This window comes from Dermochelys coriacea, chromosome 26 (genome assembly GCF_009764565.3).
Source record: "Dermochelys coriacea isolate rDerCor1 chromosome 26, rDerCor1.pri.v4, whole genome shotgun sequence".
Lineage (NCBI taxonomy): Eukaryota > Metazoa > Chordata > Testudines > Dermochelyidae > Dermochelys > Dermochelys coriacea.
In genome coordinates, this window is record NC_050093.1 from 7,027,124 (window position 1) to 7,147,245 (window position 120,122).

General features: G+C 42.8%; 1 long non-coding RNA gene across 2 annotated transcripts; it reads right to left on the minus strand.

Moving 5' to 3' along the window:
* Window positions 1-19,421: 19,421 nt before the first annotated feature.
* On the minus strand, window positions 19,422-99,778 carry LOC122457525. 2 transcript variants are annotated; one of them, XR_006277081.1, is made up of 3 exons: window positions 99,612-99,778; window positions 99,008-99,383; window positions 19,422-19,484 (listed from the first exon to the last, which is right to left on the minus strand). It is a non-coding gene; the product is annotated as an uncharacterized LOC122457525 (long non-coding RNA). The 2 variants fall into 2 exon arrangements; XR_006277082.1 differs by lacking the exon at window positions 19,422-19,484 and adding an exon at window positions 98,148-98,322.
* Between the last annotated feature and the right edge of the window lie 20,344 nt (window positions 99,779-120,122).

The following is a 120,122-nucleotide window of genomic DNA, read 5'->3' on the forward strand; positions in this document are numbered from 1 at the left end:
TCTGAAGCACGGTACTACCAGCTCCTGGTTGACGACTGGTAGGCAGCCCCACAACACAAATAAATGCAGAACAACAATAATTACAGGCAGGATTACTATTACAGTTACTAATTGTAAAGCACCAGCAATCTTCCCCCTACCTATGAGTCCTCCCCACTACAAATGTCAAAAGCTCTGCTCGCAGTTGTACCAGCCCAGCCCACATTAGCTTCAATGGGGTCACACCTGCGGAAATCAGCAGGCTTTGGCTCTGCTATAGCCCAAGCATTTGGAGCTCATGTGCTCCATACAATTACTGACAGTCCAGAATGTTTCTATGACATCTCTATCTGGTGTGCATGGGCGACTTCCTCCTTGCAAGTGTGCGTAAGCAATGAAAAACGTTGTAGTTTCTCAATCTTGCATGGAGCGGTTATTGATAAACTAAAAACAACAGATGCAATGTGGTGATTACTTACGCTATTGCACAAAAACAATGGAAAATTTCTTAGGCAGAGTGATACTGCGAAGGGATTTTGAAATGAGCCTCACCATCTTTTATTCATTTTACTCTGAAAATAACAGTTTGTTCCAAGGAGGCATAAACCTTCCGATTTTCCATAGACCTTCCTCCTATTCTACAGGAGTCCTTCTCTTGATTTCTAATCAATTAGAAGTTTGCTTTGGATGTTCCCAGCCTTGAATTACAAAACAGGGGTTGATTGTAACTTAGGAAAACAATGTTGCTTTCAGAGCAGGTTGTTAATTACAGAGTTCCATGAATATTGTAAGAACATACGCTTTCCATTTAACTGGCTGTTATGCAGGACACTCTAATACTCATAACCAAAGGAGCTTGCTTTTCATCAGCACAGGGACATAAGTGGTAAAATCTGCAGTCTCAGACTGGGGACGGTTGGAACATCATGAGTCCCTGTTGCTTAATTAAAAAAAGAGGAAGGATGGTCTTGAGGTGAAGGTAATAGACTGAGACTCAGGAGATGAGGGCTCAATTTGCCACCCTGCCACAGACTCACTCTGTAACCTAAGGCACGTCACTTAGGGCCAGAGTTTTAAAAGCACCTGGTGGGATTTAGGCACCTGGTGGGATTTCAATGGGAATTAAGCACCTGGGTGCTTTTGAAAAATCTCGCTAGACAACTATCTGCATCTTTAGTCACTTAAATACCTTTTAGAAATCTCATCATGCAACATTGTTTTATTTCCATTTGTTATTATTATACATTATTTGTATTACAATTGTGCCCAGAAGCCCCAACTGATATCGCGGCCCCATTGTGCTAGGTGCTGTGGGGATACATGGACGTTCCCTACCAATATGAGTTTAACATCTAAATAGACAAGGCTAATGAAGAGGGTACTATCCATCCCCTTTTTATAGATGGTGAAGTGAGACAGAGAGAGAGGCTAAGGCCCAAATCCTGTGAACATGTATGGGATATAATTAACTTTGTGGGGCTATGCACGTGCTTAAAATTATGCACATGCATAAATGTTTGCAGGATCAGGGCTTTAATCTCTCTGTCTCTCAACTGCTATATGTACAATTAAAGCAATGCATCCGATGAAGTGAGCTGTAGCTCATGAAAGCTTATGCTCTAATAAATTTGTTAGTCTCTAAGGTGCCACAAGTACTCCTTTTCTTTTTGCGAATACAGACTAACACGGCTGCTACTCTGAAACTCTTCTTTTGTCTGTCCTGTCTATTTAGATTGTCACCGTTCTTCATTGAAGGTGTATACTTACGTACTTCCTAAGTGTTTGCACAGTACCTAGCACAATATGGCCCCAAAATCAGTTGGGGCCTACCTAGGTGCTACTGTAATATAAAGAATGAACAATAACATCATTATTTTGATAATCCAGAATAATCCACTAAAAAGGCAAAACAAACATGGTTTAAAAACATACATGCGGTAAATCAAATTCTGCCTCAGCTACATTCATTCAGCCCCACTGACAACCATAGGGTTTGCACAGAGCTAAATTCATCGATATCTTTGAGCTAAATTTAATCGATATTGATACACTAGTGGAGTCACACTTGGGATTAAGATGTGCCCATTCCATTTGTACTACAACACAGATGCCATCAACATTTCTTTTCAAGGAGGCCAGATTCCAACAATGCTAATTTACAACAAGTTAAAGAAAGCTTCTGACTATGCATCATTCTTCCTGGAAGTAATATTTAGCAGTTAAACTATGGTTATCAATTGTTATCAGTGATTGATTGCATTCCTCCTACAGTTCCAATTAGATTTAGTATCGTTTTCCACTTGCCCTCTGACACCACTGTGTAGTATTGTTGCATTCTGTTAAAGAGCTACTCTACTGTGCTCCTCCCCAGACGTGGCTGCCCTTCAGACTTGATGAAGTCATGTCTATATAAAGGACCACATCATGAGGTCCTTGCTGCAGGTGCTCACTTGCACTCCCACAGAGTCTTCATGTGCACCAAGGGGTGGCTGAGTGGGATTTCCATTTCAGTGGGATGCTCCTGTTGAGCTGGCAGACGTCCCTTCATGGTGGCTCCTTGAGGTTCTTGCCCTCTACAGCTGGAGGTTGCTAGCCATGGCAAAGAGCGGGAGGGAAGAGCCCTTTGCTGGGCTCTCTCCCATAACTCACAGGGTAAAACAGAGAATGTTTGAATATAGCTTGAGGCAGAGGCCTCAGGGCAGCTACAGTGAGGACTGAAGTACCTGAAGTGTAGCTGCATAATCACATCATTCTAGGGGTCAGCAGGACGGAGTAGCAGAGGAAGGCAAGGAGCGCTGAGGTGGATCCTCAGGGGACAGAGAAAGGGCAGCAGGTTTTGGCCTTGATTAATGCGAGTTGCTGCAAAAAGCTCTCTTTACCCCCTCTGTGACGGTATGCCTGAAAACGGAAATGAGGGTGTTGCTCAGTTTTTTTTATTATGCTGGATCACAGAACCTTCAAATAAATAATATTATATGCAACTGACGACCAGACTTCTTTGCCTTGCTGGTACCATAGCCCAAATCTCTGGGAATGACTGTGGAGGGTCCTTTATTGTCCCAGCCCATCGTTACAACCTACTTTTTTCCTATCATGAATAACATCACTTGTGATGCCTGCTTGATTATATATATTATACCCCTTATTTTGACAAATCTAGCTGTTTGAAGTCTAGCTAGGCCATTTACAAGACATGTATTGTTACTTAATGTCAGATAACAGGCTTCCTTGAAATGAAAATGGAGTGTTATTTGTTCACATACGCGTCCAGTACATGGATGGAAACAAAGCCCCCTGTAAATGATATACTGCAATGTGCTTACTGTGTGAGTGAAATTAGAACCATGCTGGGCAACAATCACAAAACTATAAATATTCACACAACTTATATCCAGTATTTATGAGCAAGCCAAAGTTAAGTAGACACAGATACAAGCAGATATTGTTAATTATGAGGTAAAAAGTCACTGATCTGCTTAGGAGCCAACACCCTACGAAGATCAATAGTGGCAGCTGAAAACTAGGGTGAGTCACATCAGCGTACTAGGAGGTAGCACTGTCAAGTGGTCAGGGCACTAGACTGGGAATTAGGAATCCTGGGTTCTATCCCTGGCTGTGCTGTGTGAAACTTGGCAAATTACTTCAGCTCTGTGTGTCTGTTCCCGCTCCCATCCTTTGTCTGTCTTGCCCATTTAGACTGCAAACTTTAGGGGACAGGGACTCTCTCACTATTTTGTACAGTTCCTAGCGCAATGGGGCTCTGATCTCAGCCAGAACCTTTAGCAGCTCCTATAATACAAATAATAAAACATGAGTCACTTTCCATAGTTGTGCAGTACATCTGCAGAAAGGGTTTGCACTGGGGTGGCTACACTGGTGCAAAACACCAAACAAACAGTGCAAACAGTCACTAAGGCAGTTCAGCATCTTTCCCCATAACATTAAAAAAGGAAGAGCTGAAAGGCATAGAGGTGTGTCAGTAGCAGGCAAAAGGAACACTTGAAAACATTACCATGTAGAGGTTTGTTGGTTATTCATACACTCCAAGTGGTTATTCTGGAGAGCACACCATCTCCCTGAGAACATAATAACAACAAAAAGACTTATGAGCGGGAAAGAGGAGAAAGCCTGCATCAGTCAACTACAAAATGGCCACATTAGGAAAGCTGCTGGTTCTCTCTCCCAGATTTAAAGGGCTAGATGTCAGAGATCTGAATGCTGGGAAAAAACATCTGCATAAGGGTGAGCCCCTAGTGGAAAGCATATTAGTGAGAAGGCAGCTGTAAAGCTAGTGGGCCTGATTCTTCAACAACCTGGGCTTTGTGCAACCATTTATACCAATGCAAAGTGAATGTAAAATGCTAACATTCTGATATGATAGTGTCTCAGACCTACTTTACACTGGTGTTAATGACTATACAAGGTGCAGGGTAATGGAGAACCAGGTATAGCAACTCTGGTTAATGTTAGCGGAAGGAACAAAACTCCTGATTCACTGATGTCAGGGGCAATGGGTGCAAGAGACCCTGAGATATTCCTTCCTGAAGCTCGTTTCAGTATTTGGGATAAATATGTATCTGTGCTGTGGTCTGTTATGGTGCGATGCACACTCAGTACAATCTGAGTTTTTTAATTGACATCATCCCTATCTTGGCTCAAAATAAAACAAAGTGGTTGAGATTTTCAAAGTCATGCAAAGGATTTAGATGCTTGCCATCCATTAGAATGGTTGAGAATGTCAAAGCAGGCTAGGGGAGCTAGACATACCTCCCCATGTCTTCCCAATAGAGGGTGTGTGTAAACCCCCAAGACAGCTTTGAAAAATCTCAGCCCACATTTTCACAATATATACCAATCAGACAATTATTTGGTTGGACTGAAACCAGCTTCTCCACAGTCATCTCAGTGGAATCATCCATGTTCTATTTTAGGTTTTTTTTTTTAATCAACTGGCACTTCTCTAGGACTCACTATTCTGTTTCTCAGCCCATCCTCTGATCCAAGACTTAACCAGAGGTGTTGCAATCATGGTAGAATGAGAATTCTTAATGAGGATGAAAAGCTTAAGAAAACAAATCTACCACCCCAGCGCCATCAGCCATTTCTCAAACTTTATGATTTGTCTTACAGTAACACCTAGAGTGCCCAAATGAGATCAGTACCCTAGTATAGAAGGCACTGTACAGTCAAAACATGAGAGACAGTCTCTGCCCCAAAGAGTTTATAAACTAAATAGAAAAGACGGACAAAAGGTAGGAGAGGAGTCACAGCCGAAGTCGCTTGCCCCCCAAATCAAGCCAGGATGGGAAGTGCTGGAATTCGTGCTGGGGAATTCAGCCCTGTGCTGTAATTAGTTTGTGCTAGGTATTCTACTGACTCCAGTGGGGCTCTGCTTGGTGCTAAGATCTGTTGCTGTGGACGCAGTGACAAGATTGGAACTCAGTTTTAACAGACCTGAGTGGCTTGTTTATGTTTCGGAGCAGTTGCCAAGCTTTTTCCCTGCTTCCCCACAGGCTTCCTATGTGCCCGTGGGCCCAGATCCTCATTCCATTGATTCCAATGGAAGTTAGTAGCCTAAATATCTTTGAAAATCTGGCCTTGGCCTGTCTGTGCCTCAGTTCTCCATCTGTAAAATGGGGCTAATAATCCTTCCCTACCTCACAGGGGTGTTGTGAGGATAAATACAGAGACTGTGAGATCTACTGATGAAAAGCACTATATCAGACCTAGGTTTGTTTATTATTATTTTTTATTGTTCATTATTATTTTATTATTTTTTGGGGTGGTATCTATCCACAGTGACCTTCTGAAGTTCTCCCATTATTGACATCTGCCAGTTCATCCTTTATCTACTATCAACATTTAGTCTAAGAGGGATTTTTTATTTTTAACTTTCCTGTATTTGTGCGTACATTAAAGCCTGATCCTGTGAGGTGCTGAACATTCACAATCCCTGTGGATTTCAGGGGGAGCTGTGGATACTCAGCAGGATCGGGCCCCTCCTCAATTTGTAGCCGTTGAAAAGTCGCCAGAATGTCATTCTGTGCAGAAGGTACAAAGTAGAGGAAACCACCAAGTATTCGGTGCCTAACTATAGTCCAAGTCACTATCACGTTATCTATTTTGTTTTAAGAAAGCAGCACTTGGAGCAAAGACAAGGAAGTTCATCCAAAAACCCTTGGTCTGAATCCCCTTTGGGCATAATAAAAATGTGTCTGGCTTTCTATTCCTTTATAAACTGTGAGCAGCAAAAGCTTCGAGTCCACTAACCCTCCACAATGCTAGGCTCCAAATTGCACAGATAGTATCGGTGGCTTTTTGAAAAACAAATACAAAGGGGGTCGGGTGAGAGTGTGTTTGAGATGCCTGCACAGTGATTTAGGTATTTAGGGCCTCTTTCTATTGACTTAATTGGGCTTTGGATGGAAAAATAAGAAAGAGGGAACTGAGAAGCTGGCTCCAAAGGGTAGATCAACACTGCAGCTGGGTTTGTGTCTCGCAGTCCAGGTGGACAGACTCATGCTAGGTCTGCTTGAGCTAACGTGCTAAAAATAGCAGCGTAGATGTTGAGGCTCAAGCCCAGGGGAACAGGGGGGTAAGGGGGACAGAGGGAGGGGGCTTGGACTCAGGTGTCTAGCCTTAGCTGCTACCCATGTTGCATCATCTACATTGTTAATTTTCAGCATGCTAGCTCAAACCCTGCTGCAGTGCAGACCTACCCAGGGAGTTCAGATTCATAGGCACAGAGGCACCGATCCTGGAAGCTGCTCCACCAGGCCATAGTGGTGCAGAACCCCCTTAACTTCAGGGAGGCTCTGAGTTTGGGCAGGAGTCCACTGCACAGAGCTCATTGCAGGATCAGGATTGAAAGCGTTGAGCCAGTGGTAGGGTAGACATGAATAAACAACAAGATCTTAGACTGATTAGAATGATACAGTGCTGGTTGCAGTTGAAGTTTAAGAGTTGCTCAAAACAGGCTGGTTGCACTAAACCCATGTGGCTAGAAAATTTCCTTTGGCTTCATTTCATGTAACCCCTCTTGGGGTTTCTCTGGAGTTCAGAGATGGTTTGGAGTTTGAATTGATAGCAGGGGAATGGGGGGCAGACAACCACTGAGATTAACAATATTGTCATCACCTAAGGTGTTTTCTCCAGCTCAGAAATGGGACAGCGTGGGAGAAGCTGGGTCTGCTGCTATCCCTGTTCTGGATTAAGTTGAAGATTTTCAGTTACTGGAGATGTCAGTCCAGTTCTAAATTCACTAAGGATGGAGATCACTAATGCGAGGTCAGCGCAAGGCCAATGAACTACAGAAATGCCCCTCACAATAGGGCATAAGTGGGCTATATGGCCTTGGGCTAGCCCTCACCATGGAGACAATTTCACTCATGGAAAGAAGAGCATCACAGATAGTTGCAGTCACTTGCCCAAGGTCGTACAGGAGATCAGTGGCGAAGCCAGAATTAGAACCCAGACCTCCTACCTCTAGTGGCTTCCAACAAGTATACTCACATGAGTCACTGGAGTAAGGGGGAGGAAGGGGTTCACAAACTGGCCCCAAATGTGGACACGGTTAAGCTTGACAAGATCACAGCCCAAGCAGCTGATAGCTCTGCAAATGGAATCTACAGACAAGGCGAAGCGGCTGGTTCTTCCTAGCAATTGCAAAGATATTAGCAGCATGACTATGCAGTAGTTGTCAGTTTCTTGGGGGAGTCTTAAACTGGAATCAAGAGTTTTCTCATGGTTTTACAAACAACCATCTGTAGCCATAGTTGGTCCTTATGTCAGAATGAGGTTTCCTTCCCCCGCTGCCCCCCGCCAAGCCCCATCCCTCTCGGGCATGTTGAAAGAAAAAAAGTGAAAAGGTTGCATATTTATCTTATTTTTCGGTCCTCCCAAGACTTGTCTTTACTTTCCCATTTCTTTAATGCAAAACAAGAGAGGGGAAAAAAAAAGTCCCCCATGGATAATTTAGTTCAGCCGAATTACAATGCATTTACGTCTGTTTCGAGGCTCTCTCCCACGCATCAACCGTGCTGCTTGGAGCTTCCAGCACAATATCTGCACTGCCCAAGCTCTGTGTCAGCTTTGATAAGAACCCTTGTGTAATCAGTGCAACAGCAGTTATCCGGCTACAATACTGTATGATTTCCTCTTGTGGCTTCTTCATTCCTGTTTATAATTAAAGTAGGACTCCTTGCCATGCCAAAAGCTATATAAAAATAAGTTAATAAGTAATAAAAGCATGGCACATATCCAAAAGCTGACTGCTGCTGCTGTTCTTATTCTTGTAACACAGTTAATATACGGTGGTGGTGAATAACGTTAAGACTTGGATACTAGATTAGTCTGTTTGAGTTTAGCAGCTACAAAAAGATGCAAGCTGCACAGATTAAAAAAAAAGAGGCTGATTTGAGCTAGGAATATAGAATATTCAGCCTGAAAAGCACTGATAATTTGCTAGATTGTCTTCATGATGCGGTATCAGACTGTCCCAGAGTCTCAAGTGTGAAAACTCTGAAATGTTGCAGGGGGTGAGAAGCTCAAGCAAAGAGCTGAATTTTGAATAATTATTAATTATTTCTGGTACAGTGTTGCCTCGAGGCCCCAGCTGAGAACACAGCCCCACTGGGTTAGGAACTTTATATACACATAGTGTCCCCACAAGCTTGCAGTTTAAATAGGCAAGGCAGACCATGGGTGAGAGGGGAAACAGAAGCACTTTCCCAGTGTTACACAACAGGTCATTGGCAGAGCTGGGAGTCTTCCTAATTTCCAGGCCAGTGCTCGATCCATTAGACCACAGCTTTAAAACGGGCCAAACCAAAATCCCACATTTAAAATTTGGGAATGTTCAAAATCCACCTCCTGAGCCATATTTCTTTGCTAATGATCTTATCTGACTCCTTTTGCATTTGTTTTAAGATTTCTGTACCTACATGTATGTGTACATTTGTAGGGAATAGCTATTCAACTTTGCATTATTATTATTTATTCCTTGCATTTAGGAAACACCTCCAACTGTCAAGTGAGAGCCAGGCTCTGTTGTGCTAGGGCACTGCTCAAACCCATAGCAGCAGTCCCTGCCCTAAAGAGCTTACAATCTAATAGACAAGAAAGCCAATGGAAGCATTCCAATTTTACAGATGGGGATATAAGGCACACTGAGATTAAGGTGACGTCTAAACTGTTCTGCAGTTCCGGGGAAGGGGGCATGAACTGAAGAGCGCACCAACTGTTGTGATTTAACTCCTCTGTGCGGATGCTATTTGAAGAGAACTGCATTAATGTGAACTAGGTACCATTTAGTTTGCGCCTGCAGCATCCACATGGATGAGTTACAGTGCAGCACTTCGATGCACACGGCAATTCATACGCTCATAGGCTGAACCGCAGGGCTGTGTAGACAAGCCCTGAGTGACTAGCTTAAGGTCACACAGGAAGTCTATGGCGGAATGAGAACTGATGCCAGATTATCTAAATCTTAGCCCAGTGCCATAAACACTACGCCGTTTGGTTACATTCAGCTCTCTCCCTTATGTGTAAGTGAGCCAGTGCAGGAACAAATGACTCAGGTATTTAAAGCACAATTTTTGAAGCTTTTGTATAAAAGATCTTAATTATTGATCCCAATGGTTACTTACTCATCTGTATTGTTTCTGAGTCACTGATTTCAGTGGGATGAATTCAGCTCAAGGAATCGCATGAATTTCTAGCCAAAGAATCCAAACTTTTAAGAGTCTCTCAAGAAAAGTGTTTCTGTCGGTCACGCCAACTCTCTGCTTGCCTGCCAAATCAAACTCAGCCAGGGGCATGTATATTGGGTGTCTCCTCTTTGATGTCTTTAGCATGAAACAATCTTTCCCTTTCTCACACCTGAGAAAACTTTCTGTAGGGAAACTTTTTTTTTTTTTAAATTACTTGGCTACAGACAATTGCATGTGTTCACAGATTCCTATCTATCTATCTGTGTTCTTTTGGCATAATACAGATACTATAGCATTACTTAGTACCTTCCATCTGAGGATCTCAAAATGCTTAACAATAATTAATTAATCCTCACAATTCCTGTATGAGGTGGGGAAGCACTGTACTCTACTGGCTACTTTGTACATGCTCCACAGATAGTATCAGAAGTGCTGTGCCGTGTGTCATAGGCACTATATGGCCTACAGAGACTCTCCCAAATTTGGTCACAGGTTCCCCTGAACCAACGGGTGCCTAGTTCAATCCACTTTGAAGCACTTGGAGGAGAGGAAGGTGATCAGGAACAGTCAACATGGATTCACCAAGGGGAAGTCATGCCTGACCATCCTGATTGCCTTTTATGATGGCTCTGTGGATATGGGGGAAAGCGGTGGACATGATATATCTTGACTTTAGAAAAGTTTTTGATATGGTCTCCCACAGTATTCTTGCCAGCAAGTTAAAAAAGTATGGATTGGATGAATGGACTATAAGGTGGATAGAAAGCTGACTGGTTTGTCAGGCTCAACGGGTAGTGATCAATAGTTTGATGTCTAGTTGGCAGCCGGTATCAAGCGGCGTGCCTCAGGGATCTGTCTTGGGGCCAGTTTTGTTCAACACCTTCATTAATGATCTGGATGATGGGTTGGATTGCACCCTCAATTGACTTCAATGGGCTTTGAGTCGGGTCACAAGAGAGAGAAGAATCAGCTCCAGTGGTTTTTTAAAATGAATCTGGAGATCAAGGTCGCAGGTTGACCAATGCCCTAATTTCTGACTGGAGAAAAGCAGCATTGAAGATATGTACACCTCATGGGATCAGTCCTTACCCCCAGCACAGTGCTCGGCACGGGTTGCTCATTTCGGTCACTGGGAGATTGCACAGGGAATCTGTGAGCACAAGCTGTTTTTAATTTCTACGTGTCAAATGAGACTCGATACTGCAGCTTATCCAGCTCGGGTTAGGAAGATAAAGTCTAGCCACAGTCCCTCTTTTTTTGTGGTTTCCCCAAGTGTTTTGATTTAAGATTCCTTTTTTATTCCAGATTCAAAATTATTCTGGAGATATGGACTCCACGCTGCAAGCTTTTTAAAATACCAGTTGTTTTTAGTGGTGATGGTGATCGAGCAGCACAGATCTTTAGAGGGCTGACTGAAGTTGTCCCAACTTAAGCTAGCTGCAAATAGGCAACTCCTTCCGATGACTGTGATCTAAACAAGAACAGGCATGTGGTATCCCGCCATTTTACAGCCCCTGCCAAATGGAGCTGCCTAATCATTGTGAATCACAGAGAGAAGTTACTTACTTGCTCCTCTATTTCTCATCAATATTCTTCCTTCTCTTCCAGCCATGGAACTGAATATGACATGACCCAAACCCCATTGATATTAACAAGAGTCTTTCAATGGGAGATTTCAATGGGCTTTGGATGACAACCATAGGGTTTTTTTTAAAGTAGTACCTAAACAAATGACTTCATTCTGTTTCCCATCTCTGGCTTTGGAGCCGAGCAAATCCCTTGAGTGATCTTATTTTAAGGAAAATAACACTGCACTGAGGTCTAGGGGAGAACTGATCTGTAATAGGTATTTATATAGCCCCCTGTTTCCTTAGCATCTGAGCACTTCCCAATCTTTAGTGTATTCATCCTCACCATGCCTGTGTTAGGTAGGGACGTACCGACGTGCAAAGATTGCGCAAGATCACTCAACAAGGCCACGGTAGAGCAAGAACCTGAGCCCAGCTCTCCCAAGTCATAGGTTAGTGCCCGAACCACTAGCCAATCTTCCCTCTTTAAATGGAGCACTCTTCCTCTTTGGGATGAATACACATTAGGGAAATAAGGCCATAGAAGCAGTACCCTTCCCCTCGGGAAATGAGCAAAGAGGAGCAAAAAGCAAGAACACTGGAAAAAAGAAGAAAGGGCACTGTTTTATTTTGCTCTGCTCTGTTATTTTCCTATTAACAAACCCTCCTGCTTTCAATGCAGACTCAGAAAAGCAACCAAAAAGCAGGGATCAGAAATGGCAGACATACAACTGGATGCGGTATATCTGACACACGGGTGTCTGAGGCCGAACCTGACAGCCAGCCACCTGTGCCAGAGATTCGGTGAAGCCACCCACCCTTGTGAGTGTGTACAGGTCAGAGGGAAAGAGCGGACTGTAGGCCTTATCCAAAGCTCATTGACTTTGGATCAGGGTCGGAGGGCTCGTCCACAGGCAGAATTGAGAGCGGCACTGGTTTAATTTAAGGCAAGATTTTAAACTGCCACCGGCTATGCTAGTTAATGGTAGAAGAGAGGAGCTGTGGAGTGACTCAAAGTGTGTGAGTGGGGGTGCAGGGGGTAGGGGCAGATATTCTTTTTCCACTTGATAGGATTACGGGGCACTAGATGCAAAGTGATAAGTTGGCAAAGGGTTCCAAAACCTGATAACTTCTGCCAAAAAATTGGGCCGGGGGGGAGGAGGGTTCATTTTTTACGGATATTTTTGGAAACGTGGGGATGAAGTTTTCAACAAAAACTTTTCCAAAAAGCTGCAAAAATTTCAACGTTCAGTTTTTCATTCAAAGATACATTATTTTTAAAAGAAACAATTTTGTTGAGGAGAAAGAATCATTTTGTTCATCAAAAAATACTTGGGATGAAAAAGTTTGATCAGCTCCGTCTATAGTTACATTAGTGAGTAGCATCTTACTTCCTGAGTAATCCCATTGACGTTAATGGGATTGAATGTGGATTAAGGTGCTATTCAATGTGTATTAAGGTATCAGAATCTGACCCATAGATAGGAAACAAATGACTATTTTTATTTTTATTTAATATTTATATTATGGTCGAGACTAGGAACCCCAGTAATGAACAACGACTTCATTGTGCTAGGCGCTGTACAAACAGAACAAAATGACGGTCCATGCCCTTAGGTTAGCTTCAGTAAAAAATTCCCCCGAGTGTTGTTTTATTTTATAAATGTCCACTGCAGGGTTCACTCTGAAATGGCTGGTATTGGACATTGTTGGAGTCAGGATGCTGCATCAGATGCACTTCTAGTTTGATACAGCCTGGCAAGTCCTACTTTTTCTTAAACTTAGAGTAGGATGAAAAAGCATATACATGAATCAGGGCAAAACGGAATTGATGACAGGGTAATGTGTTTAAATCTTTGATTATTAAACATTAACCAGGCTGCCGCTTATAAATCATAGGGATGGAAATGAATCCAGCATGTTTCCTTGGATCAGATAAGAGATTTTAAAGACACAAGAGGATCCTAACCTAATGGGAAGCTTTGTGTTTTACACATACTTTACAAATTGCTTCAAGTGACAGAATGTCAAAGCAATAATTAATTGATGAGATTAAATTACAATTTTATAGAGAAATACATCCACGTTCCTCCACTTCAGGAGTTTTTATGTATCACCCCTCATGGAAAAAAGCCTCATATAAAAATGAAAACTGGATGTGTCTGGCTTTTATTATTTATTGAACAATGCTCCATTGATTCACAGACCCTCTCCAGACAGCTCATAAACAAGGCCGTTAGTGCAAAGTTTAGACAAGGACAAAGATTTTTGTACTCTTAAGTATAATACAAAGCTTAACTATTATCCACACAAGGAGGAGGAGACAGAGCTGGACTTTATAGGGGAGAAATCTGAAGACATTTTCCTGAAGTGAAAGGGAAAAAAAGGATTCATCTGAAAGCTGGTGTTTCATGTCTATTTCCTTTTTAATCTCTCTCTCTAATCCCCATGCAAACCCTTCTATTTAAGCTTTTAATTGCCATAGCTATCTGTCTGTCTATGCTGTGCTTATCATCTGTATGCTTGGGCCTTCATAACTCCACCATCACGATGATGTCCCAGTGGCTGGCCCACTGTTTCTCCCACTGTCCGGAAGGCATCGTGCAATAGTGCCTCTCTACCCATTTCCCAGCATGACTCTACCTTTCCAAAGGCCTATTTTGGCCCTGAAATTCAACACACTCTTTCCTTTGGTCAACAGATTTGAGCCCGTATGACTGCTTTTTCCAGTCAGGGAAACTTGGCCTATAAATGACTGGAGTGTACCATCCAAGGCAAGCAAGCAAGCCCCCAAGTTGCCCAAGAGGAAGTGGAAAGTAGCTTTTGCTCACTCTAGTTAATTGAAGTTCTGTTCCCCGTGGAGGCAAGAGGAGTTTTGTCACTGCCTTCGGTAGGAGCAGTACTGGGCCTTGATAAGATAAAAGTGACAAAGCCAGCGAGGATGAATATATGCCCTGTAAGTAGCTAATACTTACGTAGATTTATTTTCTCTGTGCCTCAGTTCCCCATCTGTACAATGGGGATAATAGCACTGCCCTGTCTCCACAGGGGTATTGTGAGGATAAATACGTTAAAGATGGTGAGATGCTCAGATACTGAGGTAATGCGGGCCATACAGATAGCACAGATTTGTGGATCATCCACCAATGTAGATTCTTGCCTTGAACTCAGTCCAGCTCCCTTTGAAAATCAATGGTATGATTTCAGTGGTAGCTGAATCAGTCCTATGATGCTGGGCTCCTCCTCCTTATTTTCAGCTGTTAAATTGCTTTAAGGCAGCTAAAGGTACATTCTGTGCTCTTCCCATGTAAGCAATTGCTGTATTTGCCACAATCTCCACAGAAGGAGAGGTAGAGACCGTGGGATCATAGCCTTAGAGGAGAATCGATGCATTAAAGCATTGTCCACCCTGTAAAAAGGTTTGAGAACCCCTTGACCTTGGTGAACCATGAAGAAGTATTTCCAGCCCTGTTGGAGTGGCTGAGACTTTATTATTGCAGGCAGACGTAGTCCATGCTGGCTCTCGTTCTTGTTGCTGATTGTCATTCCTAATCTGTTGGCAACACTAGTACATAAAAAAGTTCCTATGAGTTGGCTGCAACTCAGCTTCCTGGCTGGAGAGGTGCACCACTCTGCCCCAAATCCAGCTCTTCTGAATATCTAAATGTTCTGTCCCACAAAAGTCACTGAGTGGGAGTGGGTTAAACCAAGAGCCTGATGAAGGTAGCACTTTTTTTTTTTTTTAAAAAAACAAGATAGGCCAGACCCTCAGCTGGTGTAAATGGGCACAGATCCATGGATAATCCTTCATACTGCACAAAGATCCCAGAAACTTAATGCTATGTGATTTATATGTTGTAATTTGTAATTGAGACTGGATATTGTTATTCCTTCCATGCTCCGTTCGGGTGATGTTTTTCCTCCTGTTTTCTATTCCAGCCTGTCCTTTTCCTAATTGTCACTCTATTGGAAGGAACACATCCTCAGCTAATGTCATTGGACATAGCTCCATTGACTTTCACAGTGCTACATGCCAATATACTCCATCGGAGGGATCCGGCCCTTTAAAAAAGGACCTCCTGTTTGGTGGGACATAAAGCAGAAAGGGATTAAGAGGCATTTAGCTTCATGAAATCTTTTAATAAGTAGTCTCCTTCTTCTGGCTTGCGTTACCATAAAAAGTGAATACTTTCCCTATTAAATCTTCATAGTTTCTTCCCCCTAACAACCTATTCGACATTTGCTGTATTTCTCCATGAAAGGAGCTGTGAAAATCCAAGATCCCCCTTTTAAGGCTCTTGGACAGTCTCTTGTTATCATAGTTCTTAAACCAGTCAATTTTATATCCTTAGACATTAGACTGTGAAAGGGACATTCAGAACTTAGTCGTGAGCGCATTTCATGGCTCAATAAATCCAGAATAAGACTTGTCATAAAACCTTCAGCATCAAGGATTTTTTATACCAGGCAATAACCCCAATTTATAATTATTTCTGAACCGAGATCATCTATCTCCCCTATTTTCAAATGTAAAATGCACTGTGGTCGTATCTTTAAGTGGTGCAGTTATAAGTGTTCCCAACTAATCCACTCATTAGGGTCTCCATGGCTTGGGAAATGGTTTCAATTTTTCCAGTGGAGAAAAAAAATCTCTCTTCAGAATGTTCTGGTTTTTCAACTTTCTGAGCATCCTCATTGTTGAACAATATTAGGGTCCCTTTATATTTTGAATTGATTTTTGGAAAGAAGAGCAAGAAGCAACTAGGAAAAGAGCTAGATGGTTTGGGACAGATTCTGATCTCATGCAAAATGGTATAAATCCAGAGTAACTCCCCGGTTGTCAAAGGAGTTACCCCAGAAGTGCCCTGCTCCATGTGCGATGAGAGTCTTATAAGTAAGAGAGTTCAAACAGCTACTGTGTTACGCCGTCACTATTCAGTGTCTCTGATTATTAGTGCGATAAATATTGTAGCACGAAAAAATAAGCAACACAACAAACATGTGAATGTGAGGCTCTGTAGTACAGTGAATGCATAAACACACCCAAGTTTATGAAATCCATCAATTGCTACAAAGAAATATTCATGTAATATTTCAAATGTGACATTTGCAAACATTATGCTCCATGGACCAAACTGAGACCCGGTACCTATGTATGCCACTCCATTAAATTCAGTGCAGTTGCATCCCCTTAATTATTTTTATTATTTGTATTACAATAACATGTGGGGCCCCAAACGGAGATCAAAGCCCCATTGTGCAAGGCACTGTACATAAGAAACAGTCCCTGACTCAGACAGCTTACCATTTAAACAGCCAAAGAAACTAAGTGTCCAGGTTGCACGGGACACTGAGATAGTGTCTCCAAAGTGCAACAGTCATGGTAAACTGGGAAGAAAGGGGAGGAGGAAATGAAGGGTAAGGATAATTTTCTTGCTGCAACACATCAGTCTATTCTAACCTGGGAAGCAGTATTCTCCATTGGCGGGGTGGGGTGGGGGACGGGACGAACACAGTTATCAGATAAAAGATTCCAAATGGCTGACACATGTTCCCATTGCAGGAACTCATACAAGTGGCTTTTTAAAATAAGACATTTCTAAATCATTACTCCTGACAAAACATCCTCTCCTGAGGGGTCATCTTCAAATATATGGGACTGAAATCAGAGTTCTTTTAAACTTCCTTAATGCAAATATTTAGGGTGTAACCCAAACGTATATACATTTTCCATGCTCCCATCCCTATTTATTTATGTTGGAAAGAGACCACTCTGAGTGGGAATGACAATTGAAATTTAAAATAAAACCCACAACTTTTCTTGCAAAGGGCATCATACAGATTGCAGAAATGAAATGTTCAAACACTTTCCAGTCAGTTTGACTCATTTAAGATTCAAAAGAGGGAGTGTCGCCTAGTAGTTCAAACAGGGGGCTAGTACCCGGGGTTTTAATCCCAGCTCTTAGCAAAGGAGTCTGTTTTAGTGGTCAGAGTAGGGTAGCTGGGAGTCAGGTATCCTAGATTCTATTCCCGGTTCTGGAAGAGAGTATAGTCTAGAGTTAGACTTGAAGATCAAGAATTAGAACTCCTGGGTTATATCCCCATTCTGGGAAGAAAGAGTTTGCTAGCGGTTAGGGTAGAGGACTAGGAAGCAGGATTCATGGTTTCTTTTCCTAGCTTTGTCACTGATATGTGATCTTGAGTAATCCATTTAACCTCTCCGTGACTCAGTGCACTCATCTATAGACTACTTAATGCAACATATGAGGTCAATGGCGCTCTGCTAATTGACACAATCTGAGGATATGGCCCTTCAAATCTATGTACCTACTGTATTATCATCATGGTACCTGAACATCTTCCACAATAAAACCCCACAAAAATCCCCCTTTTCCAGATTAGCTGACAGGAACAGTCTTAAAGTTACAGAATCATAGAAATGTCGGACTGGAAGGGCCCTCAAGAGATCATCTAGTCCAGCCTCCTGCATTGAGTCCAACCGAGTAAACCTGGACCACCCCTGACAGGTGTTTGTCCAACCTGTTCTTAAAAACCACCAAGGACGGGGATTCCTCAACCTCCCTTGGAAGCCTGTTCCAGTAGTTATAGTTGGTACTTATCCTTATAGTTGGAAAGTTTTTTTCTAATATCTCACCTAAATCTCCACTGCTGCAACATAGGCCCATTACTTCTTGTCTACTTTCAGTGGACATGAAGAACAATTGGTCCCCATCATCTTTATAATGCCCCTTAACGTATTTGAAGACTTCTATCACGTCCCCCCCCTCAGTCTTCTTTTCTCAATACTAAACAGGGCCAGGGTGTTTGTTTGTTTGTTTTAAATGAACAGCTTTCCTCGTAAATCAGGCTTTCTAAACCTTTTACCATTTTTTTGTTAGACTCTCTCCAGTTTGTTTGCATCTTTCCTTAAGTATGGTACCCCGAACTGAACACAGTACTCCAGCTCAGGCCTCTCCAGTGCTGAACAGAGTGGGACAATTACCTCCTGCAACGGGATCCCCTTGTGCCCAAACATAGGAACATAGGGATTGGCAAACTGGATCAGACACCAGGTCCATCTGGTCCCATATCCTGACCCCGACAGTGGCTGGCACCAGATGGAAGGAATAAGAGCCACACAGTATGTAGATGTGGGAAGCCACCCATGCAATGACCCAATAATTTCAACAGTGCTTCATATGTGTGCTAGGTTTAGTCTACATAGGTCTAATTATAGGATCAGGCCTGAGATATCCAATAAAAAAAGCTGTAAATTGAGTAAAAAAAATAGTGAAATTCAGTTATACATTAAGAAAGAAAGAAAGAAAGAAAGAAAGATGTACCCCAGTAACTGAATTATCTAATAATATTTGCTTAAATCAATATAAGATGAGGAAAACTATGGTCCTGCAATTCCAGCCTCTTTCACAACTCAACATTTATTCAATTAAAAAAAATCAAATAGAATAAGAAGAAAACAAGCTCAAGCTAACCAGTAACAATGAAAAAATTGGGTTATCAAAGCACCTACGTTTTTGATGGTGTCTCTAATATGTGTAGAAGTTTCTGTAAAGAAACTAATATGGACAAAGATACCAGGATTTCTGCAGGACCACAAATAACATTGTCAGAGCACAGGAGAGCCATAAGTCTCTAACGACAGGTTTGTCTGGAGCAGGTCTTTAATTTTGGAGATCTGAGATACAGTAAAGTTACCATAGATGAGACGTAACGCCTAAAACTTAATCTGTTAAGCATATGCTTGAGAATACTTCCTGTCAGAATTTCTAAAGCCCTTATGTTGTGTGGGTGTATGTGTTCTTTGCTTCTACCCCTGTTTATATACGGCATTATTTGAGTCACCTTAACAACCTGTTTATACAAGAAAGGGCTGTTTCTGTGGATACGATGACACTTTTCGATAGAATCACTTATTTCAACAAGGAGAATGCACCATCGAGGAGCCCACTGACCCAAGTATTTGTCTCTACCTCTGTGTAATCTGGATTAGTTCTCCCCTCCTCAATAATACTAACCTTTATGGGCACAATCCTGCTTCCATTATTGAGTGGCAACATTCCAATGCCATTAGATTAAATTATCCTTACGCCGAGAGGCCTATACACCACTTAAACTACAAAACAGGGGGTAAGTGGGACTTACGTGATCTAGAGTCCTCACCGCAGTGGTGGTTTTCTTTTTTGGGGGAGTATGACTGCACCTGGAGCTGGCAAACATAAATAAAATACAAAATGTAAAATAGATATCTATCTATTGCAGAATTTCTCTCTCTCTCTCTCTCTCTTTCAATTTTGCAAAATTTCAGACTTTTGACAAAATGTTCTGTTGGTCAAAATATGTCACATAGCTGGTTGAAAAACTCGCCGAATTTCCAGCCCGGCATGGAAGCTGCAATGGTACCAATAGCACTTTTAATTGGGGGTGGCCAAACTTGAACCCAGCTCCCGCAATAAGATTTAGGTTTTAAGTTGATTTAATATAAGAGTCTTGCCAAAGACATAAACCCTCATGCTTCAGGACATAAGCCAACAGCTACCTAACAAGAATCAGGAAGAAACTTCCCCTGTGGGCAGGTTATTCCATAGATGCCCGCTGCAGAGCCCCATACACCTTCCTCTAGGCAACTGATGGAGTCAGGACTTTAGAAAGACATATCAATTTCTGTGTTCTATTGATGGACCTTGGTGCCTGTGCACAGTCTCATTTCAGGCAATGGAGCGCCAAAGAGAGGCAAGGCTTTGCTTGTATGGCACTCAGCATCTCGTGGAATCGAAGCTTTTTTGTAGTAAACATCCAGCAATAACCAAACTTTCCATTTAATGCTGCTACTTTCAGCTAGTGATCTCTTCTCAGGCACTGAACCCATTGCCCTTCCTGAGAGAATGGTTTTATGGGCATTGCTCCTTTTCCTTGATGACTGTGTATATGGAGAATTGGTGGGTTAAGAGTTTCCTTACTGCATATTAATGCCCTTTAATGTGCTTTGAACCCTTTTATTTTAATTACGTTAGTCTCCAATCTATTTAAAGTTCCTGCAATCTGGTTACTCTTATTCAAATCAGATTTCTGATTCTCCACACTTGGCAGCTGTTTTTCCGCTTTGCTCGATGCTGGGTTGTTTTTATTGCAGAACTGTTATTGGCATTAATACCTTGCAGAGGGCAAACAGGAATGGCTCCCACAGAGTTTCTCCCCATCACCCTCCCCCCTCATCCAGGACCTGATTTTACTCCCATTGAACTAGAGCTGGTCAGGAAATGTTGTCTTTTCACCAGGGGAGGGGGGGTGAGGGGGGGAGACGACCAATCAAAATGAAATTTTAATTTTTTTGATGGAAAAAAAATCAATGCAAACTGATTCTTTTTCTGCAGAAATGTCCACTGAAAATCACTGCAACAAAAAAATTTCCAAACCCGTTCTATGCTCAACTCAATGGCCAAACTCTCAGAAGCAGGGTTATGTTGTATATATTACAGCAGTACTTAGAGGTCCCAACGAAGAACAGGGCCCCATTGTGCCAAGTGCTGAACATACCCATGGTAAGAGACAGTCCCTACTCTGTAAAGCTTACAGTCTAAACAGACAAGCCAGACAAAGGCTGGGAGGAGAACCAGGATCAAACCTAGGGCCAGTATTTATCACCCAAAATAATATAATAAATACCTAAAAGGGTGGTGGTGGTGGGGATAGGGAAGAAGGGACTCCCTGGGAAAATCAGTACAGCTTTTCTGCGTATTCCCTATAGGTCTACTGTGCATGCCCCAATCCCCTCAGCCTCTCGTCTGTTATGCATCGTCTTGTTGTCTAATTATCTCCATCCCCATGGAGACCACTAGTACAGTTGGCTGATCATCCCCATCAATTATGAGGTAGATCCATGCAGAGAGAGGCCTTCAGCATTCAGTTTTTTTATTTATGTCTTTAGATTTAAACAAACAATTAAATAAGCCCATGCAAAAAAACCTTTCAATGCCCTAACAATTAATATAAACCTAGTGCTTTTCATTCATAAATCTCAAAGCACTTCACAAAGGAGGGCAGTATCATTTAGCTCCATTATATAGATGGGGAAACTGAGGCATAGCATGGTGAAGTGACTTGACTTTAGCTACTGAGCCAAGAATAAAATCCAGATTTCCTGAGTTCTTAGCCACCTCACCACAATGGAGTTTCAATTACAAATGACGACCAGTAAAAAAACCAATCACACTTAAACAGGGCTAGATTTTCACAGCAGCTCATCTCCCATTTAGACACGTAATTAAGGACCAGGCACTGAGGTACCTAGCTGCTTCCATTTGTTATAATAATGATATCTTATTTGTGTTATGGTAGTGCCTAGAGAGCCCAGCCCCATTGTGGTAGGCACTGCACAAACCCATAACGACGGTATGGTCCTTGCTCCAAAGAGTTTATAATCTAGGTTTATAATCTACACACAAATTTGAACAGGTTTAGTTAAAATGGTGCAACCCCTCATATGGTGAATCTTATTTTGGTTTGAGTGGCTTATTTTGGTGTAGCTTAGACATTCTCCTAACTGATTTAAACTAATCTGAAATAACAGCGTTCGCATAGCAGTTCGTACCTGTTCAAGTAAGTCACTTTAAATTCACACCTTTAGTTAAACAGTTGCAACTTTGCATAGACAAAGGCTGTTCTTCAGTTCAAAAAAAATGTGTGTTTTTACAGTGAGAAAGCTATCTCGCTGTACAACCTAGTGGAAACAAGACATAGTAGTTGTTACCTTGATGTAGCTAGACGAGCTTAACTCCAGGTGAGAGGAATAGTGTTGAACTTGAGTAGATACTAGGGCTGTGTAACTAATGGATTTTTCAGTTCATTGGCAATTGGGAAAAAATGGTTTGTGATCATGAAATTTTGGAAAAAACAAAACAAAAACGTGGTGAACCAAAAAGACACGAAAATTGTTTTGGGCTGAACAAAATGTTTCTTTTCAACAAAACTGAAATGATTTGTTTTGAATTGGATCACTTTAAAATGTTTCGGATTTTAAAAAAATAATAAAAGTAAAGACTATTTTTAAACGAAAAAGTCATTTCAAACCAAAAAAAATTGGGAATTTTTGTTTTGAAAATGTCGGGGGGGGGGACCACATTCCCTCTCCTTCCCCACCCCTCCCCCGAAGTTTATTTTCAGCTGAAACAATTTGGAAAAAATTAACATTAATTTAAAAAAATATTTCGGTGCCCGTAAATCTTCATTTTTTCTTAAAAAAAGAGTCTTGTACAAACATTTTTGCCCGTTTCAGAGGTAAAAATTGCCTTTGCCTCATCTCCACTACAATTCTACATTGAGAGAGCTATCTCACAACTACTTTTTCAGTGACGACACAGCCAAACCCTAAGTAAAAGACTATGGACAACAGGAAGATCTAACGAACAGATGCGGGGGAACACAAGGCAGCAGTGAGATAATTATGATCAACGTGATAAGCAGCAGTCACAGCATGCCAGCTGCCTAACCATTGTCAAGTTTTTTTGTAGGCAGAGCAGAGGTGATTTTTAAGGGGAGATTTCCAAATAGCTCAGCGGAGCACTTCTGTAAACCTGAACAGTTAGTTTAGTATCTAAATGGAAGCAAACTCTTTGAAAATCGAGCTCATAACGAATTGACTCCGTCAACCAATAAACCAAAGGAGCAAAACAGCCTCTTCAACCTCACCACCAGGAAAAATCTGACAAACTATTTGAAGTGCACAAAGACACCTGGGTATAGTCTAATGACACAACTTGTTCCATTTAAAGGTGGCTAATCTTTGAGAGCTGCTGTAAACTTCCTAAAGATTAGCTAAAGATTGAGGGCTGTGTACACTGAATGGTTCCTGCTAGCATCTCTGCGTGAAATTAATATCACAACAAAGATTACAGGGCTGCTTTCAAATGACAACTAATTATGTCTGGAGGCTGGAAATGGATGTGTGCTATTTCCATAGCGGCTGCTGCCTTGACATTCTCCAAACAGTTAATTCTTAAAGTTCTGAGACTACTTTAGGAAGCTTTTGTCTTATGCTTGGACCTGAACCTGCAAACCTTTACTCATATGAGTAGTGGAGTACCCCCCAAAAAGTCAAGGGTTACTTGCCTAAATAAGGATTTGCAGAATTGGGCCCCTAGTTTGCACGGCTCCTTGCTTAACATGCTGTTGTTTGTTTAGTTCCTGTGCAACAGAAGTTTCCTTAGCAACCGCCTTATTCTTTTGCAAGTCTTTGTTCATGGCAGACATTGATGTCTGCTATGTACAAGGATGTTAAAAAGGATGGTACCCAATAAAAAAAATTATCAACGATTGCCCAGTTTCCAAAGCAAACCTCATATCATCCACCTGGAACTTGCTGGCGGGCGCCTCTCTATTGAACAATACTGCATGCAGCCTTTAGCATTACCTAAGGGAGCATTTTCTGGCTTCCCTCTCCAGCTTTCAAAGGTCAATAAGAAAACGTCTTGTCCTTTTCTCTATGTGCGTAACACCAATGCATGGGCGTAGCACCTCTCCATGCCAGCCAGTGTAACAGGAACTTATTGTCCAGATATGAGCTCCAATAGTACGCAGAGAGAAAAGACAATCTTTGTGCTTAAAGCACTGGCTGGGACTCAGGAGATGGGGGCTCAATTCTCAGGGCCAGTCTTCTGGGTGACTTCTTGGGTGACCCTGTGAAAGTCATTTAGGCCCAGATGCTCCAAAGGTATTTCGGGGGCCAACTCCCATTGAAATCAATGTAAGTTCCCTCATCTGTAGAATGGAGACAACAATACTTCATTTGTCCTGTCTATTTATATTGTCAACTCTTCAGGGCAGGGACTGTCTCTTAGGCTTTGTGTTCACAAGATGTGCTGTTACCTTGTGTTAGGTCATAGCTAGTAAGCAACATTAGATAAAATCCAAGTGAAGACAAAGCAGTTTGTAATAATAATACACTAGTAGGCTGAGGTGAACACCAGCCCATAGGGTTCACCTTAACCTACTAACATATGTGGAAACTACAGATTGGTTAGTAGGATATTACCATGTATTAGCTAGCACAAAGTAACATCACATCTTTTGTCCTAATGCAGATGTGCCCTTACTGTGTGTTCAGACAACTCCTAGCACCATGGGGTCTTGTTCTTGTGCCTTATCCACTAAACCATCCTTCTTTATATTGGGTTGGAACATCAAAAGATCCAGAATAGGCGGCTTCCAAATAGGACTTAAGTGATGCCCAGGTCTTGTGCTGGTCCCTCCAGAACGTCCCTGATTCTGCTTCCCACACCACAGCTGGCCGTCCCTTATCAGAAAGTATGCAAACTTTTCATTTCTTTCTTTTACAAATGCTCCATTGAAGAAGTTGTACAGCAGAACTCTGGTGCAGAAAGAGAAGCACCAATAATAAACTCAGTAAACAGATGTTTTCCAAAAAAGAAAAGGAGTACTTGTGGCACCTTAGAGACTAACAAATTTATTTGAGCATAAGCTTCCGTGAGCTACCGCTCACTTCATCGGATGCATTCCCGAATGCATCCGATGAAGTGAGCGGTAGCTCACGAAGGCTTATGCTCAAATAAATTTACTAGTCTCTAAGGTGCCACAAGTACTGCTTTTCTTTTTTGCGAATACCGACTAACACGGCTGCTACTCTGAAAGATGTTTTCCAGTGCTTTACTACCTGTCTCTCTTCACTCTGGTCAACGTCTGGTACACAAGATTGAACCAACTTTCTGTTGTTAATAATTGTATCACTGAATTTATTAACCTTCCTTTGAAGCATTAGGTATTGGCAAGAAGCAGCACAACGGATGGCTCAGTGCCCTGATCCAATGTAGTAAAATGTGTGGGATGTTAATGGGAGCCTGTGCACGTATCTGATGTCTATTCGAGTTAGTTGGAAATTGTTTCATGCCCCGCCCCATATGAATTTTTGTCAAAAACACAAACTTTTTTTTAATTTTTGATTTTTTGATGGAAAAGGCATAATTTTCCATTTGCAGCTAAAAATTTTGTAGAGGATTTTCTGATGAAATTTTATTTTAGAGGAAAGCAAATACTTTCCATGAAACTTTCCATTGAGTGGAAATCCCAATTTTCCATCACACAAAACAAAAACAACTTTCGACAGACAATTTTCTACTAGCCCTATTGCCCCTACTTTTCTGGGTTAGCCCATTACAGACGTGGGGTACAATGGTCAAATCTAGATCCAGATTTGGACCCTGGACTCTATCCTCTCTCTTCCCATTTCCCCCTAAATTCTAGGGTGTTCAGATTCAGGGGTTTGGTTCAGGCTTATCTCTACCAACCATCTGATCCACAGGCCACTTGTACATCATTTCCTATTTTTAAGAAATTGATGCTGCTCCGATTGAATTCAACGAGAATTTTGCCATTGGCTTCGGCAGGTTAAGGTGTGATCAGCAGCAGATTGATTGTGCATTTTGCTGCTCATAACAACGGGCTTGGCCACATAGATAAAGTGATTGAGAAACAATCTCTGACGAATCAGGAGAGCCCAATTTCTCTCAAGTATCCTTTGTGATTAACGGCTGGAACCCACTCCAAAACCAACACCATCATCTTCGTTTCAAGCTCCTGAATATCAAACAGTAGGAAACTAGTTGCATCTGATGAAGTGAGCTGTAACTCACAAAAGCTTATGCTCAGATAATTTAGTTAGTCTCTAAGGTGCCACAAGTACTCCTTTTCTTTTTAGTAGGAAACTAGAGGAGGATAGTGGTTATAATCTCAATTGAGGACAGCTTTGTTGGATGGAACTCACTATTGCATTTGGTTTTACCTTGGGCTGCAATTAGTTTAAAATGAGTGGTAACCACTAACACCATAACTACCAATATTCTCTGGTAATTCTTGATTGCTCAGTATGCTTTTAGCATTTTCAATTACTTTTTAACAACGAATGAAAGAGTCAGAAAGAATCAAAGTGCATTTTACAAGCTCTGGTAAAATTGTATGGGCCAGATCCTCAGCTGGTATCACTCTGTGTCCAGTTTAAGTCAGCGGAGCTCTTCCAAGTTACACTAGCATGGATCTGGCTCCCTCTCTTCAGAAGGAGGGGCGGGGGGGAAGTATGTTGCAATTTGAGTCTGCACTTGAAGGACAGATCCTTCCCTGCATAGAGGTGGCTTCATGCCACTTCCACAGTGCATACTTGTCCTAAAGCTGGCTTGACTTCATACCAGAGGAACTGTCCTGCATAGACTAAGCCGTGCCACCCAACTCCATACTACCATACGTGGCCAGGGAAAAGACCGAGACCCAGACATCCCCATAACCTGGCAATCACCAGATGTAGCAGGGGCTGTTTGCAGCTGGTGCAGCTTAAAGCAGTGGCCTCCAGGCTGCTCTAAATTGGCTTGGTATCGATTGATCCTGGATTGAGGGACTGAAAGGCAGCCCCATCTGAGCTACTCCCAAACTGCAGCTCAGAATCTGGGCTATAATATTAGATTATTTGTTCTAAATGCTCTGAAGAAATAAAATACAATGGAAGCAGCGCATTAAGAGATGGGAAAATCCTCCAGCACAACTCTTGCCAATGCATGATTGTTCCCTAAAATTCAGTTTCCCATGTTTTTAGTGTAGTGTAGAATCAGGCAAATGGTGCAGAATTTAAAGGCTTCCGATTAGCCAGCACAGTGTTTTTCGTACTGACGGAGCAGTACTCACTTCAACATGAAATAGCATGCGTGGGGTCGAGTAGAGGTAGGCACTGGACTGAGTGTCATTGAGAGCTGTGTTCTAATCCTGGCTCTGCTACTAACTTCCCTCAGATAAAATAACCTTCTCCCTCACAAATGGGGATTTGATACCCCTGAATGTTGGTGCTCAAGGCAGCTGCCCTGATCACACTCCCCTAAAGCCATCCCAACTTGAGATTCGCAAAAAGAAAAGGAGTACTTGTGGCACCTTAGAGACTAACAAATTTATTAGAGCATAAGCTTTCGTGAGCTACAGCTCACTTCATCGGATGCATTTGAAGTGAGCTGTAGCTCACGAAAGCTTATGCTCTAATAAATTTGTTAGTCTCTAAGGTGCCACAAGTACTCCTTTTCTTTTTGCGAATACAGACTAACACGGCTGCTACTCTGCAACTTGAGATTGTCATTCTTTGTGCCTTTGTTTCTCCTCTCACCCATTGCCTTATCTGTTTAGATTGTAAACCCTTTGGGGTCGGGACGGCCTCCTGCTGTGTGTGTGTGTGCGCGTGTGCATGTGCACAGGTTCTAGCACGAGTCTGAAAATCTCAGTTGAGTCCTGTAGGCACCCCATAATACGAAAAATGTTTACAATTTGCTCATTTACCCTGCTATCACCATCCCTCTAATTGAAAGAATATGTATAATTTAGTGATATCTAGAATGCAACAGTCACAGGCGAATTACAAATTTTTGACAAGTAGCTAAGTAGATTTGATAGCAGATGAACAGAAGATTGACACTGGTATGTGCCACCCCTATACTATTTTCATTTCCCAGTGGCAGCCTTTCTTTAGGCTGCAGTGTGACCGGAGCACTAGACAGGGACTCAGGAGATTTAGATTCCATTCCCAGCACTGCCAATGACCTGGAGCAAGTCACTTCACCTCCCTGTGCCTCAGTGTCCCCCTCTGTAAAATGGAGATAATAGTTCAGTAAAGGGCTCGGAGCGCTACTGCTGAAAAGTGTGATAGAAGAGCTAGATATTATTCATCAAGGGCTAAATTTCTAACTCAGTTCAAGGAAGACATGGACAAACAACAAATTAAGGGATTGCGTGCATGGCTCTCATACCTTGAAAAAGAAAACCCTCCAGAGTCATAGCAGGATGTGGTTAGTAACTGACATCACACTTGTGTACATCTTGACTCGGTGCTTAATTGAACTTTTAACTCTCATTGAGGAAGCTAAGGTGCCCATAATAACGAATGCCGATTTCTTGTAAATTACGAGCGCCATTTGTGCTTATGCTGGTCAGTCCCTTACCCCTCATCACTTGCAGTACACTCATAATCTTCCAGCCTGACATTCGCCTCTGGGAAGAGGGCCAGTCATAGGTCTATAAATCACTTAAATTCACAGAAGAAGTGAGAATAAATTGACACATAGGCTTTGTGCCAGCCCACTGCACAGAGTGAATTTCATCTTTTGTGAACACTAATACAGAAGTTGTAGCAAGGGGCAAATCGCTACAGTAACAGTAGGTTCACAAAAGCCTGGAAGACTGATTCTCCACTCCCTTACACCGTGTGTATTGATATCTGTGTATGGAGAGTTTAAAATGGGTGCAGAGCATTGCTATTCTGATAAGGCAGTGTTTTATTCTCATGTTGCACAGGTGTAAGTGACTATGCAAGGCAGGGGAGAATCAGGCCGCTGGTGCGTCAAGTTAGGCACCAAGAAATCAAAGCATACAAAATCCAAGTCCGTCTGAAGAGGTTGGCATTAGCACATGATGAGGCTGCAACGTATCCCAATTCTGGGGTCCTAAAAATACCAGAGGAGAGAGCATTTACATGAGCTGTTATCCATGTTCTGAAGCTGTAACCATGTATCAGGCAATAACAGCCTAGGGAGTTTGTGGAGGCAGGGTGTTGCATCAGGGATGGTGGACTCAAAAGGCTGGTTCGGATAAGCCCCCAGAAGTTTTCATATTTTTCACCACAACTTGTTCCAAATTGCTGAACCTTTCAAGTGTCACAATTGGTTTTACTTTAGTGTTATTGTCTCCTCTCCATGAATGAAGGATCCTAATGGTAAAATCTCAGCTGATTTTATCAGATGACACCCAGATCCTGCAAATGCATGCGTGAATAACTTTATACACTGGGGTATGATCCAAAGCACTTGAAGTCAATGGATAAACTCCCACTGAAATTCAGTGGGCTCTGGATCTGATCCACTAGCAGTCCAATTAAGCTATTTTTCCCCCAGTGAAAATTTGACATACGTCCCATTACTCAAAAAAAAGGGAAATGAACAATATTCTTCTCTGTCAGTCTTTCTTAATGGGAGAACTCACACAAATAATTCTTTGTAGGATTGGGGCAGACAGACAGACAAAGAAAGAATGAATTTCCCCATTATCCTCTTTTCTATTTCATGCAATGAGAGCAAAAGTAAGAATATTTGTTTCTACTGCAAATTGCGGGGTGAAATTGTGAATTGCATTATTTAGTGAACTATTTAGGGAACTATAGGAAAGAATATTTAAAAAGTGACTCATTTTCAGTGTCTCCATTTTTAGTTGCCTAAAACTGAGAGACTTTAAAGGAGCATGATTTTAAGAAAATAAAAATGCATCTCAAATTGATGCTACCACAATGCAAATAAATAAATAAATAAATAAATAAAGTGAAGCATTTGAAAAATGAGGAGCCCAGAATGCAAAGCTTGGTCACAGCTTTTTAGTTTTTTCCGCATCTTACTAGACCCATGCCCTTAGTGAACATTTGCTGTGAAACATACACATTGGCAAGAATCCAAGCCTGGTTCTAATCTTCATATGGAATCTTGCCCCTCTTCCACTAAGGAGTATTTTATGGGAAGGTTCATTTGATTGTTTGAGAAGACATTTTAAAGGCTACATAAAAAGGCTATTAGAAAATGCACTATTTAGCTGTAATAATAAACATGACTTTAGGGAAAGGAGAGTAGTCATAAAAAAAAAGTATCTAGCTGAAATGATTGACAACTTGTATGTGTGGTGTGTGTATGTGTGCACGCGGATGTCCATTAATGTATTTTTTTTTGTTATTGGAGAGAAATTGTTAGCTGGAATAATTTGAGTTGGAAATATTTTAAAAGCAGCATTTGTCTAGGCAGGATGTTTATAATGATTCAGGGGCATGTGAAAGCTCATGGGGACTGGTGTATGTATCGATCTATCCATCTAGCCTTTGCTGAATCATCTTCCTGTTCCCCCTCCACGTCTTCCCCTTGTTCATCCTCTCCCTGCTCTCCTTCAGCTCACAACTAAATAACCTCTTCTCTGTCAGCAGAATTGGGTTGCCCCTCTTCCCACATGCACTAGGGTTTCACACTGCCAGTAGAACGGGGCAAAATGAATGGTGTGAAACCTTTATTTTATGTAAAATGCATATTTGACTTGACGGGAACAATTTGTGAATTTGGGGTTGAATTCACTGAATTGTTTCAGGAATTAAAAAGTTTAGATTTTTGATTTGAAACACTTTTTTGCTCCAAATTTTACTGCAATGTTTAAATGTACATCTCAAAAAAAAAAAAAAAAAAAAAAAAAGGTTTAAAAACCTTAAAACAAAAAACAGGTCACCGGTTTTGAAAACATCTCATTTTAAGGCAACCCAATTTTTTAATTTATTTTTCTCACTCCAGCCACAGAACCCCCAAATCAGTTGTTTGGTCAGGTCTCAGGGCCAGTAACCAGAGACCCACATGATGGCTCCATGAAGCCTAATCACCTTGTCAGGGCACTACCTCTTTCCTTCTTTGCTCCTTCCCTCTTTCAACTCCTCCAGGACCCCTCTCCTCAATTACCTTTCTCCATTTGCTCTTACTGTCTCCGTGCCTCCCCCCATCCGCTTCTCAGTTTGCTTCCTCTCTTCTCCAACCACTCAACCCTGCTCATTCCATCTCCCCTCCTTTGCACTGCCATCCCTCTCACACTCCCCCTCTTCTCTGCTTTCACCACTGTGCACAACACATGGATGCCTGGTGACAACATGCATCAAGAGGAAGAAGCGTCCAAATATACAAGCCCGACCGGACTTCCCAGCTCTGCCCGCTGGGAAAGTGCATCAGACATGTTGACTCAGCTCCCCCCTCCTCCCCCGGCTTTGCCTTTTCCAGGGAGCCTGGGAGCTTCAGTCAAGGCCAATTGTTTACAGGGTGAAGGAAACTCCAGCAAAGAACCGTGCCAGCAACTTGTTCCAATTAAAGTCTCACAGATTTGCTTTGGTTATTTCAATCCTCAATCCCAAATGGGGCAAGGCGGGGGGGGGGGGGAGGAAGAAGAGAAATTCAAGAGGATTCAGCAGGGTCTTGTTTTTATAGCTCTTGCCTTCTGTTTTATTGGTCTTTGCCCCCTTCTCTCTCCCTCTCTCTCTCTCTCTCTCAAAATGCTGGGAGTTGTTTTAAAGATCGACTTGGTGCCATTCTTTGGGTCCTGACGTGGGTGGGGAGCAGGGCTGGGAAGAGAGAAGGGTCTCTGATTCAGCTGGCCAGGTCGGTGATTCATAGATCTCCTGCCTTGTGAAAGGGCAATCTTTAGTGTGTTATCATTATTACTCATGGGATGAATCTGTCTGATGGAAGCTATGAGAGAGAGAGAGAGAGAGACGGATGGACTTTCTCTCAAAGCTGAAAGGTCAGAGGAAAGACTACATCAGTCGTGACGAAGAACCTCATAGCGTAGTCACCTCCAAAAACAGTCCTCCCATTTCTGTCTATCTGAGACCTAATAACCCCAGGTCAGTATGTGCGGGGGCTCCTGAAGCGAATGGGAGCTGTGTGCGCATAGCGCCCAGCATGATTTGGTCTTGGGTTTTCATAGAAACAAACGGCAACGTTGAGCCGTTGGGGAAGGAGAAAAGGTTCTTATGGCCTTTGCTGACCCTCTCAGACTGAAAGGGGATGCTCCGTTACAGAGACATAAGGCAAGGCCTTTTTCTTTTCTCACTCATATCAGTTCTAATCCACTATCACACCCCTGGCCTCAGTGCAGTCACTGCTGACCAGAGCTGGGTGAATACTAGAGTTTCTGGTGGGCTGGGCAATTCTGTGGGGAAAAAAACCCCCACAGATATTGGTTCAAGTCAAATTGATCATGGATTTTCCTAAATTTGCAGTGAAACAAATAATCGAAAAATAATTAATTTCAAGTCAAAAAACCATTTTCCCCCCAACCTGGAAGGAAATGTTTTGTTCAGACTTTAAGCATTTTTGACATTTTAAAATAAATTTGAAGGCAATTTCAAAACAAAAAGTCATTGCGATCAGAACGAGCCAAATGTTCTGTTTCCAAAATGTCAGAACGAAGTGTTTGAATTTTGTTTTTGTTTTTTTTTTTTTTTTTTAAAAAAAAAAGCAAATCAATTCAGCAAAACTGGCAAGAATTCGCAAAATGTTTTGCTGTGACTAAATATACACATTTTTCTCAGGAAAAAAGTTTTGCCCAAAATTTTTACCCAGCTCAACTCCTAACTTACCTCAGTTTAAAAGTAAACAAAGTCAGGCCCTAAGCTTTGGGATGTGTTTGCTAGAGAGGTCAAAGCCTGAAGGGTCATAATACTAGATTCCCTAGGAACAATTCTTCAGTGCAGTTGAGCTCTGCTCAACTGCGGATGCACAGTGGCCGCTGAGCTGGCTTTCCTTCACTTGTGCTCCAGTCCCTATATTGGGACCATTGGAGGGCTCTCTGGAGACTGCTGGAGTCTGATGTGCAGATTAGGACAGCCTTAGCATTGCCTCAGCTTGTGCCCAGATGCCTATAGCGCTAAGGGGTCATTGTGGTAGTTGGGAATAGTTGGAATTCAGCAGTGCTTCTACCGTGACCCTTTCCCACAGCCATACCCCTTCTTCCCATACCCGGCTACTGTCCCTGGCCACACCCCTTACCCACCAGGAGAACAGTGACGTTACATTGATGTAAATGAAATGAGACTTGGATCCAAACCAGTCTGCTTGTGGTGAACATTAAAGAACGTGTGGGACACTTTTTATAAAAAGTAGGGGTTTGCCCCAATGGCTTTGGGCCATAACTCTTTCCTTCCACAGTCAGAGTGTCAGACCCCACAGAGTTGATAACCTCTGCCTTAAGGTATTTTTTCCCTAAAATCCAAGAGGTGCTTGCATCTCAGGTAGACACATTTACACAAGCATGGCTAAATACAGCAGTGTAGTTGTAGCGGCATGGGCTACGCAAGCCAGCCCAGAACCCTGGGTACATGTTTGTGTTGCTAAAGCCTGCAGTGCTGCATCTACACTGCTATTTTTAGCCATGCGAACATGGGTAAAACTAGTGCAGTTATGTCTACCAGAGCTGCAATCACATCTTGGACTGCAGTATCAACAGACCCTCAGAGGGGGCTGCATTTCAATGGTGCTATCTATCTATTGCTCAGAAAGTGATTTGGAATGAGAACCTCCATATAAATGGAAGATAATATTGCTGATGTATTAAGTGCATTGCATGACACCAGGTACCAACGATTCATTTATAAAAATCGGCCATAAATATGCACTTTACCTCCCAGGCACTTTGGTGGTTTTATTCTTAAAGAAAAAAAATAATTAATGCTGCCATAAAATTAGTAGAAAGGGAAATTCTAGCCCAATCCAGACCCAAAGTCTTTGTGCAGAGCAAAACACACCCCATTATCTCAGAGGCTGACCCTCCCCTTGGAGCTTTGCAATTCATGGGAAGCAGGAGGAGCACTATAAATCTGAGAGAGTTAACACGGGATTAAATCAAATTATACGGCTGAAAAAGCCTTGAAGAGGGAGATTTTGAACCATACAATGATTTATTAGCTTGGGGATGGGGGGGGGAGGATGTTCCAATTCTTCCCTTGATACGCAGCCTAACTCCCATTTAAAGTTGTATGCATCCATCAGCCCTCGAACATGGTGAAATTGTGCTCAGAGCAGTGTGGGGTTGCACAAACCATCCACAGTCATTTTAGGCATGGGGGCTATATTCTGGCTCTTTTAAGCTGAGCCATGCAGAGGGAAGAGATCCGAGCAAGTCAAATGAAAGCAGAAGGGATGCACTTTGAAGTTCCCTCTATGTCTGATCGTAAGGGAATAGCATTTGCTGCCTCTGACTGCAGCGGATTCAGACGCCTGTTAGTTTTGTCTATATTAGGAAAAGTGGCTGTGCGCTCGGGTCAGGCTTTGAGCTAACATGAGCTAAACCCAACCTCAACTCAACCATTTTTCCTAACACAGATGCAGGGAAACTTCTTTATCTTGAGTTTAGCAGGCTGAGTTTTAGCCTAGGCACCTTCGCTACCCTCCCTCTGGGCTGAGCAGTCTGTGCTTAATGCCTCAGGAGGTGCCATCCAGAATCTTGCCCTAGGCTAACATCCTGATGCTGCAGGGTGCTGAGCACCCACAAGCCCTATATATTAAATCAGTGGGAGCTGAGGACACTCAGGATCTCCCTGCAATGCAGAGCACATTGGAGGATCAAGCCCTAAATCCCCAGACTTTATCTTAACGTTTCTAATTTCTTTCATATGAAAGATCAGGGTTTTTTTTTTAAATCCTTTAAACACAGCTTGCCTGTCATTGCCTCTCTCACTAAAAATATATTAAATGGGAAATGAACTTGCGAGATCATTCTCGTGTTGTTATAAGCTTAGGTAATCAGAGCTAAACTAGCTAATATTGCAGATGAATTTTCTGAGTAGATTTTTTAAATGGAATATGTGGTTTTAAAATAGACGCATACAATTAAGTAATTCTTGGCCTCATAAAATTTTACAACTGTGACCTTATTAATTCTGGGTTTTCTTTTCCTAGAATCAGCATAGTGAGGCTAGGCCCACATTTCTCTGAGGCAGAACTGCCTAAACCTAGACAATCCCTGTTTGTCCAACCTGTTCTTAAGAACCTCAAATTCCACAACCTCTCTTGGAACCCTATTCCAGTGCTTAACTCTCCTCATAGTTAGAAAGATTTTCCTAATCTCTACCCCAAATCTGCTTTGCTGCCAATTAAGCAGTTTACTTCCTGTCTTGTCTTCAGTGGACATGGAGAACAACTGTTCACCATCCTCTTTTTAAAAGCCCTCAACACAGTTGAAGACATAAGCAAAAGGCTTATTCCTCAAGCAGCTGGAAGGGGTGGGGCTGGAAGAAAGGGGGCAGTAAGCCACCTATCTGCAGCTCCTGCCCTGGGCTGACCTTAGAACATTCTAGGGGCTACTCTAAATTATGCTGGATACATCCGTCCCGCACGGACTGCTTTGCAGACCTAGGATCAGACACAGCACACACACAGCTTGACCCATCCCCATTCCTCTCTGCCCCCCTGCTGTGCCCCCACCCCAGCAGTCTCTTGCTCCTGACATTACACCAGCTCTGAACTGCATGCCGATTCCCCTTCCTCATGGGGAAGCCTCAGCTCTTACTTAAGGGATTTTTCTGATTTCTTTTCACTTCCCTCAGCAAGGCAAAATGGCAAGCCCAGGAGCCCAGGATCTGGCCCGGAGAGTATACATCATGCACACAATGAGTTCAAAGAAGATAGCCTGCAAACACGAAAAGCTAGCAAACTGAGCCCCCCATGCAAACCAATTCACAAATAGGTTATTACTACTATCTCAGAAAGATGGTTCTTGCAACAGCCTGTTTTATCTAAATGCTGGCATGGTTCTTTGGGACACGTTAGAAAAAGTGGTCCAAAATATTTTGTAGGGGAAAAAAAAGCATTTAATCTTTTATAAAACCTTAACTGCACCTCAAAATTACATAGTCCTATCTCAACAAGGCCTCACATTTTTACATTTCATCTACTTTCAATTAAAGGAGCTTAAGATATTTTAAGGATGCACGTTAGTCCTTATCCCTAAAATGTCTGTAATGGTTTTCAGAAAAATACTTGCGATTCCTCAGCAGTTAGGCATATAATCACCAGCCTTAAGGAAAACTGAGAGTTTAATTGCTTTGTAAGACAGCAGCATACAAAAGCAAGGGAGAAAAGAAAGGAAACCAGAAATCATTTGGAATGAATTAAACTCTGGCATGATGGAAGATATTCCATTAAATTAACCTGGGAACCAAAAGCAGCAACTATTGATGTGCAGTGTTACTGAACCTGAAAATCTAGTTTGCTCATGAACCACTGTAAAATACCACCGTCCCCATCATAAGACATTCATTTACTTGAGAGGAAGTAAATCTGGTGGTTAAATCATAGGACTCTACACCAGGAGTTCCGGGCAAGTCTCCTGGCTCTTCCACTTACTTCAATTCTCCTGTACCTCAGTTTCTCCATCTGGTAAACGCAGCGAATAATTAGAGCTGGTGGCAATTTTTGCATTAAAATATGAAGTGTTTTTCCTGTGCCAAACAGAAATTTTTTATTTTGACAACATTTTCCCCTGTGTTTTGATGGACAAAATGGAAAACCAAAACTGAAATTTGTTTTTTGTAAACATTTTTGGTCCTGAAAACAAACAAACAAACAAACAAACAAACAAACAAACAAACAAACAAACAAACAAACAAACAAACAAACAAACAAACAAACAAACAAACAAACAAACAAACAAACCCACCCCTGTCGAGGAAAAAAAAATGGGGGATGGGGTGGGGAATTGGTAAAACTTTTAGAATTTTCTTTGTTATTTAAATCCCAAACTGACTTTTTCACATTTTGGACTTTAAAGAAAACCCTGAAAAATTGGCCCAGGAAATTATGACAATAAACAACAAACAACAAACAACAACAACAACATTTCTTTCGAGGTTCCCAGGAAAAACAATTGGCATTTTTCAACCAGCTCTACTAATACTGCTTACCAAAACCCAGAAGCGCTCCGAGGCTTTACTCCTTAAATGTTTTGAGATCCTCCAAGAAAATGTACCAGGAAGGTACAAAATAAATGAATGAACTTGAGTTTAAAAATGCAGCAAGTTTAAAACAACAGCTGTAGCTCTAAGTGATGAGATTACAGAATCATGTGATGCTTTCGTTGAGGGAAGGTGACTAAAAGGCAGGATAAAACAGAGTCTTGATTCTCTGTTGCCTTGCACTTTGTGCAATACGTTAGCTCAGTGCAAAGTGAATGTGAAGAGGGTGTAATATGCTTCCAAATCAAGAAGGCAGAATGTTGTACTCCTTTTGCACTGGGGTAAATAACTCGCAGTGCAGGACAGTGGAGAATTTGGCCTGCGAACTTCTGTTCTACTTCAGTTTTGCAGATGCTGGTGGCTCATTTAGGGCCTGAACCAAAGCCCATGGACATCAGTGGAAACACTTTTACCAACTTCAGTGGGCTTTTCAGCACGCAGGCTTCTGGGTTGTCTCATCACCCCGCAGAACACATCTCAAACCCTGGATTCTACAAGTCCTTGCATGGTACATAGTCTGGATTATAAGAATGTTGCATTCCAGTATCAGCGTGGCCACCAAAAAGCTTAAACATTAGGTATAGCCCCCACAACTGAGGGCATGTCTACACAACAGCTGCTGGGAATGCACAGCTACAGCCCTTGTCTACACCAGAATTTAGCTCAGTTTATCTACAGCACTCAGGGTGCAAAATTTTTCAAAGCCTGGAGTGATATATCCAGGTTGATCTAATTTTTAAGTGTAGACCAGGCCTCAGTAACGCTCAAGGCTCTTAGAACAGTTGCTGCTTTACTTTCAAGAGTACAGGGTAAAAGACGGTCATGGTGTGGGCATGTCCAAAGAGGCATGGGCTTAAGCCTGGCCCTCATCACGACAATGAGGTATGGGCTTCACATCTGATACAAGGCAACAGTAACATGGCAACCACACAGCAGCATTTTCATTTGTTCAGGATCACATCCCCACATGCTCTTTGTCACACTCATCCCTTCATCCTTTATACTCACACAGGCTACAGTCGACACCTGCCGGTGCCATTATGGATCGCGCAGTTGAGTCATCTTGCACTTGCTAATAGGCCAACAGCCCAATACCTCCTCTTTCGTGCAGAGAGGGGGGGGAAAAATCACCTACAGATATTATAGGGAGAGTCACTGGTTAACTCGCCCTTAACCCAGTGAGTGTACTTGTCCTTCCTGACTTTGCGGTGAACCTCATCTTCTCAAGTTCTGGATATTTACAAAATGAATGAGGTGTATTTTTAAGCTGGCTATTAGGAGCCACCATGCCAAAAAGCACCCTGGAAGGATATTATGGTTAAGGCACTTGACCGGAACTCAGGAGATTTTGGTTCAACGTGGCAACAGACTCCCTGCGTGATGCTGAGCGGGTCCCTTCTGTAAATTGAGGCTAATGATAATGCCTCTCTCTCACCTTTGTCCATCTTGTCTATGTAGACTATGAGCTCGCTGGGAGGCAAGGACTGTTTCTCGCTATGTGTATTCACAGCACTTAGCACAATATGCCCTGATCTTGGGTGGGGCTTCTAGGTGCTGCAATAATAATGTGGATAATTCCGCTGTAAGGGACTCACATTATATCATCCTATCTTGTGTGGAAACTGCCTTTTTAAATTTTAAAGGGAGACAGTAAGGTCCCGGAGCTCTGCTTAAGTCTGCTATATCAACCGATAAAGCCTTTATTTAATAATGGAGCTTAAGAAACACTAATAAAGGGGCATTTAAAAGTCACACCGTCACAGTTTAGCAGGCTAGAAATTGCTCTTAAGTCTTTTTCCCCCGTACATCTGTTGGCAGCGTAATTGATAAACATCCTTCTGACGCTATCAGTATCTTCATTTTGAATAGCTTGAGTATATACCGCTGTGAGCTAAATTAGTGAGGAGTTAATTTCTATGAATCACAGGAAGTTCTATATCACAGCAGCTTATTACTTTCCTGTACTTTTATGAACTGTTGGACAGCTTTGCCAACGTCCATTTAAAGAAACAAAAGATGCTTTTCTCTCCAAAAATGATGCTGAAAGCCTTCATTGCTTGCCTGAAGAGAATCTAACTGTCAATAGAACAAACAAAGTTTAAAGCTTTCTATATGTAACTCACAAGACCTCACTTTCATAAAGCCCCGCATCTCCCTCATCAAGGAAGTATTACTAACCCTCGTCTACAGGTGGGCTAAACAGAGATACTCACAGATTAAGCCACTTGGCCAAGGTCACACAAATCTTTTAGGTCTAGACTTCTGAGGTTTTGCACTCCCACTGTGAAATTCGTAGTGTGTAGCGGATCAACATAAAGACTGTACATCACTTAAGCACTATTAGGATATCACCCTGGTTCCAGATCGGTGCACAGAAGTAAATTTCACCTCCTGTCTTTTCCTGTAAAATCACTATTAAACTGCTTCTCTGCCCAACTATGCTACTGACCTGTCATAAAAACTTGGGCCAGCCCTAGCCCTGCTATCCCGTACCTCAGTTTCCCCAATTATACAATGTGTACAATTCCTACCTTAAAGCATTTTGATATCTATTTGTGAAAAGCCTTGCATAAGAGCTATGTATTGTTAACGTTAATTTGTTTTGCTCCTTGAGGCCCATGCCCCATTGTACTAAGCAATGAATAAACATAGTTGTTATTTAATTATACACAGTAAACTTCCTTGGGGCAGGGACTATCTTTTTGTTCTGAGTTTCTACAGCACCTTACAGAATGGAGTCTTGGTTCACGACTGGGGCTGATAGGTGCTATCACAGCACAAATAAGTAATAATTAGTCAAAAGACTCTCCAGACTAGGCAATGATACAACAGTTGGGTTTTTTTCCCCCCCGCCCCAACACACACTCTGTCTCCAGTGTGCACCACAGAATCTAAAGCTTGGTTCAGTGGAACCAGAGTTATTAACGTCCGGGTGATGATCTTTAACTGAACAACGTTAAATACCTGGAAATTACTGTAATAATCATTGCAGGCCCAACAATGGTGATACGTGGATCATTGTATCTGAAATGCATTCAGTAACATTCACGGCTCAGTAATAAAGATGTATGACTTCCCAAACTGGTTAGATTCAAGGAGTTTCACAGTGACTGCAATTCTTAGCTTCTCCTGCTTTGTGTTAATAGAACGATGACCTTGATGGACAACTCACTGTTGAGTATTAGGGCAGGTCGAATGCCTGGTGTCTGAATGTCTTTAATGGAACAGGCTTCTGGCGATTGAATCTTTGCACCAGGTTGTATAACCAGTAGATAGAAAGAGTGGTTAGAATCCTGCAGTCTTTACTTAGGCAAAACTCTTTGAAGCTGTCATCAGAAATATTGGGGTTTATTTTTCAAACAAACGAACAAGCCCCACATTCTCGCCCCACTCAAGTTTCGTTGCTTTCCAGGCCTGCAACCTAATGTGACTGAAAATCCAGTTAAGACTCCAAGCATGAGGGAGACACGTCATAGAAAAATCTACACACCGTACTTCCTCTAAGAAGGGTTAGTTTTGAGTTTAAGGCAGTGGATTGGGATTCAGAAGATCCAGGTCGTCTTCCTGGGTCTGCCACACGCTCCAGGGGTGACCTTAGGCAAGCCACTTAATATCTTAATAAAAATATTTATACCCCCACATACAAGCATGCACATGCCTCAGTTCCCCATCTTTACAACAAGGGTGATAGTCGGTGAAAAGGGAAACTGTTTGTTTGCTGTGTCTATTTAGAATCAAAGCCCTTCAGGGCATGGACTGTCTCATACTATGTGTACGTACAGGGCCTAGCACAATGAAGCCCTGGTCGTGGTTGGAGCCTCGGGATGCAGCCACACTACAACTAATAAGTAAGTAACGTACTTACTGAAACCATATCACACAATTGTTCTATAAAGGGTTAACCTCCAATTCAAGTTTAGTTCCTGTAACCACAAACACGAACACATGTACGCAAATAAACTTGTTATTTCCAGTGACATTTGACATCCTCATACATCCTACGGCCATCATGTGCATTTTATTGAAAGACAGATGCTATTTGCTGGGCTTTCCCCCCCATGGGAAATAGGCATATTGATCTAATCTAAGGGTTATGAAAAAAAAAAAAAAACCAAAAACCACTCACATTGGTTCATAAGTTTACAGAAGAGAAAGGAAAGAAAATATAAGCCTGGATTTGAAGAACATTTAAGCTATATGGCAGCTACAGTATACGCAAATGCAAAGAGTAATAGCTATCTGTCCAGTTTAATTAAGTGTGTGGCAGCAGAAGAGAGAAATGGGAGCCATATGAATGCATGCATGGCTGTATATGTGAGTGCATATATAGTATGTATATATTTATATGTTTTGGTGTGTGTATGGATGGATGTGTACATGTAAATATACACACACACACACACACACACACACACACACACCCCGTACAAGTATATCACCATACATTTTATCCCCATGTCACACACAGACAGGGATGTGTGCGTGCTTGTATGTGGGAATATAAATATTTTAGAGAGAGAGAGAGAGAGAGAGAGAGAGAGAGGGAGCTTGTGAATATACCTGCATATTTATATACATGCATGAGTGCATATTTTATACATATATGTGAGAAAGATCTCTATCTTTTTTTAAAAGATGAAAGGACATGTTTTCTCACATGCTCTTCATGCCACATGAGCTGCCAAAAATGACAGTCATCCACTCAGCAGTGTGTCCAAGGCGCTATTTGAGATATTTTTCTTAACCACAAAATAAGTGGATTACTAACCAAAACACCCCAACTCCTGCCAAAGCACATTTAAAAGAAGAAGAACACAAAATGAAAAATTTAATAAATTTAACCTGGGGATTAATAACACAAAAAGAAGGATGGGATGAACGGAGATGGAGAAGTTATTCTGAAGTTTAGAGCACAGGGCTACCTAGGTATCAGGAAACTTACGTTCTAGGTAATGGATCTGCTCGGAACATCTTAAACAGCCTCTTAACTCTGTGTGCCTCAGTTTTCCTATCTCTAAAATGGGAATAATATTACTTATGTATCTCACAGGGGCATTGTGAGTCTTAATTTGTTTGTAAAGGGCTTGGACACGTGCAGAATTTAAACTAAGCTTTTCAGGGCAGGGACCATTACTACTTTGGTTAGTGCAGTGGCTTGCATAATTGGGCCTCCATCTTGGTTGGACCCTAGGCACAACCATAATAAACATGATGAAGAAAAGAAGGAATGTGTTTTGGGATGCAAAGAATTAACATTAAATAATAATACTAGCCAGATCCTCAGCTGGTATAAATGCACTTCTTATTGATGTTAATAGATCTATGGCAATTTTCACAAGCTGAGGATCTGCAACTCCATTTTTTTTTTAAATATAAAGAGAAGAGTATTTTGATACTTTTGCTCATAGCAGGTAGTACCTTATCTCAGGCCCAGTTCCACTGATTCTAATGTTACGATGTGAGGTGTAATTGACTAAACCAGGGGTTCTCTAAATGGAGGTCGGGACCCTCGGGGGTTGTGAGGTTATTACATGGGAGTTGCGAGCTGTCAGCCTCCACCTCAAACCCTGTGTTGCCTCCAGCATTTGTAATGGTGTTAAATATATAAAAAAGTATTTTTAAATTTATTGGGGGGTGGGTGTCGCACTCAGACGCTCGCTATGTGAAAAGGGTCACCAATACAAAAGTTTGAGAACCACTGCACTAAACAATGTGAGTAGGTGAAACAGAATATGACTGTTTGATAGCATACCACATATCTGGAAATGTTTTGTGTTCAGGTTATTTGGTTCATATCCTATACCTTAAAATAATTATAATTAACCTGGCCATCATAATTTCTCCGTGCTAATTCCTTAAATAGTTTGAGTTACTTTAAGCATGAAACATAAAACACGGCCACGTGTGTTTTTAAATGAAAAGATACTTGAAACTATATACCCCTTCAATTGGGCTTGGTTGGGGTCTCGCTTAGACCTGTGTTAACCCAAAGTAATTCCACTGGAGTTAAAGTGATGTGAGATCAGAAGCAGGCTTAGACATCTAACATGTCCATATTGTCACATGGACTGGTGATCTAAAAGGCCCTTTCCCATCTCTGACATCTACAATCCTCTGACATTTAAACAAAAAAACACACTCATCCCATGGCTTCAGTTGCAGAGAACTGGAATCCTGCCATTCACAATATTGTGCTCATCTTTCCACTGACATGGTAAAAAATGCATGCACCCTGGAAAGACAATAGCATGATAACTCCATAGAGCTAACCAAAAGGAAAAATTGACATGCATCAATTCCAAATGGCCAATAACATGAAGATTTTTTATCTGTTTAGGTTACAGCTCACAGCTAGAGCGAGTTGGGAATTTTTCAATGACACTTTTTCCTCATCTGAAAATGGTGGCTCATGAAAACCAGATCTGTTCATAGGAAAGGTTTGGTTTCAGCAACTTCCCCAATTTCGAAAAAGAAAAATTAAACCAGTTTCAAAATTACTGAAATGCCCGTTTGACATTTTCGAGATGCAAAGATCAATTTTTTTTTGTCAAAATGACTTTGTTTAAAAATGTAAGTTATTTTATGCTAAAAAATGAAACAAAGATCAAAATGGAAACATAACGTTTTGAAGTGATTGAAACAAAACATTTCAATTGACCTGATCTGAAGATAGGTTTTGGTGGTTTTTTTAAAAAAGGTTTTGGGTTCACAAAATTTTTTAAGGTTTCAACTTTTCATTCTAATTCAGGAGTTGAAAAAGTTTTAAATCTCAAAAATTCACAAGTGTGTGTGTGTGTGTGTGTGTGTGTGTGGTGGAGAATGTTTCCTGCCCACCTCTCATAATCACAACATAATGATCACTCAGTCTGCGGGATGACAGTGCAACCAAGATTACAGAATAGGGAATGAGACACAGAAATTTTACACTGACCCCATTCCAACCGTACATACCGGCATAATACTGGTGTAATGGATTAGTGAATCAAGCCCAAATAGTTTTACCATGTCCTCGGCCTGCTTATCTGCTCTTTAGTCTCGTCTTTCCTCTCCTCCTGCCCTGCAAAATCCCATACTCTCATCCTTACTTCTTTTTATAAAGTTTAGCTCATCCAATCAAGGAACAGAAACCATACATGACAAAAGTGCTAGCAGCCTAGAGCTGACCCAGCACCCTGGCCATTAGATACCCTGGCCAGTAGTATCTATTCCCCCTGGAGTGGAGTTAATTGGGGTGTGTGCCCAATGGATTAATTAGGCAGGAGGCTGGCAAGCTAATGATAGCAATCAACCCATCAGCTGGGGATAAATAAAGGCCATGAAGAAAGGGCAAGCGGGAAGAAAGGATCTCTGGATGGCGAGATCTGACCCTCTCCCTTTATGGAGAATGGGATAAGGGGGGAGTTCACTTCCAATTGCATGTTGCTGCACTAGCATGTACTGGTGGAGAGGACCCAATAAACACCACACTGGTGCTTACAAACTTGGAAGCATCCAGCCTGTTTGTGGTGGTCCACAGGGGTGGAGAAGAGAGCCTGTTACATCATACCATGCGACTTAGGTGTCCATTTATACAGGTAGCATACTGAGTTCCCTGGATCCAAGGAGTATAAATAATCTCTTCATCAAACAATGAAGAGCAACGAACAAGGTCATAAAAACAAATAGGGACAGTTCCTCAACTAGTGTACATAACATAATTCCATTGCTCCATTGACTTCCATGGGGCTATGTAGATTTACTCCAGCTGAGGGTTTGGACCATAAATTTGTTAGTGAACAATTCAGGAGTACGAACAAGCTCAGCCAAACCTGACAAGTAAAATTGTTCTCAACAAATAGTTTGGTCTGATTTATTCCTGAGACTCTTGCTGACAAAAGGTTTCTAGCCAATGTATTTTAATTTCACTCTTCGTTGCACCACTAGATAGGACTGTGTTCCAAGGAGTACAGGGTGCATTCTCCATAGCTCATAGCATTGGTAAGGCCACAGGGCCAGATTTACAAAAGCACCTAAAGATGCAGATAGTTTCCTCGTGGGATTTTCAAAAGCACCTCAACAGGCTAGGCACCGAACTCCTATTGAAGTCAATGTGGGTTAGATGACTGTCCGACTTAGGGAGACAAGGTGGGCGAGATAACTTTTGTTGGCTCAAAAGAGACAAGCTTGCAAGCTTACACAGAATTCTTCTCCTCCTCCTCCAAGGCAAAAATATTACCTCACCCCTCGTCTCTCCACTATCCTGGGACTAACATGGCTACAACAACACAGCATATCCTCCTTAAGGACTTTTGTAAATTCCACTAAGTGCCTAAATACCTTGGTAAATTTGGCCCACAGAGTCTTTCCCCACTAAGTTAACAGCTTTGGGTAGGAGTGACCAAAATGGATTCGTTTCTGAATAGGCTGCTCAGTGGCCTATGTGAAAATCATTGGATCTCAGTGCATTTCCTACAAGGCCAGTGTCTGTGACAAAGAAACCAAAAAGCAACTTCGTTGCCACTCTCCACAGGAAGACCAAGAAGCGAACAGCCACTTCTCCTCTCATCATTTGGTGCCTCCAGTCCGGTGCTGGAACAAGGTGGAAGAGAGGTGCAGACAATGCTTACGCTGCCGCTTTTCATGCGATGCCTGCTCTGTAGAAGTCAAATCCTGTAGGCTTGCCTCTGGAACCCCCCTATTAACTTCACTGGAAGTTTTACTGCTGTTATCAGTAACATGCACTTATTGCTTTCAAGCTGGATATTGTTCCAAGCCAAGCTCTTTCAAAGATGGCTAAATTTCCTGGATAAAATGTATCCCCGGGAGGAATGTGGCCCCACTTAGTTCTTGCATAATCACCCCAGAGAATGCTTCAGAAAGGCTGAGTGCAAGTCTGATTTGTACTGCATCACAGGGTAAGCAAACTACCACTAGGTAGGCAAGAAATGCATCTTGCACGCCAACCTTGGGGAAATGTCATGAGAATTTGCTAGCCCAGGCATCAAACATACATGCTTGTGCTTTTACTATGGGGAACAGAGGTTATCAAACCAAAAAACTTTTGATAGTCTGCTCTCCTGTCAAAAGAAACTCCTTGCCCTGGATGAGTGATTGAATATGGCTGGTTTGTGCTGTACGCTTCCTCCTGGTGAGCTGCTGCTAAGCATTTTAGATTTTTTTATTTATGTGAGCATGACACAGCATTAGAATTGTAACAGATGTCGAAGGAGTCGGTAGGCAGAGCACAATCATCGCAGAGTGCAATGCGATTTGGATCAAGCACATAGCAAACAGTCTTACAAAGTAGTAAGAATAATGTAATGAAGTAGTTAATGGTGTGTTTAAAATGACCCTCTAGTGCATGGAATTAGAACTGCTCAATTGTGTGTCATAGGCCCTAGAGAGCTAGGAGTCTTCTTTGGCTCAAATAGTGAAAGCTTTTGGGATGTTAGGATCACAGTGACCATGTGGCCATGCTGCAGAACATGGTGACAAGCACAACGTGTCTATGAATGTATTTAAACACCTTGCACTTACGCAGAACCCTCCATCCTTTAAAAAGCAACAGAACCAGTCTGAACACCACATTCAGGCGAACACCCATTGATGTCAGTAACTCTTCTCCAAAACTACTTCGCCCACAGCTCTCATGCATGACAATTTGATTGCTGTCACCACAGTACTGAGGCGGCCGACGGATTTACTGCCAAACTGAGCTGGTGTTAAATTATATTCTAACTACATAATAAGAAAACTCTTGGTGCCTGGTTCTCCACTCTTTTACAGAATATGTTGTCATTTACACCTCCACATGGGAGCGCAAAGTCCTGCCACTCTGATTGGATGGGTTTTATATAGGTGTAGATGAGTACCCAAGGCGCAAGGCAATGGTGATCCGCTCTTTTCATAAGTGTGCGCACACACTCACAAAAGTGCGCCATATGTGACAGGAGTGCTCCATGTCTGGGTATGTAAATCATTAGTCAATAGATAAGACGCACTCAACATGTCACTCAAGAAAACATGGCATAGTTCCCGAGTTCTGTAGGACAAGTGGGACACGTTATGCAGTGCAAACTGTTTCCTCCGATAGCTCTTTTACACCAGCACAAGACAGAAAGCATGTGTGAATGGCATTTTCAGCTCACAGGGCTGCCACGGAGGGATCCCTTTTATGGGGGGGGGGAGAAGAGTGAGGGAGGGAGGGATAGCTCAAGTGGTTTGAGATTGGCCTGCTAAACCCAGGGTTGTGAGTTCAGTCCTTGAGGGGGCAATTTAGGGATCTGGGGCAAAAATTAGGGATTGATCCTGCTTTGAGCAGGGGATTGGACTAGATGACCTCCTGAGTTCCCTTCCAACCCTGATATTCTATGATATCTTTCTCTGAAACTGACTCTCACAAGTTGGGAGTGACTCCTACCTGGGGAAAAGTATAAATGAGGAATACTTCCTAATGAGTTGCATGAAGGGTAGGTTCTTAAACCAACACATCCCACGCAGAAAAAGTGTCATTATTTGCCAACCATGCAGCAGGATGGAAACAGCAGCCTCGTATCACATTGAGACAAGACACTTGGGTTTAGACTACTGTAACCAGCAGAAAAGTTGGGAAGCTGATTGCATTTCCACCCATGCAATATGCAGCAGCTGTAATAAATGCAATGGATTTAGTACAGTACACTAGTTATGATATTGGTATCGGTACGATCAGTGTGAGCCACAGTTTTATTTCCTATCTAACAACATAACAGTGCTTTGTATTTTAAGACAGCCATGAACATGTGTGGTGAGTTACTTTAGAAGCTGGTTGTGGCTCAGATCCAGCACTGAAGATGATAGCCTTGAAAAAAATCTCTCTCTCTCTCTCTCTCTCTCTCTCTCTCTCTCTCACACACACACACACACACACACACTTTCAGGTAGAATGCTTAGCAGAACCAGCGTTTGCAATTGCATATATATTTTAAGTAGACCTGGCCTGAACTGAAACTTTACATCCAAATCCCCTCTGCATTACAAAGGGGGTTCAGTTTTGAAGCTCCAGCTCTAGACATGTCCCCCTTACTGCTCTGGCTCTAGATAGAATCCAAAATCCGAAGGGGTTTACTTTCCTGTTCCAGTCTGGATGCCATTCAACCTTGGGAGAATATCTGATATCATATATTTCCAACACTTGGGGCCAAGAACAGCTAATAAGATTTCAGCACTGTCTAATCTGACCCCCATATCCAGTTGCTGGTTAGACTTTTGACTTGGACTCAGAACCTGTCTCCAGATTTGATTCTAGACCCCATTCTTCTTCTTCTTCCCATGTCTAATTTGCATATACCTTTTCGTTAACACAATACTAGCTCCTATACAGTCTAACCCCACTGCAGCTGCAAACAGCTTCAATAGTGTGCACAAAATTTTCTAGTGTAGATGAAGCAGCAATCCTTTCCTTTCAACTAACTAAAACAGAAAACCTATTTAAAAAATTAAAGATTCATACAACGGTTTGGATGGGTTGATACACATTCCTACATTTTTAACCTGAAGGAGACAGGGGAAAAGTGCTTTTTGGCACATACAATGGAAAAAATAGTGTTCTTTTATAACACTTCTCCCCACCGTATTACTGGTAAACTCTCATTTACCCACTAAGAAAGGAAACACACTTTACAGCAATGTGAGTCACCTTACCTTAAGGCTTAATGTTCTTTTTAATGTATGGGTTCTAAGCTACCGGCAATGATATTTTGCATTAATATAGCACCTTTCATCCAAAAACTATGCCCTCCCTCTCCATCGCCATACAATGAGTTATGAATGGGCAGATCCCTGCATCCAGGCAGAGGCCCACTGATACCCCCATGCCTTTGTAGAACCCCATTGATATAAATGGGGCTCTGTATTTATGAACACTGCACTGGCACACAGACACATCAATGCAGAAATAATGTCACTGCAGGGAGGGGAGGGTGGCAACCAATCAGAACATTGCATGACACTGGGAATGGGGGAATATGCCGGCCAATGACTTGCTCTGTGACTTTGGGCAACGTCCCTAGCGTTGCCTCAGTTTTCTTATCTATAAAAAGAGGAATAATGACACTTTTCTCCCTCACAGGGGTGTTGTTTTTCTTTGTTTCTAGCATGAAACCTTTACTTATAATAGACATTTCCTGCTTTCTGAAGGATTAGGGCTCTGAACAGGGAGGAGGGTGGGTTGGAAGGCGCTGCCAGTTGAAAGCAAAATGAGACTGAAGAACTACAGAGATTTAATTTCCTACAAAATAATTCTCCACAAGCTGTGTAAACTCTCTCTAGCTGAACAAATATAAAAGAGGCTTTTTTCTTTAGAGAGAAATGCCTATGATAATAGCGATGAGCGACCAGGGATCAGTTAGGCAACCCAAAAATGATTTATGAGAACATGGAGTTCCAGTGAGGCACCCAAAAGTCTGCATGCTTCTCTGAGCTATCAGAACCAGCAAAGCTGGGCTGGAAATCATAGGAGAACAGAATTTTTTTGGGTAGAATTTTTACTACCCACAGTTCCAATCCAAGAATGAAAAATAGTCAGGGAAGAAAAAAAAAATAGTTGGGCTCGGTTTCTGATCTCACTTGCTCCTGTTGAAACAGAGTTTTCAGGAGCACGGATGAAGCGGAGGGTCTGTTTACACTACAGCAACACAGCTACAGAGCTGTAACTGTAGCACCATGGCATAGATGCTTTCAACATCAACAGAAGGGGTTTTCCCATTGTGGTCATCAATCCACCCCTCCAAGAGGCAGTAGCTAGGTTGACAGAAGAATCCTTCCATTGAACTAGCCGCAGCACATCATTGAGCGAAGAAGCTAGGATGACCCGAGTTTTAGGTGTAGACCAGGCCTGAGCCTGAGCAGTACTTTAAACAGTGCTTTGTAGCTGGAGAAGCTTCTTGTCCTTTGCATTGAACAATAAGAATATGCATTCTTGCCACTAACACGCGTGCGACTCAGGTAAAGATAATTCCAATTGGGGTGAGTGATGAATAGCAGCAGCAGTGCTCTGCACTAGTATGGCACTCCATTTGGGTTAAGTCACCACTGAATCTTTACATCAATAGCTGACAGATTCCCATATGTATTAGTATGATTGCATCTAGGAATTCCAGTCAGTCATTGATGAGGACACTGCTGTGTGAGGTCCTGTACAAACAGAACAAACTGAGGGTCCCTCAGGCCCAGATGCTCAATCAACAAAAGTTAGGTGCTTAAATACCTTGGAGGATGTGGGCCTTGGCCTTTAATGGGCAGCTTGGGTGAGGCCAAAAGTTCTTGCCTTATGTGTGAAAATGATCATGCCTTAACAACGAAAAGAGAAGATTAGGCTGAGATGTAGAAGGCTCTGTCCATGAGCTACGTACCTTGCAAGTTGAGAGATCGTTGCATGGCTTATTGACTGGTCTCAATACCTTTTTTGCAGAACGTACGAGCAGAGAGTGACATAGGGCTTGTCAAATCGCAATAAGGGTTAACCGATGAGCAAAGAACGAGTAGGTAGGCTGGGACATGTCCATCAGAATACGTGGATGTTGTGTGCTGGGAGAGTGCCCATTTCAAAACACACATTCAAAAATCATATGCGTTGATCCGGTCTGTCTTGAATGAAGAACATGCCTGTAGACCAGAAAAGCAAACCTGTAGCAAGGAAGCTCCCTTTCCACCAGCACCCTAATGTTTGGCTAGGACGCTTTGCCCCACAGTAGCCATGTGCTTCAAAGGCTTCATGACATTCTGGAGATGAACATAGGTTTCAGAACTTTGTTCCTTCAGAGGCGCCTTTTGGAAAAGCTTTTGTACCTACTGATGACATTTAGAACTAGATATTCACCAAAGGCTTGATCTAAAGCCCAGTGAAGTCAGTGGGAAGACTCCAGCTGACTTCAATGGGCTTTGGAGTCAGCCCACCAGAAATCAAGGGGGTTCCATGAGAATACAGTAGTCTGTCCCCCTTCAAGAAGCTGCAGGATCAGGGTCTGCTCTCTATATTACAGTTTCCCTTAATTAAAACACTTAAAGTTTTCCAATCTGAAATGAAACAAAATTAGTTTTTTTTTGTTTCATTTTGAAATCTTTCCTGGAATTGTAAATGTTCAGTGAAACTTGCTTTTGATTTGGTTAAAAGTGTCATTTAAAAAAATTCAGCCAGCTCTAATGTTTGGTCAGCACCTTGCACAACGAGGCTGCAACCTAGCTGGACTCCAGGCACTGCTAGAGAATAGAGATGACAATAGCTGAATAGACCAGGAACGAATAAATGCAACTGATGTTCAAGAACACTAGAGAGACTTTGGGAGAGGAGCCGTAGATGAGGAATAATGAGATGGAAGGTGCTGTTACATTTGGGGAGAGAGTTACCTGAATCTGCACAAAGAATCTTATTTCGTCCTGTCAGCTGGCAACGATACAACTCTCCCTTATCTCTTGGTTCTATGCCCTTTGTCCACAAGTGCCCAGTCAATTTGTCTACAATCAATCAGTTCCTGTGCTTAACAATTAAAATCCATTAAACCCTAGATGTGAAAAACACTACGTATGGCCCCAGATTTGACAGCCAATTCAGTTATTCCACATGAGCCCTTTAGAAGAGGATTACTCAGAGCATCCATCTTATCATCAGTGGCAGATGAAATACATCTTTAATGTTTCTTAATTCAATAAGGACAACATTTTGACTGAGCTACAGTGGGCGAGATCCCCCACTGGTGTAAACAGGCATAGCTCCATCAAATTCTAGGTGGAGATATGGCCCCCACCCTCCCTCTCCTGCTCAAATCATACTTGGCTGTTGCACTAGCACCTCACACTAGTGGCTGTTGTTGTCACTTTAAACACTAAATTAGATCCTTTGTTTAGTATTTAGATACTGCATTGATATAATTCCTTGCAGAGTTCCATGCCAGGGTGCATAGATGGGGTGCTTTTGGAACAGGCTCAGTGTGGAGGACATTAAAACCATAGTAAATGGCAGGACGCTTCTGATGATGATAACCAGGACCAGTTGTGACACAGAGGCAGAGCAGACAGATGTCTGAAGCAGGAAAGACTAATTAGCTGTTTGCGTGGGTGACTGTAGTCTGGTAGTGGCAGATTTACTGTCTGTCAGTTTGCCTAGGGCACCTGAACCCATAACCCACATAATGCAATAGAACTCCAATTATCCAATGTTCTCAGGGGACAAACCCAAAGCCATCATATAATGGGAGTTTTCCGGGTGTTCCCCAAATGCAGATTTCCAAGAATGCTGGCTAGTTCTCCCATGCATAACTAGTTATCAAGGACAGCTGGCTCAGCAGGACTTCAGTACATAAGCGATTGGTCTAAAGATCCAAAACCCGAAAGAACTGATCCATTGGACGGGACCCATTTTTGAGCTCATTAATAGGGCGCTCAGCAGATCTGGGTTCTATTCCTGTTTCTGTCACTGACCGGCTGGGTGACCTGTGGGCAAGTCACGTTATTTCTTTGTGCCTGTTCCCCTCCCACCACATGTCCGTCATCCCTCTTTGGGTCATAGGCTCTCCAGGCCAAGGACTGTCTGATTTCTGCTCAGACGTCTAGTAGCTATTTAGACATACATTACGTATTAATAAATAAAAAAAATATTAATGTGAAAGCCTTGGGTCTTGACGAGTTCATTTTGTCATGAACACTTTGCAAACCTCTGCTACAGACTCTTGGTGATAATTAACGATAGTGTAATTTTGCACTTGTGTAGCTTCTTGTATCCAATCACGTCAAAGCACAATTAATTCATTAAACCATTCAACAACTCTACTGCATTCACGGGCTTTGTGAAGTGAGTCCGAGGGCTCTCAGCCTGTTGCTAGTGGTGGACTTTGCATATAAAGCCCCTTACTGTCATTGGCACTAATTGACACCCTGGGTCTTTAGACTCAGAGGAGGAGACAAAGAGCAAATAACTATGCAGGCAAAAGCCCTGATTCACCACTCTATTAATCCAGTTGCAGGCTGGCATCGCTCCTTGGGAATCCACTGGGATTCGGCCTTACTGTGCAATTCACCAGCTGATGTCAAGGGCTCATGTGTCACCAACAAATCACCTGCAATGGAATCCAGGTGCAGAATCCATGGAATGGAATCCAGGCTGCAGTGGAATCACCATCTTGAAACTGGAGTAATGCACCGACGATTCAGGCTCCAAACTCCGAGTCCTAGAGCTCAGGCCTTCCGAGTCAGCGATGAGGCACATTAGTGGCCCAGCCTCGCAAGCCTTACACTCTGTGCATAAACAGAAAACTGGACTGGCCAGGAGTGGCCGTCCAGCAGCCTTACAAGAGCAAGCTCACTTTGATCTCTTTCCTCTAATTTCTTTGAGTCTAGCACATGCCATTTACACTGACTGTAGGATTTTTGCTGCCCTGCTCTATGGCTGCACGGTTCAGAGAGACAGTGCCGAGAAGTAGATTCTCCTGGCTGAATGGTCACACTCTGATTGTAGCTGGCCCAACAGAGAGAGTCCTTCTATTCTAAAACAACTCCTGGATGGTGAAAAGGTAAAGGAGCTGGCTCCTGCAACACCTGTACCTAGAGGGCCCCTTTCCAACTTAGGGGAAAAGCGAGGAGTATATCGGGGCATATCAGAGCTCTGCGCCATTGATTCCACATTGGCATTAAGCAGAGCAGTCCCTAGGCTGCTCCAATTCATACTGGAGCCTCTAAGTGCAGAATGAGGGAGCCATAAACCAGATTCCTCTTGACAGGTTTCAGAGTAGCAGCCGTGTTCGTCTGTAATTCGCAAAAAGAAAAGGAGGACTTGTGGCACCTCAGAGGCTAACAAAGCTTACGCTCAAATCAATTTGTTAGTCTCTAAGGTGCCACAAGTATTCCTTTTCAAATTCCTGATGTCTCTCCCATTTCCCTGCATTAAATAGAGCTTGCATTAAATAGGTCCTTTAACAATTTCTAAGAGGATATTCATTTAAAAAAAAATGAAACAACATTATCCAATGTTTTTCATGTTCTCAGCAGCCATAGCAGCTCTTTTCTTCCTGCCCCCAACCTTAAACATCTTTGCAGTAAACAATCTCATGAAATGATGGCAAATTAAGGGGATGCAATATTACGAGATGACATGTCTGCCATACATGATTACAAACAACAGAAGAGAAATGCAATAGTAATAGGATGAAATTTAATAGTGAGAAGTGTAAGGTTATGCATTTAGGGATTAATAACAAGAATTTTAGTTATAAGCTGGGGACGCATCAATTAGAAGTAACGGAAGAGGAGAAGTACCTTGGAGTATTGGTTGATCATAGGATGACTATGAGCTGCCAATGTGATATGGCTGTGAAAAAAGCTAATGCGGTTTTGGGATGCATCAGGAGAGGCATTTCCAGTAGGGAAAAGGATGTTTTAGTACCATTATACAAGGCACTGGTGAGACCTCACCTAGAATACTGTGTGCAGTTCTGGTCTCCCATGTTTAAAAAGGATGAATTCAAACTGGAGCAGGTACAGAGAAGGGCTACTAGGATGATCCGAGGAATGGAAAACTTGTCTTATGAAAGGAGACTTAAGGAGCTTGGCTTGTTTAGCCTAACTAAAAGAAGGTTGAGGGGAGATATGATTGCTCTCTATGAATATATCAGAGGGATAAATATAGGAGAGAGAGAGGAATTATTTAAGCTCAGCACCAATGTGGACACAAGAACAAATGGGTATAAACTGGCCACCAGGAAGTTTAGACTTGAAATCAGACGAAGGTTTTTAACCATCAGAGGAGTGAAGTTTTGGAATAACCTTCCAAGGGAAGCAGTGGGGGCAAAAGATCTATCTGGTTTTAAGATTCTACTCGATAAGTTTATGGAGGAGATGGTATGATGGGATAATGGGATTTTGGTAAGTAACTGATCTTTAAATATTCAGGGTAAATAGGCCAAATCCCCTGAGATGGGATATTAGATGGATGGGATCTGAGTTACTATAGAAAATTCTTTCCTGGGCATCTGGCTGGTGAATCTTGCCCATATGCTCAGGGTTTAGCTGATTGCCATATTTGGGGTCGGGAAGGAATTTTCCTCCAGGGCAGATTGGAGAGGCCCTGGAGGTTTTTCGCCTTCCTCTGTAGCATGGGGCATGGTTGACTGGAGGGAGGCTTCTCTGCTCCTTGAAGTTTTGAACCATGATTTGAGGACTTCAATAGCTCAGACATGGGTGAGGTTTTTCATAGGAGTGGTGGGTGACATTCTGTGGCCTGCGCTGTGCAGGAGGTCGGACTAGATGATCAGAGTGGTCCCTTCTGACCTTAGTATCTATGAATCTATGAATCTAGGTTGGTTAACATGTCCCTTTAAAACAAATGCTGTACTGGCAGATACATTTGAAATACTCAGTGGTTTCTAAAGTTCTTATTTAGCTAGAAATAATTTCATTTGTAAATTCCATCTTTTCCAGGGGTATTGTTTATTTTATTTGTGACAAATCAAGTCTGGCTCTGTGGATTCTGCTGCAGTGGTTTTATTGCTGACATATTGGCCCCTTGACATCAGGCGGCAAATTGTACTCCGAGGCAGTATCCCAAAGGGGGGAGAAAAAGATGTAGACATTTAAGCTGTCTTACAACTGTGGTTCTCAAGGCACTGCTATACGGAAGCCTGCAGTAGTATCTGTGTGATCATACCATTTGCCATTTCTCTGCTGCCGTTTAAGAGTAAAACTCACATCGGATTTCAAAACCCCTTGGGAAGACTTAATCCCAGGGAAAAGGGATAGACAAATAAAAAATTTTATTTATTTATTTCAGATTTTTATAAAATGCCCACGGTAAAAACATCTGGTGTTGTTGGATACACAGCTAAACAAAAACTGAAATAACCCCAGCCCAATGGATTCTTGTATCCCACAAAAAAAAAAAAAATTGGGAAATAAAAAAGTTAATCCCTAGACAATAAGTAAAAATGGGGGGTAGGTTAATATGACCCAGGGCACACTGACCTCAACTGGAAAAACCTTACTCTGTGGGCCTGACTGTCACACACACCGACAGCACTTCTCACCGCCCTATTGTAGAAGGGCGTTAGAGTGGAATATTTGACCCCATATTTGGGGTCGGGAAGGAATTTTCCTCCAGGGCAGATTGGAGAGGCCCTGGAGGTTTTTCGCCTTCCTCTATAGTATGGGGCATGGTTGACTTGAGGGAGGCTTCTCTGCTCCTTGAAGTCTTTGAACCATGATTTAAGGACCTCAATAGCTCAGACATGGGTGAGGTTTTTCATAGGAGTGGGTGGGTGAGATTCTGTGGCCTGCGCTGTGCAGGAGGTCGGACTAGATGATCAGAATGGTCCCTTCTGACCTTAGTATCTATGAATCTACGAATCTATGGAATAAATTACATCTTTACTCACCATTAAGGCCCACTTACATTGTCAAGGCAGTACAAAAAAAAAAAACCCTAGTCCAATTAAAATCAGGCCCCGAGTCTTTAGAACATCCACTGAACAACTCCAATGTACATCCTGAGAAAGGGAGTTCTATAGTGGTTCCAAGAACCCTTGCTCAAGATGGAACTTGGAGTAGGAAAGCAAGGACAATGTTGATGATGTCACAGCAGGGCTTAGATGAGGGAAAGCATCATGCGTTTTGTTAAGAGTTTCCATGCAAAAAGAGCCATATACTTGCAGTCTTCCACTATTTATTTTAGATTGAGGGAAAAGCTGTGACACGAGAGATCAAATGTTAAGTCTCCATGAGAGAGCGCAGTGTGTGCACGCCTCCTTTTCCTAAAACAAGCTGCAGCAACAGAGCACCAAAAAAAAAATGGATGCTTGCCCCCGAGCACAAGGTGCAATACGCAGAAAAAAAAAAAATCATAGGCCGATATGGGTACTTGCATCACAGGCATAAATCACTAAGGGCTTCGTCCTATTGACAAAAGTTCATATTATTAGTGTTACAGTAGCACCTAGAGGCTGTACAAATATTAACAGAGATATAGTTCCTGCTCTGAAAAGCTTATCATACAAGTATGACACCCTGGACAAGGGTTAGATACGAACATAGGAGGGAGCATAAAGAAACGGATGAGGCTATACTGAGAAGCAATGAAAAACAGTGGTCACAGCAAATCAGCCGTCTAACCTGGCATCACAGCAGAGAACTGACTGTTGTCTTAGTAAGAGATTCAAAGGCCAGAAGGAATCACCGAGATCATCTAGAAATGATCACTGATTATTAATGTCCAGAACAATGCATCTCAGCAAGCTGAACCGTGTTGCAAGCACTGTGGAGGAAAGGATGAGAATTCAAAACAATCTTGACAAATTGTAGAATTGGTCTGAAATCAACAAAATGAAATTCAATAAACAGGTGTAAAGCGCTCTGCTTAGGAAGGAAAAATAAAATTTACAACTACAAAAACAGGGAACAACAAACTGGCTAAGTGGTAGGACAGCAGAAAAGAATCTGGGGATTATAATGGATCACAAATTGAAGATGAGTCAACAATGTGATTCAGTTGCAAAAAAAAAAAAAAGGCTAATATTCTGGGATGTGTTAACAGGATGTCGTATGTAAGACACAGGAGGGGATTGTCCAGCTCTATTCAGCACAGGTGTGGCCTCAGCTGGAGTATTGTATCCAATTCTGGGCACCACATTGTAAGAAAGATACAGACAAATTGGAGAGAGAGTCCAAAGGAGATCAAACAAAAATGATTAAAAAAAAAAAAAAAAAAAAAAAAAAAAAAAAGATTTAGACCTAGGCGGAAGGGTTAAAAAACTGGACACTGTTAGTCTTGAAAAAGGACCGAGGAGGAACCCGATAACAGTCTTCAAATACATCAAGGGACATTATGAAGAGGAACGAGATCAATTGTTCTCTATATCCACTGAAGGTAGGGTAAGAAGTAATAGGCTTAATCTACAGCAAGGGAGATTTAGGTTAGATACTAGGAAAAGCTTTCTAAATTATAAGGGTAGTGAAGATCTGGAACAGGCTTCCAAGGGAGGTTGTGGAATCCCCATTGGAGGATTTTAGTAACAGGTTGAACAAACATCCGTCAGGGATGATCTAGGTTTACTTGGTCCTGCCTCAGTGCAGATGGCTGGACTTCACTTCCAGCCCTACATTTCTCGATTTTGTATGAACAAGTATTTACGTAAGCCTATTAAATCCAGAGATGGTGCAGAACCACACACCTGGATCTGAACTGCTCTAGAATTTGGGACATTAAACAACCTCAGACTCCGATTTTGAAAGGGTATTTACAATGGACCATACTCATCAGAGAGCACTTTAAATTGGAACCCTCCAGAAATAAGAAGCCATTTGGGCTCAAGGTTCTGGTTTTGGCCCTTTTCCAATTTATATGCTTGGAAAAAAATTAAGGGCAATATTAAGGGCAACCTCTTCCCCTCCTTGCACCAACACAGGGGGTCTTCTGCAGTAGGGAAAGCCGAGAACATAGTGCAATTCCTTCCAGCAATCCTGGCCAGCAGAATGACTCCCGAGGAGCCACTATGAACTGGAGAAAGTTAAAGCAGCCCCAAGGCTGCTCTAATTTGTGCCAACAGCCAAACCCAGAACCAGGGGAAGGGCAAGAGGAATAAAGCCATGTATGCCTTCCCACAAGAGCACCGAGCACTGTCGTGACACATTGGTGGATATGGCCCAAAGACTTGTTCATAAACCACAACTAAATCATGCTATGCTTTTTTTAAGGTGAAAAAAGTGCCTTTGCAGAGGGACAGCAAGGGGCCCAAGCACCTGTGAAGTCCCTCCTAGAAGACGACTTGTGTTGCATTGGTCTCATGCTCTCCTTCTGCACATGAGTAAATTTCACCCTCAGGGTGTATCTACGTAGGGAGGGTTAATCCAAAGCTTTTCTGGGGCATGACAGGTAACACAGTATGCGAGTTGCACCAACAGCATGCGCAAGGAACACTTGTTCTGTTTTCAATTTGCATTGATCTGAGGGAGTAGTGATCTCTCTGGATGCGTGAGTGTATCTGTCCCACTGTCTGGAGTGGCTCAGGACCATGGATACCAACCTCAAGGCAGACTGTCAAGAATCAGGGCACAAACCCCAAACCGATTGTGTGTTCTCAACTTAGATTTCACCAACCAAGTAAAACAACTGTAAACTCCTCAGGTACAGCCTTAATAGACAGTCCCCTGGGGCATTCCAATCTTGCCACCCAGGCAAGCCTGCCTCTGTGATAGATGGTCCCTTACACCAAAAGTCACAACAATATTCAGCTTACTCCCTGTCCCAAAGGACCAGTCACTTACTCCAGGTCACGTGCACCCAAAACAAAAGACAAAACACTTGTAACCAACCTTATAGTGAACTCTCTTAACTAGAAAAAAGAAAAGAGTTATTTACAAGGTTAGAGTGGATAAACTTATACAAACGAGTTACAGTCTTAGATTTCAAAAGATGATAGTAGGATATATAACATTCAAGCTGTGTGTGTCTGTCTATTTGGGGCCGCTTGCTTATGCGTACAAATCTTGGCCCCTTCGAGTGCAAGCAGCATAGGGGTAACAGTTTGTCCTTAACAGGCATTTCTATTCCCTTCCCCCAGCGTTCAAGCTGTGGTGGGACGAGGGCTTGTGCACGTACCCTCTGCAGGGTGTGGGGGGAAGTAATCAATAAAGTCTTTTGTCCACAGTGGCTTGTCTGATGTCTATAGACCTTCTTTTGTTGTGGTGGAGATAATACCTCTTGTGGTAAACTAACATTTCACACGTAGTAATAATCCCCCACCGTTAAGGGAGAAGCAGCAGGCTTCGCAAACATTTGCATAAACTACAGAGAAAACATGACCTTATAAGAAGATGGGATGCAGATATCATAAGTACGATTAATACATGCAGCATCCTACAAACGTTCCATAGAGTCTAAACACATCATCAACTCTAATATCTATTTTAGACAATATAAACACACACGTAAAACAGACTGGTTTCCAACTATGCATTTGTCAGCACTCAGCAAGGCCTGGGACCTTAGCAGGAGTTTACTACCAGTATCGCAGCACTCATGGCCCTTTGCTTCACTGCTGAGCAGCACACATCCTGGGATGCTTTTCCCTGTAAACTGTGGGAACCCAGGTGGATTCAATTTTTTATTTTAATTTTTTAAAATTCGGTTTCTGCTGTCTGGGCCTCATAGTTCCTTTCCGGGTTGGCCGATGCCACTTTCAAACTGCCGCCAGCCTGCATGGACTCAATAACGCTCTGCCCTGCTATGATAAGTGCAAATACACACAGCCTGCTTGGGCAGTGTTACAGCACTCGGAGCTGGACCTCACCCGTCACACGGATAGTGCAGGAGAAGGAGAACATTCTACAGCAGCAGCAGGCTCTGCAGTGGTGGCAACAGGACCGGGCGGGGAAAACAGAAGGCTGCCACTTAGCTGTCGGAACAAGAGGACCAATTCCTCTATCACCTACACAGCATTCTGGGCCCAGGAAGCCAGCACGGATGGGTGGGAGAGAATCGTTCAGCAGACCCGGGATGATCAGCACTGGTAAGAGTTATCTTTTTAAAAATCTGTACAGAATTGATCCCAGAGCTTCCAATACAACACACCACCATACAGGCTAGCTCACGAAAGCTTATGCTCTAATAAATTTGTTAGTCTCTAAGGTGCCACAAGTCCTCCTTTTCTTTTTGCGAATACAGACTAACACGGCTGCTACTCTGAAACCTTTTCCTATGGGTATCTGAAAGCTGGCCGCCCCAGAACATTACTACTATGCAGCCAACCAATTTGGTGTGTGGAGATCAACTGTGAGGGCCAGTCTCAAGAACATTTGCTATGCCACTGATCAGGTACTATCCAACTGGGATGTGAATAGGGGTAATGGTAAGGAGACTATTGATGGCTTTGCATGAATGGAGTACAAGAGTTGTATTTTGGCAATTGATGGAACCCATGTGCCTATAATTTTTCTCCTCCCCACCCCCAGGGAACAGAGTTTATAAACAAACAGACAGTGGGACTTCAGGGTACCACAGAGACGACTAGTCAACCACTATGGCACGTTTCCAGACATAAGTGCAGGGTTGTCCAGGAGGTCTACAATGAGAGGATCTTCCAGAACTCTGTATTATTTAAATTAATAGAGAAATGACCGTTTGCCTCCAGGAGCCCTGTAGACATTAAATGGTACAGAGCTTGGTCTGGTTTTTCTGGAAGACTGATCTTATCCTTGATGCCCTGGCTTGTGAAGCCATACAAGCAGTTTGGATAGAAGGAACGAACATTTTAACTAGCATCTGAGTTGTTGCAGACCCAGGGGTGTGGTAGCCATGTTAGTCCCAGGATATTAAGAGACAAAAAAGTGGATAACAGGATCTCTTTTATTGGACCCATAACCTCTCTGTCAGGGAAAAAGAAAAGCAGTACTTGTGGCACCTTAGAGACTAACAAATTTATTAGAGCATTTATTAATGCTCTAATAAATTTGTTAGTCTCTAAGGTGCCACAAGTACTGCTTTTCTTTTTGCCAATACAGACTAACACGGCTGCTATTCTGAACTCTGTCAGGTAGAGTGCCAAGCAACTACCTTCTCTCTAGTTACAGAATGGTAGTTGAATGTGGATCTGGCCCTCTGAAAGGCAGATGGCTCCATTTATGAACTAGGTTGGAAACAGCAGGAAAAAAACCCAAAACCAAACATGCTTTCCAACCATTATGGCTGCATGTTGTATTTTGCCAAACTTATGAGAGCAAGGCAGAAGTCTCACAGATGGGTGGCAAGTAGAAGTGCAGTGACTTGCTCAGATGTTGGAGCCGACAGCAGGGCATCCCACAGAGAACACAGACGCCCCTGGGAATGCTGTCAGGGATGCCTGCTGTTTGTATTTTGAGTCAGATGCCTGATCACATTAGCCCCCGCGGGGGGTTGTTGGGATGCAGTTAGTGCAAGCATGGTGAGAGTGTGTGTGTGTGGGTGGTTGGAGTTTAATGTCCCTTATGCGCTTCTGTTAAAGCCCTATGCATTATTTCAGAGATTATTTAACAGATTTTCTGTGTTAATATTCAATGACTCATAATGGATGTATTGTAAACAGTTTTATTATGAAACAATAAATAATAAAGTTTTAATGAAACCAATGGAAAAAAAACCCACTGTCTTTGTATTTGGAAATACATTTAAACTAACCAATCTTCTGAAGTAACCAGCTACACACAAAAACCTTTTTACTGCAACAGTGCAGACAAAAAAACCCTCAACATATAGCAATTAAAATGTGTTAAATACAATCAGGTTGGGGAGGAGGGGTTGCATAAAGTTGAAGGTGAGTGTACACCTTGCTGGTGACTCTTGGCCCCAGAACCTTGTGGATGAGTGCCTTGGCCCAAAATTCTCAGGCACATTGCAGAGCTCCAAAGAGCCGGGCTCCCAGGCGCACGTGTTCACAGTGCCTGGAAGCTGGTTCCGAGAGGTGAATGGGAGCAGCTGGGAGTGCTGCTGCAGGGATGCAGACGTTACGAGTTGCTGCTGAAACCAGTATCCAGCATTGTCCAGAAGGTGAAGGTCAGGGCTGGGTCTCAAAACTTACAGGACTCTGGGGACTGCCGTCCTAGTAGGAGCATGTTTCGCGTTCTGGCTCAGGATAGCATCCATACATTGACTCTGCATCTCTCCCTCCTCCTCCTCCCCACTCTCCTTCACCACAAGGATGCTGACCTGAGCCACAGCCATTCTTTCCTTGGCCACTGCAACAGTCACCTGCGACAGCTTTATTTCTCTCTCTGTCTGGGACCTCATGGACAGCCTTTGCCCCTCAACAAGCCTTGCTCTCTTCTGTGACTGCCATAACTTCAGCAAACATCTCATCCAGAGTTTTCTTTTCTCTTCCTCAAGTTGGCCAGCCTGTCGGAAGTCCATAGAGGTCCTGTCCTGGACGGTCTGGCTGATGCCTTCGCCGTGGCCGCGGCAATTGCTTATTGTTCATATCACAGACAAGTCATGATAGTTTTCCCTCCCTACATGTAACCTGCAACCTTTGCTTCCTGAGACTTAATCACAATCACATTCTTGGGGGGGAGGGGGAGAGGGAGGGGAGGGCGAGCGGGGGGGACGACCTCAGAATTTGTGGTCTAAATGTATGGAGGATGCATTTGGATTTCAATCTACTCTATCGGCTTTCATGCTGTCTGGGAGGGGTAGGGTGGTTGGAGCTACGTTCCAGGTTTTTAGAGAGGGTTACGGGAGGCAAGTTGGCCAGTAATTTTCTTACCAACCCCTTTAGGTTGTCTTGACTTTTATGTTAGACAGACAGGTAACTAGGAAGCAGAGAACGGCCTTATTCAGAAAGGCAAACAACAGACCAGGAGAATGCATGGACATTCTTCACCAGGATGGTACCCTCAGAAGCACTGCAGGAATGGAAGGGGCTTACAAGCTATAGCAGAGGGTCCAGGCATGTGGCTATCCCCTATAATGTGTGCAACAAAAATTGAGCTACTTTTCAGCTTTAAATTCTGCTCTCCCCACTACAGAGATGGACGAAGTGCAGAAAAAAATAGATGGGGTCCTACAATGATCAGCTACAATGCACGTTACAGGGCATTTGAACCTGTTTGGGGAGCACTGTTTGAGGCATAACCAGGCATGTAGCGTGCACTCGTACCTCACAAGCTATGAAGACTAAACCAAAATTTCTTCTCCTGTGAGCACTGCCTCAATAAACTGAGGAATTCTGCATGCATTAATGCTTTTGTTATTTGAATCTGCCGTGTGTGGTGGTGGGGGCGAGAAAACAAAGTATAGACTAAGTACGCTATGCTTTTAACTCACATCCACCACCAATATTAGATTGTAAAGACAGGTAGTTACATGCCAAAGTTCTTTCCAGCTGGGCATCTGACTCCGTGGTCCGGCCTGGGATTGTGGTTAGGACTTATTCCTGTCCTGCATTGGGTGTGCCACAGGGCCCCGTGTAGCAGGGCAGGACTGGGGATAGCTTTCCAGCTGGCTGTCATCATGGTCCCGAGTCAGAAAGAGATCCTGGCTCTCAGGGAACAGCTCCCTCTCCAGCTCCTCCCCCCAATGGGTGTAGCCAGTTATCCTCTGTGGAAGAGGCTGTGTGGGCAGCATGCTCCAACCGGTGCCCGAGATGGGTCATACTAGAATTCTGTAGAGTCCTGTCCAGTTCATAAAAAAACTGAAACAAAACAAATGGACGGATCACATAACCCCTGCTGAATTGTCTCCTTTTTAGCTCTCATTTCTCTTGAGCTGCTTACTCTTTACCCAGCATTGGTTGACATCATGGTCGTGACCCCTCACAGACATCTGCTTTGCCTTCTCCATGAAAAAAATGTCCTTATTCCCATGGCTAGCCACAGGAGTGTCCTGAACCAATACTTCTCCCTAGATGGCACAGAGACCCATGGTTTCAGGACAGCTCCAAACAGCTGCTTGAGCGGTGTAGTGGGGCTCTGGACTGCCGTTGGGTTGTGTTGCCAGATTAATGAGGCACTGGGATCCAGAAGCAAATGAACAAAATCTGTGCACCTTCTGTGGGAGTGGGTAGGGAAGAAGGTCATCTTGCAAACTTGACAAAGTAGGGAAGGCACACACGCGAACAGACAGGTTGTAAACAGTCAACCTGCAAAGCACTGTGGGATAGCATTTGGAAGCACGCAAGAGAAGGTGGCGTGCAGCAATTGCACGTCCACGAACAGACCAAACTACTTCAAAGCGATGCAAACCTAGTTCCCTTTGCCAGAGGACTGCAGAATTCCTGATATGGTGCAACCCATCACTGCACGTTTGTGTATGCAATTATTTTCAAACTAGATTTAAAATCAGATCGAGCAGAGTTAAAGCCCCTTGTAGACAAGCCCTGAATCCGGAAGGGGCCTTTTCTCTTCTGTGTGCACATATATTGTAGAGGGGGACAAGTCCACTCCTTACCTAGAAGGCCCAATATCTTTCCATTAGACTCGTGTTTGCCTTCCATTCATTGCTGCCTGGTTTTGATATTCAGGGCTATTTGTGTTGCATGTACATAGCTCATTAACTGCCTCATGGATCCCATTCAAAAAACAAATTGTTTTCAGAGCAGACCATAAAATTAGTGACAGGTTTCAGAGTAGCAGCTGTGTTAGTCTGTATTCGCAAAAAGAAAAGGAGTATTTGTGGCACCTTAGAGACTAACACATTTATTTGAGCATAAGCTTTCGTGAGCTACAGCGAAGTGAGCTGTAGCTCACGAAAGCTTATGCTCTAATAAATTTGTTAGTCTCTAAGGTGCCACAAATACTCCTTTTCTTTTTTCATACAATTAGTGGCGCTTTGTAAAACACGGGGGAAGGGGGAAGGACTTTAACCGGCCCAATAGACATCCTCTCTACAAGGAAAATGTTACTCTTCATAAACTCAAAACCAACAAACACTGAGCAAGTAGGAAATACTTCTGATCTGATCCGGAGGCCAGGTGGCTGGAGACATTAAAAACTATGAGCCTTCCCACAGCAATTCTTGTTAAGCCTTTCAATGTTCAATCACAGTTTGGATCTTTGACTAATGGGAGTAATGAGTTATACAGGATACAAAAGCCATTTTCATTTAACTATTTTAATAGGGGTTTGATCCTTTACTCCACCAAAACTAAATATTTGAAGCTCAACTCTTCTGTCACCAGTACAAAAGGAGAAGAAACTCATCTGGACTCAATGGGCCAAGCTGGTGGAAAACTGCTAGTAACAGGAGAAGAATCTAGTGTCTGCTATTGGGTTTACCACCAAGCTGATGAAAGAATCCATGTCATTGTAGAAAGCTCACGACTGTAAAATCAAATAGGAAAATATGTACTTTCATTGGCACTCCTCAGCTAATAAAAATCCTTTTGAGGCTAATGCTACAGGGACATTTTTATTTTGTCCTCCTCCTGAAAGCAATTTTGCTCCTTATATAGTTTCCACATGCAATAGAGAAACGTGCAATCATAATAGTGTTTATTTGCTGTCACCCTTTTCATTCCCTATAGACTGCTATTTGCAGCAGAGAGGGAGGCTTGGCATCCCCACACAGGGATGATACATGTGGTGCCTGGTGGCTTGAAGTCCCCCTAGTTCCTAATTCAGAGGTTCACCTCTCCATTTTTTCCTAGGGCATGACCAGGGTTGCTTCAGAGACTAAAGCAACAATCATGTTGTCTCTGGTTGTCAAAGCTCCACTGCAAAAACCAAGCATGGCGTCTAATAAGAGAGGGAGGATGGGCTAGCAGTTAAGGCAGTACTCTAGGCCTTGGAGACCTTGGTTCAAGTCCCTGCTCCACTACAGTCTGCCTGGGTGACTTTGGGCAACCCACTGATCCTCCGTGCCAGAGTTGTCCAGCTATAAATAGGGATAATACGACCGCCCTGACTCCCAGGGGAGTCAGGAAGCTAAACACATTTGAAGATGGGGGATGTAAAAGTACCTAGCACCTAAATGCCTCCCAAAGCCAGGCAGAATGTCTGCATCCAGTAAAGTCAATGGGACTTGCACCTTCTGCAGGAATAGGCCAGGCCCTTTGATTTGCACAGCTCCAGGTCCTCAAACTGGCCATTGACTCCACATCTGTGGAATCCCATTGGCCAAGATTTTCTGAAGGGATTTGTGATTTTAGGGTTGAGATACCTGAAAGGGCCCTCATTTTTAAGTGGGTAAGAGCTCAGCACGTAGTACTAAGAGCACCTATTCCACCATCATTGCAACCATCACCAGCCACACCGTAATGATAAATAACGGTCATGGATTTCAACGGGGCTAGCAGGAGAGAATTCTGTCCCAGTGGTCTGCTTCCTAAGCGTATTGATCGAACTGTAGCCTAGCCAGTGTCTGTAAGCAAGGTCGGTGACTTGCCTTCAAGCGAAAGTCGAGTGGTCACACATGCCAGCAGACCATGCAGCGATACTACCTCCTTTCAGAGTTAAAAAGGCAAGCCAGATTGCTTCCACTTTTTCTCAAAGAGTCTACTGGCTCCAGCGTCATTCACCATTCCACTAGCGTTAAAAATAATATACTTTAAATCCCATTATTAAAATGAGTCTCTGGAAACCCCAACTGAAATTGGTGCTCCATTGCATTGGTCCCTGAAGATAAACACGTAGGCCTACATTTGCAAAAGTCTCTAGTGATTTTGGGTGCCCTCTGATTGGCTACAGAATTAGGCCTCCCAAACTTTTGAATATATAGAGCATAGTAAAAGACAGATCTGACCCAGATAGCGTGCAGTCTGAGCAGCCAAAGCACGAGAGAAGTATTCTGACTGCCATTTTATAGATCAGAAACAGACACATAGGGCTAGTTTGCCAACTCTTCACTCCCATCGCTTGTGCAAGTCACTCCAGGGAGTTCAACGGGATGCTCAAGTGAGCAACTCACACACTGGCTGTAAGTGACTTGCCCTAGATCATACAGGGAGGCTTCAGCAGAATGAAGCATTGAACCTAGATCTCCTGAAGGCCAGTTCAAGGACCTCACTTAACTCTGGAGGCAATTGAAACTGGTGGAATTTGTGTGTGACCACTGTAATGGTGCGTCTGAAATGAAGATCTCCCACAGCAAAAGCAGCTGAAAGTCTGGTTATAATTAGCAGAGTGACTTTAAAAAAAAAAAAAAAGGGGGGGGGGACATCGTTAAGGTCCATATTTATTCTCTCTCAAGGATTCCCGATCAGTTTGCTTAGTTTACGAGCCAACTGCAAGTTCAATCTGAAATCTCAAAACAGAACAATGCTTCTTCCACCTCTCATTTTCTGGTGAGAGAGAGTCTGATCAAATCTTAGCTAACAGTTTGTTGATGATGCATCAGGTAGAATTTCTCCGTTAAATTCTGTTGGCTTTTCAGGGTTAGCAGAACTAAAAACTTGTTCGGGGCCATAAGGCCCCAATTCTGCCAACAACGAAGCATGTTGGTAGCTTTACTCACATAGCAATTGTTCAGCAGATGTGCCGAGACCATTGTCTACCAAGCTGAATATTGTCTCATTGTTTCCATGTGGTCCCGTCCGTCCCCATCTGTATACTTAGATTGTACGCTGTCCAGGTCAGGAACCATTTTTTAATCATGTGTTCGTACAATGCCTAGCACAACGGAATCCTGGTCCATCACTGAAGCTCCCAGGCAATACTATAGTGTAAATAATAAATACTACTACCACCGCCATTTGAGTACGCAGAACTCCTCACCCGAGTAAAGTTTTACTCACATGCTTAAGTGTTTGAGAAATCAATGAAGAGAAATCAATGCTGCATATATGAAGATATTATCTGAAGAGACTGACAGGAAGCAGATATGTACTGTAGAAGGTGCTATTTTTGCACGGTCAATTCTCTGACTACGAGCACACTTTAAGGAGTTACTTTACCACTACCGAATATCTGCTTACTGTCTGGTGACTCTTACAAAGGTTATCCAAAAGGTAAACAAAATGGCCTAGCCATCACAAGTACAACATTTAACCACTCATATACAACCAAGAAGAAATTGGGAAAAAAATTATGACAGCTAGGCAAGCTGTGGGCAGCTCAGCAAGTGAGAGATCACTCAAACATTTGCCAGCTCACAAGTCTATGGAAAACTTTATCCAAAAAGTTAATGAAATTAAACAAAATAAATACACAAAAAACCATCACACACACACACACACACCCACCCACACCCCTACCTTGTTATTTTGGAAAATACCCAGGACTCTTTCAGACACACTTTGGGAAAGTTTCATTAGGGCCCCACTGACCCTAGCATAGACCATTTTCTTCTTCTAATGGAAGAGTCTAAATAAATTCTCCCCTTTTGAGGAGAAGTTTTTAATACTATAGCTTTGACTTTAGTACCATAATAAGATGAGCTCTCAGAGGGTATTAACGGGCCAAACTTTGTCCTGATGTTTTCTGCACAAACCCGCAAGCGTCAATCCAATTTAATGTAACAAAAGGTCTCACCTGTTGCCCAGAACCATACAGATAGCTCAGAAAAAGAGAGAGTTACAAAATACCCTCATTACAATATTAAGTCATAAGCATGTGTTCAAGTGCTTTCCTGAGTGCTCAGTACTTTACTGGGTCAAATTCTAATCCTGTAACAAGAAACTGATTCTGGCACAATGGTTTAGAAATATTTGCCACCCCAACAAGCCCCAAATCCCCACTGCTACCAACAGTATCAGGTTAGGAGTCACTCAGCTACTCAGCATTCATTGCAAACAAGTGGCATTTTCACGGCTGCTTGCAGTTATTTTTAGCATCTCTGAGCTATCTTTAGGCTTCAATTAAACGTCACAGGGTAATTTGCTAGGATGTAAGCTTGGCGGTGAGGGCCAATGATTGAAAAAACAAATGTTCAATCATGAACGGATGGAAAAAGTGTGTGCTTCTTCCCTGGCGGATGCTTTTTTGACTTTTTCCCCCCTTAAAATTATTTATTTGCTTCTATGATAGGGCAAAGGTTTTGCGAATATAAAATTAGTTTTATGACTATATCAGCACCTCTCCTTAGACCACACGGAAAAAGCACTTTTTCAAGGGTATGCAAAAACCATCCCAGTAGCATTACACTTTTTTAAAAAAAACCTTAAACAAACATTTTAAAAGTTCCAGAGCTGAACAAGTTGAAAAATCGTATTTACAGCTTCCTTTCCCTCGAGCCAAAATAAAGAGTGAAAAAAAAATCTTTAAGAGCACCATTTGACAGAGCAGAATGTTTTTCTTATCTTACGACATATTCCAAGAGGTCACGGTGACTGCATCAGGTTTCAGTCACATTTTATATTAGGGGTCCATTTAATAAACAGTTTGTAAAGGGTTAACACTCGAATTGGTGTTATAAACATGTGGCAGATATGAGTAATACATACTTATGAGCACATCAGTTAAAACGCATTATGGTTATAAGCAACTTGTTAACCTGTATAATAAATCGAATAACCATTTATGAATATTTTAATGCTTTCTAAAAACTGTCCATAAATGGACTTTTATGACAAAGTATGACCAAGATTTGAATAAAGAATATCCTCTTTAATACTGGTCACTGCGGGGGGTGGGGGGGAATGGAGAAGGAGGGAAGAAGAGGGAGAGTAACAGCACTCACATGGGTGTCGTGAGAATAAATACATTAAAGATTGTGGGACTCAAATACTACCAGTTACGGGGTGTGTGATTTATGTACCACAGTAGGTTGACAGTAGAGGTGAGCTGTTCTTGTTCACCACCTTCAGTGGGACTACTATGAGTTTCAGTGAGAGTTTGCAAGGGGAGTTTGTATTGCGGTGCTTGTTTGGGATTGGTTTTTGCTGTGGGTGGTGGTATTTTGGTGTGATTTGTGTTTCCCAGATTAACAGGATTTAGGTGGGAAGGCTATGACAGATACAGAGGCAGCAGTGGGAGTGACCCATGTAGTGGAAGACAATGAAGATGACTGGATGTGGAAGCTGTGGTATGTACATGATTCTGGAGGGGGTACCTGGTAAGAGTTCTGTCTGGTTGGGTTTAGAAAGGGGTTCGAGCAGATTATGGAGCAAAGACATGAGGTATCTGAATGGAAAAGCTCAGACTTGCAGATGGAAGCAGGATTGAGGAATTCTGAGGGAAGACTGGGTGAGGAAAGTGGTTAGAGGAAGCACGTGACTAAAAAAGGCAGAAGAAAAGACGGGCTAGTGAAGGAAAAAGAGCTCAAGAACAGGTGTGCAGAGTTGGAAAATGAAGAAGGGGCTCAGCAGGTAGTCACTGAAGGTGGAAGGGCAAGGAAGAAGAGAAGAAGAATGGCTAGTCCTTTCGGAAAAGAGGAAGAGTCAATGGAGACTACACCAAATACAAGCCCCAGGAGGATACAGGATGGGTTGAAGAGGATTACAAGGGAAAGAACTTGCAACCTGAGGGAACAGTGGATAGACTGGAGAATAGCACCGTCACTAGGAAAAGGCAGGTCTATGTGATCGGGGACTCTACTGAGAATAGAAAGGCCCAAAAGCAGAGCTGATCCAGAGAATAAAAGGGTGAGCTGTCTTCCAGGTGCTCAGATATGGGATGTAGACCTGAGGTTGAAAAGGATCTTAAAGGGAGCGGGAAAGAATCCCCTAATTATCCTTCATGTGGGAACAAATGATACAGCTAGACTCTCACTGGAATGTATGAAGGGAGACTATGCCAGGCTGGGGAAGACTCTTAAGGAAATCAAGGCTCAGGTGATATTTAGTGGGATTCTGCCAGTTCCTAGAGAAGGGCAACAAAGGTGTGACAAGATGACTCTCAATAGATGGCTTAGGCAGTGGTGCTATAAGGAAGGCTTTGGGATGTATGGCCACTGGGAGGCATTCATGGACAGAGGACAGCTCTCTCGGGATGGACTTCATCTGAGTAGGGAAGGAAATAGACTTCTAGAAGGGAGGTTGGCACAACTGATTGAGAGTGCTTTAAACTAGGCATTTGGGGGAGATATGAGGTTACCTCCACGCTGGATTTTAGCATCGAGAGGGAAGAAAACGAAGTAAGAAAGGATACAGCCGTGGGTGGGAGAATGCATACAAGGAGGAAGGGCAGTGTGGCTACCAGTCTAATAGGTTATACTGGCTGTAGAAGGACTGTGCCTAATAGGGTACAGAATATGAGCGAAGCCAAACAGCAAAAATTAAAATGTTTTTACACCAATGCAAGGAGCCTAGGTAATAAAGTGGAGGAACTAGAGCTACTGGGTGCAGGGTGAAACCAGATATTATCGGCATAACAGAAACATGGTAGAATAGTAGTCATGACTGGACTACAGGTATTGAAGGGTATGTGCCGTTTAGGAAAGACAGAAAGAAAGGTAAAGGTGGTGGAGTAGCATTGTACATCAATGATGAGGTAGAATTTAAAGAAATAAGAAGCAATGGAATGGACAAGACAGAGGCCACCTGGGCAAAAATTACATTGGGGAAGAAAACTACTAGAGCCTCCCCTGGGATAGTGCTTGGGGTGTGCTATAGACCGCCGGGATCTAATTTGGATATGGATAGAGCCCTCTTTAATGTTTTTAATTAAGTAAATACTAATGGAAACTACATGATCATGGGAGACTAACTTCCCAGATAAAGACTGGAGGACGAGTGCTAATAAATAAAATAAAATAATAGGGCTCAGATTTTCTAGCTGCGATAGCTGATGGATTCCTTCATCAAATAGTTGCTGAACTGACTAGAGGGGATGCCATTTTAGATTTGGTTTCGGTGAGTAGTGAGGACCTCACAGAGGAATAGGTTGTAGGGGACAATCTTGATTCAAGTGATCATGAGCTAATTCAGTTCAAACTGAACAGGAGGATTAACAAAAATAAATCTGCAACTAGGATTTTTGATTTCAAAAGGGCTGACTTTCAAAAATTAAGGAAATCAGTTAGAGAAGTGGATTGGACTGAAGAATTTAGGGATCTAAAGGCAGAGGAGGCCTGGGATTCGCTTCTGCAGCTGTGACTTGAAGTATCAGAAGCCTGCATCCCAAGAAAGGGGAAAAAATTCATAGGCAGGAGTTGTAGACCAAGCATCTCAGAGAAGTGATTCAGAAAAAGCAGAAAGCAACAGGGAGTGGAAGATGGGAGAGATCAGCAAGGAAAGCTACCTTATTGAGGTCTGAACATGTAGGAATAAAGTGAGACAGGCTAAAAGTCAAGTAGAGTTAGATCTTGCAAAGGGAATTAAAAGCAATAGTAAAAGGTTATATAGCCATATAAAAAAGAAGAAAACAATAAAAGAAGTGGGACTGCTAAACACTGAGGATGGAGTGGAGGTCGAGGATAATCTAGGCATGGCCCAATATCTAAACAAATACTTGGCCTCAGTCTTTAATAAGGCTAAAGAGGATTTTAGGGTTAACGGTAGCATGACAAATGGGAATAAGGATATGGAGACAGATATTCCCATATCTGAGGTAGAAGTGAAACTCGAACAGCTTAATGGTACTAAATTGGGGGGCCCAGATAATCTTCATCCAAGAAGATTAAAAGGAATTGGAACATGAAATTGCAAGCCCATTAGCAAGAATTTTTAATGAATCTGTAAACTCAGGGGTTGTACCGTATGATCGGAGAATTGCTAACAGTTCCTATTTTTAAGAAAGGAAAAAAAAAAAAAAGTGATCCGGGTAACTACAGGCCAGTTAGTTTGACATCTGTAGTATACGAGGTCTTGGATAAAATTTTGAAGGAGAAAGTAGTTAAAGACATTGAGATCAACGGTAAATGGAACAAAATACAAACATGGTTTTACAAAAGGTAGATCGTGCCAAACCAACCTGATCTCCTTTGAGAAAGGAGCAGATTTTTTTTTTATTTTTTTTTTTTTTTTTTAGACAAAAGGAAATGAAGTGGATCTAACTTACCTAGATTTCAGTAAGGGGTTTGATCCCGTGCCACATGGGGCATTAGTTAAATTGGAAAAGATGGGGATCAATATGAAAATTGAAAGGTGGATAAGGAATTGGTTAACAGGGAGACTACAGTGGGTCCCACTGAAAGGAGACCCATCAGGTTACCGGTTACGGTAGACCCGTCACGGTAGACCAGTTACGGAGACCCGTCAGGTTACCGGTGGACTTCCTCAGGAATTGGTTTTGGGACCATTCTTTTTATTACTGACCTCTGCACAAAACACAGGAATGTGCTAATAAAGTTTGCGCATGATAAAAGCTGGGAAGTATTGCCAATTTAGAGAGAGAGACCGGGATTTCATACAGGAAGATTTTGATGACCTTGTAAACTGGAGTAACAGTAATAGGATGGAATTTAATAGTGAGATTCATTTAGGGATTAACAACAAGAATTTTAGTTATAAGCTGGGGACGCATCAATGAGAAGTAACAGAGTAGAAAAAGGACCTTGGAGTATTGGTTGATCATAGGATGATCATGAGCCGCCGATGTGAAAAAAGCTAATGCGGTTTTGGGATCCATCAGGCGAGGTATTTCCAGTAGAGGTAATGAGGTTTTAGTACCGTTATACAAGGCACTGGTGAGACCTCACCTGGAATACTGTGTGCAGTTCTGGTCTCCCATGTTTAAGAAAGATGAATTCAAAATCGGAACAGGTACAGAGAAGGGCTACTAGGATGATCCAAGGAATGGAAACCTCAAGGAGCTTGGCCTGTTTAGCCTCACTAAAAGAAGGTTGAGGGGAGATATGGTTGCTCACTATAAATATATCAGAGGAATAAATACCAGAGAGGGAGAGGAATTATTTAAGCTCAGTACCAATGTGAACACAAGAACAAATGGATATAAACTGGTCATTGGGAAGTTTAGACTTGAAATTAGACAAAGGTTCCTAACCATCAGAGGAGTGAAGTTTTGGAATAGCCTTCCAAGGGAAGCAGTGGGGACAAAAGTCCTATCTGGCTTTAAGAATAGACTAAGTTTATGGACGAGATGGTATGATGGGATAACATGATTTGGGCAATTAATTGATCTTTAACTATTCATGGTAAATAGGCCCAATGGCCTGTGATGGGATGGGATCAGAGTTACTATAGAAAATTCTTTCTTGGGTATCTGGCTGGTGAATCTTGCCCATATGCTCAGGGTTTAGCTGATCACCATCTTCGGGGTCAGGAAGGAATTTTCCTAGAGGGCAGATTGGAAAAGGCCCTGGAGGTTTTTCGCATTCCTCTGTAGCATGGGTCACTTGCTGGAGGATTCTCTGCTCCTTCAAGTCTTTAAACCACGATTTGAGGACTTCAATAGCTCAGACATAGGTGAGAGGTTTTTCCGTAGGAGTGGGTGCGTGAGATTCTGTGGCCTGTGTTGTGCAGGAGGTCAGACCAGATGATCATAATGGTCCCTTCTGACCTTAATAGCTATGAATCTATGAGTAAGGGTATACAGTCAGTGAAAATAAGCCAAATGGTGCCAGCAGTATTTAACATAGCTTCTTACTGAAATCAGTAGTTAGACAGCTATTTATTGCAATGGGGCAGGATTGGGCCCTAGAGGGCCGAAAAATAAAATCATTTGAACAGCAACGCTCATTAAGTCTGCTGGATCTTCTGGATTTAGAAGTTCTGCTGTAGCTGGCAAAGATCACTTTCCCCTAAGCTACAACTTTGGTCAGCCTTCCCCTTCTATCGTATCCAGGCATCAGCAGCCTTCTTTGTCCCCCAGCTTGGTTCTATGCAAGTCTTCCATGACCCATTTTATTTGCTGTAGAACGGGGGACTGGAACAGTGACACAGCTGTGATGCTTCACCTAACTCTTGGGAAGCAGGAAAATAAAAAAAAAGTTTCAATATATTAACTCTGGTCGCTAAAGCCTTCCTTAGAAAAACAAAATCTTCCTATTAAAGAAAAAAAAAAGAAAAAAGAAAAGAAAAGAAAAGGATGACATGGGGAATCTGGCTTCTAATGAGGAAAACCCCAACAAGGTTTCAAGATGGTTAAGATTTCTATAGATGGTAGAAGGAAAGGGATTGCCCTTTAGCCAGAATGGTGTGTTAGTGTTGAAAGGGCAACATACATCTCTTGGGAAAACATGGTCTTTAGACTCCCTTATAATGCTCCTCTCTCAATTTGGCCCTATGAATTGTATAGCAAGTTTCTTAAAGTGCTGGCTGGAAGCACTGTACGGAAAGGAGCTGTATTGAAAGGTATGGTTTAGTTGGGTGTATCAGGTCACACAGCAAAGCAGGAAAACTGCTGGAAATGAGGGGATTTTTTTTAAAAAAAGGTGCTGCCATTGTAATTAATTCATTAATTGAATTAAAAACAAAACAAAACAAAACTTGCCAATCAATTCTCTTTGCAGTGGATTGCCACATTTTACACACAAAGGGGACTAATTCTCATTGACACTAGCTCTGGCAGTGCACGAGAACCTTACGATGGGTGTAACTACAATGTATGCCCACTTTATGGCCCCTTTACACTATCCATTATCTCCAGTATCATGATTCAGCATTTCCAAGGTCAATAGATGAAGTCCATGTTGTGTATAATTTTCTTGTATCCTAGGCTTTGTCCACAAACACAAGTTACATTAAAACCCAGTTCAATGTGATTTAGTTAGACTAGTGAAAAATCCTTTGTGAATATGCTTACTTTGGTTTAAAAAGTGGCTTAAACCTTCTAATCCCAATTGATATAAACCAGGTGTATATCAGTCCCAAAACAAAAATGTCCAAACAGCCTTTTGCATCTGTTTGACTAAAGGTGTGATTTTAAAATTTAGTTAAAGTGACAACTTGGATTGCGGATAGAGGGAGAGTTGTGTATAGAGGCTAAAACAAAGGACTGGGAGCTGGGATTCTGAATTTGCTTCCTAGCTCTCCCACCGATTCTCTCTGTGGTGTTGACTAAGTTCCATATCTACCTCAGTTTACCCATCTGCAGAAAGGGTCTACACAATCTGTACGGTCAGCAACTCTGCCTAACTAAGACTGCAGCAACTAAAATACATATGACAGGTATTAAGTTATTAATCTCTAAAGTACTCAGCGATCACTGGATATAATGAGGTCTCATTTGAGTCCACGTTGGATGACAGAGAGGGCAAGAGCCTCAGCTAGTGTGAGCTTTCAAATATATTAGTAGGGCTACATCAAATTGGCATAAGCGAGGATCTGGCCCAGAATTAATCACAATGCTTTCTGCATTACCCTTATTCTTCTCTGATCCAGGGGACACACTGGAATTCCAAGAGAATTGCAGTGAAGGTCTTTTAATAAGTGAATTTAGTTAGGAACACTTCATGCTTCAATGAGGTTTCATTTCCAACCAGAACTAAAGCGTCAGCATCTGTCTCAGTCATTTTAGTTTCTCTGCTGAGAATACTGTTAATCTTATGGAAATTAATATCGTGGCTGTTTGGAGAGGGGAGCACCATTTAATTCTAGCTACCACAGGAGTGAAGTTGTTAGCTCATGCAAATTGACTGCCTAAAATAAATGTCAAAAGTGAATGAATTAAGATCCTGAGATGCAGTCACCTTTCTAATATCTGCCATTGCATCAGACTCATTTTATTAAAAAGAATCTTCTCCCACAAATTATACCAGTTAACTGGGCAACATTAGACTCAGTGAATAAGTCAACCATACAAAAAGTGCTGTGATGTATTTGGTGGACCCGCCTTGACTTTTCTTCAATTCCTGTTTACACAGAGATTATATCCCAATTTTGGGGAACACAAAGGTATTTCAGCTGTGCTGTCCTCACTGCTATTGTTATACGACCTAGCTGGATTCAAGATAGCCAAGGTAGGATAGCCCATGCACAACGTCTGCTGTTTCGACATACCCAAAACCCTCTCACGGTACGATGAAACTGGCCAGGATCTGTAGGGGCCTTATACAAAGCCTATCGAAACAATGAAAAGAAACCCATTGTATTCAGCAAGCTGTGGATCAGGCCCCAGAAAAGGAAGTTGGCTTCATAATTATAGTTTGCCGTAATCATTTATTGTGCATTTTTATGTTGCTTTTGCTAGATAGCGTACTAGAATTTTTTTTTTTTTTTTTTTTTTTTTTTTTTTTTTTTTTTTACACTTTCTTTTCTCTTCCCCAAGATGTAAAGATCTGGGTGCACGATACACCCAAGTGACATAGTGCCTCTTCTTCCAATCCAAGACCCTGATTCAGCAAACATACAGGTATGTATTTAACTTTATGTACATGCGTAAGGCTGTGTCTTCACTATGGCGAAGAAGAGTTGTGTTGTTCAGTGGAGTTGTCGTTACAAGGATTTTACCATGAGTTAGTTAAGGTAGGTTGTAGTTTTCATACTAGATACAGAGCGCAAGGCCATAAGAGGTCACCAGATCATCCAGTCTGACTTTCTGTCTATCAGAGGCCACTATTACCAGACATCCTGCCTCACACAAAACCCAACCACCAAAATTAGATCAAAGTATTACAGCCCTCAAAAGACTAAACTATTGCGAGCCACAGGCACAATATGGGAGATGCTATAGTGTCTGGCTGTTATTTTAAGCCTGCCTTTTATTGAGACTGTAGATGTTTCAGAACATCCTCAACTAGAGAGGCAAGCAAACCATGATTTTCATATATCCACATTACTCCTGAGAGAAAGAAAATGGTTTTACACAAACATTATGGAAGCTACTGGTTGGTCAACTCAAAGAACCTCAGATTATGTAAAAACTACATTACTCTCATACTTCAGATGTCTGGCTACGCCAATTTCCTGGCAGTAATCATTGCACACACATTTACAGTAAATCTTTGCCTTCCCTAGTCCTAAGCTAAAACTGATGGAAAGGATTTTTAGTTTAGCTTTGGTATTTTGCTAAAAAGGAATGCAAATGTCACGATTAAAGACAAAAACAAAGACAAACAAACAGCTTGGTGGAAAATTAAAGCGCAACTTTGACTACAGCCCCGGCAATTAGACATACACAAGTAACAGATCTTTAGCTACTGTAGCCCTAATGTCCGAGCCTGGTGTTTTTGCTGCTTGCATAATGAACTCTTAACGAAGGGCAATGTTCCAGTGACCCAGAGTGATCAGCAGCGCCAATATTTAATGTGAACAGCTCTCGTTTTTCACTTTCAGTTAGTAGATCGTAAATCTAGATAAGAGTGTTTTCCCTTTTATGAGCCACTTTTCCCAGCACCCTGCAGACGAGTTTCCAGTTCATTCAGAGAGGTGGCGGAGTTCGTGCAACGCCCATTAGCGGCGACGGGAAGTGCATGTGTATTGGTGGCTGAGTGGACCCCAACGTCAGGGCTGGTTGTGGATTCATGCAAATTTTAGTTTCACAAACTTTGGATGCGATTCTCCACTTCCTTGCTCCTTGTACTGTCAGTGGACCAGATTCCCCACTTTGGGTACTAATTTACACTAGTGTAACGTGAACAGTAGTGTTTAGCACCCTCTTTTGCTCCCTTTTCAGCAGTGCACATAGCTACATAAAGCGAAAGGCAATGGAAAATTAAGCCCATATATTACAGTGCAATATGAAGATACAGACCTGAAGCAATTCTCTGCATCTCTAATTTACACAGCGAGGTACAACCCTGAAAAAAATCCTCTCTGCTGCTTGGTTTTTACACCCGTCAAGTAACCGAGGATAGGTCTACACTGCAATCAGATTTGAATGCAGCCCCTGTAGTGACACCCAAGCTAGATTTGATTTAGCTACATCAAACAAAAGCAATGAAGCAGTGGCAACATAAGCCAGCCACTTGAGTACCTACCCAAGGTCCCAAGCGGATTTGTACAGCCTGCGCTGCATCCCATGGCTTCACTGCTGTGGTATTAAAGCGAGCTCAGGTAGGGTGCCTCAGTCACCCTGCCAATTGCGGCATAGGCCGAGCTTTCCTATAGGTTCACAGCTGTGTCACTCCATTGACTTTAGTGGAGTCCTAATGTAAGTGGCAGGAGAATCCCACCCAGCATGTCCAGAACCATGAGACGATGACGGTATGCTGGGTGACACGATAGTGCTAGAATTTGAAAACAGTCTGGGGTTTCCATGAACATTTCACAAAAACATGCCCTCCCCCTGCTCCCCTTCAATTTAAGCTAGCTAGTTTGTTGTTGTTGGGTTTTGGTCCTCCCCCGCCCCCAAAGGAAATGTAACACCACATTCCACTAGCCTAGAAATCCTGGGCTATCACACAAGAATTTGTTTGCAAAGTCATTTTTGCCTGGCCTCCAGGAATTCCAGAGGGAGGAAGTTAGAAAAGCATCACGTAGTCTAGAACTCACATTTTGTCAGACTTGTATTGAAGTGGAAAACTCAACATAATCTTAATGATGGAGCTGCCCCCCCCCATACATCTGTAATGGGACTGGAGAACAGAACTGGCAGTTGTCAAAGTTCACCTACAACTCAGAGGGCCTGATTGCCATGTACACGAAGGCCATTGTACCCCACTCTGGTAATATAAAGAGGCCTTAAAGTGAGTGTAAATACATGCATGCCCACTTTAAGGTCCCTTTACACTGCCAAAGTAATGTAGAATGACCTTGCTGTCTACAAGAATCAGACCCATAGTTTTCTAAATAGGTTCTAGATTATTCTGCCCAAATTCTTATATAACCACCCAGAGACTTCAAAAGCACTTTAGAGAAGTTGAGTGACATTAGTCCCACCCCCCTTTACAGAGGAGAAAAAGAAGTCACCCCTTCCCTCATTTATTAGTATTATGTATTCATAATCTTCTATGCAAACCAGAACGCGAATCTGCACATGCAGCCATGGTCATTTTTGTTATCCTTACAGGTATGGGAAACCATCTCATGGGCAACAGAAATAAGAGGAAATTGCCACATACGTGGGCCTAATTAACAGTGCATCTGGCTCCAGATCTGAATTCTCTGGCTGTGGTAATTGGTGCAGCTTCATTGCCATCTCAAGCAGAGAATTTGGCCCTGGATTTGAACTTGGTGCTTTTGGCAGCTTCCCCTTCACAGGACCTTGGTTCCAACAGCCATGAACCATCATGTATTCCTGCAACCCCACTTCCCCCAACCCAGGCCAGATGTGCTGCAATGACTGGGCCCACCGAGTCACCTTTAAGTGACCCCAATTAAACGATTCTCTGCAAAAAAGGCAGGAAGCATGTTTATAGCTGCTGTCATTTTGGCCTTCTCAGTGGCTATTGTCCCACATATCTCTAAACAAGAAACCACCACCACAATTACGGGGCCAACTCCTCAGCTGGTGCAATTCAGCAAAGGTCCATTGACCTCTGTTTGACCTATGCAGATTTAAATCATTGGTGGATCTGCCCCCTTGCATTTTGTTTCACAAGCCTGTTCTATTTCACATTTTATTGCAACAGCAACCACATTACCCAGAACTGTCCATTGGTTTCTCTGTTCAAGCATTTTGCCTGATAGGTAGGCAAGTAAGTTAAATGGAATCTGCACCTAAACTTTCTTCCTAATGCACAAAGCTACATCTCTCTTCCTTAGTCCAGTTCATAATCTTGAATTCTAATTCATCCTCATCCTCTGGGAGGAACTCACTTTTTGCAATACCTATTTTGTACCTTTTTAGTGCATGTTTCCAATCTGAGCATTATTTTCCAAAGATCCTAGCACTTAACACACAAAGAGTTCATTTTATTTTCCTTTTATTTCTCAGTTTAATCCATTTAATTTTATACTTTGGATGATCTTATATATAGGTCTAATGTAATAGCTTATTATATTTAATAAGTACTAGAATCAGGGAAGTGCAAAATTTGGGAAAAAAGAAACCTTTACCTCTCTTCTCATTCCCCCATTTCAAAATCTGATCCAAAATAAAACCTTGTGAAGGGCTCTGTTAACTTTTAATTCTCCATGGGGGGGTGGAGAGGGATGAAGAGAGAAGTACTAGGAGTTGGGAAGCTCCGAGTGCTATTCCTGACCATGCCACCGACTTAGTGAGTGACCTTTGGCAAGTTACTTAACTTTCTTGTGCTTCAGTCTCCCCATGTGTAAAATGGAAATGCTTATGAGGTCACAAGGATAACACGAGACTAAAATGTACTAATATTGGTGCAAAGTCTCAAATAGCCTCTTCTATCTACATCATTGCTTACACAAGGCTTCATCTATATTCCCAGGTTTTGATCAGGACTAGAGACTGGTCAAAGTACCATTAAAAAAAAAAAAAAAAAAAAAAAAAAAAAAAAAAAAAAGACTGTTCTTGGTGCACTTCTGCCCTGATCACAGCAGTAAACAAATCTTGCAGCAATAGTCTCACATTGTGAGATTTCTAGCTAGCATCTCAGGGCCAAAACCCTTTTGCAATTCAGTGTAGAATATTGGCATATAGAAAAAAAAATTAACAAGTTTAGGACACCACATAAACCTATGATATGAACTGCACTTACTGATTTGCTCTCAGTAAAGTAGGTTGCTAAGCTGCTAATGGTAGTTACCTTTTTGTAGTGGTACTGATTTGCTGGAAAATTACTTCTCTCCCCCTCCCCTCCTGTTTTATGTACTCCTAGTAATGGTTCAGAAATCTGAAGTTGACATCAGATTTGTTATTTGCACATAGGAGGGTCTTGCCCATCTTTTCCGAAAGGGTCATTTAATGGAGCAAAAAGCAAGCAGCAGGGGTGTTTTAATATAAAAAAAACCCACACACCAGATCTTTCACTGCCACTGATGGACTTCTTTTAAAGATCCAGTTAATAATTGTCCCTGTAGAACTAGGGCTCCAAATGCTCATTCAGCTACAAGTAGCCCAGAGCCAAACCCTGATCAATTGAAGCCACTGTTAGTTTTGCCATTGACCAGGATTTGACTTCAAAGATGCTTCACCATCTATTGTGCCCACAACAGGGATGTAGAGTAAAAGTCAAAGTACAGTCAGGTGGCCTGATGTTTGTGTCAGGGCTCTTTGTGGGGGATTGTTAGCTTAAAGGCAACACAGGCAGCTTCAGAAATGGAAGACAGCTTTTCACCTCCACTTCACTGACCCAGATCCAGCCCATGTCACTATATGAAGAACTCTATTTGGTAACATTTTTTAATGTTGCCATCCTATACTCCTGGAACCTTACATTTACACCGGTCCTGCAGGGGGAAACTCTGTTCCACGCTGGACTCTGGTAGTAGAGACACCAAACTGGCTTCCGAGTCTCTCTCCCCAACACCCGCCGCCACCTTGGGCGGGAAATAGCCTTCTTTTACAGACAGCTTCCCCTACCGGAAGCGAAGCATAGCTGTAAACACAATGAACTCCAACTCTTTTCTCCCACTATCTTGCAGGTAGGCAACCAGGGTAGCGCACAGCCCTTATGCTAGTTCTGCACTGACTGCAGAGGCTGTCAGCACAGGGAAGATTTGGGGGTGGTGGTTTAGGTCTGGTTCCATCCTTTTCAAGGCCCCTTTTTGCTGCCAGAGTGTCATACAGATCCTTTGTGCATCGGAGAATCAGGCCCTTCCCCTGCCCCTGCAGGACACACGGGCTTTTAAAGGGTCCAGAACTGCACTGCGTAGCCATGCTACTTCCTACAGCTATTTGCTTTTTTCCTTGTAGATTACTCCCCTAAACATTGACCAGAGCCAACACGCTCTCTGATGTCAAACTATACAGTCACTGCCCGAGTCTTCCTGACTTCTTCAGCTGAGCGACAACTGAATATGCCTCTTGTACCTTTGCAGTTCTGCAGAATTAGAACACTTGCTTCTCGTAGTAGGTTTTTATTGGTTCCCCGGTGGGATACAAAGTTCTTGTTTTCATATGGAGTCGTGCAAGCATTTGCTTTTCTCCCCTCCCCCCCGCCCCCAATAGTAACTGTACTCTGCAGTCGGCTCCAAACAAAAACATTCCTCTATTTGTAGGAGCATATCTCCCTCTCAAAGGTTGTAAATAGTTTCCTGGTACGTAAGAATGTAAATCTTAACAAGATGGGGTTGCACTGTACTGTTGAACATTTCCTGGTGTCTGTTGGTTTGTGATGAGAATTGCACTCTGAGTTGCCCCTTGGTCAATGTGAGAGTTTGACTAAGGCCCTTCTACAAGTAAATTGTTGTTGAATTTCTGGCAGTACTCTTCTGTCCTTGGAGTTTGCAACAAAAAAGGAAACTGCTTGCAGTCAAAAGAAACTGTTTATACTGAGCTTAAAAAAACAAAAACACCCCACAGCCCACACAAAAACCTGTACACCTGCTTTTGCCCTAGGACAGTGGAATAAAAATACTAAACCGGCCTTCACCTGGGCTTGGAGATAGTAAGGGTCAGTAGACAGGTTAGTTTCCAAGCGCTTCTGGGCAGCGCTGTCTTGTTTGTACAATGTTTAGCACAATAGGGACTTGACCTCTAGGCACTACTACAATATTGCTATTGCTAATAAGATAATGAGGGACAGAGCCTCAGCTGGTGTAGACTGGCATAGTTCCATTTTATTCAATATTGAAGAGTTTTGCTCAATGGGTTGCCAGTTCAAACCCAGCCAAAGTTCTGGAGCTAGAACCAGACAGATTCCTCCTCGTGGTAGCTCCAGCAAAGTCAACCAAATTAAGCCCAAACGTTTAGTCATCTGTTGGGCCAGATTTCCAAACTAACAGAGCTCAGCACATTGGGCATCAGGCTTTTTTGATAATGCTCATGGCACGCACACACACCAGGTTAGAAACAAAGCGAACACGCTTCCTAGAAGTCTGGAACAGAACACTACTTTATTTCCAAGAATCCAGAACTCTAGCACAATAACCAGAGAGCATCAGCGCATGCACACAGGCCTGCCAAGGCAGAGGTGCATCTCTTCACCCACCTTCAGTGGTGGATTTAGAGTTAGTGGGGACCTGTGCACAGCTTCATTTTGCGCAACCCCTCGGGACCCAGCCAAGAAGGAAAAAAAAAAACCACATAAACACAACACACACTCTTTCCTTCATTACAAGTAATGGGAAGTAAATGAAAATAAAGTGAAGTACCTCGATTGGTGCATGGGGTTGGGATGCAGGAGGGGGGCAGCATGGCTCCCAAAGCGATCGGCACCTCCCACCCCCCGGTAGTGGCTCCTAGGCAGGCAGAGGGAGGGGAATCTCCACATACCGCTGCCTGCAAGTGCCACTCCCGCAGCTCCCATTGGCTGCAGTTCCTGGCCAATGGGAGCTGTGGAGTCAGCGCTCAGGGCGGGGACAGCGTGCAGAGACAGCCCCCACGAGGCCGCAGGGACATGCCGGTCGCTTGCGGGAGTGAAGGGGCACGGAGGGAGGCAGAGCAGGCAGGGAGCCGCCTTAGCCCTGCTGCTGGCACATGTCTGTGCACCCCCTGGAGAGAAGGGGGCAGCGAATCTCCATGCACTGCCTGGGGCAGGGGCAGCACACAGAGCCGCCTCCCCTGCCCAGGGCATGCAGAGACATGCCAGCCGCCAGCTGCTTCTGGGAGCGGCATGGGGCCATTGGCCACGGCATGCAGGCAGCCTGCCTGAGCCCTACTGGCTGGGACTCGGGGGCAGCTGGTCAGATATTTGTCCTGCATTTTGGTGCCCCCCCTGCATTATTGGGGGCCCATGCCACCACACAGTTTCATGGTAAATCCGCTCCTGCCCACCTTGCTCCAGATGAACTCTGCTGCAGAAGACCCAAATTGCGTCCTTCCCTACAGAGTCCTGAGCCTGCAAGCAGGACCAAGGGCCTTAAGGAGACCACTATGAATTTTAAGAGTTTTCAATGCACCACAGAAAATCTGGCCACAGATATCACAATGGGAGCTAGGGACTGAAAAATCTGATCCTTCTTTAGATGCCTAAACAGGAGCTGAGCACTTCTGAAAAAAAAAAAATCTGGCCTGACTCACCACTGAAATTCTTCAGTTGTCAGAGTAGCAGCCATGTTAGTCTCTAAGGTGCCACAAGTACTCCTTTTCTTTTTGCGCATACGGAGTAACAAATTTATTTGAGCCTAAGCTTTCGTGAGCTACAGCTGCATGCATCCGATGAAGTGAGCTGTAGCTCACGAAAGCTTAGGCTCAAAATAAATTTGTTAGTCTCTAAGGTGCCACAAGTACTCCTTTTCTTTATTCCATTCTTGGCCTCTCTACTGAAGTTCCCAACATCCACCAATTGCAGCTGTGGGTTTCAGGGTTGACACCTGTGCCACTAAGAGTTGGGACTGAGAATTGGAACCAAGAGTCCTTTTCCATAGGCCATCAAAGTACAATAGATGGCAACATTTTTGGGTGACTATTCCAAGGAATGAATTTGAAGTGGAGAACTAGAGAGAAGTTATGTCCAATTGTGGATACCGTTCCCATGGCAATAGGTCTATAGAACACAAGGATCAGACATTTCAGTTCAATACCCTTGGAGAAAGTCACGCTGTGCAGGTGCCAACGGGGGTACATATGTGCATGTACAGGCATGAAAGGTCTTCCATCTGGGACCAAGCCAAAGAGGACGAGCTCAAGGCATCAGACTCTATAGCAGATCTTGTTTTTAGCTCTACGAGTCCCCCATTCAATACCTGGCATGTCAACGAAGAGAGGCCATCACGCCGGTAGAAAGCCTGACCGCCCTTAAAGGCCTTTTCAAGCCCTCAAAAAACCCCAATGATTGTGAGAAGCATAAACCCTTAGTGAACCTTCTACCCTTATTCACCAGGACTCTACCTGGCATTCATCTCTTGTAGTGAAGAAAAATCTTACAGGTGAGTGGGTGAAATATTCGTCTGGCTTTGCTCTTTGGATACAATGCGTTAGCTGGATTACAGAAAAGACTCTAGCTGTCCATATTTTTAAATCCCAATGACCTTTTACTAGGAGAAATAATAAAAGGAAAAACGTGAACCCAGACAAATTCATAGCTACAGGGCAGGGGAAAGGAATGTGTTCCTTTAACATACGAGAAAAACATTGCAACATTCTGCATGCAATATCTATTTCCCTTTCAGTCCTGTAGCTGTTATGAATTATATAAACAGTAGATTAGTGCTTCTTTTTGATCGGGGTACTTCGGCTGTTCTGATTTTTATTGTTGGTGAAATACATGGTTTCATCTTTAAAGAATCTTTCTTCAATGCCATGGTCCTCTAGTATTGATACATCTCTGAGCAGCATTAACGAGAGGAAGCAATGATTTTCCAGCCAAGGAGCATAGAGTATTTTACAAGATAGGGAAGTATAATTATTCCCATTTTAAAGAAATGGATGGGAGCGAGAGGTAATGGGACATACAGTGAATACGTTGAAGAATTAAAAAAAACCCCAAGTATATTAACTGTCAGTTCCCCCAATTCTAACCACTAGACCACATTGTCTTACACATGTAATGGACCCATCTAATGGAATATATAATCCCTTATACAACAATAGGCCACACTGAACTGGCAGGCAACGTGGTCTAATGTTACTAACACCACTTCAGGAAGATGCAGTTTAAAAAAAAAATTCTGGTTATGGCACATTTTTCATTTAAACATGTCATTGTACCAAAATGAAGGCAAATGGAAAGGCTATCCCAACTCTAGTGTGTTCCCCAAAACAAAAATGTTTCCTTTGTTCAGCTGTCAGCAAACAGCCCAACAACAATAAACCAAAGAATCTAACAAATACCAAGCTCCTTTTAATATGGAAAAAGTTACCCCCAGTGTCTCAAATAAAGTCTGAGATGAAGAAACCCCATGCATCTTGAAATTTATGACTGTAATAAAAGCGTTGTTTACTTTTACTCAGTTGCAAGTTCCCTTTGCTTTATGTTTGGCTCATTTAGCAGCACGAGAGAAACCAAAGCTCATGTCTTGTTTGGAGAAAGATCTGGAAGAAACTCACTGATTTGAGTCAGCATGGGGGGGGGGGGGGGGAAGAGAGGGGGAGAAATCAAACTCTTCCACACCAAGAATCATCAGGAATAAAAATAAATAATGAAAAAGTGGAGATCCCCACAACCACAGAGGACATCCCAGTAGTTAGAACATCAGCCTTACACTTAGAAAACATGGGTTCAGTCCCTTGCTCTGCTACCAACTTCCTATGTGGCCTTGGGCAAACCATTCAGTCTCTTAGAGACTAACAAATTTATTTGAGCATAAGCTTTCGTGAGCTACAGCTCACTTCATCGGATGCTCACAAAAGCTTATGCTTAGGCTCAGATAAATTTGTTAGTCTCTAAGGTGCCACAAGTCCTCCTTTTCTTTTTGAGAAAACAGACTAACACGGCTGCTACTCTGAAACCATTCAGTCTCTACATGTGCAAGTATAAAACAGGGAGAAAAAGCATTTCCTTCTATTACCAGAGGTGCTGTGAGGGTAAACACATGAAAGGTTGTGAGGTGCTCAGATGCTATGGTAATGGAGCCAGATGACTACCATCGGTATACCAAGGATCGACTCCTTGCCAGGTATAAACTAGCATATTGCCATTGATTTGGACGGAACTAGGTTAATTTATAGCAGCTGAGGACTGGACCAAAAACTGAAGCATCTCTTAAGAAACCCAGCACATCCAAACATGCTTAAGTAACGGTGCCATTCATGATCGTGTGTGTCAAGTCAGGGTGAAATTCAACCCTCTGCAGAGGCCAAGCCCAAACAATGCTCCAGTCCTATCCTGAGGGCCAAACTCTGACTTAGGTGGTGGATAGGCCTGTGCTGACCCCATGCAAGGAGATGCATTTCACTCAGGGGATACTCCAGACTGATTTCTCTATAAGGGCATCTTTGCGTCTGGTTTGCCTCCAAGTTTCCAGGAGCAAATCGCAATGAACGAAGATGAAGGCTGTTTAAGCACAGGCATCTTTCCCAGTCTTTTGCATTGAGGGATGAATCTAGCTCCCATCTCTGATTGCATGTGGCCACTTGGGAGTAGTATCAGCACCATCCCACAGCTCAAGAAGGGGCAGGATTTGAGCCCATGCTAGGGGCAGACACCCCCGGGGTGAAGCCAAGCCAGGAGGTGGCTTCTGCACATAGCTGTGCCCTGGGGCTACATTGAGGGAGAAAGGAGGAGAGTGCATATGCAAAGCAGCTGTGTGCATGGATCTTTCAGTCCTCCCCACCCGATGGGTAGAGCCTACAAAAGGTTTCAGTGGCCAGCAGCAGCTCCACTCTCACTCCAAGGGAAAGACTCCTTCCCTTTCTACCGGGATCCCTGCAGCGCAGCTACTGAGGCCAGGCACTGGAGTATGGCTTTTGGCCGTACACAATGTTTATTTTGTTGGATGTTTTCTACTGTAGAAAGTGGAGTTCAGCTTCCCCTGGAAAGATCCCACACCATCCCTGGAGCTTCTCTTTGGCTCCACACACCCCTTACGGAGCCATCGGATGTTTAAGAGTATCTCAGAGCAATGGCTCTGGCTCCCTCCTGTGGAGGCCGAAGTTGCTAACCCCTGACCACCTCTGATTTGTACAAGATGACCAGCCTTGCCTTCAGGTTTCTTAATTCTTGAGTGAGGGATGCAGTGCTTGGAAGAAACTAATGTTCAGAGTTATCAAAGCTACCTTAGGGTTTACTTCACTAACTTAAACTTAAAATCAAAACCTAATCAACTAGGAATAAAAATCTTAGGGAAACCAAACTTAGTCTAGTTCTCTTGAAACTTAGGCCAAATACAGCCTATTAATAGTAGTAAAGCAAGGTAGACAGCTAGAATAGATAGAAGAGAAATAGAGAGCAGGAAAAAGAATACTCTAGTGAGGTGGCTCACCTCTTTTGTAGAGCACAAATGCTGGAAATCCTTCCTCCTACGCCCACATTTCATTCCTCATCCACAAAGTATTAGGGTATGCTTACTCCATAGGCTAGTATGTATGTGCGCATTAATGACATGTACCTATGCACACATGTTTCCTTGTGGTATACCTGTTAAGCCTGTGGGTCCAAATTGAAAATCCCTGTATGCCATTCTTTCATTGTCTATTGGTCTAGATAAAAAGGTCCTAGACACGTGTGGGTATTTACCTATTTAGGTAACAAGTTGTAGGTCAACTTTGCTTTTGGGTAAAAGATCTTAATATAGATGGGCTAACTTTGCTTTAGCTTAACAGACAGGATATGGCCTGTAGGTCCCTTTGCATTACAGCCAAACTTGCTTTTATATAAATCTATAAACCTATTACAATAAACCAAAATACTTAAGCTATAAGAAAGATATATTTGCAAGCAAGCAAGATAATCCTATAGGATACAGAGCACATTCTTTGCATGTACCTCACGGTAGTGATCACTGGATGGCAGCAAAACACTAAACTGGGTTAGATCCTCAGGGATGTAAATTGGTGCAGCTGCATTGACATCATGGAAGGCAGAACCTCTGTTTGACATGAGCGAAGCAGCGAAGATTTACACCGGCTTAGGATCCATAACCACCACCATGTCATTTGGTGTCATGTTCCCCCATTAATATTCGTAATTCATAACAAAACCCAAAGAAGTGCAAGAAGGGCCTTGCTCTTGCCTGCCTTGGGGGATGTAAAATGACACTGTTTCTTTAAGCAGTGGTTTTCTCTCACCATGCACCCTTAGGACCACATAAGATGCAGGGCAATAAAAATGCAGCTAGCAATCTTTTATACCCACTTTACACAGGTGTCAGGAACTAGGCTGGGTGCATGGCCATACAGAATCTGGCAGAACTTTGTACCGGTTGCTAAAGGTCACCCGGGTAGTCTGGGGCACAGCAAGGAATAAAAGATGGAAGTCTTTATTCCCTGTGACCTACTGCTTCCTTGTGAAACAAGCACCTCAAGATGAGCAGTTCTTTACACGAATATGCAGTGTAAAGTATTTGCTAGTAACCAACATGAATAATAGGTTAGAATCTATCTTCATTTGGTGTAGATCTGTTTAGATCCATTGATGTCACTGTGTAAGTCAGCTTGGCTCCAGTCTGAGAATCCTCTGTTTATCTAGATACTAGTAAATAGCATTGGGACAGATCTCTAGTTGGAGTAAGTTGGGATAGCTCCCCTGAATCCAGTGGAACTACACCGATTTACATTAGCTCAGGACCTGGCCCAGTAAATCCGTTACTCATGGGGTAGTATGAATCATGCTTTGATTTGGCCATGGGATGTCATCTTATTTCTTGGGTTTTCTTCACAGTTTTTCCTCTCAAAACTTTGAGAGATTTGACTAATGACCTGCAGACAAATAATGAAGCCAAAGCCAAAAAACCAAAAGGAAGAAAGAAATTGAAACCATTACCAATGGGTAAAGGTATTTTCTCTGGAATGAGATCTAATTTTTAATACCTGTATGTGAATAGGCGGTGCACTACCCACCCCTGGGGAAAAAAAAAAAAAAAAAAGGCTTCTGGTAGTGTCTTATTGGCACTGCATTTGTTTTTAAACCAGGGATTCAGTACGGGACTGAGTTGCTGAAAAGTCTACTCCTCTGTTTGTAGAGAACAGGTACAGTGAGGGTAGCAGCAGGGCAAGCTTCTCCTACACACCACCCAACAAATGCTCCCCGTCTCAGACCTCCAGCCACTGGGAACCGACTGAGGCCCGCCAAAGTAATTTCACACAGGCCCTCAAGCAGCTGCTATGGTAACCACTTTTAGATGCTACCTGTTGGCTTGGACCACATTAGCACCACAGTGGAAGAAGGCCTACACCGCATTACCAATCCGCTGAGCTGGCCAGGCCCCGGCTTGTTTTGCAACACAATTGGGACCCATTATGCTGTAGTGTCTCAAAAGACAATGGCCAGAGTGCCAAGGCTGTTGAGTTACTATGTGTCCTGCTCCAGCATCGCAAATGGCGAAGACATTGCATTCTTGAGCAACAATCCTTCCCCCACCTAGTGCAGGTTTAAGTTGCAGGGCCAGAAAATAAAGCCAGTGCACTACTAGTGCTCGAGGCCTGCTGCACTTTCTTCTGTGTTCACTTTGCTCAACCACCTGGCTTCCTGGTACAGTTAAGCCCTCAAGGGTAGCCTGTTGCTATCTGCATTTTCCCAGCTTGCAGTCATTTTCAAGTTCCTCTTACCAGTGTCCTTGAACTTGAGCCTAGGTTAGGCCGGTCGCCTTGGAGCCCTGAGTATTGCATGTTTGTGTAAAGAGTGTTATGTACCCCCTTGTCTAATTCTGCTCTAGCTTTTTAATCTCTGTGGCATCACTGAGACCTGGTGGGATAAATCTCATGACTGGAATATTGGTCTAGAAGGATACAGCTTGTTCAGGAAGGAAAGGCAGGGGAAAGAGGAGAGGTGTTGCATTATACATCAGGAATAGATACACTTGTTCCGAGGTCCAGGAGAAGATGTGAAGCAGACCAGTTGAAAGTCTTTGTACAGATAAAAAGGGTATAAAATAGGGGGGAGGTCATGGGGCGGGGATCTATCATAGAGCATCAAATCAGGGAGGAGGTAGAGGAGGCATTTCTAGAACCAAAAAAAAAAAAAAAAAAACCACCCCAAACAAGGCAAGTCCCTTTTCCAATAGATGTCTGGGTGAATAAAGCAAAAAAAAACAAAAAAACCCACCCCCAAAACCCCACAAATCCCCCCCCCACACCCCACAAATTTTCCAACAAGTCCTTGGAATTGTATTGGGGACAACTTTTTTCTAGAACATGGAGGAGTCACTCAGGGGACAGCCATTTTAGACTTGCTTCTGACTGACCAACAGGGAGGAAGCAGTAGCAAATCTGAAGGTGGAAGGCAATTTGAGTGCAAGTGATCATGAAATGATGATTTAATGATTCTAAAGAAAAGAAAGGAGTGAGCAACAGCAGCAGAACACTGGTCTTCAAAAGAGCAGACATTAAACTCAGAAAAGCGAGTATGTTTTTCTTCCCATGGGACTGAAGGGAAAAAGGAGTCAAGGAAAGCTGGTAGTATTTCAAGGAGACCATATTAAAAAAAGGACAACTGCAAACTATCCTGATGCAAAGGAAAGAACAAATCCTACAAAAAGTGGAAGTGAGAACAAATTGCTAAGGAGGAGAAAAATAAATAGCACAAGCATGTAGGGACACAATCAGAAAGGCTAAGGCATAAAATGAATCACACCTAGCAAGAGACATAAGGCAGTAAGAAGAGGTTCTTTAAATATATTAGGAGCAAGAAAAAGATGAAGGGAAGTACAGAACCACTACTTAACAGGGAAGGAGAGCGAACAACTGACGACATCAAGAAGGTGCAGCGTTTAGTGCCTATTTTGCTACAGTCCTCACTAAAAAGGGTTATGGTGACCAGACACACAGCACAATATCAACATTAACAAAAAGGGGGAAGGAACACAAGCCAGAATAGGTTACAGAAGTTAGTAAATTGGCAGGACTTGATGAAATTCATCACAGGTGCTTCAGCTAGTTCCTTGAGCTCTCAAAAGATAATTGCTAATGGTTTTGAGATTACGTATGGAGAATGGGTGAGGTCCTGGAGGGCTGGTGAAGGGCAAATATAGTACCTACCTTTGAAAAGGGGAACAAAAAGGACTTGGGTACCCGTCAGCTTAACTTTGATACGGGCTGTCATTTATCATCATGTTTGTGTAGGGCCTAGAACAACTGGGCCAAAACTGGTTGGATACTTCAGGTGCTGCTCTGAATAAAATTAAAAACTTGGAAAAAAAGCTACACGAGTTGCTATTTTATATTGTGACGTTTTATGTGTCATTTTTTATATTAAGTTTACTGATCTGATAGTATAAAAATCTGTAATATTTGGAAACCTCCTTGAACATTGCAGCTCTTTTCTGTTATTGCTCGTATACAATATTATCTTTGGAGCCTGGTTGAACTGAACAAACCTAAAAATTAGTATAAAATCAAATTGCTAACAAAATCTTTGCCTATACAGTTAATTTTCTGAGTAACTTTTATACAAGCAAAAATCTGGCTTTAGAGAATTTTGGCACATAATAAAAGATACACACCAATAAGTTTACTACGACCTGGCAGTTTAACCCACATGCGTCTGGCAATCAGAAGCTAGGGACACCTAGAGCATGGGACTGCATCCCTGACCCTTTTTGCCATTAGCCATTGATGGACCTATTCTCCATGATTTTATCTAATTTTTTTTTTTTTTTTTTGAAGGGGAGGGAGGGGAACCCCTTGAGTTTTGGCCTTGACAATATCCCCTGGCAACGAGTTCCACAAATCGACTGTGCTTTGCATGAGAACTACTTTTTTGTTTATTTTAAACCTGCTGCCTATTAATTTCTTTGGGTGACCCCTAGTTCTGGTGTTATGAGGAGTAAACCACCACCAACACTTCCTTATTCACTTTCTTCACACCATTCGCAGTGTTATGAACCTATAATCATATCCCCTTACTAGTCTCTTTTCCAAGCCGAAAAGTCCCAATCTTAAATCTCGCCTCATACAGAAGCTGATCCATACCTTAATCATTTCTTGTACTCTTCTCTGTACTCCCTCCGCCCACCCGCCCGCCTCCTCCCCCCCCCAATTCTATCATCATCATCTTTTTTGAGATGGGGTGACCAGGACTGCATGCAGTATTTAAGATACGAGTATACCATAGATGTATATAGTGGCATGGAAATATTTTCTAACTTTTTCCTTATGGTTCCTAACCTTGTGTTAAGTTTTGACTGCTGCTGCACATTGCGTGCATGTTTTTAAGAGAACTATCCACAAGGATTCCAAGATCTTTTTCTTGAATGGTAACAGCCAATACAACCCCACCCATGCATACAAAATGATGGGATCTATATTTCCAATGTGCATTGCTTTGTATTTATCGCCACTGAATGTCAGTCATTTTGTTGCCCAATGACCCTGTTTAGTGAAGTCCCTTTGTAACTCTTGGCAGTCAGATTTGGACTTATCTTGAGCAACTTTGTATTGTCTGCCAACTTCGCCACCTCTGTCTACCCCTTTTTCCGAAGGATTTATGAATGTTGAACAGCACTGGTCCCAGTATAGATCCCTGGGAGACACCACTCTTTACGTCTCCATTCTGAAAATGGACCATTTATATTTAAAAGATGGGAAAACAAAAGTTAACTGGTAACCTTGCATCTTGTACAGTCATTTACACCAGTGCAGCGTGGCTATAAATGGTTATGGGTCTGATCTGGTAGTTTTACACCCACTTTGTACTCCCATTTCACGCTGTACGTGATGGCACAAGGCAATGGTGATTCAGGACTATGGAGTCTAAGAGGCCTTGTTTGCACTAGACAGTTGTGCTGCTTTAACTAAACCAGCATAGTTAAAGCAGCACACACCCCCTAGTGTGGATGCAGTTAAACTGTTTTATACCAGTATAGAGATATTCCCATATGGGAAGGGAAATAAGCCATACTGGTGGAAGACATCTTTCTTCCATTCTAACTGCAGCCACACTAATGGCTGGACTGGTATAACAATATTGGTAAGAGAGTTACTCACCTAACCAACCATTATACTGATACAAACACAGTGTTTAGACCAGGCCTAGATGAACTATATGCTGTTGTAACTACTTGGCTATCAAGCCATTTTTTATTATTATTACACACACAGCCTGCTGTTTTTGACAAGTTTAGTGTTTTGAGTTTATGCTAAAGCCAAACTATTTTGCCATACTGACACAAAGAACAAAACAAGAGGTGGAACACAAATGCAAGTGTAGCACATCCTATGAAACCACAATTGTAAGAGTTCACAGCTATTGCAATATAACTGTATCTAAGTGAACAGCAGAGAGCCTCCTGTTTATTACCCTCCTTTTCCCAGAGATACTGAGCCAACTGCGAGTAATAAATCTTTAGAGTCCATTCAGCTGCCTCTTTTCAAAGATGGTTTTACAACTGTTGTTTGATTAACCCAGTGTCATGCTAAAGGCAAAGACGTAGAAATAAGACTTCAAATTACGTGCCTGCACGTCCACCACTTATGTTTAAGAACTGCAATCACCATGTGTTTGTTTGCAGATATTTTTAGTTCCAGTTCTTTTCAACTTCTCTGGAGTGGAGTGGTTTTGATGGCATGTGTACTGTATAAGCAGAATGGTCCCTGATCCAAAGCCTACTGGAGTCAGTGGGAGTCCATTGACTCCAGTAGGCTTTGGATTTGATCCCAAACACATAGCTGTGCCAAGGTGCCAGAGCAAACCGGAACATAAAACACCCAAATTTAAAAAAAAAAAAAGTAAATAAAAATTGCACTGAGCTGCACAAGCTGTAAGCGTCAAAGGCTGTACAAACTGTGTGCGATTTCAAGAGGAAGTTATTTTACAGCTACATTCTCAGGTATGCAAGTTTTAAGCCTTGCATAACACCGAGTTATATGCAATCTCTAACTTCCTAGCTGGCATTGGTCACAGACACGATGGTACAAAACAAGTAAATGAATTAATAAGCTCTCCAGTGAGGATAAACTCCATAATACCAGGTTACCAGAAAGCTAGCTGAATTAAAACACTGAGAAATGATCGGGAGCATGATTGTCAATTTAAGGTAAATTCACTCTGTGCAGAGATTCAGCATAAGGCCTATATACCATTTAAGTGTCGCTCAAAAACAGAGCTCAAATTTGCAGACCTGACACACAGGGGTGATTTTTCACCATGTAGGGGTACCCACTCAGCACTAACTACACATGTAGTGTCACTCAGCTGGTGTAATTCCATTTACTCCAAGGGAGTTTTTCTAACATGGATTCAGTTCAGCATGAAGCGTCCTCTGTCATTTCAGCGTTCTATAGAAGGGAAGTTCTTTTGTTTCCACTGAATGAATTTATTAGTCCTTCTATGGCTATTTCAATAGCAAAGTAATTTTGGGATGACTAATATATTTACAGTGTAATTTCTAGCAATGGCTGGACCTCAGACATGTAGGAGACATGTCGTTTGCCTAACAACCTCCCACTATGGCTTATCTAACGAGTCATGCTACAAACTAGAATCAGTGAGATGGCTCAGACCCTTAATGAGGGAGGTGAAAAGATAACCGAGCTAGCATGCTTATACCTACCAGTGGCCAGATGCTGATCAGAAGATGTGTTTTGAAAACTGGTTTCAAAACCTTCAAGTTGGTCAATCAATTTCCTGATTACACTTTCAAAGGAAATATCACTAAATCAGCCTCTCTGTGGTACTTCACTACTTCTGTTTCCAAAACTAGGGCATACAAAAACATGCAAAAAAATCTCTCAGGCCCAGAAGACAACATAATCAGACCTGGCTTACTTGTTGTTTCTGAAATTTGCATATCACTACTAGATTCACAGAATAGCACTGGGAGCTCATTTTCAGCTGTTTATTCACTACAAACCGCAAATCTTTTGCCAGAATCACCGCTTCCCAGGCTAGGGACTCCCATACTGCAAGTATGGTCTACATTCTTTGTTCCCATTTAGCCATATCAAAATGCATGGCTTGCTTGTTGCCAGTAGACTCTGAATCAGCGGCCTGGCCTCTTCGTTATTTATCACTTCCTCAATTTTTGGATCATCTGCAAACTATCAGCGATGACCCAAATCCAGACCACTCTCATCTGTCCAGCTGTTCAAAATCAGAACCCCTATTTGCAAATGGACTCTATTCTTACGAGTCAGACCTTTGAGACATTTAGCTCAGTTCAAACTCTAAAAACGTACAACGGACAACAAGCACGCTCCTTTTACAAAAGGCCAGTTTTATCCTTAATCTCCAACCTGATCGTACACAAACTCAGACCCAACTCCCTTTCGTCAGTGTTTACACCAAATTAAACTCTAGAGACAGCAGTAGAGGAGTCTGTGTTAGTGAGTCTAAGTTGGTGTTAAGGGACCCACCTTGCAGATCAATGATGAACTTGAGTCCATGTGAATTTTGGCTTAAGAGTGCAGAATCAGGCCTTTTAACTGTTGCAAGATACCGTTATGACTGTAACACACTTAAAGACCATTTCAAAAAGAAAAAAAAAATCTTGCTCTTTTGGCACCTTGGCAGTGGAATATTTGGGAAAGTTCAGGGGCATGGATAATAATAAATATAGCCTACTTCTTAGGTGGTGCTTTTCATCAGTAGATCTCAAAGCACATCACAATCTTTTAAGGTAATCCTTGGAACACCTCAGAGGCAGCGAACTGTTACCATCCCCATTTTACAGAAGGGGAAACAGACACACGCAACTTGCCCAAGATCACACAGGAAGTCCAGAGCAGGGAATTGAACACACGGCTCCCAAATCCTAGACTAGTGCCATAACCACTGGGCCATCCTGCCTGCCTGGAACAGGGGTGGGTCTGGAAGCGTCACAGTTGCTTTGATCCTCCCTAATCTTCCCTCTCCCCATAGCAGCTCCATATTAGTGAAGCATTAGCCATTGGGCTGAAATAGCATCCCTGGAGCAGCTACAGAGTCACTTTCTGGGGTTGGGTAAGGGTGCCCTCTCCTCACTCCCCTTGTGCCTCTCTCCAGTACTCATCTAACTGCTCTGACTGGATAACAGAGGGAAAATTAGGCTCCTCAGTCCTGACCATATTATGCACTTATAAGTATAGGCTTAACTTTGAGCATTTTGGGGATCCTTAGTAGGGTCAGCGGGACTACTCAGATGCTTGGTGTTAAGCACCTTCTTAAGTGCTCTGCTGGATCAGGGCCAAAGTGCGTCGAGTTGCATGCCAGAAAAAAAAAAAAAGCCAGCTTTAGGGAACCTGAACACTGAAGTATTTTGCTCCTTCCTCTCCCACGTGAGGCCCAGAAGCATGGCAGGAAGTTGAAAACAGTGGTGGTCTCCAACAGCAGCTGAACGGTTTCAGACCTCAAAAGTCACTTCGCTCCGAGTTTTGGGGTGACCGTTCAAGTTGCTTCTAGTCTTACCAGAACTGGTTCTCTTGCCTCTAAAAGCCATGGCTGGAACTGGATAACAAATTCCACTCAGAGCCCAAAATGGCTCCTATTGAGGTAAGAGGGAGGGATGCTATGGATATAAATAGGGACAGGAAACGTCCCTGAGCTACTAAGCTTTTTAACTCACTCATCCAGGTTAGAAGGCATAGTTCTCAAAAACCTTGGCAACAGCTTAGAGACTCCTGCCTGCACACCCTCTTATTTTCAGCAGTCAAAACACATCTCAAGTTCTTTTTCCACAGCTTTGTTGTATCAGTGACTAGCACTTCCTCAGAGTGAGTGCTTGGATGATGTAAGTGCAGAATCATTTGCCTAACAATAGCTGTGTGGTATTGGTCAGTGATGCAAGAGCTATTGGAAGGAAAGTACAGTGCTCAGAGATCTAGCAATTTTACAATCTTATCGTAAGAATTTTTTCAAAAAGTATACCTAGACAATGGAGCAATAGTTCAGTTCAGCTCTCTTTCCACCATCACTTTTATAATGGTTACTAGACTTAAAACATCCTGTAGCCAAGATTCATGTTTTTTCTAGGGACAGTTGTAGTCTGGGGTAAGTTTTTCCAAGAGTTTTAAGTGACTTAGGATGCAAATTTTGTCTCAGAAGTGATTTAGGCCCTGAAGAGCTTAGGTCTCAATGAGACAGGCTTCTAAGAGTAAACTTTTCTTAAATACCCAAGTGACTTAGGAGCCAGAGTCCCACCAGCTTTTAAGTTACTACTGAAAATTAGACCAGCTCCTAAGTCACTCATGAAAACTTGACCCCTGGTCATTACAGCTGTGATTTTCAAAAGAGCTTCAGTTATCCAAATCCCATTGCAATCCAATGGCAGTTGTGTCCCTGTTTCCCATATACACTTTGAAAAAAAAAATCTCATCTGAAAGCTGTGGTCAGGTGGCAGGGAGACAAAAGACCCGATTCTATTCCTGACTCTTGATCTCTGTACAACCTGGGGCAAGTCACTTCACTCTGCCTCAGGTTTCCATCTTGTAACATGGAATAATAATGTTTGCCCTGAAAGAAAGAGTCTACTCACCACAGACACATCTCCTCCTGGCTAGACATGGCACAACTGCATCTTCTCCTTTGGCAGGCTCTGCCAACAGTCTCTTCTGTCTCACAGTGGTCTGCTTCTTTCTGGGTAAATGCAGTCCAATGCACACCAATACTCTGACAACATTATGCCAGAGCTTCAGCCCACATTTCTGGCTTTGGGGGCCCTCTAGCCTTTGCCTCTGGGGTCTTCACACCACCATCCCAGGTGGGTCAGTAAGGGAACCCAAACCCAGCCACCACTCTAGGTGCCAGCACAAGGACCCTGTACCAAGCAGATAAGGTCAGTTTGGCCAGCCCCTTTGCTGTGCTCCTGGGCCGTTTCCTACCACGGCCCATAGCAAGGCCTTTCTCACAGTCTCTTCCTTTACTAAAAAGAAATGGAGTACTTGTGGCACCTTAGAGACTAACAAATTTATTAGAGCATAAGCTTTCGTGAGCTACAGCTCACTTCATCGGATGCATCCGATGAAGTGAGCTGTAGCTCACGAAAGCTTATGCTCTAATAAATTTGTTAGTCTCTAAGGTGCCACAAGTACTCCATTTCTTTTTGCGAATACAGACTAACACGGCTGCTACTCTGAAACCTCTTCCTTTACTGACACTGCTGCAGCTCCCAAAACAAGGCCCCCAAATGAGTTACAGGGAACAAAAGACCCCACACCACAGCTACCTGCCCTAAGGAGCCTCTGACATTTAAAAACCTCTGGTTAAGCCAAAGCCAAGCCTTTTAGCACAGAACTAATTCAAAAAGTCCCCAGCACCTAAGGAGCGAGCTGGGATTTTCCTCTTTTAACTCACCCTTCCAGGCTAAGGCTTGATAACTCACACAGGTGTAACAGGGTGGGGCTGATTGGGCCTACCAGCTCTCATTAACCCTTTCTTGGTCAGTGTGGGTTCTGTATACCCCATCACACTTCAGCTTTGTAAAGGGCTTCAAGACCTTCAGACGGTTGGCCTCAGATGTGTATTTATTGCACCATTGTCCCAGGGAGCTCAGCTTGAGCATATTCATAGTAAAAAAATGATGATAATAAGAATGATACAGCGCCTTTCATAAATAAATCTCAAAGAGAGAAAAGAAACCAAATAAATAAAGGAGAGCATGTTTTTAAAAGTGGTAACAGAGACTGAGGTCAGAGAAGTAGAGACATTATTACAAGTAAAAATATTGTGGGAGGTCCTCCCCTGGAGTCGGGCACCACTGAGTTACACCAGCTGAGGCTCTGAACTCATCAATCAGTTCTAAAGTGCTTACAGAATAGCTGTAAGACTGTAAGGTTCATTATATGTCAGGGCTGGCCAAACTTACTGACCCTCCGAGCCACATATGACAGTCCTCAGAAGCCTGAGAGCCGGGGGCCTGCCTGCCAGTATTTGGGGCTTCAGCCCCACTCTTGCTGAAGCCCCGAGCCCTGGCAGGTGCGCCCCATAGGGCTGAAGCCCCGAGACACACTCCCCCTCCGCACTGGGAAGAAGCCCCTACCCCACTATCCCGCTGTAAGGGAGAGGTCCCGAACTCCCCCCGGCCCTACCCCACACTCTACTGTAGGTGGAGAATGGGGGGCTTTGCGAGCCGCTCTTTAATGGTAAAAGAGCCACATATAGCTCACAAGCCATAATTTGGGCCATCCCTGTAATATAGATTCATAGATACCAAGGTCAGAAGGGAACATTCTGATCATCTAGTCTGACCTCCTGCACAATGCAGGTCACAGAATCTCACCCACCCACTCCTACGAAAAACCTCACCTATGTCATTGTAGTAACTCTTTTTCAGCTCTTTATAAATAAAAAAAAATCACCCTATTAGTCATTCTCCAGAAGAATTTAGAGCTTTCGTAACTCACAAACGAGGAAAATTCTCTCTCTCTGGGTGGACACACACGCACAAACACACACACGTGTCTGTGTAGCCAGATGGGTCTGATTCTCATTTATACAAAGTCCTCTTTAGTCTACACGGGCAGTGTTTCCCTCCACTATGGCCTCTATATTTTCTTTTGTTGTTGTTTGTTAAATTGCATATTCAGGCCAGGGTAAACAGCATCCCAGCTAAAAGTGAATTTTTGAAATGCAAAGCTCTTTCTCTGGGTTGTGTTGTGGCCACAGGATAAGACATATGATTCAGATCTCTTCACTTCAAATTATCTCCAGGACAGTGGTGTGGGTCAGCATATTAAATCAGGCTATAAAGATATGAAGTAAAGCAGAAACTTAGTATTATGTCCCTCATAAAACCTGTTTCCTCGTTGTTTCCTAAAGCTTTTGAATTAAGAAACCAATACAAAGGCAGCAGGTATGTTTTCAAAAATGCTATTACCTCTGGGTGAGTTTGATTGCAGCTAGAGATGGGTCCCAAAAAAACCAGCCCCAGACTTGAAAATTGTTATCCAGTTCGGCGTGCCTCAATCTACCCCTATCTGTATAAATGGTCTAACGGTCCCCAAATATGCGTGCAAGTGGGTATATGCATATGCACGCTTTGCCTATAGCAATCTATACTTGTTAAAAAAAAATAAGTTTAGGAACAAATTTTATTGGTTAGAGCTGAGAGTTGCTGTTTGGGACACCTGGGTTCTTATCCCGGCTCTGCCACTGATTGACAATGTGACCTCTGGCAAGTCATTAAACATCTTATGTTTATTATTAGTTAAATTGGAGAAGATGGGGATCAATATGAACATCAGAAGTTGGATAAGGAATTGGTTAAAGGGGAGACTGCAACGGGTCCTACTGAAAGGCGAACTGTCAGGTTGGAGGGAGGTTACCAGTGGAGTTCCTCAGGGATCGGTTTTGGGACCAATCTTATTTAATCTTTTTGTTATTGACCTCGGCACAAAAAGTGGGAGTGTGCTAATAAAGTTTGCAGATGATACAAAGCTGGGAGGTATTGCCAATTCGGAGAAGGATCGGGATATTATACAAGAGGATCTGGATGACCTTGTAAACTGGAGTAATAGTAATAGGATGAAATTTAATAGTGAGAAGTGTAAGGTTATGCATTTAGGGATTAATAACAAGAATTTTAGTTATAAGCTGGGGACGCATCAATTAGAAGTAACGGAAGAGGAGAAGGACCTTGGAGTATTGGTTGATCATAGGATGACTATGAGCCGCCAATGTGATATGGCTGTGAAAAAAGCTAATGCGGTTTTGGGATGCATCAGGAGAGGCATTTCCAGTAGGGATAAGGAGGTTTTAGTACCGTTATACAAGGCACTGGTGAGACCTCACCTAGAATACTGTGTGCAGTTCTGGTCTCCCATGTTTAAAAAGGATGAATTCAAACTGGAGCAGGTACAGAGAAGGGATACTAGGATGATCCGAGGAATGGAAAACTTGTCTTATGAAAGGAGACTCAAGGAGCTTGGCTTGTTTAGCCTAACTAAAAGAAGGTTGAGGGGAGATATGATTGCTCTCTATAAATATATCAGAGGGATAAATATAGGAGAGGGAGAGGAATTATTTAAGCTCAGCACCAATGTGGACACAAGAACAAATGGGTATAAACTGGCCACCAGGAAGTTTAGACTTGAAATCAGACGAAGGTTTTTAACCATCAGAGGAGTGAAGTTTTGGAATAACCTTCCAAGGGAAGCAGTGGGGGCAAAAGATCTATCTGGTTTTAAGATTCTACTCGATAAGTTTATGGAGGAGATGGTATGATGGGATAATGGGATTTTGGTAAGTAACTGATCTTTAAATATTCAGGGTAAATAGGCCAAATCCCCTGAGATGGGATATTAGATGGATGGGATCTGAGTTACTATAGAAAATTCTTTCCTGGGTATCTGGCTGGTAAATCTTGCCCATATGCTCAGGGTTTAGCTGATTGCCATATTTGGGGTCGGGAAGGAATTTTCCTCCAGGGCAGATTGGAGAGGCCCTGGAGGTTTTTCGCCTTCCTCTGTAGCATGGGGCATGGTTGACTGGAGGGAGGCTTCTCTGCTCCTTGAAGTTTTGAACCATGATTTGAGGACTTCAATAGCTCAGACATGGGTGAGGTTTTTCATAGGAGTGGTGGGTGACATTCTGTGGCCTGCGCTGTGCAGGAGGTCGGACTAGATGATTAGAGTGGTCCCTTCTGACCTTAGTATCTATGAATCTATGAATCTCATTTTGCCAATTTATGGAAAAGTCGTTGGTAAATTTAATAGAGATGCTACCATTAGGTTTCCCACAGAGGTGGAGTCTGTCTTCACTGCACAGATTGCATGAGTTCTTACTTAAGTGTTATTCCTAATTTGAATCCGGTCCTCACATATGCCATGCAGGCAAACCACTCAAGTATTTCCATAACTTTAAGCATCTGCTGAGACCCACTGGACCTAATGGGACGATTCAATGTACTTAAAGTTAAGCAGGTGCTTACGTGCTTTGCTGGTGTCGGGCCACAACAGGCTTTTATATAAATTACTCTAAATACTGATTAGATAGATAGACAGAATCATCCCATTGAGTTCTAATGCAGAAATATAATTCCCTGTTAAAATCTAAAAGGAGGGTTGGGAAAAAACCTATAGAAGGTTCTCATTCTCTATTAAATACTATACAACTTTTCCATAAAGCCTGTATGTCTAATCCCCATGTTATGGAAATTGACTCTTTGGGCATTCAACAGCATAAATAATATTCTGCAATCTGCAAAGCAGATTTCAATTTTGAGGTTATTGGATTTTCTAAATTCATTTTCCTCTTATTTTAGGAATAAGTAAGGCTATGGTTTTGTCACAGAGATTGCGGAAATCACGGAATCCGTGACTTCCAAAGACCTCTGTGACTTCAGCTCTGGCAGCTGGGAGCTTCAGGGTCCCACCACTTCCCACAGCGGCAGGGAGCTATGAGGTACCCCTGCTGCCTGAGGCAGCAGGCCCCCAAGCTCTCAGCCGCCATGGGCAGCGTGGTACCCCGCAGCTCCCAGCCGCCGCTGCAGGCCGGGGGGGTACCTCACAGTTCCCAACTGCTACGAGAGACAGGGGGATCCCTGCAGTCTGCCCCACCGCAGCGGGGCAGGGTGACCCCCACAGCTCCCCGGCCTGCCATGGAGGGGCAGGGCGACCCTTGCAGCCCCCAGCCTGTCACTGGGGGGGAGGCGGACCCCCGCAGCAGCGGTAGCAGAGGGATTCCCAGCTCCACGCCCCTGGGAGGGGGCAGGGGGACCCTGCAGCTTCCCTCCACCGCTGGGTGGCAGGGGGCCCCTGGAGCCCTGAGCTGCCAGCCTCCCCACAGCTGCCAGTCCCTTCACATTTTATCATGGATATTTTTAGTCAAAGTCAGGGACAGGTCACAGGTTTCCGTGAATTTTTTTTTATTGCCTGTGACCTGTCCCTGACTTTGACTAAAAATATCCATGACAAAATCTTAGCTTTAGTAATAAGATACGTTGCAATTGTGTGCACTAATATCGTACAGATTGTCTCATGTCTGGTTTTCCATCAAGTTTCATTCTGACTGGCCAATTAGTTGAATAAATCGCAGAATAAATAGACATGTTTGAATTATCTTTTATCTTGGCAGTTTTCTTAATGCACTGACTGTTGACTTCTTCCTGCTATCAACGGCTGCTTGTTGGACCAAGAGTGTTTGTCCATGGAATACAATATCCTCAGGTGATTTTTCCATTCTAAACCAAAACAAAAAGAGCAAAGAATTGAGGACCTAACTTCAGAAATGATAGATATCTGATTTCTCTCTGCTACAGGCCACCATCTAGTTTCTGCCCAAATATAACCACAGGCCAGGGATTATTTCCCACTACACTCCATGGGAAAGCCTTTGTTTAAATGTCACGTTGAATGGTTATTAGTTAGAGATATTAGATACAGATAGGATTTGACATGGTATATTATCGCACCCATTCTTTTAGGATTAGGGCTGTCCCTTTAGTGGCACTGGTGGCTTTGCCAGAGCAGGGGATTAGACAAAACTTGTCAACGCCAACAGCTAAAAGTTAAGTTATATAAGGTTATAGGTACAATAAGGAAGAGTGGGCCTGAGCAAGTTTTTGAGAGAGTAAATTGAGAATATTGAATGGCCAGGATTGGAACAGTGAGGTGGCCTACAAAGTCATATGGCCTATCCCAACCGCTATAGCAGCTATCTTCAGCAGCGGGAGATAGGACACTAGATGGGGAGGGCTCTGAGTTACGAGAGAGAATTCTTTTCCAGATGTCTGGCTGATCGGTCTCACCCACATGCTCAGTGGCCATACTTGAAGTTGGGAAGGAATTTTCCCCTCAGTCAGACTGGCAGAGATCTTCGGAGAGGAGGGGTCTCTTTCCTCTGAAGCATGGGGCATGAGTCACTTGCTGTTTGAACTACAGTAAATGGTGCATTTTCTGTAACTCAGAGTTTTTAAATAAAGATTTGAAAACATCAGTAATTCCGTTAGAGGTTACAGGCCTACTGCAGAAGTGGGTGAGGTTCTGTGGCCTGTGATATGCAGGAGGTCAGACTAGATGATCATGATGGTTCTTTCTGCCCTTAAAGTCTATTAGCCTTGGAATAATAAAAAAAAGTTTACTGAAGGCTTACATTTGAACAGGAAATCACCTTCTCTGGGTAGAAATTTTCTATAGGGGTTTTGGTTTAACCCAGATTGACATGGTTATGGTTAAGGTCTCTAGCGGCCCATTCCTTCCATGAGGTTCTACAAGCAGTAATTCAAATACACTCCATGATAGAGGCTGGGATTCTCAAAGGAGCCAAAGTGAATTAGGTGCCTGACTCCTATAGAAAGTCAGTGGGAGTTGGGCAACAAACTTTTTTAGGCTCCTTTGAAAATACCAGCCATAAACTGTACCAGGGTAACTCCTATGTTTCCCAGAGCTCCCTGCCCTGCCTTCTGGTCAGCACAATGCCTCCGTGCCTCCGCTAAGTGTCCCTTCCTTTAAGGTACTGAGGCAAATTTGGTGCAGTTGTATACAAATTCACTCCCACTTAGGAATGTTTCCCTGAGTTACCTCTGAATCCTGGCTGGGAGCTATCTGCAGAAACCGCAGACCGTTGTCTGGCTTGGTAGCGACTCCTCCCAGGGACGCTACTGGTGCTTGCGGGCAGAGTGATCAGGGTCTAGGGGGTCCCCTCCAGAGGCTGCCAATAGACCTGTACACCTCATTACATAATTATTAAGAGTAAAAGCACGGGTGAACATTCAGTCAACCGCAGGCACAATGATTAGGCGTCTTTCTTTCTGATTGTAAGATTTGCTGTGTGTGTGTTTAGGTTGAGATTCTCAAAGTTATCTCTGGAAATTGCATGCATGGTTCTCATTAAAACCAATGAGAGCCAGACATCAACATCTCGGAGGTACTTTTGAAAACTTCAGCTTTCAACCATGTACTGCACTGTGCACAGAGCTTGGGATAGGTGTGTCCGTGAATTGTAAATAATGCAGAGACGTGGGGGAATAAGGCACACGTTTCCTATATATTTGATCAAACATATTATGCAATGTAATCTATACAACTAGTGTAAATCAGGTGAACTTGAAGACCCTGGGAATTAAGTACCTGTTTAATTAAAAAGTGTGTGCATTTCTGAATTGCATAGTGAGTGAATTGAAGGGGCTAAGATACCATGGTGATGGACATGGTATGAGAGCCTGAATTGAATAGAAAATAGGAACTGTGGGTGCTCATAACCTCTCAGGTAAACCCAGTGGTTTCACACTCTTGATCACAAACTCTTGTGGCTTGCTGGGGCACCTGATTAAATATAGGTAATGAAAACAACTCTTCCTCACATGTTTCATCATGTACTGTAAAAACGACTGAGAAAAGCGGCTAATGTAGGATGCTGCATTGCTAAGCAATGAGTAAAAGAAGTATTATACTGATTAAATAGGGCAATAAAAGTCATTTATTTAAGGGGGTGTATATAGTTATTCATTGCACTTCATTAATACACAATTTGGTGATACAAGTAGCAGTTTCACTGACATGCCCATTGTACTCACCCTAGAAACTTTTGAAAAATACGGAGTCTTTACCTCAGCATGGTTGTTTTACATTAGATTTGTGTTTTGTTCTGTTAGCGACCTAAGTCCCTCGAAAAGGATTTAGTTCTGTAGGACACTTATCCAAACATATCCAAAACTTTCTTATTCTGGAAATTTTGTAAGATTTCTTCCTCGTCAAACTTTTTTTTTTTTTACTATTACTCAGTGGCATTTGTAGGCATTTGGAAATACTGCAAAATCAACATTTGTGCAGCGTGTTGGCACTTCTGTGCCCAGAACTGGCTAAAAGCAGGATGTTTAGAATAGCATGAAAAGTGTTTTTTTTTTTAAAAAAAAAATACAATAAAAAAAATATCTTTCCCTGAAGTTCTATGAACATCAAAAAGAGGTTTGGCTTTGCATTGAGGTCCCGGCGAAGGTTCCAGGGCTGGTGTGCCCTTCCCACATTTTTATGCTTTTAAAAATATATATTTTATGTTAATTTTCCTAGGAATCAGATCAGAGCTTTAAAATATCCACCAGACTTATTTTAAGAATAGAGCTGTAAGCTTCGCAAAAGAGTCAGGGCTGGAAGCTCAAGAGCTCAGCACAACAAAGGCTAGACATTAAAAATATCTTATGTGCTAAGATCCTCAGGTGAAAGACACTTTGCAGAGAGTTGCTTTTAGAAAGTCAATATTTGCCATCAATTGCCAAACTAGAAGATGCCATGGTACAAGGGTATGCTGTCATAAGCCAGAATCACTGCATGGTAACTGTTGGTCAGCACTGACTTCAAAATGACAACCATTGTGTATGCAATATGTTGTCAGAACATAAGAACGGCCATACTGGGTCCAGCCCAGTATTCTGTCTTCTCACAGTGGACAATGTCAAGTGCCCCAGAGGGAATGAACAAAGCAGGTAATCATCAAGTGATCCATCCCCCATTGCCCACTCCCAGCTTCTGGCAAACAAACAGAGGCTAGGGACACCATCCCTGCCCATCCTGGCTAATAGCCATTGATGGACCTATCTTCCATGAATGTATCTAGTTCTTTTTTGAACGCTGTTATAGGTCTGGCCTTGACAACATTCTCTGGCAAAGAGTTCCACAGGTTGACTGTGTGTTGTGTGAAGAAATGCTTCCTTTTGTTTGTTTTAAACATGCTGCCTATTAATTTTATTTGGTGACCCCTAGTTCTTGTGTTATGAGAAGGAGGAAATGACGCTCCCATATTTACTTTCTCCACTTTCTGTCATGATTTTATAAACTTCTATCATATTCCCCCCTTCGTTGTCTTTTTCAAGCTGAAAAGTCCCAGTCTTATTGATCTCTCCACACACCGAAGCCGTTCCATACCCCTAATCATTTTTGTTGCCCTTTTCTGAACCTTTTCCAATACCAATATCTTTTTTGAGATGGCGCGACCACATCTGCACGCAGTATTATCTATCCCTTTCTTAATGACTCCCAACATTGTTTGCTTTTTTGACTGCTGCTGTACATTGAGTGGATGTTTTCAGAGAACTCTCCACAATGAAAACATGATCTCTCTCTTGAGTCGTAACAGCTAATTTAGACCCCATCCATTTATATGTATACTTGTTTACATGTACAAGGTGGATCATCTGTTACACACATCACCATTTTCTCCTGACTCTCATGAATTCATTGCCAAGATCTGTGCTTTAAAAAAGAAAAAAGTTTTATGAGGCTTAAAGCAACAACAACAACAGGAAAATGTGAAGCAACCTTCCAAAATATATTCAATTAATAAATCTACTGTGTTTCATAAAACAGGCTAACTTCCAATTACATTTCACCATTAGGTATATTTGGAAGTTTATTTTTGCTCGATTTTCTTTCACAGAATTGTACCTTTTGCAGGTAATAATTTTAAAGGACCTCATTCTATTTAAAGTGCCTGCATACGTTTGTGTTGGCATACAGCAAATGTACTATTTAAACAGGATGGTCAAAAACTTCTCCCATACAAATGTAATTTTAAAGCCGCTTTTGCTTTGCTTCCAATGAAAATACGTGAAGTGTCCAACACTCAGAAGGAAGTCAGAACGATGGTAAATAAGTTTCATCTGGATGACACAAATTAAAAGTTGGCTAGGTTCCAGTGCTAAAAGAAAAATGAATGCAAGTCTGCACAATATAGGGTTAGCTGACATTTAGACAATGAGGGTGGACAGGCTGGGACAATGGCTTCTGTGCACCTGTTGTCTCTTCTGTGACATGGTTATGTGGAGTCAACACAGGTGTTGTCTCCAGAGCTGCGACCTCCCCTTCTATTTTTGAATGAGTCATGTCTGAAAGCATTCCACAATATGGCAGCAGGATGTTGCAACCATAATGATGAATCCACAAAGTTTTTCGAAAGTGTAGGGAACAATTTCCTGGTGCAAGTGCTAGAGGAACCAACTAGGGGCAGAGCTCTTCTTGACCTGCTGCTCACAAACCAGGAAGAATTAGTAGGGGAAGCAAAAGTGGATGGGAACTGAGGAGGCAGTGACCATGAGATGGTCGAGTTCAGGATCCTGACACTGGGAAGAAAGGAGAGCAGCAGAATACGGACCCTGGGCTTCAGAAAAGCAGACTTTGACTCCCTCAAGGAACTCATGGGCAGGATCCCCTGGGAGAACAACATGAAGGGGAAAGGAGTCCAGGAGAGCTGGAAGTATTTTAAAGAATCCTTATTGAGGTTACAGGGACAAACCATCCCGATGTGTAGAAAGAATAGTAAATATGGCAGGCGACCAGCTTGGCTTATCAGTGAAATCCTTGCTGATCTTAAACACAAAAAAGAAGCTTACAAGAAGTGGAAGATTGGACAAATGACCAGGGAAGAGTATAAAAATATTGCTCGGGAGTGAAATCAGGAAGGCCAAATCACACCTGGAGTTGCTGCTAACAAGAGATGTTAAGAGTAACAAGAAGGGTTTCTTCAGATATGTTAGTAACAAGAAGAAAGTCAAGGAAAGTGTGGGCCCCTTACTGAATAAGGGAGGCCACCTAGTGACAGAGGATGTGGAAAAAACTAATGTACTCAATGCTTTTTTTGCCTCTGTCTTCACGAACAAGGTCAGCTCCCAGACTGCTGCACTGCGCAGCACAGCATGGGGAGGAGGCGACCAGCCCTCTGGGGAGAAAGAAGTGGTTCGGGACTATTTAGAAAAGCAGGACGAGCACAAGTCCATGGGGCCGGATGCGCTGCATCCGAGAGGGCTAAAGGAGTTGGCGGATGTGACTGCAGAGCCATTGGCCATTATCTCTGAAAACTCATGGCGATCGGGGGAAGCCCCGGATGACTAGAAAAAGGCTAATGTAGTGCCCGTCTTTAAAAAAGGGAAGGAGGAGGATCCGGGGAACTACAGGCCAGTCAGCCTCACCTCAGTCCCTGGAAAAATCATGGAGCAGGTCTTCAAGGAATCAATTCTGAAGCACTTAGAGGAGACGAAAGTGATCAGGAACAGTCAGCATGGATTCACCAAGGGCAAGTCATGCCTGACTAATCCAATTGCCTTCTATGACGAGATAACTGGCTCTGTGGATGAGGGGAAAGCAGCGGACGTGTTGTTCCTTGACTTTAGCAAAGCTTTTGACACCGTCTCCCACAGTATTCTTGCCAGCAAGTTAAAGAAGTATGGGCTGTGGTGGATAGAAAGTTGGCTAGATTGTCAGGCTCAACGGGTAGTAATCAATGGCTCCATGTCTAGGTGGCAGCCAGTATCAAGTGGAGTGCCCCAAGGGTCGGTCTTCGAGCCGATTTTGTTCAATATCTTCATAAATGACCTGGAGGATGGTGTGGATTGCACCCTCAGCAAGTTTGCTGATGACACTAAACTGGGAGGAGAGGTAGATACGCTGGAGGGTAGGGATAGGATACAGAGGGACCTAGACAAATTAGAGGATTGGGCCAAAAGAAATCTGATGAGGTTCAACAAGGACAAGTGCGGAGTCCTGCACTTAGGACGGAAGAATCCCATGCACCGCTACAGACTAGGGACCAAATGGCTCGGCAGCAGTTCTGCAGAAAAGGACCTAGGGGTTACAGTGGACGAGAAGCTGGATATGAGTCAACCGTGTGCCCTGGTTGCCAAGGAGGCCAATGGCATTTTGGGACGTATAAGTAGGGGCATTGCCAGTAGATCGAGGGACGTGATCGTTCCCCTCTATTCGACATTGGTGAGGCCTCATCTGGAGTACTGTGTCCAGTTTTGGGCCCCACGCTACAAGGAGGATGTGGAAAAATTGGAAAGAGTCCAGCGGAGGGCAACAAAAATGATTAGGGGACTGGAACGCATGACTTATGAGGAGAGGCTGAGGGAACTGGGCTTGTTTAGTCTGCGGAAGAGAAGAAGGAGGGGGGATTTGATAGCTGCTTTCAACTACCTGAAAGGAGATTCCAAAGAAGATGGCTCTAGACTGTTCTCAGTGGTAGCGGATGACAGAACAAGGAGTAATGGTCTCAAGTTGCAGTGGGGGAGGTTTAGGTTGGATATTAGGAAAAACTTTTTCACTAGGAGGGTGGTGAAGCAGTGGAATGCGTTACCTAGGGAGGTGGTGGAATCTCCTTCCTTAGAAGTTTTTAAAGTGAGGCTTGACAAAGCCCTGGCTGGGATGATTTAGTTGGGGATTGGTCCTGCTTTGAGCAGGGGGTTGGACTAGATGACCTCCCGAGGTCCCTTCCAACCCTCATATTCTATGATTCTATGAAAAAAACACTTAGCAACAATATTTGTGGACATTTTTGCTTTGAGTTAAAATGATTGCAGAGCTAACAAAAACACAAGGGGGAATTAATTTTAATCATTCCATGATACTAAAATAAAATAATAGTCTTTGGGTCAGATTTTCTGGTCCCCTGTACAGCACAGAGGAGGCACAAAGCACCCTTACAACAACTGAAGGAGGCCAATGGAGCATTTATCTTCTGCAGGGGAACTCCCCACTAGTGTAATCCATGAGAGATGCCCTCTCACCGCTGAGCACAGGGAGCAGGAGAGGCTAGCTCTGGGGTACTCCACGGGTGGGCCACGGAGAGGAGGGGCATGGCTCTACTCTATCCAGTCCTTTATTGGTGTAAATTAGGGCTGCCTGTCTACAGCCCTCAGGCTTGTGGGGCGAGAGAGTTCTCAATCCGGGGGCCAGAGCTGGCTCCCAGTGCCCCTCCCCTTTCTTGAGCTGATCGGCCAGAGGGGCGATCCCAGGCCTGTGTGTTTATCGAGGGCTTTTCACGGTGTTTCACAAACATTAATGATTTTAGCCTTAAGACACCCCGCTGGCAGACACATTATTCTCATTTTACAGCCGACGAAACCAAAGCACAGCGAGAGGGAAATGATTCACTCAGATTCACACAATGAGTCAGTAACCGCACTGAGAATAGAACCTAGAACTCCTGTCTCCAGGTCCCACTAGCTCATGCTGTTTTTAGAGGACTCTGGTGACATATCAGTAAACTCCATGAGTCTAAGGGCTAGGAATGGGTCACAGTTTCACTTACGCTAAAAGCCTCTAGCAAAACTATATAGAAGCTCTATAGTGTTAGGGAATGTGCTACCCCCCATTAAAAACAACCAGAGCCTTCTGCTGTTTTCCATGCAAGGAGTTCTAGCGTACTGAAGAGAGTATTTTCAGTTCAGGTGTAGGATTGTATCAATTTTACATAGCCAAAGTCTGTTCTCAGTTACCTCCGTGTAAATGTGAAGTATTATGGGTACAGTGGAGTTACTCCAGATTTACACTCGGCTCACTGACACAAAACCTAGCCCACAATGAACACGGTAATGTTAGCGTTGCAGATAAGCAAAAGTTTGTCTACCTATGTTCTTACAAGGTTCCCATCACTGAGTAGCTGAGCAACTCACAAACATGAATGAATTTATCCTCCCTGCCCCACTCACAGCTCAAGAAGGATTATAATCCTTTCTCCTGCCAATTGGAAATTTGTAAAATGGGGAACTGGGGCCCCAAAGGCCCAGAGCCTCAAAGGCATTTAGGCATCCGACTCCAAATGACAGTTAGGCACCTAAAGACCTTTGAGGATCTAGGTCCATGGGTGGCACATGCTCCCTGCATTCAGGGAGGCTAGACCCTGCCCTGCCTCTTTAATCCGGAGGAGCCCCGGCCGGCAGGGGCTGAGCCCTGAGCCTGGACCACCCAGAGGGGCTCCGAGGCCTGTCAGGGCCCGGCCCCAGGGCTGCGGCAGGGAGCATTAGCAGAGCTTTGGGGAGGCTTAGCCTCCCCCCGCCTCCAATACCCACTGCCCATGTCTAGGTCAGAATGTTTCAGGCTGTACTAAGGTCTCACAGGGAATCTGTGGCAGAGATAGGAACTGAATTTAGATCTCCGTGGTCCTAACCCAGTGCCATAACTGCAATCCCATCCTTTATGCAACATGCAGACGTCATGTGTTACATGATATTACAAAGAATGCTATGGTAAGAAAGTTATTAATTATTATTATTATTGAAACACCCTAATGCCGAGTTACCAGGTGAAAAGAAAGATTACATGAGAATACCACACTGGACTATGCAGCCTTTGAACTTGTAAGGATTACTTTCTTTTATAGTTTGCTTCTAGTCAGCTGTTCGCAGAATGTGAGGTCTTTGTAAATTCTGGTATCTCACAGTTTGTCCAGTGGCATAAAAGGTGCGGCTTTCTGGAAACGGGAATTTCCAAGAACATGAAAATCACTGCTTTCTCTCTGAAGGGATGATAGCTTGATTTATATGCTAAGCATTCTGGAGATAATTTCTCTTACTATATATTTATTTGCAGAATATTTTTAAACCCTTCTGAGAGCAAACTAATATAAAAATAAAAAACAACTTGCCACCAGCAGAATTTTTCTTCAGCGTATTTTGCTACTGTTGTGTCAGGAATGGCTCCTCATTTAATCAAATTTTCCAAACTGAGCCATTAGTTTTTCATGCACACTTTTGCATGCACTCCCCCTTTGCCCCAAAAGATAGAATTTGCATGTATTTACAAAGGCAATTACCTAACTGAAGGGTAAAATTTCCAAAAGCACATCTCCCATTTAGGAGGTCAGGGCTTGTCTACACATGGACAACTCAGGAAAATGAATCCAAATTAAATAAAGGTGTGACTTTCAACTGCATTAGTTAAACCTCATTAAACCCTGTGTGAATGCTCTTATTCAGAATTAAAGTGGCCTTAGTTTGGTTTAGCTTAATTTACTTAAGGCCACCTAAATTCTCAGTAAGAGCATCTACACAGGGGTTTAATGCAATTTAACTAATCCACTTTGAAATACAAGTCCTGAGTGTCCCTGTGTAGACAAGCCCTTAGCCCCATTGACTTACAGTGAGACTTCAGGTGCATTAGAAAATGATATTTAGGCTCCTTAGTGATTGAGGTGTTTTTGAAATTTTACCCACAATCACTTGCATATGCAGATTTTGTTATTTATATCTGCAGCATAGCAGTGTATGCAGAAAGATACATTCAAATAAATACTTGTAAAACATGCAGTCATAGAAGCCAGGCTCAGGCTCCTTGGAAAACTTGCTTTATCATAATAGATTCTCACTTAATATAAACTAGGGCCCACTCATAAAGCAGAGCCAAATCCTGCTTCCATCTCTTATTGAATTCGATGGGAGTTTTAGCCCAAATAAAGATTGCAGGAATTGAACTATGATGAATCAGGACCAGCGACCCTTCGTCTGTACTACAGTCTACGATAGGATGCAATAGTCAACTCCAGTTATAGTGAAACTCTGCTAGGAATGCAAATTTTCTGCGAAAATAAATGCTGCTGCACTTAAAGTACCATGACCACGATGGGGACAGTTTCTTTGGATTTGCATTTGCGTAACTCCATTAATCTCAGGGGAGCTACTTGTGATTTTCTGAAACAACAGGAGAAGATGGCCCACACATATGAGTACGTTCTAAGTGTAGATGCTTTAGCTCATGTTAGCTTATATTGACACAGGTCTGGTCAGTGTAAGGCTGTAGTATAGACATACCCATAGATTTCTCTGCAAGAAGGTCCTCCTGTGTTCCTACAAAGGTAGCTTTAAAAGAAGCAATAACCACTAAAGGAAGGTTTTGATTTCAAAACTGGAATATAATATCTACCTTTCTGCTAGGCTTCCATTGCATAGCTAGAAAAGAAATACCAGTCTCTCTAGCTCACAAAATAAATTAATTGTTTCATAACTGTTTTGTTAGGTCTGTTGCCCAGATCTGGTTCTGATTTTTAAGAAAGAAACAAAAGAATGTTCCATCCAAGGCAGATTTAATGTGCAGTATTCGGGATCCTTGGCATCATATTCCAAGAAAGATGAGTTCATATTCCTCATGCCTGAATTAGTAACTGCAGCTGTGCCTGCAGTGAGGGTAAAAAAGTCACAGAGGACCAGTATAAAGGTATCTCCCACCACAGACCTCAAAATAGGGTTTAAGTGAGCCTTAAGTGATACATAGACCTTGGTACTGGCCCTGTGCACTAGAGTTCCATACACTTATCTGGAAAATAATATTAATTAGAAATATTGAATTTTCCTTTTGTGGGAAATTTCACTCTGTCAAATTTCAGAGTAGCAGCCATGTTAGTCTGTATTCACAAAAAGAAAAGGAGTACTTGTGGCACCTTAGAGACTAACAAATTTATTTGAGCATAAGCTTTGTAAGCTACAGCTCACTTCAGTAGCTCACGAAAGCTTATGCTCAAATAAATTTGTTAGTCTCTAAGGTGCCACAAGTACTCCTTTTCTTTTTACTCTGTCAAAGTTGCTCTCCGTTCGGAGTTGGAACAAAAATGGAAAATATTGAAAATTGCCACCAAACAAAAAATTCCAAATTGGATTTTTTTTTTGACATTTTCAATCAAAACAAAATGATTAAACATTTCAAAACCTTCCACCCCCCCCCCCCCTTCAATTCTCCCTGTAGGAACATTGACCAAAAAAAAAAAAAAAAAAAAGGAACAGACATTTTCCCATGGAAAATTTCAATCTTGATAGAACTACATTTTCCTGTGGGAACATTTTTGGCAATACAAATTTTGACCAGCTTTAATATTAACATTCCCTTGTGTTTTCTAAACTATCATAATGCTACCAAACCTACCTCTCCGACAGAGCCCATACCGATAGATAGGAAGTGTGAGAGTCACAGATCAAGTGTGGCTAGCAGGGCCTTTCCAGAAGGCCTCATGCTTCTAGCACCAGAACCTATTATCATGTCAGAGTTGTAGGCAGATGCATGGAGTTTATGAATAGTATAGTGTAGAGGTCAGAGTACAGCAGGAGGGATATTTGTGGGCCATATTGTAGTCTCAGGAAAATCAGAGTAACTGTGAGTTAATTTTGTTGCCTTGGGTCTAAAGCACCAGATTGAGACTCATGAAACCTTGGTTTTAGTTCCTGGTTCTGCCATGAGCCTGCTGGATGGCCTTGGGAAAAGTAATTTTCCCTCTTTGTGCCTCAGTTTTCCCATCTGTGAAATGGGGACGACGATACTGACCTCCTTTGTAAAGTACTTTAGGATCAACTGATGAAAAGTGCTATATAACAGCTAGATATTATTCTTAATAGATTCATTGGGCCAGCTTCTCATTCACAATAAGGCAGTGTAAAAGGACCTTAAAGTGGGCTTCAATTACATTCTCATGCACTTTACTCTATCAGAGCGGTGTAAAGGGTGCTTAGTGTAAACAAAAATCAAGCCCACTCCGAATTAAACTGGCATAACTGAGATAATTTGGCCCCTGCATAGTTGTTACACCAGGGCAAAGCGAGTGTAAAGTTTTGTAGAGTTTTAATCCACTCTTACATTCACTTTGCACACAGATGCAATGACGTGGAGAACCAGGTTCAGAGCACTCGGCTTACTGGACCAAATCACTAACAATGGAGGCTGTTTTCTTCTAGTCGATCGAGTCTGGAGTCCTGTTTCCAGCAGTGGCCAAAACCTGATGCTTCAGATAGAGGCCAAAGGCAAAATGCCCCAGGTTAATTATAGAATGTAGTATTTGGGAGGTGTGGGAAATTCTTTCTTGTCCCCTGTGGGTAAGAAGTCAATCACTTACCAGATAGTCCCTTTCTGTAACTTCCACATGTCAGCAGGGGTATATCACACAAAAGAACTCTTGTATTTTCTATCAGCTGTGACTCAGGTGTGGAAGGAGTCAGAAGGAGGAAGTCGTATTCACAGAAAACAAAAGGGCCAAATTTTTATCTCAATTACACAGGGGGTAAATACAGAGTGACTCTGCTGAAGTCATTAATAGGCTTGATTCTTCACTGCTTTGTATCTTTTGTAGAGGCTTACATGTATGCAAAGCAGGGTGACCAGATAGCAAGTGTGAAAAATCGGGATGGGGTGGGAATTAACAGGTGCCTTTATAAGACAAAGCCCCACATATCGGGACTGTCCCTATAAAATCGGGACATTTGGTCACCCTAATGCAAAGTAGGTGCATTCCTGGTTGAAGAACTTCTAAGTTTTTGTTGAATCAGGCCCCAAAAGCTGAAAGGCAATCTCCCATCGACTTTAGTGGTCGCAAGATTGGACCGATAGGAAAGATCAGATAAAATGTTTAGTATGTGCTGTATGTGACAAGCAATTGGAACCCATTGCACAAGCATCATCCAGGTACAACTCTCTCTGCTTCCCACTTTGCAAACAAAACAAACAAACAAACAAACAAACAAAGACAAAAGGGATGTGCCTGATTCTCTTCTGAACTTTTCCCAGTGAGATAAATCCACAAATTAAAATTAAGGACCAATTTGTGACCCAGCTTGCAGGGCAACACATAGGACCAAGAAGGCGTAACCGGCTCTTTAACTTGCTTGCACTGGCTAACTATACCACTGTTTGGAGCATGGACAGCAGACTCCTCAGGTGGCATGGAGTGGAATAAGCCTTTGCTCCACTCCCCCAATGCATGGGCAAGCATGGCTGCACTGGGGCAGAGAGGGGAGTATGCTTTCCTAGATATAGTCCTGGAGTAGGGTGCTTCCTCGATGGAGCATGGGAAGACCAGGATGTAGGTTGTGACTCTGAGGCCTTGTCACTACCAAGTTTTGCCGCCAAAACCTGCCTTTTGGCGACAGAACAGCAAGACCGTACGAACTACTATGGGGCTTTTGTCACAAAAAACGCCCGGTTTTGGTGACAAAAATCTTCCACCCCTACGAGAGACTTGTCTTTTCTCCTCCCTTTACTGTCCACTGCTGATTGTTTTGTCAACAGAACTGGCTTCCACCAGTATCCCACAATGCCTGTCCTGATTGCTCTGCTCAGTATTTTGATCTCTGCTGCCCTGATGCCTTTCAAAGCTCTGGGAAGCATCTGTGTGTTGCTCCCACTGGGGAACAAACAAAGGGCAAATCATTGAAACGCTCCTGTTTTGCCCTGTGCTAGGAACAGAGCAGCATTCAGGGGGAGGGGGACAGACTGCTGGGCTGTTTTGCCATTCCTCAGCAGGTAGAGCTCACAGAGCTACTCATGATGCTGCTCTCGGCAGCTGAGGGGGCGGTGGGAGAACTCAGAGAGAATCCCAAGATGCACAGCGATCAGCTCTTCCTTCCCCCAAGTGCACTGTGGGATACATTCCCACAGTGCATTGCTCGCCAGTCGATGACGGTGTCCCCAATGTGGACGTGATCGGTCAACAGAGGGAGCAAGTGCGAACACCCTTTGACGATTTTTGTTTTGTCGTCTTTTGGGTGTCGACATAAGTTTTGTCAACAAAACTTGGTAGTGTAGACAAGCCCTGAGTCACAGTCTTGCTTCCTTCTCTACTCTGAGGCCACTACTTGCTGCCCCTTTGCAAAGCCACACCTTGATTTGATTTTAAAGGAGAAAGGAACTTCTTCTAAAAGAAGAGTCTGATAACAGGGCCTGATCCTCCATTACTTTGCCTCATCGTTTACACTGTACACTTTGCATGGGTGCAAATGATGACTTAAATGATGATTTAGTTGGGGTTGGTCCTGGTCTGAGCAGGGGATTGGACTAGATGACCTCCTGAGGTCTCTTCCAACCCTAATATTCTATGATTCTGTGACTCGAGATGCAGGGCAATGGGGAATCAGGCCCCTATTAAGACAAATTGTTAGGAAAAGTTAAAAGAACAAGGAGTACTTGTGGCACCTTAGAGACTAACAAATTTATTTGGGCATAAGCTTTGTCCTGCAACATGTGCGGCGTCAGTCTTATTCCTCTTACGCACTGATGCGGTGAAAGGATGAGGTAAGCAAAATAACCATAAGCCAAATTGGGCAGGAAGCTGTAATAATAAATGAATTCCTTTGAAATAAAAGGGGAAGGAAGAAATAGAGGGAGGAACCTAGGACAGAGTTTTCATGATCGTCTAATTAGATTATGCATATGCTGCTCCACAAGACAGAAAGCATGACATGGGCCCAACCCCAAAAAGAGTTTGTGATCTAAGGCCCTTCCTTAGATTATAAATGGACCTGAGTGGGAAGTGAGGGCATTCAGTATCACAAAGAAGAGACTCTGCACCTTGTGAGATTGGATCTTAATACAACTAAGACCAAACAAGGTAAACTAGGCGAATGCAGGGAGACCAAGAGAGGCGAAGGCTTTATGGAAGGATTTGAGGGACAGAGCCAAAAGTCCCTTGAAGACGACAGCAAGACTTCCACTGACTTAACTGGGCTACAGATTAGCTGTAGAGAAAGAGGGAGGAGATGCTGGGCTGGCAAGAACTTGGCATTAACTTGGGTTTAAATAGAGACTGGGAGTGGCTGGGTCATTACACATATTGAATCTATTTCCTGAGGTTAAGTATCCTCATACCTTCTTGTCAACTATCTAAATGGGCCATCTTGATTATCACTACAAAAGTTTTTTCGCCTGCTGATAGCTAATAGCTCATCTTAACTAATTAGCCTCTCAGTTTGTATGGTAACTTCCAACTTATCTGTATGTGCGTATATATATATATCTTTTTACCATATGTTCCCTTTTATGCATCCGATGAAGTGGGCTGTAGCCCACGAAAGCTTATGCTCTAATAAATTTGGTAGAGTTACAGACCCACTTTGCAATAGCTTTAGCTTAGTGTAAGGACTACAAAAAGTACCAGGCAACAGAGAATTGGGCCCTTGTATTGGAATCCGTTTTTAT